We start from the raw sequence: 114315 nt of genomic DNA, 5'->3' as shown, positions 1-114315 counted from the left end.
CCAGAGCAGACTGTAAGACCAGCTCTCAAACAATACACACGAGCCGTGATGCGTGCACTGTGCACGCTGAAACCCCCTTTGCTCTGAGGATCTTTTATGCTGTTAAGGAGTGGAATATGCACATGACTGGAAATCAGGTCTTCTGTGATTTTTCCTCCAGCTGATTTTTTTAAATCCCTTGATTTATTTGTTTAAATGATTTTTATTTAAATCATTGCTGGAAATTGCTTTATTATGCCCCCAGTACAGATGGTGTCGGTGCCTAAAGCTGGTGGAGAGGGCGCACTACTGCTTTGACTTCATGTCTTTCCGGCGTCCCCTTTGAATCCCTCCTGTGGCAGGTACAGAGTTCTTCATGATTGCCCTACTTCCTCTTAAGATAAGTGCCAAAACTCCTATGTCTTCAACACTAGCATGCCCGTAGTTTCCAGCAGAGTAGAACTTCTAGCTTTCCCATGACTCATCTCCTCAATAGTGACCCAACACACTGAAGTCTGGGATGTCCCACATGGGTTACAGATATTTGCTGTTCTAGAGGGAGAAATTGAGATGTTTAGATGCTCAGTATTTCTTGGGATTCAGCCTAGTTGCTGCCATATTAATCGTCTCAATTTCAGTTGCCTTGTCAGCACTGTAATATACCACAGTATTATGATCCACACAGAAAAAGAGGCCAAGCTGAGCTAATCTCTGTTAAGGTGCAGTTTCTGGAAAGAACCATTCCTGTTATTGATTTTGGCTATTTGATATTTTTGTGTTTTAGAGATTGCTCTGAAAGGAAAGTACGACCCTGAAATAGAAGTTTAAAGCACTTCACAATGGCCTCAAGTACTTGACAAATGCAGTTATGCATAACCTGTAATCACTGTCTATGGGGGGGCCTACTCTGCCCTCAGCTGTGAAAAATCACACGCCATGTTTCTTTACGAACGCCTGCAATCGCAGTGGCAAGGCTCCTGAGAGAAGCAATACAAGCCACAGGTGCTGGAGCTCCGGCCTGCTCGTGTTGACTGCCAAAAGATGAAAGTTGTTTAACAGAGCCTGTGCCCTCTGACCGCTTTTGCATTCACTGCCTAGGCTTCTCTTCTTTTTACTTTTTTTCCTTAAAATAATTAAAAAAAGCAAACAATTCTGCCCTGTGTTGCATTAAATACCATGTTATGTTAGTGTTTTCAGTTTGAAGACTGAAAAAGGACCTCATTACAAATAGGCATACATTTCTGGACAAGCTAGCTCCTTAAATAAAGGGATACCAAGCCTGCAAAGATCAAAGTGGCTAAGAAAACGTTAAGTTGGGGAAGTTGTCTAGTGGCCAAAGTCCTTGATTTACAAGCTGGCGGGTCCTGCATAATCAAATCAGGTCTCTTACAGTTGGTTCCAAAGTCACATCGGCAGGCGGGTTTGAGGACTTGCAGGATGGGTTTATTGAAACTCCACAGTCCCTGGAAACAGCAAGCAGCAGTGGGAGGGCAGGGAGAAGGGAACCAGCCAAGCTAGCAGGGAAGTGATAGAGGAGCTCTGACCCAAGATCGCTCATTTTGTTTTCTGTGCAGCTGGAAGCCACGTTTATTTCAGCTTCGTTAGTCCTCACTAGCCAGGCAACTTCAGGAAATCAGCTCTATTCTTCTTTAGTCAGACCCTGAGTAATGCACAGACGGAGCATTGGACAGCGTGCTTGTTAAAAGGAAAAATTATGTACTGGGATGTTGGCATAAGATTGGGCCTGTATGGGGAATCAAATCTTCCAAACAGGACAATCAGTTGCTGCCCAGTGGCAATGGAGGTGTCTGTTGCAAGGGTCCTTGCAGCAGCATCTTCAGCTGGATCAGAAGAGATCCCTCAAATCACGGTTTTGCTCAGTTCTTATAGTCCAAAAGGCCGTGGTTCTACCTGACCAGCACAGTGTATAAGTCATCACTACTCATACTCCTTAACTGCATTAAAAATGTCTCTTAAATATCCTAGCTACAGACATAAGGCTGTCCCACATGGCCATTTCTGGAGGAATAGTTTCTATTGCCTATTTACAAATGTTTTATCTACGTACAGCCAATCTCTTCTGCAAGGACACTTTGACACACTCCATCCGGGATGTTAATAAACACATTTAGGCATAGAAATTAGACTAGACACTAGCAGGAGATTCCTTGGGGTCAGTTTCTAGAACTGTTCAAAATTCCCGCCAGATGGGCTCCTGTAACAATCAGTCAGCTACTGTATTGTGAAGGTCCAGTCAATCACCTAGTTTCAAGTTGATCCATTGTCTCAACCCAGTCCATTATCTCAGCTATGATGAGGTGGTTGGGATATTCCTGAACCACCCAAGGAATTAATGATTTGAGAGTACTTGGTGTGCACACAGGCATAGCCCTGCTACCCACCTACACCACAATTATAACTAAAGAACAAGCTTGATTTTCCTATTTATAACTCACAACTGAAGTCCCATAGCTCCTGACACACCTAGCTGTCTTGGATGTAGGAGGGAGAAGATGTGGAATAGTTTTCCTGCTCTTGATGATAGATCCCTTTTCTGAATTAGAATGTCTCTTTTCCAAATAATTTTTTCAGCCAAAGCTGAGAGTGGTCACTTAGATATTTGCCTGCCCTCCTTCTAGATAGTGGTGGGGAACCGAACTCTGAGCTGCAAGTTGGAATACAGTTTCTGACCTGTATTTTGAAGGGAAGATAGCAGTTCTAGTATACCTGCTATTTCCTCTACTTTGAGAAAAGAAAGAATTGAGAGCATGATCTGGACTTCCATTAGGCTGCTTTAATTAAAAACATATTGAATCTTTCAATTCTCAGCAAGGCTGAAAGAAAACTCAAATTCAGTCTGATCATTTTTCTACTGGAGATACGATTTATTAGTATGAAGTTAGCTTCTTCATATTTGAGAATTACAGTATCCTATGAAGGCTATTACTCTTGATACTCATATTTCATAATGACTACATTTCTAAAAAGAGCCATCCAGAAAATGGTCTGAGGAGAGGAGGAGAGCGCGGATGTGAGGGAGAGGGAAGGGAAGGGAAGGGAAGGGAAGGGAAGGGAAGGGAAGGGAAGGGAAGGGAAGGGAAGGGAAGGGAAGGGAAGGGAAGGGAAGGGAAGGGAAGGGAAGGGAAGGGAAGGGAAGGGAAGGGAAGGGAAGGGAAGGGAAGGGAAGGGAAGGGAAGGGAAGGGAAGGGAAGGGAAGGGAAGGGAAGGGAGGATCTAGGGGGTGGAGGGAGAAGGGAGGGGAGAGGAGGGGAAGATCTAGGGGGAGAAGAAGAAAGGAAGGGGAGAGGAGGGGAAGGGAGGGGAGAAGGGATTTTCTATATATTTCAATGTATTCTCACTTATTCCAGCAAAACAATACGGTTTTACACTGAATGAGAATCTAAACGGATGTAACTAAATCAGTACATAAACCCCTGACTCACCTAAAAACTTAAAAAGCTAGGTATCCACTGACCCTGACATGTCCTGGTTTTATATGCATTTATGTAAAACAATGGTTAAAGGTTTTTACTTTTCTGTGTTTTACTGTGTTTACTTCTTCCTCTCCAAATAATGACATTCCTATGGTAATCTTTCTTATCTTCAAAGCTTTTATCCTAGCTTTACAGGATTTCTACTGTACAACAGCAGTGTTGACTGAAAGCTATCAGCAATCATACAACTCATCTGTAGATAGTCCAGTAAATGTTGTCTGGTACAGTCACTAACATGAGGGGAAAGATGTAGTGAGTGGAAAAATAATATGAACCTCGTCCCTGCAAACTCTTAAGCACCCTCAATATCAACTGATCAACACAGGAACGTACAATATTCAGTTGCCTGGTGGAAATGATCTGCAGCTTACAGAATCAGATACCTTGTTTTAATGTTAAAGTGGCTCAAGTAATGCACGTGTAGACAAATAATGTTCCTATTTCCGAACTGGGTTATTGATTTGTATCAAAACAACATAAAAAGTTTACTTACAAAGTCTTAACCATCGGTATTCAGACAGCTTTGTCTTTTTATGTAAATGTTCATCACAACATCCAATAGCTTTCCTGGAATATTAGTGATTTTTTACTTTGTGGTTAGCTAATGAAGCATTAAAATAAATTGTTGAACTCAAAATAAAGGCAAGAATAATTGGCTAGAAGAACATACTTCAGTGATAAGCATGTCATTTGACTGGATGAAAAGATTCCTGATAGAGTTTTGGGGAATAACTCCACTTCATTCCTTCTTTCTCCAGCAGTCACCTGAACAGTACACCAGCCTGTGAGCAGTGTTACGTGTCATTTCGCAGACCATGACATCGGCTTCTTGTTTTTATTTATTGCCAACACCGAACGATGGGATCTATGCATTCACTTAAAATACAAACCTATTGGAAGTAATTCTTATCTCATCTTAATCATTGGCAACATAATCATACAAGAAGAAATCATTTAAAGCTGTATACCTCACTTTCTAAAAATGCCTGTGTTTGTTCAGCTATGAAGAAATTATATTCAGATATTTATTAAATCACTTCAGGTAACCAGATGAAGTTTGCTGGAATGAAGAAACATGATATCAGTAAAACACAGCAGACCTCAATGTACATCTGAAAAGATGCTTTTATTATTTTAATGTTTTTATTCTATGAATAAACTGGTTTTCTTATTGTATGTTTTATACTTACAATTGGTATAAATGAAGGAGATCAGAGTCCTAGCTAGATAGTTGTCTTAACTAAAATTCTTTCACAAAGCTTTTGGTTTCTGCTTTTCTGTCCTTGTTACAACAAACATCTTCACGTTTGAAGTAATAAAATACCGTGCATTCCCATGGACAAAACCAGAGCTTAAAAAAAGCTCAGAAAAGATTTTGCACAGTTCACATGTCAGACAAACTTGTACAGGCTCAAATTGCAACAGAAGACAAAGATCAGAAATTCCTAGTGGTCTGTACATATGCATTCACTGAAGTTGTCTGTAATTGTTGAGTAATATTGGTACAATGTTGTACAGGCACAGAGGAAACAATGAGCAGTTTATAAAAATCTCCTTTACTAGGAGTTTGAGAAGACAAAAGCAAGCAAACACAATGAGAAGCCTGCATGCAGATTCCAAAGCTATTTCAGTCATGGGAATGCAAACATGGGTCAGTCTTGTTTTTCACTAAGATGTAATGAAGTGACTCATGATACAGAGACCAAGTACAAATTAGCATAGTATTACAATGACATAGATACTGCAAATGTGAGAATTACATACAAATGTTACTAGGTGAAAGAGAAATCTCAGATTACATCAACATTATCTGCACAAAATAATGTGAGTATGTGTGTATGTGCATCATGTGTAGCCTCCCTCCCCTCAGCTTCTAGCACAGAAAAGTTTAAACATAACTTATTTTTTCTCATACTCTTTTACTTATACTTTTTCTTATGCTGGGTCACTTTGTACTCCCTCCCCCCCCCCTTCCCCCCCCCCGATTCCCACAGAAAGGTGGAAAAGGAGGTTCCATCAAGAAAATCCAGTCACATTAAACTGAATGATGAACAGAAGTGATTATCATCTAGCAAAGAATTTACCTAAGGTTTACTTTCCGCAGGCACCAGTTCTGCAACAAACATCTTTGAAATTATAATTGGGGCCAGGGGAGGAGGGGGGGAGTACACAGGGACACACTGTCTTGTCTATGACTATATGAAGTCGTAGGTGTGCTTCAAAAATGTGGTCCGTTGTAGGGCTGAGGTCCTAGACCTCTCCACTTTGCTTGGTTCACAAATTTATGTTTCCTAGGAGAGTTTCAACGGATGGAGTTTTAAGCTTTGTCTCTGTTCTGGCCCTTGGGTGTCAGGCACCCCTTCCTCCCCGCTGGGTGAGGTGACCTGCCACGAACTCCCGTGCTTCCATGCCACAGGAAATATTGCAAAAATTATTGCTGCTGGACACTGTGTAAGCCGCTTTGTACATCTCCTGGGTCTCAGTGAATGGCAAGATAATAAAGTGTTTTTCTGTAGAGTGCTTGAGTGTGCTTTTATATTTCCTACAGTTATTCTGAAATCCTGGACACAACTGTGATATAATTGATGGTGATGGCAACATAAATTGTAGTCTGGGTAGAACTTAAAATATCCTAGATAGAGATTACGTTTATTACTGATGTGGCTTCAAAACTATATCAGTATGGTTTCAGAGTTATGATAAATACCAAGACTCACTCTAACACTGAAACTCTAATGCCTGCAGTGGCTTTTTGGGTCTGTCTTTTTAGCACAAGGATTGCAAAAGGAACATAAACTGAATTCTTGAACTGCACTTCTTTCTCTCATACATATGGGCATTACGTGGTACTAGACACTGAATTTCATTTTCAGACTGGTAATTTTGCAATTTGGCCACATAGTACTTCATCATGAGGAACATAAATTAGACTCATAGCTTTTACACATGTATGCACCATAATATTTATGATTAAAAAAACTTTCTTATTTTCACTTACTATCACTGTGTGGAAGTTTGCAATTCTGTACAGTCAGTACTTTCAACAGTAAGAAGCCATTTTAAAAAATATATATTTTTTAAAAGAATATCACTTCAATAATAAAGATTTTAGCTGCTATGCATGAGAAGAAATGACCCATATTGCACTAATGAAAATAGGCATCTGGGGTGATGCACGTAACAGAATTATTGTAATGTACAAGTGTGTCAAGACACTGATTTAGCATGAATTCTGGGGGGAATATGGCATCTATTTAAACATCAGTATTCTCTATTTATTTTTTTTCTAGGTCTACCTTTCAGGTTCCTGAGTAAGCAGTGACCATAAATAGTAATGGGATAAAAGATTTTAGAGCATACTTAAGTAGCTATAAGATACACAACCAAGACCTCTATCTGAGGCTATATTTAATTAATTCTTTATCAGAGCAACAGAACACCATTTCTGCTTAAGTTGCCATGCTTTCCAGACAAGCTTGTCCGAAGAACTCAAGCTTCTGGTCACCAATGATCATAAAAGTAACCAATGAATTAATTACAAGCATAAATTCCAATATTCTGGTCAAACCCTATTTTATGAAAATATCTTTCCATTAAGTCATCTCAAATTTTCCACTGGGTTTTTATTTTTCACTTTTAAAATATATCAACCATGCCACCGCTTCCAAACACCCTAGCCTTAACTCTGTTAAGTTGGTCTCATAACTTACAAGACAACTGCTGAGGACCTAGACACCTCTGAAACATCACCATGTTTGATTGTAGTTTGGTAAGTTTTTTGATTATACTTTTTCTTTCTGTTATTTTCTTTGGTAGTTAGGTTGTTTTCTTCCATAGAAAATGTCTGCACTCTATCAGTATGCCAAGACATATCATTGCTCATCGCAATACAAATCTTAATTGTGGGAAAATGGGGAAAATGTTGGCTTTTGGTAAATCCAGAAAAGATGTTAAAAAAATCAATGAAATCAGTTGATACTGAATCACTGCTGTTTGATATGGGTACAAAATGTTCATAATAACCTGACATGTGTTACATGGCTCAGGTTCAGAAACTACAACTCAGTGTCACGCCAGAAGTTGTTGTGTATGGCACTAAGCTGGAAAAGAAATCAGTAGGAGGTCAATAAAAAATTACTGTGATTGTATGTCAACGTGCATAGATCTCCAAAATGTTAGTCTCTCGTAAACTTCATCTTTCAGTGGAACTAAATGGTTTGTCATGTGGATTAAAAATGTAGAGGTATGTTTTGTAAATTACTTCCCTAGTGGCGTGCCAGAAAACAGAGAAAACGCCATCCAGATTTCACATTTGAGATGGATGTCCCTAAAGGGAGAAGTCTCAGAGTGCAAAATGGGTTTGTAGCACCATTTTTATAATTAGTTAAGGGCAAATCTCAGGAAAGAGTGATTTTAGACATAAACTCATGCACACCTGTATGCTTATGTCCTTATACACGTGGAGAGAATAGTACCAGCACACACCATTATACCAACATCCAAACAAGCCTGTGTGTACCATAAACCCTGACACCACTGAAGGTGTGTAATTTTAAAAGATGCGTATACAAAAGATGCATATAGATAGTTACGTTTGGGAATTGTGTCAGAGAAAACCTCCACAGAAGACTGATGGATATTAGAGCCTCCAAGGTTTCAACGCGAGGCTGTTAGTCACTTCTTGTGTAGCCCATGAAATTGTTGGTCTCAGTTGTTTGTCCCTTGGTGCTAATGGTGTTTATGCTCTAGCGGGACAGCAAAATAAGAAAAAAACCTGACAGGAATCTAACTTCAGTCCAGTGGAAAAAAGTAAGCGTATTCAGAGCTTCAGAAAGGTAGAGCTACTGCGTTGCTTGCGCATCTGAGGAAACAGGAGTCATTTCTGGCAATTAGTGGAGTTGGTACTCCATTACGGAGTTGCTCAAAGATTCAGCGCTGGGAACCAGAATGGAATGAAATCCTGCACTTTCCCACCTGCAGCTGTTCTGAGTCTGGGTTGGTTACATGCATGGTACCTACAACTGGCATTATTGCACAGTCAACAACGCATGTACCTAGTACTGACCACAGCGCGTTGTAACGTAGTTAGTCAAAGAATGTGCGATATCTCTTCCCTTTGCAAGCTATTGCACTAGTTTTCAGTTAAAGTATGCTGAAACACTTTTCAATTTCCTTTTCACACCTGTGCAGAGGGCACTAATCCTGTCTCCAGTCACATAAAGTCTGCTTTTTTCATTAGAAAAAGATGCAAACTTCTTATGTAAATTATTTGCATAAATTACAATGAGTCAGTCCAAAATATATTCATAAGGACTGGACTTCCCTTTCCCTAATTTATATGCCTATAATGCAAATGCCTACACTTCAGCTAGTTATCTCAGTTGTTCTAAATGTTCAAAGTGAGCAGCAGACACTTTTAGGGGTACGTTCATGTACCCTATTTTAGGTGTCCACTTTAGGAGGAGATGAATGCACTAAAGAAATGCCTTTTCCTTTCCATTGTCTGTGAAGGAAATCCAGACTGGTGACAATAAATTTACTTTTCATCAGACGAATCCCCCTATGCTTTTTAAGTCCAAGAACACCTTGTATATGATACACGACATTTCCTCTAGGTGTCCATGCTGTCCTCCTGAACTGTGGGGTCTTTATGTAGGAGCCATGTGAGAATTGAGTGGACTTCTTGCATTTTTCTTTTCCTGTTGTGAATTTTTTCCTGGGAGGTTATGTTTAGGGTGGGGGGAACTCCTTGTTATATTACTGAATTTTTAAAAAAGCTATGACCTGTTACGTGACTTCCATGGAGCCATATAATAGTCTATGATGGGAGGCTGTCATAAACTTCCGAAAGGAGACTAGCCATAAGCTGCGCCCGCATTGCCAAGCACCTTTGCAAGGTCTCCCAGTGGCAGCTGGAAGTGCCGCAGGGATGCAGCCCGTAGGTGGGAAAGCACAGTTTCTCTAGCTCTGTGTTCTGCTTCGCCCCAGGTGGAAGAAGCTGCCTCAGCCATTCAAAGGCTGAAACCACATCTGTTGTGTTGCTGGGGCTCCGTTCATTAATTACCCCAAGGATCATGTCTGAGGCCTTCAGCTGACTTTGGAAGTGGTCTGGAGCCAAAGGAAGGAAACAGACACGAACCTCTCTCATTTGCAAAAGCCTGAAGCTAGTTGGTGTAAGGCGCTACATTTCACAACACATGAATTCGTCATCTGCACATACAGCTGCAAATTCCGTGAGTTACAGTAACCCTACATGGAGGTGAACAGTGCAAAAATCATTGTTCGATGTTTTTTAATTAGTCCAGTAAGTTTTACTCATATAAAATATCAGGAAGTTCCACATTTGCAACGATATGGGTATTTCAATATCATTAGTTATCTACTCCGAATCTGATTAACTACCAGCTGAATTTTCGACGAAGTGCAACAAAGAAGTTCTTTTTGCTAGCAGGAGACCTGGTTTTGAATGTTCACATTCTTGTTTGGAATGATCTATGGGTAGTCTGGAATCCTATCACAGGAAGGATTTTGCAGAAAATAGCTGGCTGCCTGATAGAGTAAAAAAGTAGCTGCTGCAGCAGTAAATCTCTGCCATAGTTTTGCATAAAGGCATATCTAAATGGCAAACTGAGTATTATATTTTAGAAACACATATGAGAAATGAAAGTGTCACAAGTGACAAAAAATGGCTATTTCACCTGGGAAGGGATACATAAAAAATCAAAGCTTGCCATGAAATTGGATTCTATGATACGTTTCAAAATGGGCAAAAAAGCAGCAGATTAATGTTGTTTGTATATTTTCAGCAGTCCTGCAGTCACCTTGTACTTAGCATTGGCCATGAACTGATGGCAGAATCAAACTTAGTAAATATTTATTTAGCTCTAAGGTATTAAGACTAATCCCCTCAGTTTTCCCCTCTGTTTTCCTTTCACACAAATGTGAAAAAGTTGGCACATGCAAACTTTAATTCACTGCTGATAACCCAAGGGGATATAGAGCCATTTCAACTTATAGAGGTGCTTGCATAAGCAGTTACAAAATAATTAGGTTTTTGCTGTAATATAGGAGGAAAAGTTTACTTTTTGCAGTGCGGTGTCTCTTAACTGACTGGTGGAACACAGGTCTTCTGTACAAAGGCCTGCCACAATGTCCTCAAACCCCATCGATTCACGGGGAGAATTTTGTACTGAGGATTTCTGTGCTGCAGCCAGGAGCCAATAGATGCTTGGTGGGGCTTCACTGGATCAGCTTTACATTAGCTCAGAAAAAAATATTTGAAAGAACATGGTCCAAATCCATTTTTTTTTCTGTTGCATCAGCACAGCTTCTCTAATAGTTAACACTTGTACACCCTGGAATCATGCCATGCATCTTAACTCTTCTTTGCCCAATTTATGAGATATGCGTGTCACGCTTCCATGCCAAAGCTCTGAAGTGGGGCTCTGGTGTGTTTCAAACACGTCTTCCAGATACTCACTTCTGAGCACAACAACCTTTCTGCTCCTGTAGCTGTCCCATTCTGCTTCTTCAGCCGATCTCCAAGACTTGAGGATATAAAGCAAGCCCATGCCTTCCCTTATATCGATACATACAGGATGGCCTTCAGCCAGGCTTTCAATGAACTCTGTGAGCTCTTGATGAGGTCCTTACCATGACAGTTTTTTCCTGCAAAGCAGCCTCATCATACCCTGTACGTCTATCAAAGGATGGAGTGAAATAAGCCAGGCCTTTTCAGAGCCCTGGCCTCATTTCTTGTTCTAATATACTTCAGTTCTCAGGACCTACTTAGGCTAGACATGTATTCACACATGGTGTAGCCACCTTTACTTCATTGTGCTACCTGGGAGCATTGAAAAACCACATTAATTGCATTGTCACACAGTTATGGGGTTTTTTGTCCTTCCAAAATGTAACTGGATCTAAATCAGTATGCGTACACTGGGTTATTGGCACCTACAGTCATTACTAATACAGCAGAGAAAATTATGATTCTTTTAGTTAAATAATTACAATAAAAACTAAGGGGAAAAAAAATCTTCTGCTACATTGAAATCGAAATGGACTTTTTTTGTGGGGTTTTCATTGAAATGTTGCATTTTGTTCTCAGATTATGTACCTCTAATTATTTTGTCTTTAAAAAATATAGACCACTCGCCAATGAAAAATGTTGTTTGAAAGGAAAAGCCAAAATGATTCATTAAAAAAAATGTCAAAATAAGCAGTTGGTGTTTCTGAAATGAAACATTTCAGGTCTTTTTATACTGCTTCCATATTTTTTCAGTCATAATTATTTGCCAAATTACACTCATTGGTGTGAACAATTTCGGTCACTTTAGAAGTGTACTTTCAGCGACTTTTCCAGTAATTGAAAAAAAATTATCTATCCCTGCTGTTACAACAAATAAAGGATGTAAAAATATTCACTGTAAAATGGAGCAGGAACAATAGACGCAGTCATAACAGCTGAATAAGAAACCGTATTTCTGTTTCAAGAAAGTAACCCAGTAGGCATTTTCCAAGCTGTCTACACTTAGCAGTCGTGAGTGCTCTATAGCTATATCTAAAAACAAGCCTTACAGCACCTCACGTAAAACATTCCTTCATCTCCCAGCCTGAGACCCCTCTCTTGTCTGAGTTAGATTCTGTATTTGGGTCTCCAATAGCATAGCCCCGCATCAGTACTTTAGGGACTTCTTTCTTTATCAGTGCTCATGCCATCTTCTCTGTCTACTGAAGATGTCTAATGTAGTAAACATAATTCAGTAAATAGGGTTTTACATGTTTCAGCTCACTTTTAGTCTTGGGGATTCTCACTCGCACCAGAAATTGAAAATGGTGTATATTCTCTAGTGAGAAGGTCTGATTTAAATTCACCACTGTTCTCTGATTAAAAAAAAAAAAAAAAAAAAAAGGATGAAATTTCCCAACTCACTGTAATCAAGGCAGATCACGACTTCTATATTGCTGTGGCTAACACATAGACTGAACGATACATGTGTCAGTGATGTCAGTCTTTGCAGGATCAGGTCACTCATAAGACAAGTTGCATCTAATATACCTATTTAGATAAATAGATCCATACATAGGTAGATAAATGCTACGTATTAGACTGGGTTGCAACCATAATTCTATTTCACTTAGAACACAAGAAATGCACCTCTAGTAACATATAACTAGAAAACTATAAATTACTGTCTGTCTTCTACCTGTGTGCCCTTAACTCTTAAAACACGTACTTATGTATTACTAGTGAGGGACATATTAATATTTAATGTCATAAGTCTCTGCTCATAATACACCAGAACTAAGAACCCTAGCATTTTTCCTCTTGAAAAGGAGTTGCACAGTATGTAATTTATACTATTTTCCACACAGATGAGAGAGCATGCAATGTCTTCTGTTTATCGACCGAACTGGCAGAGACAGCACCAAAATCACCTTCTCTTCTCATACAACCTGCCAGAATGCCAACACCCCGGCTCTTACACAGTGTTTATATCCTTACAAGTGAAAATGTTCATTATTGTTTCACAGGTCAGGTTCCTTCCTCATTTCTAAGATTATTAATAAGGCTATTATCAATAAGAATAGAAATCATTCTGATTTTGGTTGGACAAGCTTTTTTATTCTGCCTGTCTTTCCAAGAGCTTATGACCGTGACGAAGGCTTCTCATGGAAAACTTGGTGATACAACCAACAAATGATGCAGTTAAAAATGGCTGTGGGGGTTTGGACTGAGTATTTTAGATGTCTCAGCCAAGGATCCCTGGAAAATTCGATTACAATTGGTTCTACATTTTGTGCTATCGAAGTGTGAATATTTTCTGTCCTGGTGAAAATGTTCTTGCTTTCTCATTGAAATTCTTCTTTGGGGGCTAATTTTTATGTTGGCATTTATTCTTGAACACTCCCTCTCCCCAACAAGATCTGTTAAAATTGCTATGCTACTCGTATAACCACAACTATTTATGCAGGTTATTTAAACCCTGTGCTAGTAAAACCTTTCTAAATCATTGCACCATTATTCAGCGCGTGGAAAACCATCAGTTCCTGAAATGCCCAAAAGAGTCAGATTTGAGGTGGCAGGGGTTAAGGATCATCAGGACTATCTGTTACTTCTCTGTATTTCCTATTTTATTTACTGTGAATTTCATTCAATTGATTGCAAGCAGAGGAAGAACGTAACTGATAAAATTAAAGAAGCTCTAAAACTAACATCAAATGGCCATTTCAGCTTGAAATGATTAAGTTAAATATCCAGCTCACTCAAAGCTAATGGCAGAAGTCTATACTGGGAACATGGAGTCTTTGCTGAAAATGCAGCTCATGAACCGTGTGCTGCCCTTCCTGAACCACGTGAAGTCATTTACACCACCAGAGTGTAAATATTAACAAATTGTCGTGTTCATATAACTATAAACAGGTAACAAATCAAGGGACTAACAGAAAAAGCATGCAGTTCCACAAACTTGTTTCTGGCCCTACAGAACCATGAGATAATGGGGCCGTGGGGTCTCACTGCCCCAAAAGTGAATACAGCCACTGTCGTGGTGCTTCACGACCGGGTAACTCCGGGAGAAAAATCCGAAAAACAGGATTTGTCAGGTTGGCATCGTTCTTCATGCTCATCAAATTGTTTAGAGAGCTTAGCTGAAGCAAAAAGTGAAACAGGATAGCAGCTGGTGCAAAAAGATCCTTAAACAACATTTGATAGACGACGTACGTGAGAGGAAGCATGGCTCTTTGGCTGAGGGAGGGAGAATTGCAACAAAGACCTCAATTTATTTTTGCCATTCTACCTATTATACCTAGGATTACTGCAGAAAACAAAGAAATAATGGCGTTGTTCCTTTCAAGTGCAAAGCGTGACTGACTGCGTTTCATTCTGCTCTATTCCTTCCGCAGATTAAAGCCCAAGAGTTACGACTATGTTTTCACACCAAAATATAGTTACATGAATAAATCAGTAAATAAAAATGATCGTCTGCTGCAGGGCAGATGTTAACAAAGCACTGGTGGTACAGAAGTGAAATTGATATCAAAAGCATTTGCAAACAACTCCAGGATTGGCAACTGTCAAAAGCCAAGAGATTCATATTTAATGTTGGTACTTTTCTCTAATTCAGATGTATTAAAAAAAGAGATGCCATATGCTCAGGGGCGGGAACAGGGTGGATATACCAAAGTAACATTATATAGAAACTATAATAAAATCACTGCTGAAGAATTGATCCCAGATGACATGCTGTTGAACATACTTGGACGTAAATGAGCTGACAAAAAATAGATAATTAAATATATAATTAGGCTTGGAACTTGCTGTTGAAGGATAGTATTGAGGATGCAACTAATTTTATGCGGCATTAGCAGGAGTGAGTTTGGGGGCAAAAGAAATATGTTTTACAGCCTTTGTTTCTTACGGTATTTACATGTGCATGCAACTTAGAGCAAGTTTTCTTTCTTTTAATTAGGTTCTTCTCATACTTAAAGTTACACATGTGTTTTACCAGTTAAGCCTGTATTCTTCCTTGATTGTGTCTGCTAAAAGGATGACATTAAAAGAATGTCATGTGTTTCAGTATTATACACCTTACATAAAATATTCCTTCAACTGATTTATTTTGTGTAAGCTGAAAAGAGGACTTTTGTATTTCTGTTGCAGGGTGGCCTGTTTTGGATTACTTAATCCTTTCTGAGTGGATTACTATAAATTAAGGGAAAAAAATTCTCAGGCCTTGTGAACTCTTAAATAAGGTGTAGGTGTACCCTTGTTCTCCCCCCTCCTCCCCCTTCCGACAAAAAATAATGTTGCTCCAAACCTCGTTTTTGCAGAATCTGAAAACATTTGTGAATTTGGGACAGCTTCCAGCAAATGGCAAAATGTCTCATTCTGGAGGACCGAAACAATGAAACAGTAAGTCTTTCCAAAATGAAACATTGATACTTCACATTTAAATGATGCTTTTGTTTAGAAACTGACCTAATTTGAAGGGGTCAGAAATGGTTATAAAAGCCAAAAAATTGAGCAATATTTTTTTTGGCTCAACTGACATTACATTTTTCCCATATTTTGGCTGGATGACCAAAGGAAAAAAATAAATAAAAGTCCACTATTCATATGCCCTTAATCTACACAGATTTTTTTCTTTGTTATATAACAACTTTGATCATGAGGCGATTTCTAGGTAAAACAGTTACATAATCGCGATTTAGGCGTAGTTATTATCAATAAGGGCGCTCATTTCCCTTACAGGAATAAGGGCATTCATTTCCGTATAAATGCAGCTTTCTCTTGTATATGAGAATAGTTGAAGTGGTGCAAGGTATTTATGCAGATGACGACTTCGGCCTCAGTAACTCTTTCCACGTGCCCCAGCGCACTTGTGTCTGTGTAAAGACACGCCTTGGGACAGACCAATGAACGCTCAGGTGGAAGCAGAGCTTTAGAGATTTTCTGCCTGCTTCTATCAGCATCTATTAAAAAGCCGTATAGAAATGAAGCGCTCTTTGTGCACAGCGACTTGGTTTTAAAGTTTAATAAGATCCCCGTTTGTAAACACAAATATTTTTTTTTTCAAAGGATCAAAAGCGTGTAGGTGCATTCTGGGCTGCTCTTTTCAGGTTGAAAGTAGAAGGGCAAATTCTGAATTGAATTATACATTTAAAAGTGTAAAAATAGTTGTCTAAAATTAATAGGCATTCCTCTTCACCACTCAAAGTTTTAAAAGGCTTGATCTATAAGCGACTTAAAATGTGCTCAAAAATCATTCAGGGACTGAAACTTTCATTTAGTTTCAGGCCAACACTTATTTTTATAGACATTCAAAAATGGCATAATAGAAACTGCAATGTACACAGGCTTCATACGGCAGAAACCTAAAGTATAATAAGGTGACTTTTTCTTAGTGAACCATGGCATGTTTCAATCTTACGCTGGTTTGCGAATTCGCAGAATATGGTTTCAAGTGCAAAACATGACGTAAGCAGGAGGAATACAGCATGTTACTGCAGTTACCTTGTGCCTTTACCCTGATGCATCTTTCATCTATTACATATCCAAGCTGTGTCCCTAGGACACAGGCAGGCACAGCCTTTGGGTGCGTGTATTCCACTCATCATGCTGTGGAAAACCTGCTGCATTTGACAACGAATCCACAAAGGAAAAGACAGTGGAAACTACGAAAAGTAAAAAAAAAAAAAAAGAAAAAAAAAGATTACGCCATTTATAGTAGTTAAATGATCTCGCCAAGATGTGCTCATTTCTAAGGATAAGAATAAGCGCTCTCAAGGAAAATGAAAAGACTAAGGGAGGAGCAGTTGAGAAGATGAAGAGAGTAAGTCTGAGAAGAAAAACCAGCAAGTTCCTCCAGGGGATTCTAAACCTGCTTCTTCTCCCATAATTAAGTGAAGCCAGTGTAACAGCACTGATACTAAAAATGAATAAAGGTTCCTATTAAAATGAATGTTAAAACTCACTTTTCCTTGAATCAAGAACTAACCTCCTGCTGGGGCTGGGATTGTGTCAGTGAATTGGGGCAATGAAAATATCACTGCGAAATGTAGGTATGCAATACAAAATTGCGACCTCATTGGGATATACATTTTTTTTTTTTCAAGAACTCGTATTTGTTCTTTTTGACGCTGTAGAAAAGCACATTCATTTCGGTTTTCTTTAGTCACTAGAAAAACATCTACTGGGACAGCAAGAATCCTCTTACAGGGGTGAGCCAGGACTATCTTCAGTAACTATCTCTTCTCCACCACTGTCCCATGCAGGGGGTGGACGAAGCTTAGCCACATAGAGGCAGGTCAGTGGCTCTCTCTCGTGTAGGGAAATCAGTCAGACCGTAGAGATGGGGCTGGAGGGGTCTTTGTGGCTACTGGAGAGACCGCTGCCAAGGGCAGGGAAGTGGGACTGCAGTACAGGGACGTCCAGTTGGCACCCAAGTGGATTGGCACGCTCTTCTCTACCCCTTCATGTTTCTCTCTCTCGCCTTTCCGTGCTCTCTTTTTGCTTAAGTATCTAATGCGTGTGCCTAGAAAGAAATGTAACAGCTTTAGAACAAAATACACAAACTGTGCCTTTGTCCATACAGATACATATGAACCAAGGGTGTTTTGTATTTATTAGTATATAATATCACAATTCTAGATAAGTATGGCTAAATAGTTGAAGAGAGAAAGGCAAGAACACCGGCATACAGAAGGACAGCAAGAGACTACAGTAAAGGGATGCAGAGCTGAAAGAGAACAGAGGAAGCATTGTCTGTCTTGCAAATATTCTTCCAAGAGGAATCCTTAAGGTTTCTGTCCTCTTTTCCAATGAGGTAAGTGGCAATTGGAGAGATCTAACTGGAAACCATACCATTTCCTCGCCTATTATTTTTTTGTCTGTCAGACATGCATAAGGAATTTACTCAGTTGGCTGGGAGTCTTAAACCTCTTGGCGGAGACAAGGGGAATCTTGGTTGCATTGTAGACTGGATGATATGTACTCCTGACCATGGGTATGAAACATAATGTCGAAGGTGATTATTGTCAGTAACCACATTACTATTTTGTGGAAAAAAAGCAAGAGCTTTGGCACTTTGCTGAGACACGTGAAGGTTCTCACACAAGCATGCGAGAGCAGAGCCACTCTGCGTGCAAGAGAACCACAGTTTTCTCATTTTAATTTGCAATGAAGAGGGAGTCGGTCACTCAGATTTCTCCTTAAAGGGATAGTCCTTGATTAAAACAAGATTTAAGTATGTCATCTTTAATAAGCAAGGCATTGGGCAAATGGATTTTAAAAATATCATATATCATGCGACTGTATGTATGTTATTCTTGGCTAAGCTTGCTTATGATCTGAATCAAAATATTATGATAGATTTTTCTATGAGATGACAACCCAGATCATTTTGCATTATACTGTATGCAAAGAGCTGGGAAACATGAGAATAATCCAACTTTACAATATATTCTTAATCTTAGTCATTTCTTGACGACGGTCATGGTTACAGATCATCCTTCCCCGCCTCGCCCCAAACGCCTAAGTGTATCCAACACTATGAAAACCATAATTTACCAGCGATAAGCCAAACTCTGTGCATTGTGGGGTGTTGCCTGAGCCCTTCACAAACATGACCATCAACGATCAGAGCACCGAGTCCACTGCTGGGAGAGGGGATGCACGCACATAAATATGCAGCCCACGTTCTTTGGTCCTGACGGAACCACTGTCAATCATGCCCGCCGCACAGCCTACAGGGATGCTTTTGCATGCGTTTCTCAAGGAGGAATTGGACAGGCACCTTTCTCCATACAGCATGGAAAACAGCAACTCTGGTTGCAGTTTTGCTGAGGCAAATTCCAACTTCAGCTGCAGGAACGCCGCAGCAACGATGTCACTCGCTGTGGAAACGCAACCACCTGTTAGCAAACCGCAGAAACTCTGTATAATAACAGGCTAATATCTCATCTAGCTGGAAGCGCGTGGAAAAAGAAAGGCTGGTTTTGTTTGGGGTTCGTTTGGTGTGGTTTTATTTTAAAGGGTCATAACGGGTGGTGGTGCGCAAGCATCGCCAGGGAGGCCCCGTCCCATCCATTCGAATGGAAGCGAGAGTTTTCAGAAAAAGCACATTGTTCTGCTACAGATCTATTTGCCGATTCCCACTGAACTGAATAGCCCTTCATTCCAGCGGGAATTTGTGCCGTCACTTCAAATGTTATGCATATAAGTTAATTTCACACTGCTTCAGGACTTTGTTTTCAAATGACCAAAAGGGTTAAGAAGGGAGAAGTAAACGCTTGCCAAACACCCGGGTCTAAATTAAGGGTAAGGGCTGTTTTTTCAGGAGGGGGAAGGGCAGGTGGGTGGACAATGGCCAGAAAGAAAGGAAGATACGGACTGGAAATAAAGTACAGTCTTTTGTATTTCTACAGCTCAAAGATGCTTTTGACCAGGACTGCTGCCAACTGTGGAAAACCATCTTTTTATGGAAAAAATATGCCAGTAACAACGGATTTACAAGAACTGAGCCAGTGTGTCCTATACGCATTTATTCAACATTATGCAAGATTAATTGTTTGGAGCATCATATGCCTTCAGGAGTGTTCTAAGCATTGGGGAGCCAAATTTAGCCTTGATATCATGAAGTCAAATTTCCTTTTGTATCACAGAGTCCCCAGGATGCCTGATTACAACAGTGCTGAATCTGGCACTGGAAGATGTTACCTACAGACTGGGCACAGTTCTGTTTAAATATGACAAACTGCATTTGTTTCCTTAGCCTGCATGAATCGATGTACATATTTTGGTGCTAGACTTTCAAAACATTTTATTTTAAACAGACTTAATACCTTTTGTTGTCTTGGAATGAGAAGAAATTAAAATATTATAGCAGATGACAATTTGATTATAGTTGTCACAAATAGGATTTTAAGGGTTGCACTCTCAATTACTCTATGGCCCCATTATATTTCCTGCCCATCCTAGGAGTGCCTTAAACTCGGTGTAAATGTAATTATGAGATGTAATTTGCTTCGACTGTTAACTACAAAGGGGGATTTATCTATATAGGACTCATCTGTACAGGGAAATGGAATAATTACACCCAATTAAAACATCTACCTGGAATGTTACATCAGCAAAGCCATACCAGTATAAATTATTTTACTACAATTATGCTCATCAATTTTCCTGAGTAAAAAGGCTCTTAGCATAACTAAAATTGGGCTATAATGATTAAGTCAGTATTATATTTATCCAGGTTTATTGCCATGGTGGAATATATTGGTTTCCACAGAATCAAAACGACAAAGAGTCTAACAACAGAGTAAAGAAGCAGGCTTCAAAAGTATCAGCAGAGTGGGAAAACCTCTTTTTTTCCTTTAAACAAAGCGTCATATAAATCTGTTTATGCACTTTTGGACAAGATCCTGTGAACCACCTGAGCAATCCTGAGCCCCAACCCCTGAGCAAATTGGCATGAGAACAGTTTTGTACTAGCTGAGGATTAGACTTACGGAATTACATTGATTTCACAAAACTTTAAGAGTCCTCTCAGTTATGTTGCTTCACATAGCAAAATGTTCATGAACGTTGAATGTCCATCATGGCTAGCACTTTGCCCCTAGTAACTCTTCTGTTGAATTCTGTTTTGTTTCACAGTTACAAATTAATGAGGCCAGTTAATTGGCAAACATTCAGTGTAGCTGAAGACCGGATGAACATACTATTGTGAGCATCTGATAAACTTATCCATGCGTAGCTTTGAGACAAACTGCTGTTCATGCCCACCATTGAAGGAAATTATCAAGTATTACCCTATTTTGCAGAAAACGTGGGGCTCATATGAAACCTGCTCCCAGTAGATGTCTCAGCAGCAGGTATGGTATAGACAGCTATTCAGTATTTTCGTTGAAGTTTTGCAAGGATAGTGCACCTGAAATGAAAAAGCACACCTAGATTGTAAAGCAGCAAGAGTCAAAACGTGATTCTTTCCAGCTTCTGTATTATGCTGTCAAAAATCTGATTTGAGGATACATCCATTGACACTGTGCCCACAACATTGAGGTTCAGATTGGTGCTGAGATGCAGCAAAGAAACTGTCATTTCCTAAAAAAAGTCAGCTTTAATTTTGTGACCTGGTTACAAGCGTGCTCTAATTCTGAGACAGCCCTTAGCTGGGACGTCGGGCAGAGGCACGAATCCCCTCTTCACCTGCAGCGCGGCTGCCTTGCCCACCCAAATCCCCTCTTCACCTGCAGCGCGGCCGCCTTGCCCACCCGCCTTGCTCTCGGCATCGGTCTCTGCCTGTGTCTGGGGCACCATCGCTCCCGGCGGAGCGGCTCTGCCCTCCCGGGTGACAGCCTTACCCAGAGCAAAGCTATGTGCTGTGCCACAGCCAAGAATGCCTGCAAGGCGTTAGCGTGACAGAACCCCCCCCAGCCGCCCCCCGGACCCCGCAGGCCCCTCTGCCAGGGCCGCACCGGGCCATATTTGGTATTCCTCGGTGGTTTCTGCCCAGGGCTCGCACTGCTCACAGACGGTTTCGGACACCTCGGTTCTGTCAGCGCCGGCATTCGGATGTGTCCGCCTCTTGCGGGGCTTAGGATGGGGCCCGCATCTTCTCCTACCCCTGCGCTTCCCGCTCCCCTCCGGCAGGCTGCCGGGACGCCCGCACCAGCCACGCCGGGAGGCGGGGTGGATGCCGGTGCCCCTGCCCGGCACCTGGGTGGTGACCGGCTGGGGCGTTACATGCCCCTCTCGAGGGGTTCGCCAACGGCAGAGTAAGGGACGAGGGGGCAACGGCGGCAAAGTTTGCTGTCGGTAAAACCACGGGGCCGAATGGCGCCAGCGGCCCAGAGCAGGATCCGGGCGGCCACCCCCGTGGAGGCCAGCGTGCCGGCCGGCCCCCGCCGCTCCAGGCATCCCTCCCGGACTCTCCCCGAACGGGAACGCCAGTGACCGCGCCCGGCGCCTGGCGAAGCCGGCTGCGGCCAGTCCCCCGCCACCCCGCGGGGGTCACGCTGCTGACCGATCCCCAGGCCGCGGGGCGGCCGCCGTCCGGCCCGGCCGCCCCGCTCCCCTCTCCCACCAGCTTCCCCACTGCCTCAGCGGAGCCCGCGGCCGGCGTGCGCCGGGCAGCGGCCGGGAGGACGCGTGGCGGAGCCTCCCTTCCCTGGGAGAGGCGGCTGCGGCCGGCGGGGCCGGAGGCGGGAGCGGGGGCGGGCAGGCAGCCGGGCCGGGCCGGCAGGGCGCGCGGCGCCCCCGACCACGCCGGGGGCGGTGGCGGGGCGGGGAGAGGGGGGCGGGGCGGGACGTACCAACAGCCCCCCGTCCCCCGAGGGGAGGACACTGAGGTACCCCCTCCCACCAGCTCCCCGCACCGCCCGCGTTGCCAAGGGGAACCCCCCCGCGGGGCGCGTCTGCGAGTCCACAGAGCGGGCCGGGAGAGGCGGGGGGAGGAGGCGACTCGCTCCGGGGCGGGTGGAAGAAGGGGGGTGGGTAGGGCGGGGGTCGAGGAAGACGCGCACGGCGCACGCTTCGCTGTCCCCCCCTCCCCGCGGCGGGGTGGTGTGGCCCGCTCTGAGGAGGGCGGGGAGCGGCGCGCAGCGCCTCCCCGCTCAGTGACACACGCACCCGGTGCGGGGCGGCGGCGGCTGGTCGGGGAGCGGGAGACGGGCGGGCGTCGTAGCGGCGGCGACTGGGAGCCGAGCCCGGAGCATGGCAGGGGCTGAAGCCGCTGCGGAGGCTGCCGCTGGTTTCTCCCCTTCGCCGGCTCCTCACTCCCGCCGGGAACTTTTTCCAGCGGCCGGCGGCGGTGCTTCCCCCCGCTGGTGGTGGTGGTGGCAGCGGCGGAGGCAGCAGCAGCAGCGGCGGTTCCGCTCGGCGGTGCCGCCGGGGCTGGGGCTGCTGGGGCTGGTTTTCTCTCGCTTCTGCTGCAGTAAGTGAAACTTTTTCCCGTTGGCGGCCGGGGCAGGGCGAGGGGGCGGGTGGAGGAGGAGAGAAACCCGAGCCCCGGCAACGCCGGGGGACTCGGCCGAGTTGGGGGAAACTTTGTGTGCGCGCCCGGCGGGGCGGGGTGGGGTGGCGGTCGCCTGCCCGCCGGCCTCCCTGCCGATGGGAAGGCGGGGTGGGAGGCGGCCGGGATCGCGGGAGCTTCCCCTGGGAACGAGGGGGAGCCGAATCCCAGGAGAGCCCTGGGCAGTTTCCCCCGCCTCGATCCCGAGAATCCCCCTACCCCCCGCTAGCGCCGCCGCCGGGACGCGCAGACGCCTGGAGGCCGCCGGCCGGAGCGGGTGCCGGCCGTCCCGGGAGGCCGCGGCGGGGGCGGGGAGGGCCGTTGCGCCGGCCGTTGGGTTCGTTGGCCGCGGCGGGGACCGTTACTCGCGCGGAGGGTCCGGTGGCGGGAGCCGCCCCGCCGCGCGCCTCCGCCAAGTTTCTCGGGGCGGCCGCAGCCCGGGGCGGGGGAAGTTTGACCGCCGGTGGCGGGGCTGAGGCTTTCCCCTCCACCCACCCCCGGCGGGCGGCAGGTTATCCGCCGTAATTCCCGTCCTGAACGGCGGGTTTTCGCTTGTTTGCGGAAATTCGCGGCTGTTTCCACCCCCATCCCTCCCCCACCCCCGTCTCTAGCCATCGGGAAGGACAGAAGGGTGGGTCTTGGTGTTCTCCGGGCGTACTTCGCTCTTTGCTTCTGGTGCTGCTGGCTTGCGTCGTTGTTTCCCCTGAATTAGGGTGAAATCGGTGCTGGTTGCGGTAGGCTTATGGTTTTAGGTCGCCGGTCTCTTTTTGGGAGAGTGGGTTTGTGTGCTCTGCATCACCCTGATCCTGAGCAGCTGCTGCTGGGGGCACTGCCGTGCGGGGACACCGCAGGCTTCGTGTGACCGACCCCTCGTAGGGAAATACCAGCACCACCACCACCCACCCGTGCGTTTTCTTGTGGAAAAAAAGGAAGCGACGTAGCAGTTGGAAACTAAATCAGAGCGGGATTTTAGTGGTGTTTCTTTCTTTTTTTTTTTTTTTTTTACTGCATGCAATGCCGTGTGTGTAGTGTCATTTTTACAGCAGCGGAAGATGAGGGGGGGAAAAAAAGTGGACTTGGGCAAGAACACATCGAAAGCCATCATCCTGCTGTTGTATTCCCAATGCAGTAATGAATAGTTGGCAAGGATATTTTATTATAGGATATACCGTGTCCTTTCCCTCTTGAACAAGTTAGAGGAGGTAGTCTCTGGAGGTTCATGTGATAAAAATACCAAGGAACTTGCAAGCCATACCACCATAAAGGAGTTGTATCTGAGAAATCCTTTTTCAGGGAGGGAGTTGAGGCACTGCTGCTGTAAGATTGTGCTCTTGTATGTAATAGTCTCCCCCCTCTGGCAATGATGTAGCTTTCAGAAAAGATGATTGTTACTAATTTAAGCTTAAAACACATGCATTTGCTGAACCCCCCCCCCCCCCCCCCCCGTTAAATTGCATACATTCTAGCTGTCCCTAAAGAAAGGCAACTACGGGAAAGACAGAAGGGTGGGCCTTCATGTACCTGGGGTTTATTTCGGAGGAGGAAGAGTAGTTTGCCATCATTCCTTGTTTTGATGGTGAACCTGTTACTGTCTCAATTTACTGAGAGCTAGTGTGCTGACATAAATTTTGTTCAGAGGACAGATTTGGTCCTAGTGAAGCTGAATAGGAACTGCAACACTTAGCACAAGAGTTCTGCGGGACTAGGTGACTGTCTCCCTAGCCAGAGATTACTGCGATGCTTCTTTAGAGAAGATTAACTGTATGTTAAAGAAGCGGTCTAAAAGTTGAATTCCTTCTGCAGAAATTTTTCTGTGTTGCATAGAGTATGTCCTGGCCACAGGATTAAGTCTCTAAATTGACGGCTTTCTTATTTTTTTTAATAGATCGTCAGCTATTAAACTTAAGTTGCTGTTGAAATAACTGAGACAAGATCTGTTGACTTCTTGCATGTGTGTTCTCTAGAGCTACTTGGCTGAATGTTTTAAAAAGTATTAAAGACCTGTCTGTTCTCCTCTTTAAAATACATCCAACAGTCTAATTTCCAACACATAAAACTTTGGAGAGCTTAGTTAATAGCAAACACTTACTAGACAGTATTTGGCTTTATTTGTGGTACATCGACTTTTTCAATATTAAGAAGGCAACACATTTCAAAACCTTAAGGCTTGAAGGCTTAGTTTTCATAGGGTTGGCAAACTTCTTGTACTAGCTGTTTTTTTCCCCTCCCTCTGTTCAGGGGGGGTTCTGCTCTTTTGCGATTAAAAAGGTGAAGTTGCAGACTTGATATGGCCTTGCCAAGCTATTTTTAACGTGTAAATCTGAAGATAATAGTAACAATGAAGTTAAGAGCATCCGTGTACCGAGCCATGGTGTGCCTTACTATTTTAGTCTTGATGAGTGTGATTCAGATGTCAGTCTTCCCAGATTCGAGATGTGAACTGTACTGGTAATGCTTCAGGACATTTGCCACAATGGAAGTGGGAATGTTGTGTTGAAATAATGTTCTTTTTCAAGCACAAAGTTTTGAAGCAAAGTGTGTGGATAAGAGGGGAAACTTAAACTACTAGTGTGACTTTTGGACTGTGAGGTAAGAAGTGTGGGAAGATGGTTTTTGGTCACTATCTAAGTTTTTACGTTACTACTTTGCCCCTGAAATTTCTCACAATTGTTTTCCTGACCTCTGTAACTGTCAAAGGTGAGTGTGAAGGGAAAACAATGTAATGATTGTAGCTTTTAAGAGTGCTGGTAAATACATTTTGAGCATGATTTGGTGTTGACAGAACCCAAAACTGCTGACTACTTTTAATCAGCATACTTCCTAGTAGTTGGTCAACTCTGATAATGCTAGCAAAAGGAAGAATTGAAAATAGCACCACACACACACACAGAAAAAGCCCTGGTAGAAAAACTTCAGTATAAAATCAAATCAGTTTTTATGCAGTCATTTTGACTGAGAGCTGGAAATGATGATTTATTTGGTCTATAATTCCTCAGAGAAATATTACCAAAGAAAACACCAACACTCAACCCAAAAATTGAAGGGGGAAGGAAGAGAGGAAATATATGTGGAATATGAAATAACAGCAACTTGTGTACTTTTGAATAAAAATAAACCTGCTTTAATAAATACTGCTGCTCTTAGGAAAGTGAGAGTATTGGGTTCAGCTTACATATACAAGTAATTCTTCCACTTCTCAGTCAAACAGTGCGTCATGCAATGAAGTATGTACTAAACTAACATGATCAAGTTTAGTGTATCTGTGAACTAGCGGAGATGTATGGCATCCATAAGGAACATTGTTATAGCCTTTAATCTATAAAATAACTTAGTATGCCTTGTGGCAAATATTTTTCAGCTATGCTGTGTATGAGGACCTGTGTGCTACTAAATAATGAATTCCTCATGATTTCATTGCCTCATTAGTTTGCACAAGGTGATAAGTTTTGTGCAAAGTTTGTTGGAATGTAAGCGTGAGTTAAAAACTAAGCAAAATTGTAAAGTGAGGTGAATAGAAAGGAAAAATGTACAAGATGCATTTTTCATGGATTCCAATGTGAATTATTGATTGTGTTAAGCTTCTCAGTAAGGCTAGAAACATAAGTGTTTGTCGGGTATATGTTTTTTTAATTTCCATTGCATGGGTTTTTTTTTCTTAAAAGCAGCCTGGAGTACAGAACTACAGACTGTAGTGGAGCTGGAAGGGTTGGATTATAAAGATGTGGGTAAAGATAAGTATACGGTGTGCAACATTCAAACATGGAGTTGCAAATTAAAAAAAGGAAATCCAAAGTAACTATTGACCAAAACAGCCTATTTGACTAGAAACTTTTTTTTATGGTTTTCAGGTTAGGTCATTGCAAAAATATGACATCAAAGCAGACCAGGTTACTACCTTTGAAATGGGAAAGTGTAGTTGAGTGTTCAAAAAGACAACAGAATGAATTTTTTTTACTCATCATGTGTAAAAGGCAATGGTGATAATGTAGACATTCATGTCTGAATATGCATTTATTTTTTGAAAATGGTGTGGAGAGAAGTACACTTTTAAGTAGACATTAGTTGAGCCAATATGACAATAGTGAGAGGAGTAGGAATACTATAGAAGATATTTAAAAAGTTGGAGATAATGAAATGTTGGTGAATTACGTAGTAGGTAGGGCAGTGTATCAAACTGTTGTGTGAAGAAACAGAGTAACTACACAGGTGGAAATAACAGAGTAGTTTCAAATAAAGGGAGAGTTAAACCTGGATTGTTTGATAATCAGCAAAAAGAATGAAGCCAGAAGATCACTAAGCCCATACTTCAGGATAACTCAATATAATACATGGTGTGCAGGTTTGGAACAGTTCTTAGTTCTTTTTCATTGCGGTAGGTCTGTCGTGTTCGAGATGACTGTTAAACTGTGGTGCTCATGTAAAATAAATACAAAATAACAAAATGTAGATGCTAAAAATCTAATAAAATATATTGTATAGGCTTATAATTCTTGACTGAACTATTTAAATATTAGACAAGACAAATTCAATTTATCTGTAGCATTGCATGGAAATAGTAGAAGGTGCTTTGAAAGAAGCAAAAAAATTATAAAACTTGCACACATAGGGAGAAAGCAGGTTACAGTAATCATACATTTTAGGATGAATGAAAAGTGAGGATGCCAACTAATGTTTTGGCTGCTGGTGTGCAAGAACTCACATATATATGGAAGTGAAATGTAATGTTATTTAAGTTGTTAAGATCTGAATGCTTTGAGTGTTATAAAATAATTGTGATGATTGTTTAGGCACTTATGCTACATAAAGGTTGAATAGTTTCTTGATTTAAACAATGTGTTTCTCTCGCTTCCTTAAATAGCTTAATCTGTCATGGAATAAGTAGATTGTTTGATATTGAACGAAAGAAGGCTCTATCAAGATTTATTTCTTGTAAGGTTACAGAGTCAAATATCCTGTTTAGAAATATGGTCAAATCTAGGTTCTCTTTTCCACTAGTAGTATTGCTCCCAGGATGATATTGGGGAAACAAAGGACTGTTCTGTTGCAGGAGAAGCAAAAATATGTTGCCTTTACAGAGCATCTGTACCAGCCAATTACCCTTCAGGTGCTGGTGGTAGAGCTTTTAAAGTATGCAAAATCACAGGTGTATCTGCTGGGAAAAGGAATTGGGGGTGTGTTGCTTCAGTTAGCAGTGTGTGGGGCTAATGAGTAGCATTTGTGGAACTCAAAGAAAAATTGAGTTAAAGCTCTAGAATCAAAAGTCTAAATCTCAATTTTTTTATTTTTTTTTAAGAAACAAATCAGTAGTGAATGGAAGTAGGGTAAGAGAAATACAAAACCTGGTATGCGAACTGGTAGAAGGTAATCTTAAGTGCCAGCTACCTGCAGTGCTATTAGTAAATGTTATCCTTTTTTAATATTGATTCAGTTATCTGTTGAAGAGCAATAAACTTGAAGAGCATTACTTTCCATCCTGTGTTACACCAGATTGTTGCTGTGGAGGTAGCTTGACCAGCTGTCCTGTGGTTGAATGCAGCTTGTCCAAACAGATTTCTTTATCAGAACGTATGGCTACAGATTGGTTAGATAAGTCTGCTAAGAAGTGAAAGCACTGAGATTGCTTGTGTTGCCTGCTTGCTGTGAAGTCCTGGTATGTTGCCTCTTAAAAATGAGCTCTGTGATGACAGATTACTTTGCTCTAGCACTGTTTGTTTGTATCTGGACTTCTTGTTTCCAAGTTTGAATGGATGTGTTGTATTTAATCAGGATTATTTGAACACTTTTCTTAACCGGATGGCTGCTATACTGACTAGTATATAGATACTAATGCAGGAGTTCCTGTGAGGAATTTTCTTAGGGACCTGATAATTGGATACTAACTGAATGGCCAGATTTTCTTAGTTGTATAAAGAGTAGCTATAGGCGTAATTATTTAACTTTTATTATTTGGTGGTGTTGGTTTTTGTTATTGTTGTTTGAAGAGGTGGATGATCGTAACCCAAACCATTCTATGGTTCAATGTAGAGTTTTGGATGCGTGTTTTTTTTGGTGGAGTTGGTCTATCTAAAACAAGATTTTTGAAAAGTACTCATTTGAAGGATAGTTGTATTCAGTGCCTCAGAGATCAACTATTTGAAATGCAGTAATGTGCTTTTATTGAGAGGATGGAGAAGATGATGAGTTATTGGATTAGGTATGAGATAGGTTGATCAAGCTTTCTTGTTAGAGGTAAAGGAGTCGTTAATGGTATTCTCTATTCCTGGTTAGAAAGCAGATGAATTCCCTAGAAAAGATTATCTATCATATAAGTATGGGAAGAAATCCCAAGAATAGCTAAGAAAGAAAAGATGTGAACAGCTGAATGAGTATAAAATACAAGGAGATAGATGAGAAGCAATGAAACAGTGAGATGTGCAATAAAGACAGTGTCAGGGAACATGATTATTGTGTTTCTGTCTATAAAGTGAGGAGATAAGAAAAAACTGTTAGGTGGGAGCTTGTCTTACTCCCCTGGATGTGAAAAGACAGTGAATGTGTAAAATAGTGGGTTAAAATGAAGTGTAGGTATGTCTGAGTAAGATTCTTGAGGAGGCTTATGGCCACTATTTATCTGGGTTTTGGAAATGCTGTTTGTTGCTTACTACAGAATTTAGTACGCAGGCTCGTGGTGAAGAGCTTTGAGGCATAGCACAATGAATTACAAGTCATAGTAAAAACACCAGACTTTTTTGTTATCCAGTAGTAGATGAATGCTTTGGGAGTTATTCTTCTTCTGATTCTTTTCAGGTAATTAACTTTTAGACTTGGGACTGTTTCGAATGTGAACTCAAAAATTGGTCTTTCTGTCCATGAATTACCAATAGAACAAAATTAGCAGCAAAAGTAAAAAAAACTTTCAAAGTCTGGAAACTTCAGTCTCTGTCCTCTATCCTCTTACCTGTGTGTTCCGAAGTGTGGGGGACTGAGCAGGTAAAGTTTAACATCAGCATGTTGTCAAGAAGGTCACTATTAGTTCAGGTAGTGAAAAGTAACAAGCTTCCAGACGGTCCTCTTTAATCATACTGCATTCTTCTGTTCATTATCTTTTGCTTCATTTTTCAAGTAGTGTACAGAAGGAAAAGCAATTTTTGTAATGCCTTAAAATAGCATGTTTTTGCATTTTCAATGTGAAGGCTAGTCAAGTGTAGCTCGTTGTGACCGGTGTACTAGGATTACCTGCAGCAGTAGATGTCTCTTGCTGATTTCCACCACCGCCCCCCCATCAGATTTTCATTATCTGGCATTTAAGATACCTTTGTATGTCTACAGGGGATCGTTGTTTTCTCCTTTTCTATTAGTCAAGGCTGGTATAACATGATAGGTTTTAAACTTGTTCTTAGTATCTTCCTGGGATTAGTTTGAACAGAACAGAATGTTTTCCTTAAGTAACTGTTGTTCTAAATACTTAAAAGGTGCTAGTGCTATCACTGTAATGCAGTGGCGCGTGCAGAATTTGAAGCCATTGAAATGGCAATCTCCTGCCAAAAAAACTTACTTGCTAAAAGGTGAGTAAAGGCTAGTCAAACAGGTCTCTGCAGTTGATATATGTACAGATGAGTGGAAGAAACAAACTGAGCTAGCCTGATGAATTTGTAGTTACTTATGGATCTGTTATTTTCACTAGCCCTTGAGCTAGAAGATTACAAATTAGTCTTTGATTTAAATTTTTCTTAATCCTGTCTTGTGTGGGCATTCTTTGCCCACTTCTGTTGCTGCTTTTTTACTTGCAGTACCACTCATGCTGTGTGTGGTTAAGCTGAAAACTAATTATTGCTGGGACAAGCACTCTTAAGAACAGCCTATTGGATGAAGGGATGCTGGAGATAAGGTGTGAAAAAGTTGAGATTACATTCAAAATGAGTAACTAGTTTTACTTAATTTCTTTTCAGTGTACATAATCTGGTAGAACAATAGTAAGTTTAGTCAAGCTTAAGTTAAACTACATCAAACTCAAGGAACTTCTTCATAATAAAAGTAATTGAGGGGCCAAACTTTTTACTTGAGGATTTTTTTTCCCCAAAATTCCTTTAATTTCTCCTACATTGTCTATTGGCCCTTGCCACAATAAAACTATACTTAGTCAACTCTGCTAAAGATGGTTATTAGAGGTTGGAGACGCAAAGATCAAGAGCTGTTAAGCTTAGTTCCATTTTTTAACATATTTGTAAAGATTGATACTATTTGCATTATAAAAACGCACTGCTTGGCCCTTCACCAGCGATGCTACTTTTGCGTGTTAAACACTTCAATGCACTTTTGACTTCTGTTTCAAGAAAGTTTGTCTTTTGAAGCAATGTTATGATTTCATTAAGGTACTTTAACATTTAAAGAGGCACTATAGATCTAAAGAAATCAACCATGAGAATTTGATGACTGTGACCATAGCATTAATCACTTAGGAGATTTAAGTGCATCCTGTTGAAAGTTTCCATGTGTTGTTGGTAGCTGAGGTAGCATAAAATAGCCTACCTCCGGTAATTAGCAAGTGCAATATACCCCTTTATCCAGGATATCCTGTTTAGGAAGAAGTATACCAAGTTCTGCATAGCAGTGTTTCAGCAGTTTGTGGTGTAGAGGCTTGAACTACCTCTGATGTGTAACTTACATGGCAGGGAGTTGGAACTAGATGATATTTAAGGTCCCTTCCAACCCAAACTATTCCATGATTCTATATGTATAAGATAACTGTTAAGTTCAATTACTACAAAACAGTAAGGTTTTTAACTATAACCGGATTAATTGTCACAGATGATGCATCAGTGTTTTCACATAACATTCAATAACACATTACCTTATGACAAATCAGAATGTAATCAATTGTCAACTGATAGTTTTGTGTAAGCTTCGTGTAAGGTCTTTTAAAGATTCTGCTGAGAGTGTTCTGCCTTACAGAAAGAGGTGAGGACTATGGAACTGTTAGTCAAAGTTCCCTTGATGACGTGTTTTGAGAGCTACTCTACAGCTGTGTTTTCCACAATTCAAGACGCATGGCTTAGGTGTGATAAATTGATGTGGCTGCAAATAAGGTAAAAACTGAAGTAAGTGAGGAAAAGGAGTTGGGGTGTCTCCACAGTTTGAGACTTCTCTGAAAAGAGGTCCTGAATTGATTGCTGTTAAGCACATAGGACAAGACTGTGGACAAAGGAGGAACAGTGAGTGTTATTAAGCTTGAGAGGCTTTTAACAAGGTTTCCTAAAAATGTCCTTGTAGCCAAACTGGTGAGATATGGTTTTGTGTTTTTGAGACATGGTAAGTGGATTACTAAGTAGGTGAAAAATTGTGTGTACTGCTGGAGGTTGTGATCAGCTGTACGAAGTCCACCTGGAGGCTTTTACTGGTGGTGTGTCTTAAAGGATCTGTGCAGGGGCAGTTTGCCTGCATTTCAAACCCTCTTCCAGGTCAGTATTGTACTTTCAGCAAGTTTATGGATGCTATCAGATTGTGAGGGGTAATTAGTATGCTGGAGATTAGGGCTAATTGGGTGGGGCGAATGTGGGCTGGAGAAATAGCTGGCAGAAACCTCATGAAACTCAACAAAAGCAAATAGCAAGTCTTTCTGGGGCAGAATGACCCCAGGCAGCAGCATAGAAGTGGTGCTAATGGGTGAAAAGCAGCTTTACAGGAGAGAACCTAGGGGCCCTTATGGGTCAATGTGTGCCTTTGTGGTGTAGAAGGTGAAGAACTATTGGACATGGTCAGCCAGTTGAAGCAAGCAATTCGTCTCTGCTATTTGGAGCTCGTGAGACTGCATCTGGATACTGTGCCCAGTTTTGTGCTTCCAAATACGAGGCAGATGCTTAGGTATCTGTGGAAGGCCACTAAAATAATGGAAGTTGGCAGCAGGTGATGTATTAAGAGGGGCTGAGAAGTGAATTTTTTTGGCTTTCAAAAAAAAAAAAGTCGTCTAAAGTGGGAGAGCCTAATTGCTGTCTCTGACTGTTTGATAGGAGGTGAGAGAGAAAATGAAGACAGGCTCTCCTTAGATACGCACAGGGAAAGGATAAAAGGTAACAGACACAAGCTACAACACGGGAAATTCTAATAAAGTGTTAGCAATATTTTTTCCTACATGGAGAATGAAGCACTGAAACAGGTTGTGGAATCTCTGTACTTGAAAATATTCAGAACCTGGCTATGGTATGACCCTGAGCAACCTGATCCGCCTTCAAAGTTGGCCCTGCTTTCAGTTGGGGATCAGATTGGATAACCTCCAGAAGTCCCTTTCAGTCTAAATGACCCTCATTTTGTGCATGGCTAGGCAGGAGCTAGTATACTATAGTTGCTGTCCCTGGAAGAAAAGTAGAAGTGGTTGTAAGTCTTTTTCTATTAAGATTAAAATGCCTAAGTAAAGTCTGAAACAAGATTTAGGATAAAGAAATTTGACTGCTAAAGCCTTACTTTAAAATTGGATCCCATTGTTACCTCCTAATGTAAGTAATAGCTTTTAGAAAGCTTAAAGAAAGACTTGCCTGCATGTCTTCTGTTACTTCAGTAAGTAGCCAGTAAAACCAGTCCCTTACAGCACAGAGCTGAGTGGCAGTGTGACAAATACTGAAAATGTAGTTTGTCAGTAAATAGAGCAGCTATTACACAGCATTAATATGCTTAGCTGTTCAGTTACCTAGGCTTACTGTCCTGATGCAGTTCCTGGACAAAAAGGGTTAACTTGCTGGAATAGCTTGTAGTGGAGGGTGGCCTTAAGAGCTAAAAACAAAAAAAGCCAGCAATGCAGGGGGCAGCAGGCATCTGTATAACTTTGTAATGTGAGTGTTATCTCATCAGATCTTGTCATGGACAGCTGAGATTTAGGCATCATATTTTATGATTTGCTGCTCCTGACAAAATATGTTCATTTTATATTTTATAATATGGCTGCAGTTGTTAAACATTGACAGGTAACATTCAAACTTTACAAGTAATTGAAACTGTGGGGTTAATGTTTAGCTGTCTTCCTGAACTTAAGAGACTTCGCTACTTTATGTAGTGCAAAGTACAACCTCCCTTCTCCTCCTGCAGACATCAGTTCTTCCTAGAGTAGGTGGTACATGGGAAGACAAGTTATAAAAAGTAGAGGAGTGCCCAGTTTAAGGGGACAGGGGCTTTCCTTGGGATTTACGGTCTTGTTCCTTCGCATAGGACATGACACATGTCAGTGTTCCTGACCTAATAGTTTTCTAATTTCAGTGTAGGAGGTACAGTTGTGGGGACAGGGAATGCTGAATGCTTACAACTGTTGCTGTATGCTTAGCAGAATTTCAAATTCTTCCTTAAAATTAATTTCACGAAAAGCAACCCTTGCAAAATCCCGATACCTGGGTGCTTATTTCAAGAAATTCAGAGTTTTTACTTGCACAGAATTTTTTTCCTAGCTTATCCCAGAGCTTTCTGTAAGGACTGTGTACACTGGCAACACCAAATGCATTGAGCGATCTCTGGGTGTGCCATGTTCCTTTCTCCATTTAAAGTTGGAGCAACATCCATTTCTGCTTGACATAAATTTTTGCTTTAATCTTCCTATGCAAAAGTAACATCCTATTAAAGACAATTAATAAACATGTTAATATATTAATTAATGTTAATGTAGGAATAAACATGTTAATATAACAGTATTTTTCCATTGGTCTTGTTCCCCCCAAAATAGCGTAAATACCCTATGCGGGTTTTTTTAAGTGAGTCTAAGTCAGGAGATGTTATTTGTGCTTAAAACTTCATTCTTAGTTAAGTTTAATAAGAATTTAAATGTGCACTGCTTTTCAGTATGACACACCTTTAAATGGCCATCATTTCGGCTTGTCAATACTGGAACGATAGGGCTGGACACAAACCATCCAGGAGATATCTGGAGTGTGTTAAAGACAACTTGTTGATGCAGGTGATCATGGGCTGACAAAGGAAGATTCCCTACTTGATCTGTTATGCATAAACAAAGAGGAACGGATTGAAGATGTAGCAGTGGAGTTTGAAATACTGAGAAGAGTGGTTAGGACTGATATTAGAATCTTAACCCTGGATTGTAGAAGAAAAGACTTCACCTTTTTTGGGGATCTGCTTGTAATGTTCTCATGGGGAAACTGTTCTGGTGGGCAAATAAGCTGAGGACAGCTGACTGATCTTCAAAGAGATCTCTTCAAACTACAATAAATGTTCCATGCGATGTGCAGGAAGTCCAGAAGATCAGCATGGAAGAACAGGGAATTCCTCACTGAGCCTCAAATGCACAAAGGAAGTCTACAGAAGGTTGAAGGAGGAGGAACATAGAGACAGTATCTGAGACAGTAGGTATACAACTGGGAAAGCTCAAGCTCAGCTGCAGCTGGAACAAGTAAGGGATGTTAAGAGTGACAGGAAAGGCTGCTGTAACTACACTGCCAGCAAAAGAAAAACTAAAGAAAATGTGTGCCCACTGCTGAGTGGGGCAGGGCACCTAGTGAGGAAGGACATAGAAGAAGATATGTACAATATCCAGTGTTTGCTTTGATTTTCACTGGTGAAGTCTGCCCTGTGGCTTCCCAGTTCCTTGAGTCTACTAGGAGAATCTGTGTGATGGAGCATAACCAGCAGAAAAGAAAGATACAGTTTGAGAGTACTTAAACCATTGGATATATTCAAAACCATGGATGAAAAAAGATGGTTCTGAGAGTGCTGAGTGTGTTGGCTGATCTCATGTTCTGTCGCCTTTGAAAAGTCATAGTGACTGGAAGGAGGTTCCTGATGAGTGGAAGAAGGCAGACCTCATACCCATCTGCAAGAAAGGAGTAACCAGGGAACTACAGCCTGGTCAGGTTTGCCTAAGTCCCTGGAGAGATTATGGAGCAAATCCTCCTCTAGGCCTTCTCCAGGCACATAAAGGGCAAAAATAGGTGGTTGGGAGCATCTTGAAGGATGGAATTCAGTTGTACAGAGGCCAACTGTTGGCTAATTGTCAACTGATACTGTGGCAAGTATAGTTTCATGTCTTTGTCAGGATATAGTGCACTCAGTAAGTTCGTTTGTTATACCAAACGAGTACAGCTGATACACTAGGAGGCAGGACTGCTACTTTGAGGGACTTGAATGTGCTGGAGAAACAGGCTGGGTGGAATGTTATGGAGTTCAGCAATGGCAAGTGTGAAGTCCCACGTCTGTACTGAAATAACCCAATGCAACAGCCTGAGCTGTGGTCCAGTGGGCTGGAAGGCAGCTTGGCAGGCACAGATATGGGGTCCTGGTGAACAACAAATTGAACATGTATCAAGCTGTTTGCCCTTGCAGCAAAGGAAGATGATCTTGTCCTGGGCTCTGTTAAGCGTGACAGCAGGTTGAGGGAAGGGATCCTTCACCTCTGCTTTGCATTGGAACACTGCTTCCAGTTTGGGGCTCCCCGGTACCAGAGAGACACTGAGGTACTGGAGCAAGCCCAGTGGTGGGCCACTATGTTGGTTGGGGGCTGGAGCACAGGGTGTGTAAGGATGGGTTGCAAGATCAGCATGGAGAAGGGAAGGCTGAGGGGAAGGAGACTTTATTGCTGCCTGATGGGAGCATGTCAAGAAGGTGGAGCAAAGCTTTCTTCAGAGATGCAGCACGAGGGAATAGGAACAAGATGGAGTGTGGGAAATTCAGAGTCAATGCAAGGAAAAAATACTTCCCTGTGAGAAAGATCAGACACTGGAGCAGGTGCCCAAGGTGGTTAAGGAATCAATCTCATTCTATGGCAGTAGTCAAAACTTGACTGGATGAGTCTCCAAGCAGTCTGATACAATTGGACCTACTTTGAGCAGGACTGGGTGGCCTCTAGAGGTCCCTTGCCTCTTACCTATGTGAAATCATTATTATCTAAATCTTAGATCTTGTGTGCCTTTGCCAGTGAGAAATGCATTATGAAGAAATGACAACTGTATAAATTGGAAGGGAATCTGTTGTACTTCATGTGTGTCTCCTGGAATACCAACCCTCATTTTTGCAAGTTTGTGGCTAAGTGGAAGAGGCCATGCTGCTATGTTGTTGATATCTCAGATTTTGAAATGAAGCAGGAGTGATGTGTACTAACTCTTCAGACTTCTGTGATGTTTAGTGCCCAACCCCCCACCCCTAATTTTTCTCTTACTCTAAAAAAAAAATAAATAAAATGCTGGCAGGTGTTTTGAAAGCATTAAATTCCCTTTCCAAATAAGTAATAGAGACATTTGGAGTCTGGAGGGAAGTATGGGAGGGTATTTAACTGCCCAAACCTTCAGTTAGCAGTCACTGTGGTCTTGCTAGGACCTTTTTCTGGAGAGAATTCATATAGTGGAAGCTATAGTTCTGGGTGGTGCTGGAGGGTAGTAGAACCTTGTCAATTGCATTTCCTGGAATATGAGATGCCCTAATTAAACATAACTACTTGTTGCTGATAGCAAGTTGGAATAAAGATGAATTAGAGTTATAGAGGACCTTATGAAACTGAGTGAGTGAATAATGAAACAAGCTGAAGTGTAGGTAAATGTTCACTGATACCCATGAGGCCCCCTTTACGGAGGGGAGGAGTAAACTTCATATATATATGTGTGTGAGAGCATATATATATTATTGCCTCTGAGCTGACTGTTTGTATACCTGGAAACAAGGCCATGGGTATGTGATGGTCAGTTCCATGCACTGTTATTTTCTGTGTTACTTCAAAAGGGTGTAGTGGGCAAATCAAGTGCTGGAGAACAAAAAGAAAATATACCGTGCTAATGTGTAATTAGGTTGCTTGCCTGTTCTTCCAATACTCTGTTCGGTTTTGGTCCCAGGATCTTAAAAGCAAACAAAAAAAAAAAAACCACCCAAAAAAACACCTTAGGGTTGAAGTAGGTTCAGAGGAAGGCAGCAAGGATCAAAAGTATGAAAGTGGGCTTCTATGTGAAGTCAGCTAAGATTTCTCAGTTGAGAAAAGAGACAATTTCTTGGGAGAAGGAGAATAGAGGGAGGAATATGGTGGAATCTGAAATCATGGGTGATGTCAACAATGTGTATGTATACACTCTTACAGGGCAAGAAGCATGTGCTCATCAAAAGAAGCTAAAAGGAGGCAAGTTGCAAGCAAAGAAAGTGTTTTTAGAACTACTGGCAAGATTGCTGGCACTCCTTCTCAGAGGATGCTGTGGATGCAGAAAGGTTGTGAAGTCAACAGGAAATGGATCAGTACTTAAAAATCAGCTGAGGGCTAAGCTGATAGGTCAGATCAGGCTTGGGACAGCTGAAAGTACTAGGACTAAATGTTTGTCCTGAAAAAATGCCTCCGTGCATGTTATTGCCTCTATTTTTGCATGTGACTAGTCTTGGTAATTTTTTCCTTGGTGGGAGCACAAATCCTTATTATGACAAGTTATGCCATTAGGTTTCCAGGTGATGGGGAAGTAATGTGGGGCGCAGGGAAGGAATTTCAATCTAGAACTGCCATGTTGATCAAAGCATCTTCCCTTACTGAAGCATTTTATCTAAGAGTTATTGAAAGGTGAGGCTACAGAGATGGTATCAGTGACTAGCCCACCCTGCCCCAGTTTACAGTAATGTATGTAAAATATTCAGGTCACACATCTATTTTGTAGTCAGATATCAATCTTTTGATGCCTTCTTTTCATCCATACAGTCAATTGTATAGGCAATCCTGCTGAAGTCAGGTGTGTCTTTGCCCTAAGTGCTGCTCTCACCTGAAGGAAAATCCTCCAGTAAGCCTTGCCTCTACTGGATTGTTCTTCACTGGCACAGCTGGGCATCTCATGTGCAGTTCTGAATGTGGTAGAATAATGGTGATTTATAGCAGCTTGAATGTCTCATGCTTATCTCTGAAGTTTGGACTGTGGACTGGAAACTGTATTGTCTTCTCAGTTTTATGTTCTTAAGAGGGAAGATGACTGTCTTTGCCAGAGGTCTTGCATGAAGGCAGCTGCACATAGAAGGTATGAACTAGCTAGTGTATTCTTTTGAAGCATGTCCTCTGTCTTGATATTATGTTGGCATCTGCTTTGAACTTAAAAACATAGTAATGCCAGTTTTGTAACTTCTAGACTTAGCCCTGAAGAGCATACTAGAATTGAAACCAAAAGGTTTCAATTGAATTTCATTCGAAGAATGAACTAATGTCCAGAAAATGTCAATTCTTGTGTAATGTACGTAGTTGTCTGTTTGTGTCATGAAAGGCAGTTGTTAGTAGGTGATGGGACTGACTTCAAAGCAAATGAAATTCTGTCTACTTGATTTATAGAAGGCAGAAAAGCCTGAAGCACTAGCTGACTGATTAGGTGTTACTCTGTATCTCCTGAGTGGAATTTCTGTCATCACCTTGAATTCATAGCCCTGCAAATAAATGAAGAAATGTAACTTTTAAAATAAATTTTCAGCAAGCAACACTAAACATGTGTCTAAACATCAGCTTATAACAACTTATTAATGAACATACTCAGAATGAGTTACTTTTCTCAAAGCTGAAGGCTGTCTGTTGTTTCTCCAAGTCTTATTTGTGGTTGAGAATGAGAAAACTAGACTCCAAGGAGTGATTTGGATATGTCACAGTGACTCACTTGAGGACAAACTGGTTCTAATAGAGGTTTCATGTGGATTCATGTGTGCAGCTCTGAAGAGTTAAGATTTAAAAAAAAAAATATGACAAAAGCTGAATATCTGCTTGTGGATCAGAATACAAGAAATAAGTAATAGAGAAGACTCATTACCTGCTGGGAAGCTGGCTGTCCCTCTGATGAAGAAGAAAACCTTTACTGAAAAGATTATCTGGAAAGGATACAAATAGAAGCAGCAAATGGCGAAAAACATTTGGTGAGAAAACAGTTCTCTAATTGAACAGATTGAACATAACATTCCAAGTTAAACTCCAAATGCAGTAGACCTGAGGATGAAATAAGTAGTTGAAAGTACTCTGTCTTAATATGTGCTGGATAAAAGCACTGGTGCTCTTGAATACAGAACATTTGGTTTCATAATTATTTTTTTGAAGTGCTACTAACTGAGCATTAAAAATGAAATGAATTGGCCATCCTAGATGTCTGCTGAGTTAATTTCTTCTTTCTGTTTTAGGTAATTCCTTTATATATAACTCTTAGTTCCTTGATTTGCAAAGCAAGTGAGGATAGTCTTGAAACAGGTGGAAAAAATGTGAATCAACAGTTAGCTAGAAAGAGGACTGGGGATGGGAAGACTTCTAAAACCAATATAGTTTTGAAATCTTCTTGGAGTAGTGAGGTCTGGGTGAACCAAATGGTCATGAGAGTAAGTGGTATAAGTGTATGGAATGGATTGTTGCAAATAAGCTCATGAAAGGAGAGCTTGTAATTAAGTCCATCAGCATGTGTGTTATATCAGCTAACAAGAATTTGAAGGAAGACCAGATTATTACTTTACTAAAAATGTCTGTTAGTAATCTTATAGTAATTAGGCTGGCAAAATGCTTGAACAACAGATCATGTCTCTACCCCAGAGCAGGATCAGCTTAGGTTAGTTTGGGTGCTTGTTTTTTTTTTTTTTTATAATTAAACATCAAACCTTTCTAAAGGTTGTGAAAGTTTACTAGTTTGACCAGGGTGTTCATTTGAGGAATTAACTTTCTGTAGCATATGAGGTTTTCTTGATTTCAGTGGGTTTTGCTGTTGCTTGGTTTTGTGGTGGTTGTTTTTTTTTTTTCTTGCTTTAGTTTATCACCTTTCTAACCTCCACAAGCATATTCATCAATGCAGGCATTCTCTTTTTGCAGTGTAAGTACTTCAGGACCTTTATTGGGTTGCCTTCTTTGAGTTCTTCCAGTCCTTCCTTGTAGGTCATGTTTTCTAGGCCTCTGAGCACACTTAGTTTCCTTTCGGATCCTCTAGGTGGCTAATATCTGAAGTATGATGTTCAAGCTCAACAACTCCAGATGAAGCCTCACAGATACTGGCTGGAGCAGAGTTTACTTCTATATTAGCGTATCCTAGAGTGGCACTTTGAATTCTTTAAACATAATCACCATATACTTGCTGTAATTTTTGGAACAGTCTTTGCTCTGTAACCAACTACTTAATATCCTGTTTCTCCTACTTATACTTGTTCCTGCTGACTACTATTCTAATTTGCACCCATGAGAACTTGAAGCTCTTTCAAGCTGACTGGGAAAGATTTGTTATATGTAACTTCACTTGTTTTTCTGTCTCTACTGCACTTAGCTGGCAGCCCCGCTAAGATTCTGAACAGAGGTGCAATGCTCCTTTTGACCTCCCACTGCATCTGTTAGATATTTTGGTTATGTCTTTAAACTGGATGCCACATGGGAGGACTTTAACCTTTTCCTGTTTTGTCAGAACTACTGACTCATCTTTTGTGTTTAAAAACATTTTGAAGATCGTCTGGAGTTCTTTAAGAAATGTTCCAGTCGAAGGTTTGAGTTGCATGAATAACCGCTTTTCTTGATCTCTCTTGCATTTCTTTTTGTGTATTTGTACTTATTGCTTCTGGTACTTGGGGATTTAAATTTATTTAAATGGAAATGTGGAGCACTTTGTGGTGTTTAGGGAGAGGAAGTGGTGTATGTTTCTGTAGATAACTTTTGAATTACTTGTTTACTCTTACTACTAATTTTTTGAGGAAGTGGGACTAAGGATGAGATATTCTGCTCCAGTCCTGCTTTTGAGCATGACCTATTTGTTGGAAAAAGAGTACCTTGTTGTCTCACTTGGTTCCTTTTAAAGGGTGTAGGATTGGGAGGTTTGTCTGGTTAAACAGAGGTTGGAATATTCATTGCAGAAGAACTTCCCAGCTGCTGCATAGCTTGCTTCACTTATTAGTTCAACATGTCTGGTAAACATCTGAATGCTTAGTATCAGGATAAACACAAATGTCTTAATTTGCTATGTGTTAACGTACATAGATGATCATAATATAAGGGCATGTAAAACAGATGCTGATGCTAATATAGTTTAAGTTGAAATTCCAGATGAAGTTTTAAAGTTCATGGGACTTCATAAACATTCTTGTTGAGTTAAATGTAAAGCTTTAACCTTATAAAATTGGCTTTCTAAGTGTGTCCTTCACAATTCAATTTGAATCATGAGTCTAACCTTTTTTTAAACTTTCCTCTAGTGTCTTAGATTGTAAGTTTCCTGCTGCTTGATACTAAAGGTCTGTGCAGCATGGTAGGAAGCAGAGTATGCAGGGGCACAGTTTCTATGTGGAGGCAGTGAAACTAGACCAGAAGCACCAGTTAATGTGTGAAGAAAGCAGCATTGTGAAATAAGAATAGTGGGTCGCAGCCATGCTTGAGTTCAAAAAGCTCTGTTCCTCTAACTCATGACTCTGAGTTGGGCTCAAGCTATGTTAATGTTAAACTCTGAGTTTAACTACTTTTTTTTCTTTGACTTCGTGTTGCACTGGAGTAAAATACTTTTTTGTTTCCTTGCTTTCTGTGATGAAAACATCTGTCTTGCTGATAATAAGTGTTTATTGTGGTGCCATAGAGGTTTGCATACTTTGTCATCTTGACTCATCTGTGTTAGGATGAGAGTATTTTGACCAGTATTGCATTAGCTGGCCTTTTAACGGGCAGTATGAATCTTTTCTCTGTGCGCTCTGGATAGTATCTTGTGACTGGTAGCTGTAGCCTTCCCCACAAATAGCAGTGTTCCTAGATTTAAATATACATGTTGATTCAGCACCTAAAGGAAGATAATTGACTCTCCCTTCCATCAGCTGTGGGGAATGAAGGAGTTGAGTAGGATGAGCCTCTTCTTAGGAGCAGCAGGTGGAGGTTCAAAGTACTTAAAAATTCTGCAGAACATCCTATGATAGCACTTAAGTGAGAATTTGTCTGTCTTGAGCTTGATGTTTTGAGTAAAACCCTTGCTTCACCAACAGTTAACTTTTGAGACAGTACGGAAACTAAGAGACTGACCTTTTCTTGTATTCTCAAACTCAACCAGTTCTTGTGGCTGGTGTGGTCAGCTTCTAGGTTGCTTTAAAAATTTTACCTTTGTGTAACCTTTTCTTACAATTTTCAACTAGCAGCCATGTTTCCCTTGCTATAGCCTTTGTAAGCATGTAGGCTATAGTCACCTAAAGGAAAGCTGCTTACATGTTAGATAAAGTTAAGACTGGAATCTAGTCTTGGTCCATTTGTAGTATAAAAAGTTAACATTCAGAAGTTAATAGATTCACTTAAATGATGAATGTGCATAAGCCATGGTAGTGATACATAAATGCAATAGGAGAAATCTAGCAATATGTCATAATTTAAAAAATTGTTGTTGTAATGTTCCTTGTTTCCTTTTAGTATCAGGTAAAGTTGACCTCTGGATTCAAAAGACTGAGTCCCTTGAACATTGATAAAATGAAAAAGCAGCCTGAGATAGCTGTCAAATGCATAGAAAATCTAAGAGGATTTCAGTAGCCTCAGCTTCAGACTGTTCAATTGCTACGCCTCATTTCACCAAGATTTTTTGCTTTCTGGTAGCCTTTTGCATGCCTGTTACATGGTTGTGATAAACACTGAAGAAGGCTTTAAGAATTTTAGCCCCCAACATAAAAAGGACATGGACCTGTTGGAGCAAGTTCAGAGGAGGGCCATGAAGGTGATCAGAGGGCTGGAGCACCTCTCCTATGAGGACAGGCTGAGAGAGTTGGGATTGTTCAGCCTGGAGAAGAGAAGGCTCCAGGGAGACCTTATAGCAGCCTTCCAGTACCTAAAGGGGGCCTACAGGAGAGACTGGAAGGGAGTGGAGCGATACGGTGAGGGGTAACGCTTTTAAACTGGAAGAGGGGAGATTTAGATAGGAAGAAATTCATTACTGTGAGGGTGGTGAGGCGCTGGAACAGGTTGCACAGAGAAGGGTTGCACTTCCAGGGATGGCTGCCCCACCCAAGGCCAGGTTGGATTGGGTCTGGAGCAACCTGGTCTAGTGGAAGGCGGTTGGAACTTGATGATCTTTAGGCTCCCTTCCAGCTGGAAATATACCTCTGGTTTGCTTTTTAAGAGGCAAATGCCCTATTAAAAAAGGTTACTTGAGCTGAGTCTAGTAAACATAATGCTTATAGAAGCCAACCTCAGGCCCTATTTCTGCTCCCAGACCACTTCCCCAAAAAACTTCATTGACAAACTAGCACTCTGCTTCAAGCGAGGATGTGGTAAAGCAGATCCTTAGGCGAGAACAACACTAGGTAATAATACTATCTCTTTGATGTAAATGCAGTTTTTTTCCTAGGTACTTGCTTAACAATTCTAATTGGAAGCTAGTATTGAAGCATTTTGTACTACTTAGTCTTGAGTGTCTTCCATTCCTTGGTTCTGATCTTTTTTTTGACACAGTAATTTGATTGTGCTCTTGTACTCAAAAGACACACATCGACTTCTTCCCGGTAATTTAAGCATATATTTTTATAAAGCCTCAAGTTGAGGTTTCAGGCTTGTTTTCTACAGTGTCCTTAAGTGATTTGATTCTCTAGCTAAACAAATCTTTAAATGCCACTAGAATATGTGACTGTGCTCTTGTTGCCTGTGTTGCATTGACACTTGTGATTGACTTAACAGGGAATGAGCAATTGAGAAGGCTAGATCAGGAAGAAAATAAGTGTTTTGTAGGTTGGGCTCTCCCTTAGGTACCTGATGAGTGCTCATGCAGGAGAGGGAGGGCTGGAAGAATGAGTCTAAGCTTTCTGATGTCAGCTAAAATTAAACTGACCTAACAATAAGGCCTAGCCTGACCTTAAGAGTGTTTCATGGGAAGTTTTGCTGACATAGCAACTTGATGTCACCAAAATGGAGTTGTTCTTATTATTCTGCTCCGATCTTGATTGGAACTGTGTTAGTTAGTTCCCTGTGTTAGTGTGTGCTAAGGCCAGATACACCCATGAGCTGAATAACTTGCTGATGTAGGGAAAAACTTCAGGTTTTCTGCTTTTCTGCAGTTTGGCTTTATTGTCTTGTGGAAACGGTTGACCGCTGGTGCAAAATAAGTGGCTAAGAAGTGGCAATGTGATCTCTGTCTTGCCAGTGATGTGCTGTTAACAGGCCATGGTTCCATAGCAGGTAACAAAATGGATTGCTTTTGTAATTAGACTTGTCCATGGCTGTTCCATATAGAAAATCTCTAAATCGGCTATTCATTACAACAAATAATAAGGCTGGAAATAGGGAGACTACTCTCTCATTCTGTAGCATAGGCACTTTGTGTTAAGAAGGTCATTATATTTTCAAGATCCTGTATTTCCTCAGTATCTCTTTTTCAGTTAGTGAGAAGTTTGGCTAAGAATTACTAGTGAACAACTTCTGTTACCACAGACAATATTTGATAGTGCCTAGTTCTGTGGCTTTTAATGCTAGTTGTGAGTTTTAGGGCTTCCCCCCTGCCGTTTTGTTTACTCTTCAAACTGCTTTTTGACAAGCTAAGTGATAATGGTAAATGTTGCTGTTTTAAATAAGATTCTTGCAATAGTCTGAAACTGGAGAGTTAGTGAAAACAATGTAAATCTGATAAATTTTTGTTTGAAAAAATGTTGGGATCTAATAGTTATCTGAAATAAAGCAATAGCTTGTACAATTTGGACTGAAATACATTTGCAGTACTGGGCCTTGAAATCTGGTCTGTGTGGTGATGTGAAGGATGGGTGGGGAAAATTAAGAGATACTGCAGCTCATTTCTGTGAAGGAGCAGGGGGTGTTGGAACTCAAAGGGCCAAAAATGTGACCCTCTGGAAGGTGTTTTACCAAAAACATTAGAACAAGAAGGTTATGCTTTCCCTGCTTGCGCATTCAAATGAGAGAATCCGTTTTCAGCTTTGAAATTATTTTATCTTAATACTTTCAGTTCAGGTAGGGCAGTCTCACAGCATTAATAAGCAAGTGTGGAGCCATGAAGAGTAAATGACTGCTTTTAAGTTCTCGAAGTTGGTAAAATTAAGAGATAGAGAGGAACTGTTGAAGTTGGAGAAGCTGAGATGTGGACAGTCAGTGTCTGCATGCAACTAACAGTGTTATCACTGTGTGATCAAAACATCAGTTAGTGTGTAGGGACTTCGGTAAAACTGAAACATCTAAAGGTACTGGAGGTGGCAAGAATACCAGGTTGCATATGAAACAGTACTGGATGGGCTAAAGGTCTTGGTAAAGATCCAAGGTAAATCCCCTGTCTGCCTGTGCAGTCTGACCAGTAGTATGAACTGTTTCATTAAAGGAGGAGGACTGGCTGGCTGGTACAGACAAGGACTTCTCAAATATTTGTACAGGCTGAATGATAGTTAAGTTCAAAGGAAATGAATGAGATGGGGTGCCATATCAGAACATGATACTCAAACTATTGTAATTCACCAGTAAAAGTCATCTGACAGTGTCCTCAATTAAGTGGCATATGTGAGAACCTCATTCCATGTTTCAAAGACATGTTGGAACATATAATCTGTTAGAGCACACATGAGTGAGGAAATGAGAGGAAAGACATAAGCGTTTTTTTCTGTCTTCCAAGTAAGTAAAAAATAAAGGGAAAATAGATCCAAAAAACTTTGTCGAATCTAAAGAAAAATGTAAGAAAACTCCATGATGCTGTCTTTGCCTTGAGAAGTTACAAAACAAGATCTTGATTAGTAAGTGAATACAAATTGTTTCCTTAAGGGATGTTGAGAATGGTAAGCAAGGACTTCAGTATTGTGACAATGCAAGCAAAGGTCATATTTCCGTATTGGATTTCAAGAGGAGAGCTAGGCTTTATTAAAACCATAAATGTGTCCTACACATCAGTACCTTGGATCAGTTAAGCAAGTGAATAATGTGGCCTTGAAATGTTTTGTTCTTTAGAATCTTATGCATTTGGAGGCATGCAAGCCTCCAAAGCTTTATTTTGGAGTAGACATGTAGCTGTTACTCATTATTCAAGTACAATCTTAGAGCAAAATACTCACTCTTGAGTGGAAGTGCCTATGTCAAAGGAAATAACTATCTTTGAGTCCTGAGTCTTGGTGAGCTCTGAATATCAGCATAGTAAATAACTTGCTAGTTTGAACTGTTAGCTTCAGTATTTAGCAACCAAAAGTTAGTTAAATAATGATAATTCGCTGAAGATTAAAACCAGAGATGCTATTGCAAATCTAGGATGTGGTTGTTCTCGCTTGAGCTTTAAAGTATTTTTTAAGACTTTAAACACTTTGAAGTATATATATTGTTATATAAACTATATGTAAGTTCAAGTTAAATGATTAGCGTAGATGAGTTGTCTTTGGAGTCTGAACATGTATCAGAGATAAATGTGTAAAATTTGGTGTAATGATCTATTGGCTCTACTTTCTATATTGTAGAAGGTGAATGAACAATAAGATGTAACTGATTAATATTTTATAGTTGCAAATGTTATGTGTGTGTATGTATATTTATATATGCTTGAAGCCTACTCAGTTCAAACTGTAAATCTTGAAAGTATCAGCAATAAAAAAGTTTGACTTCTGAAAATATTCATGCTATTCATTTGAGAACACAGTGTTCTCATGGTACAAATGAACTGCTAGAAGCATTCGTTGGTGGAAAAAAATGTTTTATTTTCACATCTTCAAAAAAAGGGATAACTGTTAGTTGACTAGCGAAAGCCTCTAATTATTGGAAGTTGAGTTGTCAAAAAAAAAAAAATTAAAAGGAAATAAAACAGCTTGTGTGTCCCACTTGCTAGGATGATTTTTCCAGTTCAGTTTATTACCTTCCCAGAAGTCCAAGCAGCTTTTGCATAAGTTTACTTGTAGGGCTTTTCTGTACTAAGTTTGTTGGAGTTATGCAGTTGATCACTTTGTTATAGTTCAATACAGGTTAAGATTCAGTAGCTTTAAATATTGCAAATTGCTGATTTATGAACAAAGGTAAGGTATTTTACTTAAACGACATCACAGAATATGTATATTCTTTATATTCTGAAATACAGTGCAGAAATGTAACTAGTGAGCCTTATTTAGATATAAGGTAGAAGGCAATAGTTAAGTACTTTTTAAGGAGCATTCTACCTCATGCTTAAATGTAGCAATGGCAAGTGGAGACAAAGTTTGGGCAGAACTCTGTGCATTTCAGTTAGTCTTCAAATGGCTGCCCTCTTTCCTGTCTTTTTCAACAGTACGTATTACTTGAAGAGGCATGAGAAGACTAGACAATGTTCTTTCATTACTTGTGGTTTAGTTATGGTAGATATTCTGTATATGAAACTTATGTATTCATTCTATTTTTAGTCTTCTGGCTATTTTTCCCCCCTCACCTCTCGGTGACTGGCATATCACCAATCTTGGTATAAAGTTCTGGCTTAGTTTGATTTATTTGTGCAATTGAATGTTTTTATACTATTGGCATGAGTCGGTAGTTTTATACTGAGGAAATCCATAGCTGAATCTTTCAATTGCTTGTTTAGGTGAATACATTGACTTAGTTATAGTTTGAACACTGAAAAAATCAGTTCATGGGAAATGGAGAGCTTTCAACAATGGACTCGTACATAAAAGCATATATTGAATTTTTTTCCTGAACACATGGTTTCCCCTTTGTGGGAACTTGTTGACTGAAAAGGCAGTTAATGTCTCAAGCTGAATGACCTTTTCGTGCATTTGAAAATGGGGCTACTAAAACTTAGACTTGAATATTGTTCCATGGGTGAACTTCCTCAGTAACAGCTTGAGTACTGATTTGATAACTGAAGAGAAAATCAGAGCAGTTGAAATGGCTGTGTTAAAACTTAAGCACAGAAAAAGTAAGACTTTTTCTTACTTTTTCTTACTTTTTCTTGTGGGCTAAGACTTTGATTCTTTTTCATCATGTTAGTTTACTCTAAGAGAACAAATTATTGAAGTTGATGGAGCATCTATTTGGCAAAACAAATTGTGATCCTGTGGTTTAATGAACTGCTTTGTTCTGGTGGGTTTCCTTTCTCGAAAGGAGGTGGTGTAAAATGTTGAGCTCAGAATGCAGTTGCTGCTGTGGAAAGTGTTTTAGGTATTAAAAGGGAATACATTGGATCTTAAGCAAACATTTGGCTTATACCTACTTTTGCGTATTTACTGTGTTAAACAAAGATTGCATATGTATGATGGTACATGTCTTTTTTGCAAACTGGGATACTGAATTCTTAGATTGTCTGTCACTGTGAAGATGGAGGAGTACGTGGGGGTTTGAGGTCTGTGTTTTTTTTTAATTGTTGCTCTGCTTTTTATGTAGTTACTGGTATGGTAAGTGATAGAAGTTTCATTTAAGCATTTCTCCTTAAATTAACTTGACTAGTAGTCTTTATCTTTTGAAAGTAGAAATAAGTGCAGTAATTTAACTTAAATTTTTACCTGATGCTCTGGATCAGTAATAAGAGTGCTAAAGTGCTATGTCTGATGACTTTTTTCCAATAAATCTCAATGCACACAATGCTCATATCTAGTTTAAATTCCCAAAAGATTGATACACCAGTTACACAGTTATCAGGTCACTTTTGTAGGAAGTTATGTATTAGTGGCAGTATTCTCTGAAGAATGGTTGATCTACACCTAGCTTTGATGTTTCTGCTTAAAGCATGCTTTTATAACATTTCCACACTGCTGTGAATAAGCTTGAATGCGGTTATTCAGAAGAAAGAAAGAATTCTCTTTGAGGAAAGGCAAGCTAATTACTGAAGAAGGCTCAACGTGAAGACTTAAAGGCATAACCTTCTTGTGTACCAACTAATAATTGCTTTATTTTTAGGTGCCTTAGCTGGACCAATTGTTGATCCACATGTGACAGCAGTTTGGGGGAAGAAGGTTGCACTGAAATGCATAATTGATGTAAATGAAACAATAGCACAAGTTTCTTGGGAGAAGATACACGGTAAAAGTTCACAGACTATTGCTGTTCATCATCCCGAATATGGAATATCTGTTCAAGGAGAATACCAAGGAAGAGTGTCATTTAAAAACTACTCACTTACTGATGCAACAATCATCTTGAAAAATGTAAGCTTTTCTGATGCAGGAGAATATATTTGCAAGGCAGTTACATTCCCACTTGGAAATACTCAGTCATCAACAACTGTAACAGTACTAGGTAAGTCAACTTCTTTATGAAAGAAAGTGACATTAATGGCACAAGTTTGTTAGTGAAATTCTGCAAACTTACTAATACGTTGCGTTTTACCTTTTAACTCAGTGACAGTACAAAAAAAGTGTATTCACCAGTCTTTCGTAACACATGTCTTGGTATTATTACTAACTTAATTGAGTTTTCTTTTGTGTCTTGCTTCTTTAGAACTTGCTCTTTGATTTTTCCAGATACTAAAAATAAATAAGCACTTCCTGTTTAGTCATTGTGGTAATCTAAACATTTGGACAGTGCTTTAGAACTTGTACCTGGCAATGTTGATACTAGGGACCTCTGTGTGTGTTCTGCGAAGCTGCCAAACACAGCTTTAGCCTTCACCTTGCCTAAATTCCCTCATAAATTTGTTGCTAATACAAGTTAATGTAGCTGCTTGGAGCTGGTGATGTAAATTGTTCTTTGCACAGTATAAATGTAAAGCAAAACTGCCCAGGCTGCTACTGGGAGTTGTAGGAAGAAAGAGACAATTTAAGCCCTTGACTGCTAGTGGGTAGTTGTAATGTGAAGCTTATATAAACTCCGTTTTTCACCTAAAATAATTTTGTCTATCTTGTTGAGGTTGTTCAGTATTGCTGTCAAAAAGGACTAGTACTGAAGCACAGGTAGACTTAGGTGGTAGTGTAGTATGAGGTAAAATTATTACTCTGTCCTGAAACCACATAGGCTTGTCCCATCCTTACAGTATTATACCTTCTTATAAGAAAGTAAGCTACTTCTATATCCACTGCAAGTAGTCAAGTGATATTTTCTACAGATGAGGTGGTTCTCAATGACTCTATTTGTGTAAACAAATGTTCTTTTTAGGATCTTCTTGGTCTTTGATATCTGCTTTCTACAGTAGCAGAATACTATGAGATTAATCAGGTGGCTTTAGCACAGTATGTAAACTGGTTTTCACCACAAGGTGGGGCAAAATAAACGCATCAAAATAAGTGGCTTAATCCAATTTGAAACAAGTAACTTGACCAGAGAAGTTCAATGTGATATACAAAGCATATAGCCTTATGGCTCTCTTCCACCTGTCTTCTGCCTGTACTACAAGTGGCTATTGTAGCAGTCTTTTGACTTCAGGCTTCAGCTATTGTGCTTTATCAGCATACAGTGGGAGGTTCTTACTGCTTTTCCTTATCTCTTCTAGTCAGTCCCTATTTCTAGAATATGTTGTTTTTCAGATCACACTAGTAGTTGGATCTATTTTGCCTTCAAATTTAAGGTTTATGGAGAACATGAGGAGGAACTTGGAAAGCAAATGTATGGCCTGTGTGTTTAGTATTCTGCATTTGAAAATGTAGAAGGACTGCAACTTGCTTGATAAGATTCATATTGTCAAAAACTCCAGTTGGAATAGATAAAGTATGTCAGGCATACAGTGGTCCTGATCATAGGTCTCTTCATAGTTGGTGATGTAGATGCTTCTGATAGTTGTAAGCCTCTCAGTGACTTGATATCAATCTCTGAATTGCAAAACCCAACTACTACTTGCAGTGATGCCTTTCTGTCCTAGTTAGCAGCTGCTTGGCTTGCACATACATCTGGGTAGCCAACCTTCTGTTGGACTTACCTATATTCTGTGGCCTAAGGAGAGCGTTTTCTGTCCTTCTAAAAACTGTTTCCCAATGTGAAAGGTGAGATGCCAATGGCCCTTTGTAATTAGGGATTCAATCACGAGATATCTTTATTTTAATCCATGAATGAGACAGCTAGAGAGGCTGGAGAACAAGTAGATGGGTTTCTGCTGGTTTTGCTTCAGTTGCTGGGACAAAGTAATCCTGAAGGATATGCTGTAGAAATAAGTATCATAACAGCAATAGCTTTCCACTTTTTACTATGTGGCTATTTGGTTATGTTGTAGTTGGTGTGTAGTCCAAGAATCATGATTTATGGGAAGATGTGATGTAGAAGTCTAACCATTTGTGAACAAAAAAAAACAACCCAAAAAAACCCCAAACCAAACAAAACCACACCCAAAAAACCCTAAAGCACCAAAACACATTAACTGGTAATAAGTGTATTTCATAAAGTTGATTAGTGTGGAATAGTTCAGCTTTGTATCTTTGTGACAAATGTAAGTGAGTCCATATTCTGTTATCTGGCTACTATCACTTATACTTCAAGACATTTTTTTTCTAAAAGCACAGTAAGTGAAGCAGTGTACTTGAGTAGTCTGCTTTGGGTCTGGACATCTCTGCTACCTTATTTAAGACCTCTTGTTGAATTATGTATCCCTTCACAAAGGAGTAGAGGAAAAATTCTGGAGTTGTGTATTTTTTTTTTCAGACGAAAATCCAAAGGAATAGAATATGAAATTATTTCCAACTGAAGTGTTTTGGGTCTATAAGTTCTGTCATGAAAAGCTAATGATAGCTGCTAATTTAATTGATTTCACTGCAATGGAGATTGAGGGGGGATACAGGAAAAATAACTGTCTTTATCTAAATATATATTTGGGTGTTTACTTCTGCATTTCAGGAATACCACAGAAGCCTTTGAAAGGTTACTGCTAGTGATCTGGGGGGAACAAGGCAGTAACATTTATGTTAAATTGAGGGAACTAAATTGTGGGTCAAATAATAAAGCTACATAATGCCAGGTTCTCCATGCTACGTTTCAAAGGCTTTTTTTTTGGATGATAGAATAATTCATATGTACATCAGTTCAAATATCCAAGTTTATTGCAGAAAGCTTTAGTTGTTGCTAGTGTTGAAAAGCAGGGAATCAAATGTTGAAAGAAGCTCTGTTAGATGCTTCAGGTCTAGAAGATTGAATGTAGGACTTGGTGGAAAAACCCTGCTGTTGGTTTATGTACAGTAGGGTCACTGACAAATCACAGAGGGTAGTCATTCAGAGAAACAAAATAGAAAATAATCCACTCTCAGTAGCTGCCCCAAAAAAACAAACCCTCACTTTGGTAACGAGGTATATTCTTTAAGCATTGAACAGAAAATACTTTTTTTTTTTAAGGTTATCCATTTAGCAGTTGCCTTCCTTTTTAGTGTAATTGAGCAAATAAACAGCTTTCTTCAGACACGACCAGTGTTAGACTAGGCAGAAAGCAATCAAAATCTGATTCTGGCTCTGAATTCACTCAAGCTGAAAATATTTGTTGCTCAGTTATCTCTTTATTGCGTAGGTAGCCGGAGAAGTATCTTGCCAGGTATTGTGCACTCTGCTCTATTTCATTTCAAGATATGTGGGTAACTTTCAAGTTCTTGGAAAGAAGTTCTGTGAACTAAACTTCTCCTCCTTGTAGGATACTGAAAGGCACAGAAGTTTCAAGAGTTGTCTGCTTTGTGATTAGTGAGGGCTGGTCCACAGAGGTGAATTCTGAAGTATTATGGTGTGTACTGATGACTTCACTATGGAGGACTCTGATAGCCTTATTAGATCAAAAGACAAGGATTATGGAATAGGCTAGTATGCTACTCGGAAACACGTCTTCTAGTATTGATGATAGGCCATCCTAGAAAGCAAAAGCTTGGTTTGTGTCTGAAGCACCAGGTGGCATTTCTGACTTAAGCTGCAAGTAGTGGATGGCTTGTACAGGGCCGAAACAGATTTCTTAAATAAGAAGGAATTTTTTTTAAAGACTTTCAGTCTATAGGCCTCAACAGTAGACTTGTGCATCAGGAAGTCAGCTTCCTTTTAGAAGACAGTGTGTTCTCTAGGCCTCTAAAATTAAGGTGAACAATAGGTTTACAAGAAGGTCACATCCTTCCACTTGCAGATTTCTTGAGTCTTGGACATAGTATTGAGTTCAAATTTTTTACTTCTATACAGATTCATCTACAAGAATATATATAGACATAATTTTATTTATATATAGAAACAATTTATTTGTATATCAAAAACATACACAAATTTTATATAAAAATTATGTATATTATGTATGTTTGTGTGTACATATTAGATTTTTTTATAATGTGTGTATATAAGTACCTTTTTTTAGACGTTAACTGCCCTTTTCAGTGTGGAATCAATTTGTATTGTACTGATCAACATAAGCTTGAACTCTTAATGTTGGGTCTTAAAGCACAGAATTAAGTGGCTTTTAAATGACACAAACTGAAAGTATAGATTAATACTTTAAGTATAACGCTTGAAAGTGCAGCAGAATCTAAGCTTTTTTTTTAAAAAAATCACAGTATAGTTTCAACCAAATATGTTAAGCTGTCTGTTGTCAGACACTGCAACTGGAGCACTGTAGTTGGCGTTTTGAACCTAAACATATTGGAATTCCCTGTCAACTCATTGATGAGTGAATGAGCAGCATTAAACTTTAATGAGTGGACAAAGGTGAACAGTATCAGCAGGCCAAAGCTTTGCAGAGCTAACATCTCTGATACATGACGTGATCTTATTTCTAGGATATCTGATTATCACGGGCTTTTGCAAGTGGATTAGATCTTGTCTAACTCTTTTACATAAGAACAGTTTCAAAGATATGGAGTCTTTCTTGTTTAAATTTACTTTTTTTTTTCCTCCCTAGTTGAACCTGTTGTGAGCTTAACGAAAGGACCAAACCCTCTAATAGATGGTGCAAATAGGACAATAGCAGCCACTTGTACAGCAGCCACTGGAAAACCTGCTGCAGAGATTGACTGGGAAGGAGGTCTTGGTGAAATGGAATCCAGCTCTACTTTGTTTCCAAATGAAACGGTGACAGTTGTAAGTCAGTATATGATTGTCCCAACACGATTTGCAAGAGGAAGGCGTATAACTTGTATTGTGAGGCACCCTGCTTTGGAAAAGGAGATAAGATACCCTCATGTGTTGGACATACAGTGTAAGTATTCTGTAGAGTAGTTATTAACTTGGTATATATCTTATATACACTGATAAAGAGGGTGGTTACCTTCCACAGGAACAAGATAATCACTTAGTCCTTCATGAAAAAAAGGGAAATTAAAACTGTATGGGAAAGCATGTGATAAGAGATAAGTCAGGCATGAGTAGAATCCTAGCGTCTCTGTATTTAAAAAAAAAAAGGGGGGGGGAGCAAACCAAAAAAAATGCACCAAAACCCCCCCCATAAAATCACAGAATGATTTAGATTGGAAGGAACCTTAAAGATCATCTAGTTTCAACCCCCCTGCCATGGGCAGGGACACCTCCCACTAGACCAGGCTGCTCAAAGCCCCATCCAGCCTGGCCTTGAACACCTCCAGGAATGGGGCTTCCACAGCTTCTCTGGGCAACCTGTTCCAGTGCCTCACCACCCTTATGGTAAAGAGTTTCTTTCTAATATCTAATCTAAATCTCCCCTCTTCCAGTTTAAAAGCGTTATCCTTTGCCCTATTGCTACATTCCCTGACAAAGAGTCCCTCCCCATCTTTCCTGTAGGCCCCTTTAGGTACTTGAAGGCTGCTGTAAGGTCTCCCCGGAGCCTTCTCTTCTCTAGGCTGAACAACCCAAGCTCTCTCAGCCTGTCCTCATAGGAGAGGTGCTCCAGCCCTCTGATCACCTTTGTGGGCCTCTGCAATTGCTCCAACAAGCCCATGTCCTCATGTTGGGGACTCCAGAGCTGGATGCAGTACTCCAGGTGAGGTCTCACCAGTGAGGAGCAGAGGAGTAAAATCACCTCCCTTGACCTGCTGGCCACGCAGCTTTTGATACAACCTGGGATGTGGTTGGCTTTCTGGGCTGCAAGTGCACATTGACAGCTCATGTTGAGCTTCTCATCTACCGACAGCCCCAAATCCTTCTCCTCAGGGCTGCTCTCAATCCATTCCCCACCCAGCCTGTATTTATGCCTGGGAGTGCCATGACCCATGTGTGGGACCTTGTACTTGGCCTTGTTGAACTTAATGAGGATTGCATGGGCCAGCCTCTCAAGCCTGTCCAGGTCCCTCTGGATGGCATCCCTACCCTCCAGCGTTGTCAGCCACACCACATGGCTTGGTTACATCTAATCACAAAGCTGGAATACCATTATATTTCTACGATTTGTTTTGGGTATTGGCTCATATGTAAGCATTCTTCATTTTTATATATAACCTTGAAAAGATTACAGACAAAATAACAAACTCAGTTGATCCATAAACTGATTATAGCGTCTTACAATTTCAGCAGTATTAAAAAAGAATTCTAATGAAGATTGATGTTTGAGTTGACAAGTTGAAAGTAGGTCTTATGGGGGTCAGTAAGTTATTTTCAAATTACTTGCTAAGCTTTTTCCAGTCTAATTTGCATAAGGAAACAAGAATAGAATATATACATTCCTAACACTTGTTGTTCCGCTTCAGATTGCTGAACATTCAAACCTTTACCAGGCTTGTTCAACAAATTTGTGACTTTAAAACACCTGAATAGGAAGTGAGATGACTTACAGTGCTGCTTAGCTAAAACCAGTTAAGACAAGTAAGCTTTAGGCATGTAATTATTTTTTGTTAGACAATGCATACATGACCAAAATGAGGTATTTTTAATTTCTTCCTTTAATATTCTCTCATCTGTGTGCTGCTTTAAATTTCCTAAATCATACAAGTCTGTCAATTCAATTAGAAGAAATGTAGTGGCTGGAAAAAGTAAACTTTGCTATTTTGTTTTGAGTAGAATCTCTTGTGGGTTTGATTTTGGTCTGTTTGGTAAAGAATCACATATTTGGGCATAAAATAGTGATTGATGCTGGTTTATTTTGTCAATGTTGAAATGATGTTCTAGACCAAAATGCTGTTGATACGGAAATAGAAGTAAAGATTATTTGTTCCCATTATTGTCTCAAACAGTGAATAAGAGAACGAAGTTCTATATTTAAAGTAAAATGAGGGCGCGAGTTGGTCTTAAACTTATTTTTATATGAAAGTAGTGCTAAGGCATGTTTCAGAACTTTTAACAAAATTGTAGAGTAAACAACACTGCAGCAAGTGAGACGCAGAGATTCTATGTCTGCGTTCTCCTAGTCTTCCTTTAGTCTTCCCTTATGCTTACAGCTTTTGCACCTACTCCGTATCTGCTGGAGGCTATACCAGATCATACTGGTGGTTCTGTTCTCTGGGTTCTGAATATTTCAGCTAGGTCTCTCTGGCTTATCTTAAGTGGCCTCCTTGCTTTTTAGAGCCATAAGAACATAATTCTACATTATGATGCCAGTGGGTAATTGTTAACCTTCTTAACTGGCATCTGTGAAGGTTTTGATGACTTCCTAATTACCTGCCTTCTCAAAACGCTGTTTCTGATCCTTTGCTGTATTTTGTTAGTGAGAAGTAGCTCTAAATTACCATTCCTCACTTCCAAAAAATATCAAACTGATTCTTTCCTTCTGTAGTCCTTTCACTTGTCCAAAGTGCTGTATATTTGCTGAAACCACACAGTGGGACAGTTGCACCAATTAAAACAACTTACTCTTCCCCATCTAATCCACTACTGCATATTATGCTATAGCTTGGTACTGTATTGGTGTTCTCTGTGTATTTTGTTGCTGTTTTTAAATTAAAACAAAACAAAACTTTAAACCAAAAAACACCTTCTGTTCCACTGGGTTGACCGTTGCACACAGCTCATGTTCAAATAAAATATTGTGGTTGTTGATAGGTTAAATCTTTTTTTGTTAGATGCCCCAGAGGTTTCAGTAACTGGCTATGATGGAAACTGGTTTATTGGAAGAGAGAATGTTCAGCTCAGATGTAATGCTGATGCAAATCCATTACCTATGGAATTTACATGGACCAGGTAAATATTTATAAAAAGGGGCTTGCCACATGATTAAAGTGGTATAATCTCATATCTCGCAGTAAACACCTGGTTTGAAAACAGGGAGTATGGGACTTGTATTGGGTTGTAATGGTATTATCCAGCCTTTTAAAAGGAGGATTCTAGATATGTGTATGTATGAGTATGGGTGAGTGGATATCTTCTAAATTTACAAGCCTGAACTGTTTGTCATTACTCTCAGGATAAAATCTTTTGTAGTTACTTTATTAAGTAGACTAAACTCTGTGTGTTGCAGTAGAGAGCAAAGCCTAATAAGTGTAGTAGAGATCCAACTATCATTTCATTAGGTCTGTTTTATTAGTATGTGAAGTATATTGTAAACACTTGAACAGACTTTTCTGTATCTGCATTTTAAAATCTGGAAATTACAGTTGAGATGGCAAATACTGCTTACTGAATTATAGAATTTGTCATGTTTTTCAAAAGTGCTCAAGTAGTTGCCAAGACAGATAAATGTAGTGATGGAAACTAGGTCTTGAATATATGCCTAAAAAAAAAAATCCACAAAAATTTCTTACATAACATAACAGACACATTTCATGAATATATGGATTGGGTGGGCCCTACTCAAATTTACTTGGCTTTTTCAGCCAAGGCTGTAGTTTGGGCAAGAGACAGAGAAAGACAATAAAAGCAAGCGTAGATCAAAATCTGTCCTGTGAAGAAAAAAGGAATTAAATAAATCCAGGTATTTTAAATTGATTTGTTGCCTGTAGAAAAAAAGGAAATAAAATTTACAGTGTCACTAGGAAAGTTATGTAGCTATGTTACAGTGCTTCTGTTGGTAAAATCACAGGAATATTCACTGATGTGAAGCTGGAATCCATTTCCCTACTTTATCAATGGTAGATACAATTTAGCATATAGGAACAGTAGTCGTAATGTGGTTTGAAAATGCTGTATTGATGAGTTTGGAATTGTTTGATGGCAGTTTCACAGGGAAACAAAACATTACTATAACTGACTCAATCCTAAAAGCAGACATTGAAATCTTAAGTCAGTATTGTAGCTAACTCTGGTCAGAATAGCATGGCTACACTAAAGTACGTTTAGTAAAATTTATGCTTTACTTATGTGCTACAGTAGGCTGCCATCCCCATCCCATGCTTAGCTCAAATTCAGTGTGATGAGATTTCAACACACAAAACTTCCTGTGTTTGAAAAAGCATGCCAGGCTCTCAACAGCATTACTGCTTGTTTCTTCAGATAAACTGGGTTCTCACTTCTCTGAGTTGAATTTGAGACATATGTAAGAACTAATCAATACAACTTCTATTTCCAATTCCAGAAGAAATATACATATTTAAATATACTCAAAGCACTTCAAGCTTCAGAGGTTAATTTTAAACTTCCTAACGTTAAAACTGAACCAACTTTTACAAGAAAAGCTTAATTTTCTGTAATAAAACTAGTGTAATTTTTTGTTTGAGCAACAACAAAACCCATCCAAGAAGCTGTAATACTGGTGAATTATGAACTTCGAGAGGGGAAAAATTCTATGCAAAATGAGGGTACTTGAATGTTTAAGGAAATGGGAACTAGCTGTATTGAAACTGTGTGCTATCTTTAACGGTTTCAAATGATAATAGCTTCTAGAACTACTACACCAAAAAAATCTTTATCCCTTGGAAGCAAAGGTGGCTCTGTATTTGCTAAGATACTAATATTTTCATGGTCAATAATATTTTAAATGTTGTGCATATGAGAAATTCATTAGAATAGAGCCTTAAAACAAATCGACTATATTATAATGTTTCTTGAAATAAATAGTTCTGGTACTGTGAATTATGAAGTATATGCTTAATCACTTACAAACTTCATATGGCTGAAGAAATTATGGGCAATAATCACTGTTAGCAAAGCAATGGGAATGTTGTCTTGAACCTACATTTGTTGAAGACCATGTTTACTGTTAACTGTGGGTGGTTTTCCCATTGGAGTTCCTATTTTGAAGTGTCAGGAGTGGCTTTTTTGTTTGACACTATTTATAAAATTGCACTTGCTAAATATTTCCAAGAGACTGAGATCTGGTGATCATGTGTTTGAATATTGATTTAGTTCTGCTTAGGTGTTAATAGATACTTAGATAAAAACAAAATGGGATGCAATGGCATGCAATTATACAGGTGTTTAATGGGCAGTTCCAGTGCCTCTGCCCTTTCCCCTTTCCCTGTGCTTACACAGTTGTTACTGCAATCACATGTAGAATGCTACAGGGAAATGGTAGATTTGGAAAAGCCAGTTCATTGGAAACAATTTTTAACCAGTTTCCCCAAATGTATCACTAAGCACCAAATTTGGTTTCAGTGCTGTAATTTAGGTGGAAAAGTGATGGGAGATAAGAAAAGGCAGGTTGAGAGAGAAGCAGCTGCTTGAACTCTTGCTTGGAAATCCTAGTCAAAACATCCTGTAAAATAAGTGCGTACTGACAGAAAACAAAAATTTATTGTGATAGCTCAACTTGATGCAAAAGAACAGGCAGATAATCCTGACAACAGTATAAGTGCATCTTAGTTTGACTGTTAGTTCTTAGAGTTTGAGTTGAATTGTTCCTCCAAGTTCTTTTGAAATAATATTTTCTTAGTTGTAGTAACTTTTTTTTTGTAGACAGCTTGCTAGTGCCAGCAGATTTGACATTTAAAGGACTTGACACAGAAATTGAATATTAAAAGTTCAGGTGGACACTGAGAATATCCAATGAAAGCCCACTGACAACATCAGAGCACAGTCTGGAGAGTGAACTTTTCACTATTTGCAAATATTATTTAAACTACTTAAACTTTAGTTGTAAAGATTCACAGTTGAAATATAACTAACGGTTTTGTTTTAGATTGGATGGACAATGGCCTGAAGGATTGCTATCTGTCAACAATACTCTGCAGTTCAGCAGCCCATTGACTTACAACTATACTGGGACTTACATCTGTAAAGTGACTAATTCCCTTGGTCAGAGAAGTGATCAGAAGACTATCTACATACTAGGTAAGCCTTACTTCACAGCATAGACAGTATGTTACCTCAGAATTTATTTGGTCAATAGTTGAAATAGCAAACTAAAGAGCCATTTGGTGCATAAAATACTTAAGTCTTTTAATTGTATGAAAAGCAACTGAAAGTAGGGAGTTGAGAGCTACAGTATAACTTGCAATTAAACTGACTCTTCAATAACAGCAACATACAGTGGAAATTCTTAAGGTTGAAGTAGTTTTTGTAGTGCTTCTGAGATGATTACTTTCTCTTGGTAGGTGAACTCTGTTTTTCCAGTGTTAACCTGTGTTTTGGCAAGACACATTCACTGCAATAAACAGTACCTTGTCTGTAATAAATTGAAAAAACAGATATTAGTGGGAGGGGAGCAAGTATATTTAGGAAAGTCAAAGATGCTCTACTTTAAGGAAGTTAGGGTTATGTTCTGAACGCGTGCATTGTACTCCAGTTACTTGTTGTCATCTTTTCTCGGGATGCAGATATCCAGTAATCATAAAGTATCTCATGCAGAGCACTTAACTGATCTCCTTAGTGTAATATGGCAAATTTCTGTCTGTTTTAGCATCTCTGCCGTTGGAAAATGTCCTCATATCTATTAACGCAATGTGATTAAAGTTTTACTATGACACTTTCCTTGTGAAAGAACAGCATGACTTAGGGTATATGTGAACAGTGCTGTACAAGTGTGAAAAAGCTCTCTAAATTTCTGTGATGGATTAGCTAAATTAGCTAATCCTAGGTTGATCAGTAAGTGCTCATCTATTTTAATTTTGTAAGGAAAATAATAACAGACATGAAAATTAAAAGTTCATTCTGTTGTATGGTACTGTGGCTCTTTAAGTTCTTGACCTCAGTTATTCCATAATGTGAATAAGCATCAGAGGGCATGTTGGCCAGTTACATGGAAAGAAACATAGATGACTTCTTCATAATAACTTAAAACTAAATATGAACACTTAAGGCTTGAGATGACAAGGAAAACCTAGGACTGAAACTGAAGGTATGGGACATTTGAAGCCACATCTGTCAATTTGTATTTGGTAGTTACTTGCATATTTAGGAAAAGGAATGGTGTTTCAGTCAGTCTGACAAAACTGATCTGCAGGCCATTGTGGGAAAAGTTAGTAAGTTGTAATTAATTGATTAGTTAATAAGCAAGTTAACTGGAAACTTCTGAATACTCCAAGACAGTGGAGTTCTATGTAAACAGAACTTTAAAATTACATAAAATTCTAGCTATTAAAAGACTCCAGTGCTGTAAATTATCACAAAAGTCACTGATGTGAGAAGTTATTTTTGGATGCTTGGTTCTAATGCTTCCTTTATGGAGAACTCATGGCTCTGTAACAGTCTCAAAACAGTTATGAGGAGTGTCACATTTCAAGATGTATCAAGTCACATAAAATTAGAATTGCATCATTACATAGGATGAAACATTCTCTTGGAATGTAACTTTCAACTATGCTTTAACTGTATTGATATTTTCTGAGTATAGCTCTGTTCTGAGCCCTATTCTAACTGTAAGAAGGGGGCAAGTTTTTTTTTTTTCGAGTCCATCGCTTCTCAAGTTGTCAGTTCTATGAATATGATCTGCTCTAAGTAGAATTCATGCCTTTTAACATGACTGTCATGTGTGAAAGTATAAAGCTATCATTCAAATTATGTTAGTGGCTAACAGACTAAAATGGGCTAACTAAAAATTCTTATATGATGCTTCCTAAAATGAATCAAGTTTTTGAAAAAGTAGACTAGAAATACCTACTAGTTGAGCTGTGATGACAGCTTATGTTCTAGCCTATGGTAAATGCAACTTAACTTTAACTTACAGCAGAGATTGTTAAGCTGCAGTAGTTGGTCTTCGGTGTGGACTGATGGATGCTGCTTACATGTGTGCTCCTCTTCAGGTTTGTTCAGCAACTTTGTTTTGCTGGAGTAACTTTATTGCAAACAGCAAAACTTAGCTGGTTTTAGGGAGCACCAAAAATGAATCTCAGCTGCCTAGAGATCATACAGCATCATGGTTCTACAAGTTACACGCACCAATAAAAATAAATACTTTAGTTGACATTAATTTCAGCTTTTAAAAACTGCATGTTAATCTTGGAGTGTGTAGCGTGACCAACATTAAGAAAGTACAGGTGATTTTTAGGCAACTTAGAATAAATCTAGTGCCATGTTGCTACAACTAATGCTCAGGTAAGTCATACTCATCAGTGTAATGCTGAGACAAGTATCCAGCACTCCACTCTAGGTACCTTAGAGAAGATTATACCACACTGATTAAAAGCACTGTATATTCACTTCTAGCATGTAGGAGCCTTGATTAAAATGAGAGGGGTGAGGCAATCATAAAGTATAGCAGCTGTATTCTTTTCAGAAATTAATATTAAACCTATTCTATTGTAACTCTTAAAAATAACTTTTCAGTGTGACTGGTGCTCTAAATAACTGAAATGCCCTTAAAATGATGCAGGATGGGTAAGTGATTATGAATTAGCAAAAATGTCCATCTAAAATAATAATCATTATGTTACTCTACAGAAGGGACACAGACTGATGGCAGGAGGACAGAAAATAAGACTGAAGTAGTAAACTACTGGTGTAGTAGAAAGTCAAACTGCTTACCACCTTAATACTAGACTTAACTGAGCAGATATTATGTAGTAATGGTGAACATGGCACTACTGTACTGTAGTAGAGCAATCATTTAATTAGCTTATTTTTCTGTCTTAGCTGTTTTCCACTGTATACAACTTGGCAAAAACATAGAGAAATTTTGAAGATAGCAGACAAGGCTGCCATTTTTCAAATTGTTGAGGTTTATGAAGCTGTCAAAAGACTGAGTCACACATCTTCACTATTTCTTATTTGTTCACTGATGTAAAGTATAGTCGTCCAGCAAAAGCAAGTCATGCTTCTCATGGAGTTTGGAGGTGATCAAGTGTTATTCAAGTTCCTGACTTAGTCCTGCAGCAACAGGTTTTCCAAAACAAGCTGTTGGCTTGATGTATTAAGCAATTGATCTTGTAATAGAGATTTACTCAGTTTTTTACACAAGGCATTGAACTTTATTTTCTTGGCTCTGTGTCCCCTCACCTATATTCTCTTTACCACAGCTTCTCTTTCTCCATTTGCAAGAGAGGTGACCTACAAGACTCACATTCAGATAGGGACATATTTGCTTCCTCTGTCATCTTTTAAAATTACTGCCTTCAGAAGACACTACTTTTTGTTAAAAGTAAAGCCAGCCTTTGTTAGCCAACAATCCTAGCAATTCTAGGAAGATGTGACTTGTAAGTACAGAGTCACCTTCTTATAGACTAGGTGTTGTCATGGTTAACATAGCAGAGCTTGGTCATCATTTTTGCTTTTGTTTCTTCATATATAGACCTGTTTTCTAAGAGAGCATTGTGAATACAGACTGTATTGGGTTTGTGTAGCAAGGTTTTGGTAGTGGGGGAGCTACAGGGGTGGCTTCTGTGAGAAGCTGCTAGAAGCTTCCCCCATGCCTGATAGACCCAGTGCCAGCTGACTCCAAGACGGACCCGCCGCTGGCCAAGGCTGAGCCCATCAGCCTCTGTGAGAACATATTTAAGAAGGGTGGGGAAAAAAAATGTTGCAGGCAGGAGAGAGCAATGAGAATATGTGAGAGCCACAACTCTGCAGACACCAAGGTCAGTGAAGAAGGAGGGGGAGGGGGTGTTCCAGGCACTGGAGCCCAAGGTGAAGACCATGGGGAGGCAGGCTGCCTCCTGCAGGCCGTGGAGGACCCCACACTGGAGCAGGTGGATGCCCAAAGGAGGCTGTGACCCTCTTGGAAGACCTCACTGGAGCAGGCTCCTCGCAGAACCTGTGGACCCCTGGAGAGAGGAGCCCATGCTGGAGCAGGTTTGCTGACAGGACTTGTGACCCCGTGGGGGACCCACACTGGAGCAGTCCTTGTCCACCCCAAGGAAAAGACAAGCTGGAACAGGTCATAGAGGACTGTCTCCTCTGGGTGGAACCCCATGCTGGAGCAGGAGAAGAGCAAGAGGAGGAACGCTTAGTGGCAGAGACAATGTGTGATTAAACTGACCTCAACGCTCATTCCCTGTCCCCCTGCACTGCTCAGTGGGAGGAGGGAGGGAAATCGGGAGTGAAGTTGAGCCTGGGAAGAAGGGGAGGGGTGGGCGGAAAGTGTTCCAAGATTTGATTTTATTATTATCCTGCTCTGATTTGATTGGTAATAAATTAATTTCTCCAAGTAGAGTGTGTTTTGCCTGTCTTGGTAATTGCCGAGTGATCTCCCTGTCCTTATCTTGACCCATGAGCCTTTTATTGTATTTTTCTCACCCTGTCCAGCTAAGGAGCAGGAGTGATAGAGCAGCTTGGTGGGCACTTGGTGTCCAGCGGAGGTCAACCCACCACCCATATGCTCTTGTATTTTCTAAAGTATATATTAAAAGGGATACTGATAAGCTGCTTTTTTCTGGTGTATAGAAAAAGAGGTCCCAGAATATCCTTACTGCTAACTTGCATGCTGCCTGGTATAGCAGGCTTTGAACTTTCAACATTGTTCCTAAATATTCCTTGCAAGATTGGTTATGTTAATACTAACAGTTGTTCTATGTCCCAAAGAAATGCCAAAATTTTTTACTCAGCGTGGGGAAATCCCAGCTAGAAACTGCAAAAGTACACTGAACTTTGAAAATGGATGATTGATGAAAGAAGTTGTTGGTTGCTTCAGGCTAATCTCAGTTGTCTTATCTTTCATGCTGCCAGAAAGGAGGGAACGAACTGAAGATAATATGAAGGAAAATGTTTAACTCCATTGCGGAAACTGTGTACACAAAAGACTTTGTGGAGAGAGGGTTACACAGTGTCCTTACCCACTGCTTGACTGTGGAGTGGGAATGGTTGGAAAAACAATGATGAACTTCAAAGCCATTTAGTTTCAGACATTCAGAAAGCCTTCTTTCAAGGAAAGGCTACTTTCCCTGCTGTTACAAGGGAGTTACAACATAAGCTTCTCAGCAGTTGAAAGAAAGGGCTGTTTTTACAATGCTCAGCTACATAGAGTTATCAAGTACTTAGCATCTAAGGGAAATTTAGAAATAACAGCAGGTCAAGAAGCAGAGGTACATATGTCTCTGTGCAAATGGTATGTAATCCATATCCAGGCACACACTTTCCACTCTGTAAAATGAGAACTGGAAAAAGAGAGAGGTCGATCTTATAATTTCTGCAAAGCCAGCTCACTTTTGGATTGTAAGTAACTGATAGCAGGTCCTTGTCTTGCAGAAGGCAAAGAAGGGGATGTGGGAGTTGAAGTGTGGATCTTGAATCATGTGGGGTTTGTGTTTTGGTTTTTTTCTAATGAGGACAACTAGACTTTATCATGGGTTTTGCAACTAGATGGACTTTGATTGTATTAATACACAACAACTAGCACTTTCCCTTCCAAAATTTCGTTTCTGTAATGCTTAAGTGACAAATTTTAGCCAAAGGAGATGTGTGCCAGTATTGAATTTTCTTCTTCCTTATTACAGAGCTGATCACCTTACCCCTGAAATACTTCATAGTGGGCTAAATCCAGAATGGTTTGTAGTTTAAAAATATTGTATTCTCTAGTTGATTTTTAAGATTGTGTGCTTGTTGATACCAAGATAGGATTTAACCTTAGATTTTGAAGCTCATGGTCTGGTTCTAAGGATGATCCATCCATCTCTTTGCCCATTCATCTCTCTGACACTTGGCTGCTTCTTGGCTTTGAATTCCCATGGGTTCTGGACATTTGAACAAGGATATACTACAGGGGGACTGAGGGGGAGATGCAGTGTTTGGGGACATGAGACATGTCATATGGTTGGATGTCTCTACTCAACTGTAAAAACTCATCTGCCTGTAAGTTTTGTATTGCAAGAGCTGGGAAGACTCTATTAAGAATAGTCATTTAAGGGAAAAGGAAAAATATCAGACTGAAGCTGTTAAAAGTTGTTACTGACTTTCATCAGAAACATTTGGAAAATAAGTAATAGAGGGAAAAATGGGCGTACTGTACAAGGACTATGGTGCTTTGAGTAGTATTAGAGTTTAATTTGAAGGAAAGAGCAAATCTTGCTTTTCTTGGTAGAAAACTATCAAAGGCTTTGAAACAAACTAGGAAAATTAAGAAAATAATCAGTAGGAAATCGATGCTTTTGAATAAAGTGCTATATGAAGCAATTAACTTAAAATGATGTGTGCTTAATATTTTGTGGAAAGCATTAAGAATTCAAAAGAAACAGGTATTGGTGATTATGTGAAATGTTATAATTAAACAGCTTGTTGATATGAAATAATTCATATCAACAGAAAAGAGCGGTATTTTCTTAATTTGGAGATAGAGTTTGAGATGTGATTTGAAAGCAAAATGTTACGGAGTAGAGGTAAGGAACTCTGGCGTTTCTGGTCTTAATGTTGTTTTCTATTTGAGAAACTTGCTTGGTGCAGGAAGTAAAAAAAAAAAAAAAAATAGTTTTACATACAGAAAGCTCCTGGTGACATTAGAAGTTAACTTCACATGTTCATAATTGTAATTGGCCTTATAAACAAGGAGGGAAGACTTTAATTTTGTCATTCTTCAACAATAGAAGGTACTGACACAGACAGTAGAAGTAATCATGGTTATGTATTGTAGGTATACATATAAACAAACACTGAATTGATACTATATTTGCAATGAATTTAAGATAATATCTTAATTAGTGCTTGTAGATAATGCAGCCGGACAGTGTGACAACTGCTGGATGAAACAAGTTTTGAAGGAAAAGCTTTTCATAAAACATTGGTATTTTAATATATTATAATACAGTGTAAATGCCGCTGTATTTATTTCATGTATGTAATGATTAAACTTGCCAGGATGCAAATACTATATACTTATGAATGTGTATTTTATATTGTGGATGTGGAGGATGAGACTTAAGACATCAGTACCAGAGAGAAATAGATGAACAATTACAAAGCCAGTTTAAAAAAAACAAAATGTATATATAGCCTGGAAGAAGATATCACTGGTACTGTCTGAAATTGTATTTTAAGCTAACAAATCTTGTGTCTAAAGCAAATACATTTTCAAGGAAGAGGGTTTTGAGTTTAACTTCTTGACCTATGGATTTGTGGGACATGGGAACACTGGTAAACTTGTATTCCTTATATCTCTATTTCTTTGTTAAATTATTAAACTCACTTTAGATCAGTTTTTACTAAAATCATAATCTGAATTTCTCTTGTTCATTTTGGTAGTGCATCTTCCTTGTTCAGTTTCCTGTCTTCTGTCAAATTAATTTCATTTATGTGGAGCTCCCTAACAAATCACCACTTTTACATAGTCAAGTAATATAATTATGTGCTTTAAAAATCTGTAAAACCTTACTTATGTCAAGCTTAAAATGCTGTGTTCAGCAGTGAGGTGCAGTCCAAAGTACAATTTGTAGTGATCATGACAAATGTGGCAATTCTGTCTGGTATGAGGGAATTGTATGTCAGTCTGTGAGTAGTAAGATTAAAAATCGTATTTATGAATCTTCATAAAGTTATGATTTGTCAAATAACTGGAAGCTTGACAGATTTCCAGTTCTATCTGTTTTACTTTTTGTGGTGGTAACTTTAGGGTGCCTCTGTAATATGGTAGTAGTAATTCCATGAATCTTGCTTATGGGCATTTAACTAAATAACATGACATAATGAGCTACTCGGCTGTCCGTGTAATATTCTCTCTAAAAGATTCAAGCTATAATAACATGTTTAGTGTTTGTTGCTTTACTGATTTTAAAATTACCTTGCATTGGGCAAGGCAAAAAGCTGGTTTTATTCAGCACAGCACAGAAATAAAAACTGGAGTCGCATATAATACTGCAATTGACTGGGATAATCTCAGGAAGCTTTCTCAATGTCATCAACCCATCACTTGCAACCTTGTCTTCAATACAGATGCATACATCTCCAGTAGACCTTACGAACAAAGGAAAAAGTTGAATGCTGGAGAAGCTTGGTATTTGGCAATCTCTTGTTTAGTTGCATAATCTGGCATGAAATCAGTTGATATTTCATACTGAAGAATGAATATGGAAGTCTCTTTGTGCATGAGGGATCAAATTGCTTTTAGAAGGAATGCATAGAAATCACTTTAACTTCAAATGTTCCAGTTTTTTTATTTTAAAATCCTGAAAGCTCCTTGTACAACATAGGTGTTATTTTGAGATTAATACATGCCATTTTTAACTATGCTTCTTTCACTAATCCCAAGGTGAAGCTGAGTAAGTTGTATTAATGCAACAAGTGTTTTTGGAGAGAATAGCTTAAAAATCAGTAGTTCATGTGCTGCTGAGTGCGCACACAACTCATGGTTTTTCATTCTTATACTCAGTGCCCTGAACAGTTTCTGAAGTGGGAATTTAATGTGGAATAATTGACTCTGTGGCATAATCGGTTAATTTGATCCAGTATTCCTAACTGCTGGGTGGAAACATAGAGGACTGCTTCAGTTTTTCCTGATAGACAGCATTGTTCCATGGGGGAGGTAAATAATGAACTACAAACAGTGAACATCTGAACAGAAAAGCTGTATCTCCTTACTTGGAGGAGAGCAAGATGTCTACTTAAAGATTATTTTTATTCTATTTTCTCCCCATACTCCCTATCCTGCTGCAGCATAGCTCAAAACCACATGTAAAGAAGCTCATCCAAAGCCTGTGGAAAGTGTAAGACTTCTCGTAATGCCATGAACTTGAGAATGAAAAACTATTCTTGTAGAACATACCCATCAACTTTTGCTTTCTTATAAACCCTTAACTGATTTAGCTTGCATTGACATTCTGTGCCTTTTCTGTGTCTTGTCTACTTCTTTGCTCTTTCCATTAGATCCTCCTACTACTACCACTCGACTGCCCACGGTTCCCTGGCATCCTTCGACTGATGGCATCACAGGTTTAGCAACAGAATCTAGAATAATAGATTTCCCAACATCAACCTTGCCAGCAATGCAGGAAGACACTTGGGGTACCGTCATCGGTAGTGCGGTGGGTGGGGCTCTCTTCCTCATACTTGTCAGTGTTCTGGTTGGAGTTATCTGCTATAGGAGAAGACGGACGTTCCGTGGTGACTACTTTGCTAAGAACTACATTCCACCGTCAGATATGCAAAAAGAGTCTCAAATAGATGTTCTTCAGTCAGATGATGTGGATTCTTACCCTGGCAGTATAAAAAAAGAAATTAAGCATCCAATGAACAGCTTAATATCTAAAGATTATTTAGAAGACCCTGAAAAACCAGAGTGGAACAATATAGACAATATTAACAGGTACCAGGAACGTTATGAAAGACCAATGGATTACTATGAAGGTGGAACATTGGGAATGAAGTATATGGGTGGTGAATGTTATGATGACAATGAAGAAGACTTTGTTTCTCACATAGATGGCTCGGTAATATCTCGGAGGGAGTGGTATGTGTAGTAACCACTGAAAATTACATGTGTACCTGCAGTTCATTTCATTGGCTGATCACTTTCAGATTGTTTATACTTACACAAGAGAAGGAATAAACTTTTTGAAACTGATATTTTTTTGAAGGTTTTTATATTGTGACTTGACAAATGGAAATACTGAATCTGGGGAAAATGTATTTGAGCTGCTTTTTTTCGCAATGCTGTACTACTGTTTAAGATTTGAGGTTTAATGCAGAGTGCTTATATTGGTCTATGTCAGAGGTAAAAAAGGCTAAATTAAAGTTGCCATTCAAAATTGTTTAAGAATAAAAAGTGGCTGTCTTGGCTCTCTGATTTAACAACAAGTTTACCTAAGGCAATGATTGAATATTATCCCTTGGGGCATTTACTTTGCAGATTGTGAATTACTCCAATTGAGATACCATTCGTGTTAAACTTAATGCTTCTGTATAGCAAATACTTTGCCGATTAAAATGAGTTATAGCAGAATCAAAGCTTTATTTTTAGGTTTTTCTGCACAAAAATTAATACCTCTTAGCATTTTAATGAGCCTTCTTGTAACTATGTACTTAAAAGAAGTCATTGCACTGAAATTAACTTATGAACAAAATTTTGAGGAGTAACTGTGTAAACAGGTCAAAGGTTTATCTTTGAATAAGATGAAAAATTATTTTTTATAGTCAATTGATTTCTAAAGCCTTATGCTAGTGTGTATATGTATACATACAGTAAGATATTTTGTTAGGCCTGTAATTGGCAGGATGTCAAAACCCATTAACAAAGACAAGATTCTCTTTGCAAGTACACAAGGTACAACTTTAGAGACCTGTTTCTGAAGCTTTTTTGGAATCTTACCATTGAATTTGAAAGCTGTAGAATTGGAAGAAAGCTAATAATTTCAAAGCTGGAAGCTAATGTGAATTTAGTTATTTTCCTGTGTGCCAATAAACATTAAGCATGCTAAGAGGTGTCAAAGCATTTGCTAGAATTTTTATGACCAGAAGTTAAAACAGCGGTTTTACGCTGCTTCTGGCTAAGTTACAATGCTTGCTTTGAAGAGGGTAACTAGAATTGCGGATTATTAGTAGGGAAGTGGACACTTGCATTGCTACTTCATATAGTGAAAACACACTCTCTGGTGCAACTACAGAATCTATGAAACAGGAGTTTAGATAAATTGTGCAGTCTCGTACTGCAGTGGATTTGTTTTCCCTGCAAATAATCAATACTGATTTAACAACATATTCATGTTCCTGTTCTTTAAAATAACATCGTATGTAGGACATCTCACTTGACATCTGAAGTTGTCTTGAGCAGGTTCACCAAACTAATTCTGATGATAATGTAGGGAGGAATGAGATAACTTTAGATGAATTACAGAACAATGCTAAATTCATAATTAGAATAGTAGATTCTTTGAAGTGCCATTTTTAAGAGTTTAGATCAAGAAAATGATGCTGATAAGGCTATTAGTATTTGAAACCTGAAAAGGGAAAAATCTCTGCCACCTTTAAAATGATATAGGCTGCATAGTTATGACCGCTTCATGAGCGTTCATGCTGGAAGTTCTTTTCTATCCTCATGATCTTTGGTAGCTTACAGCATTTAGAGCTTCACAAAAATAGTTGTATTGAGCGTTGTAGACAATACACTGTGATTGCATATGACTGCATGTCTTTAAAACAGAATAAGATAACAGCTTTATTTGAAATTCAAATGGAAAAGCATCCCTAAACAACTTAAGTTTATGTTTGGATTAATGGAGTACTGATACATGATTGACCAAAGTCTCAAGACCAATAGCAAATGATATTGTGTGTCTCTGTAGTTTGAGTGCAAACACAAGGAAAGGAGTTAAATTTCTAGCAGAAGGTTCTGATCCAAATTATTTCTGGAATAAAGAGATAATACCTCTCTTCAAATAAAAAATACTTGATATATCATCTTTAAAAGATGGTGTTACTTGGAAATAAACATAACCATAAACCTGTTCTCCACATGGGATATCTTGCTTTTGTCTCTGTGGATTTTTTGTTTTGATTTTTAAAAATATAGATTATATATATATATTTAATTCCTATGGGTTAAGAAGTTGAAATGTTTTGGAGTTGAAGTTGATAATAGGGATAGGGCTTACGCGTGTTGCGATGTTTTGTACATTATGTCTGCTGTAAAAAGAATTGATTGTAAGTACAAATGGCTGTTGTGTGAATAAACTTTTTGTTACATTCTGGAACATAGGTAGTGTTCAAAAATGTTTGTCAGATAAATTCTTAAAGTTGAAGATGAAAAAGCATAATAAAACCAGAGGCTGGGTAGAAGGAGCTAAAGTATTTAAGCTGTTGAAGATGAGCTTTTTAGCATTTCTTCTTGGAGATCCTAAGCTTATAAAACAAGTATCTTTAGAAACTATTTTAAAGAGTATGGACCTCAATAAATAGATATAGTTGCTGTCTAAATAGTTTCACTTTAAGCACAGCTCATACACTGTCTAGGATTCACATTCTTTAAAGAGAAAATAATTTTTTGTTTTCAGTTGCTGTAGCTCTGCATAAATGTATTTCTTGGAGTGAATCAATTACAATTTATTTCTCACCAACTAGTGAGAATGCAGTGTAGCTGACACCATTCGTCGTAGGTGCTCTCTGACTTGTTCAGCTTGGTACGGTGGTCTGTGTTTCTGATCATTAGACTGGTTAGACTGATATAATTTTTGTGCTTACTATTTTTGCCAAAGCAATTGCAAAAAGCAAATTAAGCGAGCCCCATGGTAATTGCATTTCTGCTCAGTTCTTGTATGTTGTTAGGGTTGCTGGGATATTGCTATTTTTCCTAGTGTTCAGAGGTAAATGGGCAGCTATTGCTATCTCACCCCAAAACTTTAACTGAAAGTATAATACTTTATGATGTTTCAATATTATAGCATAATTTACCAGAAAAAAAACCCCAACACTTAAAAGTTATTACAGTATGAAACAGTCAAGTAACTCTTCTGGTGAAGTCGTGATCGCAAGACCAAGCACCTTCATGGGTTCTAGACCGAACAGTGTATATTAGTTACCCACAACTTCCTCACTTCAAGAGGGAACCAAGAGTAAACTAAACTTAAGCCAATTAAAATGCAGCAGTTCAGTGAGCCTTCCAGTGAATTATGTGCCCATTCTTCAGGAGAATATGGGAATGGTGGTTCTTATGTATGTAGACTGGTATTGACAGACAAATGCAATTTACGCCAAGAAAGCTGTTCTGTAAAATAAAACAATGGTCACTGAAGGTGGTAAGTTATTGTGATCTTCCGGAGTGAATTATCTTCCTGCAAGTTGTTAATCTACGACTTTATCTCTTAACTTTTAAGGAAGTCATAAAAATGCTTATTTCAGTTTTGTTCAACCTACTTAAAATATACCTGCATGAGTGATCCCAGGGGAGTATTGCTGTCAGGTCTTTTACATGCACTGAGAGTATAGGAATACCTATAGCAGAATGGAAACAAAATGGTCTGGGGTTGGTTGGGGGTTTTTTTGTTTGTTTTTTTTTTGTTTGTTTGTTTGTTTGTTTTTTTGAAACAAGGGATGAGGAAAAAAAAGCCTTTGTCCAGCATACAGGCAGAGCAACATTAGAATTGTGAGGAATTGATAAAACAGATTTGATAGTTGTCTTGGGTTTTTGACGTGTGAATAGAATACATAGCTGCAGAAAATACCTAAAATTTCTTCTGGTAAGAGATTAATTGGAGGATGGTTATTGGCATTTGGATAAACATAGTATATGATTCTTTCTGAAGGAAAATAGCTGAAGTAAACTGCATTACAAATATGTTGCAAGTAGCATAGAGCTGTGTTTAATTTTAAACTACTTTACTATTACCTTTCTGATCCAGTAATCAATGTAGATCAGATGGTTATTTCTGTAATTTACCTGTATGTTACCTGTATTTTACAGGTAAAAGTTTTAGCGAAGCTAATGTGAATTATTTGATAAGCATCTGTTAGCAAGTATGCTAACAAATTTCACAGCTTTGTGATTTAAAACTTTTTAACTACCTGGTATAGTGATATGGGTGACCTTCAAAGACTGACAAGTGTGTTAATTCAGTTTGCAAGTTATAAAACGATAGATTTGACAATGCTGAGGTCAAAAGAAAAATGCTTCTTAAAAAAAAAAAAAAAAAAAAGAAAAAAACAAAAAATAACCAAACAGCTTTTCTCCCCTCTTGTTAAAATTATTTATAAAAATGACTTTTCTTGTAGCTTAAAGTGTGAAGATTAGTGAGTTTGCGTGTTCATCGCTCCTAGTAGTATATCTTTTTTCCCCTAATTTTAAGTTTCCCTTTTTCCTTTCTGCAGACTTCAGTGGCTTTAAAATAAAGAAAGATTGCCAATAAAGCCATAGTTATCTAGTTTTTTGAATTAACACCTCTTTTGCTCATGTAAGTGCAAAGCATGTGTTCTGTAACTTCATCTTGCCTTGAGATAGAAAATAAAAGCATGCAGCTAGTGTTTATTAGAAGTAGACAATGAAATTTTTAAAATTATATTAATGGTTCGTGAGCTCTCATAATTCAACCAGTTTTGTAATTGGCTGATTGGAGCCAAGACTGCAGGAGTGCTAGTGCGGGACGAGGCTTTCTGTTTTGTCACGGAAGGAAGAAACATTTCTCAGAATAACGCTGAAATAGCTTATCTGAGTGTTGAAGTTTTGGGAGCTTCTTAAAGGTGTAATCTATGCTATCACATTGCAGATGTGCCATTTAAGCAGACATCTTCTGTTGCTGTAGCAGGGGCTGTGATTGGAGCAGTCCTTGCTCTTTTTATCATTACCATCTTTGTGACAGTGCTGCTGACCCCAAGGAAAAAAAGGCCATCCTATCTTGACAAAGTGTAAGTATGTGTTTGATTTTTTTTTTTTTTAATTGAAGGCAATATGCAGAAAGCGTTTGTTCTATACAGGAATTTAAAGGTCTCAGTTTCCTTAGCAGCTGTTCAGCTGTCATCATTTCAGGGCTGTATTTTAAGATTAGACAAATGTAAAATCACTTGTGTTTCTGAAAAAGAATTGAGGAAGCTAAGAGTGACTTCAGAGTCGTTATAATTCTTTATCTCTTCAGAAGATTTTTTTTTTTTGGAAAGAAAAATGCACATCCTTTGAACTGGAAGGCAGGAGAGAGGTCCGTCTTGACTGACGCCACAGACTACTAGTTTATCATAACTGTAGGTCTAACATGAGAGCAAACTGACCATGCTTTGCACAGTGAAAGTGCACTAAGAAAGTCCTGATATGTGTGTAAAATGATGCTTTTCTAAGCATCTGATACAGTCAAATAAAAGCGAGCAAACAAAAATGTCTGAAAAGATTGTGCCAGCTAAAGTGGATGATGTCTAGACCCTGTTCAGAACGTGCGTAAAAAATGACGATGGCTTTGAATATCTGTAAATAGAAGTCTTTTCACACATGCTGTGTACAGTTAACACTTAAACTGAATGAGAAATTAAAATGTCTGTCATGACTGTATATACTTAATGAGGAGTAGAATAAAGTGACTTACAGCATTTGGCATAAAACAAGTTTCTAGCATTTGAATCTCTTGAGCTAGCAAGACGAGTCAAGTGTTTTCTTACAACAGAGTAATTTCTAATGTGGTTAGAAATACTGTTTTCTTGTTTATTTCTCTTAAATTCTGTAGCTGAAGTGTATTTACATGATAGTCTTAAACATTTTAATTCTTTTATAACCATTTGCTTTCACCGAGAAAGTTACAGTACAGAAGTCTTGTATGTAATAATTCTAAGGCTTTTTCAAAGGTTTTTCAAGCTGTATCTCATAACCTAGAAATGATAGATGCTAATAGTCTCTAATCCTACTTAGTTGGTGAGGGATGGGGATGACACAGGAGGCGGGGAGTTCAGTCTACTTAACACCTTATAGGACAAATAAATTATAGGCAGTGCTTTTCTACAAAAAGTGTGTGACTGAATTATTGCCAGTGGTGGGTATATTAACGTTACAATGCTCCATTGCTGACTGAAAGGTGCGTGTGCCTGCGTGAGTGTTGGATGATTTGGGAGCTAAAATAAATAATATCTAACTGACCATTCAATTGGACTTCACAAACGTGGCATGTCATATTTCATTCATTCTTTATTACAGGATTGATCTTCCACCCACTCACAAACCATCCTCATGTGAGGAGAGAGCATTCTCCATACCGCAGAAAGAAGCTATGCTTCAGGTGAGTAAGTGCTTATATATATATCTATCTCTTAATTGAGGTAAGAAAAGTGTTAACTTTCCTTTATTTTGTTAATTTAGTCTGATTTTGATTTCCTGGTAATGTATGGAGTTTTTGATTGTTGATTCAAAACCAAGAGGTTTCCCTGCATACGTGATATCTGAATCTCATGTCCTTGGTGTTAAAGTCATCCTTAAGGTCAGGAAGCTGGTAGATAGATCCTTTTCATATCTCTAAGTGTTTGACAGACTTTGCTCCTCCTGAAGTAGAAAAAGCTATAGCTGAAATTCTGTGGTGATGAAGAGAATATACATAGCTTTATAAAACAATCTTCATATGGGGGAACAAATATACTTGGTAAGCTTAACAAGTGACTTCAGTGTCATCATCTTCCTTGCTAGTTACAACTGCCATTCTTTTAAGCTGTTAAGGTTTGAGTGTTGGGGATATATTGGGTTTTGGGCTTAGGCGTGGCTAATTTACCAAAGTATGGTTTTGATTCCCAATGAACACCACTAAATCACTTTTAAAAGCTTGCAATTATGTAATTTCTAATTTTATCTCTTTTCTTGAATTTTTCTTTAACAGCAATAAAAGACTCTGCACTAATTCTGTGACAAGTAATTGAATTTTTAGTACGTTTTCACAGGTAGCTTCATGTGATCTAAAGTAATGCTGTCCAAACAAGACAGCAATAGGCTGTGATCTACCTTACCAGCATTTAGTGTTTGTGTGAGTGTAGCCTGATATAACAGGATCACAAAGGTGATACGCTGGAAAGCTAATTCTAGCAAATGAGTCAGTTAAAATAAGTGGGAAGCAAGGAAGGATAGGATTGCCCTTAGCTACAGCATGGCTTTGCACTGGATTGGGCTGCTTGTGAAACTCCAGGTGAATTGAGAAGGCTTCTTTTGTGCTAGGCAACACAGAGGGGTCCCATTTATGGGAGACAGCTTCAGTTAACAGCATTGTTTATTTCATTTCATGTAATAAACTGGTCTGTTCATGAAAACTGTAGATTCTGACTATAGTGTGATATTTTTTTTGGTATATATTAAATCAGTCAGTCTGAACTTTATATTTCTGCTTACACTGAAGAAAACTTTTATCACCTGTCAGTATTAGTGAGAATTAAATTGTAATTGTTCTTAATGGGATTTTTGTTCCAATTTCAGTACTTTGTATAAATAATGCGGTTCAAACCACTGATGTGCTGAACTATAAGCCTGAGGTAATTGAGGCAATCCTTTGTTTATAACTAATATTGTTTTTCTAATAGTCTGGTGTACCTCTGCAGCTTTAAGGACCTATAGAAGTCTTTTTGTTCTGATAGAGAAATGCTCTAGGAAAAAAATCTTCACCCATCTTAAAAGATGGGTTTTGGTGGAGTAATGCTGAAAATACTCTTGTAGATTTTCTTCACGTGGCTGCTCGTTACTGAAGTTCACCAAATATGAGTTGCCAATAAAAGCTTTCCTCTTTCTCATGAAAATAATGCATGAAAAGAATATCGCGTATTATAAATAGTACTTTGAGTAATAGTTGCTAATATTGTTGCTGAATGAAGCAAGAAGCTTTTATGAGATCTACTATAACTTTATTAGCAGCCTGATGATTATGATATGAAGGAATAAAACATAGAATTGGCAAAAAGCATGATAGGTTTTTGTCTTCTGACCTTGAAGGTGGTATAACACCTAGGATGACACAAAAGAAACAATGCTTTTCTGTGCTAACTAGGTAGTAACTCTTTCTTCTGTTGCTATGATAATCAACAGATGCAATATTGATGACTCATGCTTCTGCTAATACATTTCTATGCCTTAAGTATTATGGTAAAAGATTATCTTGCATACAGAATCAGAAGATGTAGACTACTTTGTTATTTGTGCCTTTGTAGTGATGCTAGATGGCAAAATGACAACAAGATTATTTATCCTTTACAGGGCTACTCAAAGCGTATGCCTTATTGTTCTTTTATTGTTCTTTTGAACTCTGTTGGCTTTAAATTCTTAGTTTCACTTAGTGTGGCTTCTGTTAGTGAATACTTAAGAACTAAGAAAAGATGAAGCTGACTGTGGTCTTTGTTGAACACATAATAAAATGTTTTGTCTAAATCTATTTTGTAAATAGAGAAAAGACCCTAAACAGGCTGAATTGAATAGTCATTTCAATTCAAACATAAATTTGAAATAATATTTCAAACATAAATACAGTTTTAAGTTGTTTTGGGAAAGGGAGCAGAGAGATCTAGTTATTTTTTAAGGCTAGATGTTAACTATGCTTTATTTTAAAAAAATGTTTGTTGGCATAACATTATCAGTGTACCTGTTCTTTTTCTCTTTTGGAGAAAGAACTGGAGCTGGAGGCTGAGTCCTTCTAGCTGATACTGCCTATAATCAACTTGTACTCTCTGTTATGCTTGAGACAACAGCTTCTGCTTTGTCTAATAGAAATAAGTGTCAAAATGGTAGCTTTAGCCAAGAAGTGCTTGGTTGCATTGTTTTGGTGTAATAAACCAACACTTCAATAGCTGTAAAGAGGTAAAAGAAGCAAGTAAGCAGCCTGTCACTATGTCCTGTCTTGTTTGACTAAAAGTCTGTACTAGCCACGTAATTTATGTTTCAAATGCTGTTTGAACTGTATTGTCCAGTCAATAAACGAGAAGCATGCTGATGCAAGCTTCTGGTTACGCTGAAAAGAACTGCAGGTGAAGTGTTGCTGCATTGTCAACAGCAATAGATGGTCAAATTCAGTCTGAGTGGAAATGGTAGGCTACATGGAGGTGCAAAGTAAAGTTAAAGGAGAATGAACTTAAATGGTGTCTTCTGCATACTCACAATAACTGACAACTAAAAGTGGATTGATTCAATTCAAGCTGATTCTGGTAAATTGTTGTATATAATATGCAAATTTTTAAATCATCTGTACGGTTATTTATCAAATCATGCACCGTAGCTTTTTTGGATCTTGTGAAGTATTCCAGGTGGAACTGAATAAGCTGAAATTTTCCTGTTTGTGTCCCAGCAGTCAATATTTAACTAGATTTTACCCATATCTGAATAGATGGGTGTTGGTATGAAATTGAAGGGGGATGTTGTAGACGTTTGATAATACTGGGTCGCCAATATCTTTCATAGTTACTCCTTTAGACTTTAAAGCTTTAAGTATGCTTTAAGTATACGTTAGCATTTAAATGCCAACATTAAACAATAAGCTACATGTATGTAAAAGTAGTGTGTAACTGAGTATACTTATAATAATTTCTCTGTACTGGTATTTGCAGATACCAATTTATGTATTCATGTGAATCACTTAAGAAGAACCAGTTCACTTATGGCCCTAAAAGAGAGAAGCAGAAGTCCAAAACATAGGAATCCTATATGGAACAAAGGAAAAATGGCAATGTAAAATAGTTTTATTTACTGTGAAGACTGTAGGTTCATCTTTTATCAACTTTGTTAGCAACAAAGCTATTGCTTTTGTCTGTGTGGTTTTTTAATAATTATTGTCAATGGAAGTGCTATTTTGTTACCCAAAACTATTTTTTGCATGTAATACAAAAGCGCAGTGAGCAGCCTGAAGGTTGTGTCCTTGGTGAGAGAGAGGTCTCTGCTTGGCAACTGAGTTTCGAGGCAAATCGAGAGGCAGTTGAGCAATGGAAGAATTCCAGTGGCTTAAAGAGGAATTCCTCTGTTGCGTAATATTTATAAAAGGAGTGGGAGAGGGGGTACTAATTCAGGCAATCGTTTGAAACATTAGAGTTAGTTTCACTGTCTTTCAAAGAATATATCGCTAAGAAGCAAAACTTCTTTACTAGCCTAGAAACGACTGAGATGGACAGTCTCTGACAGTGTGATGGAACTGAAGTTATGTCTAGCTTAACAGGTGCTTCTGAAAGAAAGGAATAAATGTTTTGTATAATGCAATGCATGAATGTTCAGAGTTCTTGAAACATTCAGAAATTAATAGTGCTTTTTTTTGTAGTAACAGAAATAAGTGGAGAAGGGAAATACAGCCCCACAGGTAATTCTACCCATGAGAAGGCTCACTTCAGACTTGCAGCTTGTAAGAATACGTCATATACTTAGCCAAGCAACCTGGTCGAACACTAAAGCTCTTTAATGGTGATATTTATATTCCTATTAAAAACGGGAAAGAAGATGGTGAAATTCTATTAGCACGGTTAAAAGCATATGACACCATTTACTGAATGATGGTATTTCTGGATCAAATTTGAAAAGATCACCCACAGTACTCTTAAACATAGCATAATATTGATTCATTTATAGATTATGGCTCTTCTAGTTCTTTTCCTAATGGTCTTAATACATGTGGGAACATCTCTTCCTTGATGAAAAAGGAATCATTATTGTTATAATTTGCCTTAGACTGAAGAGCTGTTTAGGCAAACAAGACTGAATGGAAGGAAGCACAAAATGTGCATAGATAAACTCATCTATATTGATGAAGGATCTTACAATGGAAAAAAAAATAATTAACCAGATAGGGACTGGAATGAGGCACAAGTGGTTTTTTGTTTTATTAGTGGATGCTTTTGTAATAGGATTTCTAAATTGGAAAGGATGTGAAAATGTAAGACGAAGTTGGTGAGGTAGTTGATTTAGGCTTTTAAAGGACTGTTTGAGAAGGAGCATGTTTAGAGTAAAACTCAATGCTTTTATGAAACATTTCATTATTAATATTTATACTTATTATTTTTTATTTTTTTAATTCATTTTAATTTTAAAAAATTAAATTATTTACTAATTTTTATAATTACCAAGCACTGGAACAGGCTGCCCAGGGAAGTGGTTGAGTCACCATCCCAGAAGGTCTTTTAAAACATCTGTAGACGTGGTGGTGAGGGACGTAGTTTACTGGTGAACTTGTCAGTGCTAGGTTTACAGTTGGACTCGATGATCTTAAGAGTCTTTTCCTACCTAATTGAGTCTATGATTCTCTAAAATGTAAAGGTAAGACAATGGAAAATGTTGTAAGCATCAAAGCACAAAACCCCAGATGAACTGCGTAGAAGCACTGTTGCCCAGCACCAGTTTTCTTTGACAGAACCTGACAATGTTAGTTCTATCACTTGCTCCATGGCAGTAAAAGGTGCAACTCCCTTTTTTAGCAAGGGTGTGTTGTGTTTTCATGCCACGTGAGATCATTTCCTTTGTCTCTAGTTTTAATTGAATAAATGAACCCACTGGAATTTCCTGTTCTGGTTTCCAGTGTTTGTGTAAATCATGTCTACATCCATTGTTGGTAGAAATTCTGGAGCAGGCAGATTTTTTTGCTCACAGAACATTAGTCTTTGGTGATATCAGCGTTCTTGTTCACCATATGTGTTTCGCTTCCTTGTGTGGTGAATTCATGCTTTTTGCTCAGGTGTGAAGAAAGAGCAGTGTCTCCTAGTAAATGGTAAATTGCATATTCTCAGAGTTGATCTACTGGTTGCAGTCTAAGAATTGAGGAGCAAAAGCAGTGTGACTTTTAAAGCAGGGGGGAAAAACGCTTTCAATATAATTACAAGACAGAAAACATGACAAACAAAACTTTGACAAACATGCCTGTGAAGACAGTACAAAAACTGTTGGAGGAGTTAGGAAGGTATAAAAGATGAGTTTTCAACTTGTTTCGCAGTGAATTTGCAGGTCATGTTAAAAGTCAAGTAACTCAAAATCGCTTAAAATCTTGAACTAAATAACAAATGTGGAAAAGCAGTAAGTGAAGGGGAAGATGGAGAAAAGATTGAAACATTACTTGAGATTGGTGGGGTTTCTGCTGTAAGGCCAGCTACTTAGCTACTTTGTGTTGTTGCTGTCACTGTTGGGGGCTGTTGGGAAAGCAGAAACTACAAAATGGAAGCAAATGTGCAATTGTGCAGAAGCTGTTACTGTAGGCTGTTGTGCCCCTATGCTACTAGCTAAGTGTGGCATAGAGGGAAGAATTTAATTAAGAGTGATGATACCATAGTGTAAGCTGTATCCTAAGTCATAATTCTCAGGTAGCATTGCTTGGTATGAATAAAACTCTCCATCCTTTAACTCAGTCATTAACTGCATGTTTGGAATTAGCCTATTTCAGTAACAACATTACTGCATCATAATGGTGACAAAAAATTTTGGAATGGAAAGGAGGTTTTGAATCCCATGTTAAGTAACTGACATGATAATCAATATATTATTTAGCTCTGTCTAATCTAAAAGTTGTGGTGTTACATTAACTTAAAGTGTTACTTCTGAAAAGTTTGTGAGAATTGTATTGGCTCTTGGAAATTTCATAAATGTATCGATCTACTACAGTATTAGTTCAATACATACAGACCTCTGTTGACATTGCAGATTGAACCAGAAGGTATTTTGAGATGTTGCATTTAATATTCAGGAAAAGATTTATTTATGTTTGTCTTGAATTGAGGCTTTAAACTCTTACTTATTCGAACTTCTTTTGCTACTGAACAGGAGGGGGGGGGAAAATACTAATCTGTAATGCCTCATTTGTCTGAAGGCCTAGAATGAAGACAGCTAGTTATAGCTGCTGTTCTGTTTCCTCCCCATAGTGCCATTAGGCACTAGTGTAACTGTAAAAATATTGAGTTTACCCTATTTTTAGTGAAGTGTTACTTCCCATAAAGGTTTAAATAACAGATAAAATGGTTAGGATCAAAACTGGCCCCTCTGGCTAAATCTTCCCTGGAAAAAATACCTTTATTTGCAGAGATGTAAATGTATAGTTGCAGTACAGTTTTTGTTTTGTTTTGTTTTTTAAAAACTAAGGTTAAGAAGGAAAAAAAAGTGCAACATTTAGATACTCCACCACTTTTAATAGTTTAAAACCGTAAACACCTAACAAAGAACTGAGTTCTTTAGGATTTGAAAATATGCACTCAAGTGTGCTCTCTGTGATGCGTGCAGTGTATTTACTAGGTGGAGCCCAGAAAAAGGGCAAGGAAGTATTTCTTCCTGAAATGGGTAGGACTTTCTCGCAGATACAATAAAATTAGAGGTAAGTGTATAAACATACACAAAATGACAACTTGCATTTTAATTAATGGGTTTGTCAATAAATTGAGTTTTAGTTTAGCTCTTTGATCTGTTTGGAAGGTTCTTGTATTGCCTGTCCTCTTGAGGATGCAGTGCTCCGCTCTTGTTTTGTGCTTTGGTTGTTTGTTCAGGGGAAAATCCAGGCCTAGATTCTCCTGCTTAGTCCAAATTTGAACTTTTTGCATGTTCAAGATGTCTATATAAGCTGATCAGTGCTGTAACTACTAATTGCATGAAAATATTCAGCAACTTCTTGTCTGCGGGCAGGTGTTGAAAATTGGTTGCAAATTGACTTAACTAGTGAAGAAAAAAATATATGCAACTATTCTCGGTCTGAGTAGGTTTATTATGAAGTGTACACTCTTCATATTCTGTTCTGATATGAACCCGGTTACAGAAATTAACTCTTCTTGGTATGATGGTTAGCCTTGGTTGATGATTTTTGTTCATGCTGTTGCTGTTAAAGCAGTGCAATTGCCCTCTTTTTTTGGAGGTAATTAGAGGCACCATATGTCCATCTGCTCTTTGTCTTCCCTGTTGTATTATCTTATAACTGTTAAGACTGTGTTCTGCTTGTCCATCAAACTTCTCCTTTCAGGTCATCACTGATATCTTAGACCAGTGACTACATAACCTCAAGGTACAGGTTTGTTCCCTTTGGCTAGGCCTGACGCTGTTGTTTTCAGCTGCTGTAATGTTACTCAGTTGTTTGCTTAATTGGTCGCCTTGAGGTTGCTGATGGCAAAGCAATGGTAAAGCTGTGAAATTGGGTAGTGACAGACTGGAGCTAAAACAAGAAGTATTAATCTGTAGAGTTGTCTGTTTTCTGAATAAATCTGATGGCTAGTCATTGAAGTCTCCCTATACTTGACCCAGATATACTTAGTTGTATGTTACTATGAAGAAAACCTTTTACTTACCTTCTTTACGCAGCATAAACAGGAATTATTTGTTTTCCAGGAGGTTTGCTGTCCTTTCCAGAACATTCCCAGAGGTTGGTAAAGGGTTGATTATTTGTTTAGAAAGAAGATGTGTGAGGGAGGAAAACGGATTAGAGGTCTTCAGCTTTACAGAGTAAGCTTTAAGTTAGTGGGGAAACAACTTCTTAGTTGAGAAATGCTGCTAGTGAGTCACGAGTCAAGCAGTTAAAGTCCCAAGATCCTGCTAGGGTGAGACCTGAGCAAAATCAAGATGATGCTTGTCTCCTGTTGGATCAGTGTGGTGAATTGCTCAGATAAACATCTATTCTTGTTATCCAGCAGCTGCTGAATTTAGCAGTAGTTTGCCTTTTGAGATTGGACCAAATTTCCACTTTAGGCACTGAGAGTACTAGAAGGCATTCGGGGCATTTTAACAATGTTTATCGTGATTGGTACATGAGTAATGACTGAAGGAAAAAATTAGCCATTCTGAAAGAAATATTGAAAGACATGGTGTTCTTCCTACCAAGTGAAGGACCATTTTGAAGAACAGAAATCTACTTGATCTCCTTTGTCTAAGAAAAAAAAACAAACAAAAAACCAAACAAAAACTAACCTAAAACCCAAAACCCCCAAACTGAAACCAAACAAAAAAACTTATTTGTGGAAATGAGTTTTTTTGTGTTAGGTATCAGAAAAGCTTGCTAATAGAAGAACAGAGAAGATATTCAGTTGCCTGGGAAACTTAGTTGTGATCCAAGCTGCTTTTGAATGGTATCTGCATACACTGTTCAGGCAAGACATCGGCACGGGTGATTCTACTTCAACTAAATGTCTGGGTGAACTCTGGCAGAAGTTCCTTTCTGCCATGTGTTTCTAGCTTGCTTTCAAGAGCACAGTAAGTGTACTGATTTATATGCCAGTAGAGCTGGTTTTCTAACAACAGGATCTACCAATAAATGTTACTTCCTCTATACGTGCATGTTAACCATACATTGTTAAGTACAGATAAGCTACATATAGGTCATTTTTCTTCAGGTGTATACAACAGGCAAGATTTCCATCTGATATTATTTCTTAAAGTTAGATTATTTCAGTCTAGCTGGTTATGAAGCATTTGTGTATTTGAATATGGTTTGGTTGTCATTAATATGTGAAATGTATACTAAGTAAGCCACAACTATGTCCTCCTTACAGTATCAGGAGTACTAATAATGACCAGCTGTTCCAGAAGTGATACACTTGACAGACTGGAGAAGCTTTCTAGGATACTATTTTTTATCTAGAAGTTATGTGTCTTCAGTCTTTAAGCTGTATATATTCTAATGGACAGGAATAACATCTGCTTTATGTACGTCTTCTGTGTACTTGTAATTTTATTGACATGCATTTGTTCTCTCAAATTGAGGGCTAGCGCAAGCACTTCTGTCAGGCCAAAGCATGGTCACTCTGTTGGGAATGTTAGTGTTTGCTGTGTGTGTTCAGGCTCAATGTGTGAGCTCATAAAGCTGTCACAGAGCCCCAGTACGTCGGGGAACAGTTTTGTTAAGAAATGTAAGAGGTGTGGGTAGGGCAGAGAGCAATGACCATCTGCTACCTGAGAACCTCTGTTTTTATTATGGAGTTTCTGGGAGACCTGACCGAAGAGTTAAGTGATAGAGACACCTCTCAAATGACAGATCACTGTCAGCTTTAAGACTTTTTTGTTACTGTAGTAGCTATGTGGCGCTAATGAGTTTAGAAACGCAGTGTTAGGCAGTCTTTAAAACTATATTGATCTTGGTGGTGGGACTGTTCTTTGGGAACCATCAAAAAGCAAATAACTGCAGAATAAATTGACTTTCTAAAGCTACTTGTGCAAGTAGAGGAGGGAATCTAGTAGCAGGACCCAGCCAGATGGTAAGTTGGATTTTTTTCCCTTATTCTAGCATAGCCAATGTTCTGAGGGACTAATGGGCTTAATGAATCAAGCAATGGACTCCTATTTGAATTACAGAAGAACATTACTGCTGTATATGGCTATGTTTTTATTACCAAACCAGGCTGAACAGTAAGTTGACATTGAGAATTTAGAGGGTTCATGTGAAATGTGTTTGGGAGGATTTTGCTCGCTATTAGCTCTTATCCTGACCTGTGAAGAGAATGCTAATTAGTTCCTGATGTACATCTAGCTATCAGGCCTTGCTAGACCTCTGAAATAATATTTTGGAGAGGTCTACTTTGAGAAGTAGGTTTTAGGCCTCACAGAAAATGTTGATAGTAGAATATCTAGGTAGTGTAGACTGTCAGTTAGAAAATCAGTCAGCAAAACAAACTTTTGTAGACAATTTGTTAATAATGAGTTTAACTTTACTGAAAAGCATTTTTTCTTTTGGGTAGTCTTGTTGGAAGTTTTTAATTTTTCAGTAGGAAGTACTTTGATTAATTTTATTAAATTAAGAAACAGAAACGTTTACCCCCTTCGACTCTCAGTAGTGTAAAGTTAAATTCTTTTTCAGTTAAATACTTCTATGCAATATCAGACTCAGCATTTATTCATATGATGCTTGTGAAAACTTTACACTGATTTTTGGATTTTACTTTGGTTTTAACCTGTGGCTTATTTAAAAATAGTATCATGTTAAAATAAAAAAGCTTTTTAATCTTTCTCAAACATGCTTATACTTAAATAAAAAAGTCAAAATCAAATATGTGTAAATAACACTTCCTAAATTAACAGCAGCATCTTATTTCTGACAGAGATTACCTTGTAAGAAGTATTCTTAAATGGTAGTCAGGTAAAACACTTCACAAGACAGTGTATTTTGTGATAACTAGCACTTTTGTATAAACCAAACCTGTTATGCAGTGTTGAATTTTGACTTGTTTCCACTGTAACTTTTCTTCTTTCAGAAAGAACATTTTGCTTTGCAAAACCAGTACAGAGAGAAAGACACTGGAAACTTGCAGCACATGGTAAATAATACGATGCCTGGAATTGCTGATTGAAACTTCAATTTCATCTTGTTCCTTAAAATAAGCTTATAAGGATGATTTTCATGAAGAGCGAAGTATTTGTCCGTCCTAGTCAGTGACTGTTGGGTGTGTGGGTTTGCCATCCATAAAGTGGAATGTGTCGATATCATTTTAATAGCCTGTATTTCCCAGGTAGTTTTTCTGAATAATTTAAATATATAAACACTAGAGCTTTGAAGTCCTAGTTCAATAAAATAACAAAGTCCATGAGTGCTGACAGGCTACTTCATAGTTTGTATTTTGCTTTTTAGGTTTATTCAGCCTTAAAATCTAAGTTCCTTTGAAACAAAAGTTTGAGGTCAATTCTGAGTAGTTACTAATGCTTCTGTCATATGTCTGTTAGTGATTGGAACTTTTAAGTTCATGTTTCTTGATTCATAGGACTGTTTTGGAGATCATGTACCTTTTTATTTTGCTTAAAGCTTTAAGAATAGGAATTACAGGCTTTATACATGAACTGTGAAACTGATTACTTCTTGTGTGTATTTAGAAAGCTGTGAATGGAAGGCAACTTACTTGTGAGGCTGAAGACCCACAGGAACAAGAAAGTCTTCAGCATGTGTATCCGGTTTATCAGCAAACATACTACAAAAATTGGAGCAGCAGATACCCGCAAAACTCAGGACCTGGAAGAGTCTACATCAATCCAAGGGAACATTATGTATGATTCTGTACCCAAATGTTTTAACTTTTAAAATACAAAGGTTTTAATACCCGTTGACTGTATTACCAATATGCCTTGGCTTTCCTCTCTAAAATAATTGATCTTTTTTTCTTGTGGGAAGAAATTGCATGGAGGATTTTGTATAGGTAAACCCTATGGAATTTGAGACTTAACTTGCTTCTAGTCTTTGGTATGTATTTGTTTTTGTAGTTATATCGACCTGCCAAAAGAGGAGAGCCATTTAGCTTTATTAACCTTCATAGTTGTAAGATGTATAAATGATGAATTGGTTGACTTATGCCAAAACGTAGTTACGCTATTTCCCTGGTTATTTCTGGGAGCATTCTCTCCCTGAATGGATATTTTACAATAGCCTTACCTATGTAAATGTGAGTAAATATGAACAAGACAACTGAATCCGTGGTGACATAGGCAGTCTCAGGCTGAGAGTAATTTTTTTGCATCTTAGAAAACTTCGGATAATTATCATTTTGACTGGCCCTAGCTATCGATTTCTCAACTAGCTCTACCTCTCCCAGTCAAATGAGCAACCAGACTACCTCTCAAATACTGACTTGCTGTTTCATAACGTATGTTGTGTGTCTTCCCACCTTGTTAAAACTAAAGTAACTTCCTTACATCAGAAACTTTTTGGTTTATATTGATCCTGGCTGTCAGCTGATGTACTAGCTGGATGTAGTTTCACAGTAGGCCTGTAAGAAACTTAATTGCAGGAAGTAGATGACTAGACAGGCAAAACTTCTTGAAAATGTCATGTGTAGCTACATCTTACCTACAAATTGCTGTTTAGCCATTTTTCCAAGTATGGCTCCCATGTTAAGTGTCACAGAGTTTGTCTTGCTTAGTAATAAATACATTTCATGTTCTTTTTTTTTCTTCTCAGTTTGCCATAAAACTGCCTGTGATAAGTTCTTATGCCTTAACAAGAAAAGGAAAGCTTCAGTAGACCTCAGGTAGTTTTCAGCGCTGTCCTTTAATCTTAACCAGGAGTGTGAAGTCACTGGAGAATGTTCTGATGTTACCAGTTCTAAAAGTATTCCACGTGAAATTTTGAGTGTGGGGTAATGGTTAAAAAATGTACTCAGGATCTTTTTAGAAAAATAAGTTTTCCTATGGAGTAAAAAAGGAAATATTTAGCAAGTAAAAAAAAAAAAAAAAAATTGTCATGTATTAGTGCTGAAGTGAGCTCACAGGACAATCTTAAAATATTTTAAGACAGCAGGAAATAAGACACTGACTAAAACTTGGTGGAGAGACTGAACTTATGTGTATTCTGTACACATAAGTACAGAATAATGATTTTCAGTCAGATGACCTTAAGACAAAATATTGAGAAGATCGGCTATGTCATACTGAACTAGCTATTGCTACAGAATTAAACATCACTTCTGCAGTATTAGTGTTTTCTTTACAGATGATTGGATTTTTCAGACAGAGGGAAGAGTCATAGTTGTAGAAGCAATAGAATTGAAAGCTAGTACAGTTAAGTGTGCTGCAGGCAGGATGCTGTTATAAAACCTATATTCAACTGTCATTCATCTCCCTTGTAGTAAAGTTAATGAGATCCTTATCCACAATAGGGCTTAGGTAAAAATATTTCTGGTTTGTTACAGGTAGCAGCTAGAAGATTGTGGCTTAGGTGCCCATGTTCTGGGCACTGTGCAAGTAGACATTAACTGTTCTCTTGCTAAGCAACTTTCTGTTATATAATGTGAATGAAGTTGATGGCAGAAGGAATGGCAAAGAAAAAGGTTGGAGAGAACCTGTTTCTCAGGAGCTTTCTTTGAACCACTGTATACTTGCTTTTTTTTTTAGGGACTGAGCACATTTATGTAAACTGAGCAACTGTTTTCAATTTTAAAGCCTTCCACTGTATTGGAGACTTAAAGAAGGGCTTGTGTGCCCCAAAAATACATCTTCCAGTATTATCAGTTTAAGCAGCTACCTCTTTCCACAAGCGTTGCCTCACCTATCCTTAAGTTGCTGCAGCTCCAAAAAACATATATTGCCAGAACATGAAAAGAAAACAATGTCTTGGCCAAATGTTAAAGCACACAGAATGACAGAACAGTGAGGTGAATTATGCTGCTTGAGATAATTCGATCAATATCACTGAGCAAAACTTCATACAAAAAATACTTAGTTATGTGCTACAGGGTGGTTCAAAACAGTGTTATTGTGATAATGCTTCCCCTACATTCATTAGTACAGTGTGATATTGAGCAGATGATCATTTCAGTTCCTATTATGTTGGCAGATGATGTAAAAACCAATTATTTTGGGTTCAGACCTCTTCTACTGCTTTTTATTCTTATTTGCAGATTTTTTGTTTGAGTAGTTGAAGCTTTGGGGGAAGGAGAGAGGAAGGAAGAATGCTATCAACAAAGCTATAATTGCTTTTTGGAATTTGTAAAAATAGCTTAAAAAAATATGTAGTCCAACTATGCCCATGTTATATATCAACAAACTACAGAAAGCTTGAATTGCAAACTATCCATCAGCACATAGTTTGCCCTAAAGTCATTAAGGAAATATGTTATCATGGTTATTAACTGTGAGAAATGGTTTTTGTGTAATCTGTTCAGGGACATTTAGAGCGTTAGGTTTTTTGAAATGTTACTTGTAGTCATAAGTGTGGCTGGGTTTTGAGGGAGGGGATTTGGCATAGAATGCTCTGAAGAGAACAGAAATGTCTGCTGATTAGGATTTCCCACAGAAAGGAATACACGTATAGACGTAAGTTTGATCTGCTTTTTTAAGGTGTAGAAAATGCCCTTTTTATATTTTTGTACATCTGCAAATGTTTGTATTTGTATATTGATTGGAATAAAAACATTCAAAACAGAAACTTTTCATGTGTTCTTTAGGTTTAAGATCGCTTAAGGTACGGGAAGTGCATCCAGTTTCTTGGTGATATGTGTCTTCCTCTCTGGTTGTATATGCAGAGCATGTGGTTTTTTCCTAACAGTACCCCTTTCTCGAATATCTTGGTGTTGGATGCTGAAATGAGATGTCCTTTCAACACTTGTTTCATTTGAGGGGCATATAATATTTTGTGAAAATCCAGCACTTACCTAAACTGAACACCCAGAATCGCTGTTGAGGGAGATAGTAATGGAGGGGAAGATTAGTAATTCATATCTCTAGCTTTGATAAATATAAATTATCCTCTGCTCAAGTATGTTTAAATTCTACAAGCTAGTCTTATTATAGAAAATATAGTTTTTTGCTATGTCCAAAATGTTTGTGGATGTAATACAAAGGAAAACTAAGAAAATGTACTAATTAAAAGGGAAACACTTAACAATTGATTATTAAAGGACTACTGTTGTTAGGTCACGAAATGATCAAATGTATTGAGTATCCAGCTAGAAGAAAGCCCGATAAAAAGGTGTGATAATTCATGAAGAGTGGAGGGAAGGTTTTCACCTTCAGAGTTCTTAACTTCAGCTGCGTTTTGGCAGTGTTACTACCGTTTCCTTCTCTGTGATACAAATTTGGGTGCCAAATGCTGTAATGTTGTACAGATAAGTGCTTAAAATACAGCATAGTGACTCTTTTGATGCAACAGACTGGAAGTTACTGTTTCTGTCTGAACCACTGTGTTGTTTGAAGGCTCTGCATGCGAGTGCTGTAGTAACAGGTAGTAAATCAGCAGATGAAATTGTTTTGACACCTTAGGTCACTTCAGAGATTACTGGGAGAGCTAAAGTTCCAGGCAAAAAACCTAAAATGGCCTTGGTAGTTCTTAACTGCTCAGTTGCCTGGTGGAAGGTGGACTGGGGGATTTTACCCACTTGTGGTACGTGTCCAGAGTATTGGAAGACTGGGTTTGGCTTTTGGAAACATGTTTCACTCCAGTAGCAAAACTAAGACTTTATTGATGATTAAACATTATAACCCACCTTACCAATGTCATCAGAACATTAAGTTTGAGATTAATCAAGCTAGCCTGCATTTTTCGTGATGTTTCAAAGCTATGTTACCTGGTTTCATGCAGCTGATGATGTAGATCTTTGAATGCTGGTGAAACTTAGAAGAACCTACTTGGTACGGAAAGACCTGGCCAGTTGTTGTGGAGGTGGTTAAAAATAGTTAATAAAGCGCTAAAAGATTATGTAGAAGTTATGGTGAACTGATAAGGTGGTGACTACTGGTAAAAAGCAAAACCTGAAGAGAGGTTGAATCTCAACAGAATGACACATAATAAATTTTTTTGTTTATTGCCAGGCAGAGGTAGATGGCTTAGAAAATTCTGCAGCATTAAAACCTATCAACCTTCTCCACACTCCACCCCACTTAGTTGCTGATATCTTTTGAAAATATTTGTGAGCAGTGAAAAACTGCTACACAGGAGTGACTTTGCTAAGAAAGGACCTAATTGGAGAGTGCTTTCTATAAGAACTTTGGCTTTTGTAGTTTAGGCAACTTTTAGGTTATGCTGTTCAGCTTTGTGCTTCTCTAGTATCACCGGCTGCTTTGAAAAGTAGAGGCCTATGATTTGATCCTTAACCAAAAACTGGACTTGTAAAGGAGCCTACCTGTCAAAATACTAGTTCAAAGTTCCGATAAACCTCATAGTTCCTTTCTGACAAAGTAAAGATTTGATGTTTCTCTATTTACTGAAAAGTATGGCATTGTTCTTGGTCATTAGCTGAATGATACTGAATGAAAATGCACAAAAAATAGGTTGTGTATCTTAGAAATAATTATTCAAACAATGAAAGCCAAGTAGAGATGTTAGGCATTTTAATCTGCACTGACAACCCCTCAGTGCAGCTGTTCCTAGTCTTGTTTTGTGATCTTATTTGAGTTGATTTTATGCTGTATCTAAATCTAGATCCTTCAATTGCCAGCAGAAAATAAATTCTACTTAGCTTACAAGTCAAGCTGTGATTCTTCTGTCTTTTGTGTGACTGATAATCAAAACTGTACAATTGGGATTTAGCTCACCATTTTGAGACTGAGCTGGAGACAAAGTAGACTTCAGTTTGCTCGCCAGCTTAGATGAATTTGAATTTGCTATGCGGGTCAACACACAGAATGCATAGAGTATGTTAAATATATTAAAAAGTCATTTTAATTTGGCTGAGTTTAGCCACAAATTTATTATATTCCAACTTGAAATGTACCCTTCCACTGGTATAAATTATAATTATAGTCTAACACAGATTTACAGGAAATAGCTTTTTTTAATGCTGATTGCCAGAAGTAGTAGTTTAAATATTTGCTGTTGCACCACAGCCAAATTTGTTCCTGTTCCAGTACTTTAGTGGGTTTTGAGTTTTCATGATGCCTGTGATGGAATATCAGATACTCTTACTGTTCTTAATGTAACTTGATAGTTTAGATGTCTTTGGATAAATCCTCGTCTGACACTTTTTGCCTCTGCTTCCAATCCAGTGCCATGTGACTTGGGTACAGAATGCTGGGAAGTAACTTCATTTTTGCATCTATGTGAAAATAATGGTCTGGCTGTATCACTTAAGGATTGTAAGCAAAGTCTTAAGAGACGCTATAAAGGATTCAGCTGTCTTTTCACTTGTCCTTTTCATGATGTTCAATTTTATTTATTACTGTATTGGATCTCTGAAACCTTGCTCCTAGTGGTCTTTCTGCATTTGATCCTGTCTCTAGGGATGGTGTGTTTGCACTTTCAGTCTTCCTGACACTTCACCTTGCCTGTCCTACGAGGAACTTTCCTGTAGTTCTCTGTATGACTTGAGATATTTTGTGCTTGAACAGCTCCTTAGTTGACAGCAAAGTATTTTGGGACATTATTTGTTTGTTTACACCATTCAGGTCATAACAAACTTCAGAAAGTGAAGCTTTTCTTGATGGTTTGTGGCTTCATGCTGTATTAGATCATATGCAACACAGCAGCGTCCCAACAAAAGGTGCTTCAGTCCTGCTGGTTGCCTGCTGACTGGTCAGGGGAGAGGCAGGTGCCTGTTGAAAGATTAAGTGTGCTCTCTCCTGTCATCATAGTGTATCGTACTTGTAAGAAAAACAGAATCCGCAGATCTCCCTAACTTTTCTGAACCGCTGTAGTAATTTTGTAATAATTACTTTTAGGTATTATTTGTGACAAAAGCTGAATTCTTTGTCAAGTATGATAGGTACAAACAGAGCAGTTGGGTTTCTGTATTCTGTTTGACTAAATTGGCTCTTTCAAGACCAGTCTTCACCTACTGACGTGACTGCTCCTATTAAGCATAAAAACTGAAGCTGCCTGAGTTTAATTCCACAACTAACCAAGTTCTTTCCTTCTTTGACATGAATTAAAAAGAAAGAGAACTTCCCATGGGCAAATAAAATGCCTTTGTATTGATACAGGTAGCTTTGAAATCCAGATTAACTGGAAGGCATCGTTTGTAGATTTGTTCATCCAGGTGGGCTAAGCAAATGGACAAAAGGCAACCTTAAGGTTGCCTGAGGAAGACTTGTACATTTTCTGGGTACAATGCTTGGTTACTAGAGCTGGATCTGTTTTCTGTGGCCAGGAATATGTCTAGAAGCTCTGGATTAATAACAAATAATAAATATTAGGTAAGGCAAAAAGTCTCATGTGTTTTGTGTTGGCTCTTCAAGCACTTTAAAATTGTCTACTAATAAATTGGGTCCTAAGAGTCCCACTACCTTTAACTATCAGGTGAAGCCATCTGCTTACAGTTCCCCCAGCCCTGGAGATGAGGAACTCTTCCTGGCTGGACTAGCACAGATGTATCTACATACAACAAAGTTGAGCAGTCTCATTTTCTAGAGTTGGCGTGGCCATTATCAAGGCTTGTGTCTGGAGAGAAAAATTACTTTCCAGAATCTCTCGTTGTGGGATTGTTCATTTGATCAGCCCCTGGTGTCCTCTGACTTCGTACAGATAACTGGATAGACTAGCCTTTACATAAATGAGAACCTGCAAGTTCTCCCGCCTGCCCTCTGCAATGTTGGACTGACCTCATTTCTGTTCTTTAAAAGGGAGCTTTACAGATTGACACTGTGTTTCATTCCGTTACATTAATTAAAGTAATTCAGATATAGAAAAGGTCTCAGCCACCTTAAAAAACCCTACTTTGTTTCTGTTAGTTCTGCAGTTTGTCTGTCTCCGATCCCTTCTCTATACCTTTGCTCCTACATCTATAGCGTTCTTTGCCTGGTCATCTCATATCTCTTTTTTCCAGCAGGGAGAGGCAACAGTCTCTCCCCTAGGATTTCTTATATATTCTTTGCTAATTATTTCCCACTAATATACCTCATTAGGTATTATTTATTAAGGAGAAAATATCTAATGGATTTCTAAGATGGAGAATAGGTTCTATGTTGTACCATATTTGTCTCTTATCTTCCTCTGGCTTCTAGGGACAGTGTTAACTAATTTTCGACTCTGCGGAAATGGTTGAGATTCAATGTTGCATAAAATTTTTTCCTCCTCTTTCATCTTGTGTAGTGGCATGAGGGATGTGGTGTTATGTATGTACGTGTATATGTATATGTTTAACTATAAAAAATTTTCAAAGTGGAAAACGGGAAACTTTTCAACATCAGCTATCCTCTTTGTAGCTAGAAACTGCTGTCAAGATCCCAGAACACAAAGTGGCAGCTTAAAGTAGAAAACACTTAAACAACTGAATAACCATAGCAAGGAGTAACATTGGCTCCTCTTGTGGAAGCTTCAGGTTTCAGATAAAAGTCTGTCTTCTGAAAGAATATAAACGGTCTTGTCTGAAGACGATTCAAGACTTTGCAACCCTTTGTTTGAAAAAGTCATCAGCCTTTTGCATCTAAAGACAAAGCCGTGGGAGTGGATACACGCAGATGGAGGTGAATGGATGCTATAGATGCTCACTGCACCTTTGACTTTCATCTCTCTTACTGAACTCTTCTACTAGGCTACCTAGTAACTTCAGCAGAAGGACTTCTGCAATTCAGGTTCTCTTGACACCAGCAGTTGTAGTTGGTACCACGTTTAATTTTGCACTTCCCTCTGCCTGGCCCCTTCCCTCCCCCCCATCCCCCCAGCCAACAATTCTAGCAGTATTTGGGGGATTATTTTTTTTTTTTAATGCTAATGTTCTAGAATTACAGGAATCGATGTTGGTGCACTTCTGAGATGTTTTTTAGAGAAACTATGGTAGACCAGATTATGATTATGTACTAGCAGGCTAATGGATGCCCTGAAAGTGTGGAGCTGCTTTGGACCTACTCCAGCACCATTAGACAAGTACCGTCTGAAATAGTCCTGACTTGCATTAGAGGGAAGCGATTCCTTATGAAACCGCATGGAGTCATAAAGGTATTAGTGGTTTTTTCTGCTGTTGATGTTTTATTACAGTTCACAGTGCAACGCTAATGGTCAACGTCTCAATTTGAATGCATACAATTCATGTTTTCCCGTTCCTGAGAAGACTTTCAGTAAAGAGAAGAAGAAAACCAAAACCGCCTAGGTGATATGCAGGTAAACTTGATTCTGAAATGACCACATTAAGTGCTATGGTTAGTTAATGCAGTTTAAATGGATGCTTACTGTGTTACTCTCTGGATATTTTAGACGAGTCTGGGAAGCTGGGCACTTACCGTTGTGTGCCCAGATATAGATATGCCAAACTTTGCAAACTGTCAAATAACTGTCTTCAATACTAAATGTTCCTATAAATAAAGTAACAGGATAATATGGCCTCTCAGATATTTTTTTTCGTGCATGTTGGACTCTAATACCAGCATGAGCACACACTTGTTTTGTAAATGCAGATGAATTAAAAGTTCTGGCTATTTTTACAGACTCACAGGCCAGCAAGGCCAGCTTTTCTGTAAGGCTGGAATTCTAGAAAGTCACCATTTGAAGTCAGTTGGTCCAGGTATAAAAGATGGAATTAAACCTAAGTGTAAAATGTATTTAACTCAGAGTAGTTGGAACATTAATACAGGTGAGCTGTTTGCCCTGCTGTGTGGATTTCCCCTAACTAGTCCCCAAACTTAAGTCTGCTGTTTAGACAAAAAGCATCAAAGGTAGCTTTTGTGTGGTTCCCTCTGTGAATTGCTTTGCTGTTATTGAAGTGCTTGTTGTTGACAAAATGTGTTAAGTGAACACATGGGGATAATTGCTATTAATACCTATAGTACGTTTTATTCATCTTCAATTAAAACAATAAATATCAGGACACAGTTATGGTATCTTTCCCTGTAGGCCCATACAGGGAGTTACAAAAGAAAGCTGACAGTTATTGCCAGGTACGTGGTCAGTGCTGCTACCCTCATTAGCTCTGGGATTGTCTGGCATAACTGTCGTGTAGTTTTCCATTTCTGTGGTCAATTATAAGGTATAGAGGAATATAAAATGATGTGACCATCATGATGTAATGCTACTGCACCCTTTCAAGTGAATTTTCTCACTTTGTGCGTAGCTTTTCCCTGCCTTTTCCTATTTGAGAGAACACTGTGTGTACTGGGAAGTTGCTTAGACCAAACTGAAATACCCTTTTGTTTCCCAAACGGCAAGCCTATGAAAAAACACTGATGAAATTCTAATTTCTTTTTCCAAATCTTTTTGAAATGAAATGAAATTCTAAAATTTTTTCAAGACAACTTTTCCTAAATCTTTTTGAAATGAAATTCTAAAATCTTTTTGAAGGAACTTAGGCTTACTTTTAGCCTTTTTGAAATCTGAAGATGCACAGTTTTGTTGTGAAGTGAAGCCTCGTTGCATCTCAGGCTCTTGTGTAAATTCTGCAAACCAGATTGCAAGAAAAATAAATGCCCTGGAAGGGAAATAAGTTTGAGTTTTATTTCTGTACTGCTTCACATTTGTGTTCTTCATCAGTATCCTCCCTCACTGGTGTTTTTGCCTCTAATAGCTGTGTCTCAGAAATGTATTCAGCTGTGATATTTCCTAATAAGTCAGAAATTTTTCTGAATTTGTTTCAGTGGATTTTTTTGCTGATAAATGAAAGTAATGGTCTAGCCAGAGAATAGATCTCCTGTTAGTTATACATTTGTTGATAATGCTTCTCTCCATTTGTTTGTATGAGTGCGTCTTGGGATGCAAGGGTGAACCAAGGAAAGAAAGTGAGCCTTTTGCATCAGGTTTGGACACCTCCAGCAGCTGAAAATGGTATTGCAATAGACTCTTTGAGCATTGAAACATGCTCCTCTGTGTGGCGTGGTCTGTCACACGTATAGTAGCCGTTAGACAGCCCAGTAAGTGTGTCTGTATGAAGTTGATAGGGCAGCAGGTGGTGTTGCTTAGAATGTCACCAGCGTGTGCCATACTGAATGCGTATTGTTCATCCCACAAGTCCCTGCTAAACACTGAGATGGGCTATCTGTCAGTCCTGAACCTACTCCTGTGCCATTGAAGTTAACCATATGGCGTGTGAATGTAATTAAAGGACTACTACTTCATTTGCACTTGCCTGCTGTCCCAAGTGGCTAAAAATGCTCTGAATACTTAAAGAATTGCTTAAAAAAGAATGAAGATCATCTTGGTGAACACAGGAAAAACTGATAGGATGCCCTTCTCAGATTGAATTACATATGGTGCCACAATAGCTTCTGGAGACTGAAGTGATAGACTGAATTTACAGATGGGGAGAAAGTTTTCTGGGGGGGGGGGGGAAAAAGGTGTCCTGCTTTAGCTTGAACTGTATACTTGCTTCATTTTGGCAGTCTGGAACTTTTTGTCAGCCCTAGTCACTGCAAGAGGCTTGGCAACTGCTGTCTTCTGGTGGGAGGGCCTAGAGTAGGCAGAGTACTCCACGTGGGGCTTCACAAATCCAGAGAGAGGGAAGTAATCATTTCCCTTGACCTGCTGACTACACTGTCACTCATACAGCCCAGGAGGCAGCTGGCCTTCATTGCTGTGAGGGCACGCTGCTGACTCATGTCCAAGTTGTTATTCACCAGGGCCCCCAGATACCGCTCTGCAGAGGCCAACGCTTGCTCTCTGCTTTCTCAGTTCCTGTGTTTTTTAACATACGGATCAAGTTCAGCTTCTGTGACTGAGGGATTGAATCCTACTATATACTTGGATTAATACATACCCGTGCTGCCGGTATAGTTATGATGGATAGTCGTTGCTAAATTTCCACCTTGATAAAAATGTTGACTTTCTTATAAGGTGAAGATTCGATTTGTGTGTTTGGTCACACTGTGAGTTTGTGGTTTAATTGTTGTCACGCTGCAGGGTCGTGGTTCACTCTTTGCTGCCATGGTGATGAATCAAAGGTTATCTGCAAACCAGAGAGTTGTGGTAGGTGCAGTTTAAGATGAGCTCAGTCTCTTAATAGTGCCTTTAATACAACTTAATCATCAGCAAAAACATTTTCTTTAAAAAAAAAGATGAAACCAAACAACTAATTATTTGTGGGTAGAAAAAGGAGCAATGGTGCAGTCAACTTTATTGCTCCTGTTTCTTCCTAAATTCCATGTAAGGACAAAATCACTTGAGAGAATCATCACATAGCGTGGCTTATTGTAGCATGTAGCTTCATAATAGGATAATGTTTAGCAAAGATAATTGATTTATGACTCCAACTGGTCTTTTGCTTTTATCACAGGTTTTTATTGGGTAACTAATTTGTAATTAAGACTTTTCATGCAACTTTTCCCAGTTTTCAGGAAGCTGTCCCCGACTTGCTAGGCATATAAAACTCCTTGTACAATAAGATGATCTTTCACACTGCAATATTGGAATCTGCAGGATTATTTTTCTGTTCAGATCTGGAAGGGGGAGGTATTTGAAAGGCAAAGCAGCCTGACACAGTGAACTCCATCTGCTATCCTGCAAGCATCCTTCCCTATTGACACGACTTGAATGTCATCTGGTTTAGGTTGAGACACGGGTGGATTTTGCTCTGAGTCACTGGAACACCCAGATTCAGGTTTTATGGAAGTCATGTTGAGGATTGTGAGTGAAAAAGGACATGGCTTGCTATTTGTCATTATATGGACTGATGTACCTCTTTATGTGCACCAAGTCTAGTTTAAAAAAAAAAAAGGCAATGTGCTACATACAGACACCCCCATACCCTAGTCCCGGAAAACTACCCTAGACAGCAGCATGGTGGGGTTTGGTAACAAATAGTAAACTATCTGGCTTCAGCAATAATTAAGTCAAGGGGGAGACACGGTCCACTTCAGAACTGTGTAATTTTCAACTGTGCTTTTCATTCTTTCCTTAGCTGTTGATCCATTCTGCAGTTTCTGAAAACGCGAGATTTGATTTTCTGCTGTCTTGACCAGCAAGGAAAGAGAGTTTGAAAGTGCTGTTTGCCACTGAGGGTTAGTGACTCGGTCTGAAGTAGACACTTGCATCCCATTTGTAATGCTGGCAGTGGAAGTTGGCTCTTCCCAGACTTTACTAAGTCTGCCTTATACTGACAGTGCAAACAAGCTTGTAAATGATGTGATGAACAGTGAAAGGGGGACAAGGATTAATTTTATATTGCTAGTTAAATGTCCTAATGTCCACACAGACTTTGTTGAAAACTCACTCACATACCATTTATGAACCTGGGGAAAAATGCTGTCTGAATTGACAGCAGCAAATTAAAGCATGTCTGCTGAACTAGCCAAGTTATAAATGAAATCAGAGAGGACACAGGCTACTTGTTGCTTTAGGTTTAACAGATCTTACACTATATATCTCTCAAGTCTTACAGAGTGCTTAATGCAACTCTGAATTTTTTTGTGTAGTCCCGGATATTTTTATCAGTTGAAAACCTAAGTAGTGGCCATGCTTCCCGGAGAGCTGAAATGCTTTCATCTTCCCGTTTTAGATGATGGGTAGATCAAAAGCCTGGAAAGCAAAACATCTCCCTGTTTTAACAAACGCTTGAGCTCGGAGACGTTGGTGACTGGGGGAGGTGGGTATGTGAAAAATGTCCCAGTGAAATCTGCTGGGACATATGGAGCGCTTAAGTTCTTAAATGTAAGACTAGAAGGGTGTCTCAGGCTGTGAAAGCAAGCTTCCATGCTGTCACATCTAGTTGCTCTTATATATGCGCTTTCACAGACTGGTATTGCTTCATCTGTAAAACTGTTGTTTTGTGAAAGACTATTTAAACACCTGGTAGCCCTGCTGGCTAGGGACCTCTGATTTCCAGCTTACAGGTATATTTGGTAAACCCATACTATTGAATCTTAAGTTGAATTGTCTTCACTTTGAATTTTTCCTTTCTGACGTCATGATTGTCACCTCTTAGTGCATCTGTACTGTCGTGGTTTTGGCCAGATTGACCAACCAGAACGACAGATGGCCCTCCCCCTGCCTCTCTCCTCAGGGAGGAGAGGAAGAGATGAGATTTATGAGTTTAGAAAAAAGAACTAAACTACTTTAATGAAAATAATAATAAATAAGAAAATAGTAAATAATAATAGAATAATAAAAATTAAAGAAAAAAGTATACAATATATACAAAACCATACCCAGCTCCCAGGATGACGATCACGTCACCAGCAGACACAGGGAAAGTCCCAGACTGGAGTCAGCGACAGACAGGAGCTGAATTCCGGAACTAGAGTCAGGAATGCTCGGATTCCTGTTGAAGACAATTCAACAGACAGGGTCCCTCCTCAGACGTCAGCCATTGAAGAAAAACGAGACAGGGCCGCCTTGCCCCTTTGATCCCTCAGCTTTTATACTGAGCGTGATGCCTATGGGATGGAATACCCCGTTGGTCAGTTTTGGGTCACCTGTCCCGTCCACTCCTCCCTGCAGGGGGGACCCCTCCATGCTTTTCCGCTTCCGACCCTCTATCGGCGCAAGCAGCGAAGTTAGCTGACCTTGGTTGTTATAGCAGTAAGTATAAGCAAGAGCCTCTGTGTGTACCATTTCTTGGTATAATCAGGACTTATCACTCTGAGAGTGAACAGTTTCTGAACAATATGCTGTTAATTTCAGAGTTTAGTCAGAAGAGGCCCAGCTAAAAAAATAAAATTACAAATCAGAAAATTGGTTCTGTTTTACCTGAAACCAGGACATGTACACAGTAGCTGTATTTCTCCCTTGCCCTTCACTGGGCTGGGTTTAAGTTGGGCGCTCTTTGGTAATACTAAACTATCGGAGCTGCCTTCTGTCCTGCTTTGTTGTGAACACTTGTTACTTAGGCTTTCAAATCTCATACCAAATACCCCATCAAATCTCACACATAATATCTGTGTCTTAGTAGTGTTTTAATTATTAAAATGTAGAAGAATTGTGTGGGGTTTTTTTTCCCCATCCAGACACATGGGAAACAGCATGGAGTTCCTTAGCTGCATGTGGTTCCTTTGCCACATGTGGTGGCATTGTAAGTGTTCCCAGTGGCTGGCAGAGTAATTAACCTGGCTTTAATTATTTGAAATGCTATATTTGAGGATACATATTATGAACATTGAGGCATTAGGATGAAATTAATTCCATCAGAGTGGCCAGGAAGTCCTGTAGAGCAGACTTGTAGTGCACTTGAAATTCTACCAATTAGTGCCGTGAACTCTTTGGGCGCTGCTGGTGTCGCTGGCTGGTGGCTGAACAGAGCACCTTGAGTCAGTCAGGCATTGCTGGAACTCTAATTGCCTGTTTGCTCCAGCCTGACGTTCTCCTGCGGCCTGCAAGGGACCTGCTGCCTGGGGCTTAGTTAATGATTTGCGCTGCTTTTAGAGCCTGATGATTTTTGCATCTGAATTAGATACTTTTGTGTTCACCAACAACAGGGATGGGAAGCTGGTAGTTTTAACAGTAATAATAGTGGTTTTGGATGAGACTTTACTTCAACAGTATGCAGCAGAAGCTGAAACCCTATTGCTTTACTCTAACTCATTTAACCCTATTGCTTTACTCGAACTGCTGTTAGCAGGGCCCAGGGGGACAAAATGCGCTTCCCTCCCAGCATTTTGCACAGTAGAGGTACATCCAGAGATGAGCCAGGGGATAACCTGCGCTGGGACGGTCTGTAGGGTTTCTGTGGCTGCCCCTGCCAGGGGCAGGAGAGGAGCCACAAGGCCAAGGACCACTCTGAAACTGGAAGGTTTCTCCTGGTGATGTGTTCTTTTATACAAATAATGAGGTGTTTGCTAGGCAGGAGAGAGAATCCACCATCCTCATTAAGCTAGCTGGTGGGCAGCAAGCAAGGTTTCTGTCCCTGCTCCGATTACTTTTTCAAAAGAGAAAAACTTCAGTGGGGGATGTTGAGCGCCAGACTAGAAGAGACTGGGTAGGCATTACTAATCTCCATGTTGAAACACCCTTGTACAATGGAGGCAAAAAGTGTTTGAAGGTGAAGATTTGGGGTTGGCTTTTTTGACTCCCTGGTACGTATTCTCATTTTGCTTAGTAATTCTGCAGATGATTTGTGCCTTCGTACAAAATAGCAACAGGTCCCTGACTCATTGAAGAATGAGAAAATACTGGCAATTGACAACTTTTTCAACATGGATAACTCTTTCCAGACCAGATATAGTCACGGTAAATTCTGTCTGATTTTGCTATGTCAATTTAGTCCTTTGTGGCAACTTTGTCTGCTGCCGAGCACGTATTGCTCTGCAACTCCGAGGTGTCCGTATTTCACTGCTGAGCAAGTTATTAGATGTCTTGACTGTGCTTCACCAAATGTACAGTATAGTATGTCTTAGGATCTTCCAACATAGAAAATGGTCTAAAGCTTAGGTGCTACTTCCTATTATTACTACAAAGTAGTAGGTGTCAGAGGCATGGTCGAGCCAGGCAATGGGGAAAATTTAAAACAAATCCTGCTGTAACGTGAGAAAGAAATGGCACCTCCCCAGTAGCCCAGATCCGTTAGGTGCTCACGGAACCCGAAAAGTTGTAAAGCCCATGCCATTACTTTTGGCTGGTTTCCTAGCGTGCCTGAAATAATGAGTCAACACATGACTAATCAGCTGCAAGCCCCATAGCAGAGGGCCAGCTAAGCACTGGTCGATGCTAAACCTGCCAGTCGCTGAAGCACAGCACAAGTTAGACAAACAGCTACTGTCTCGTAGGATTTGCAGCCTGAGCGCTCTCGCTGATGGTGCTGCCAGATATGTTGAAATCTGAGGGTTTGCGGGTTTCTTCTCTTTCTGAAACTAAACTCCACAAATCAATGTTGCCATGGAGAAGTGCCATGTAATCATCAAGGGCAGACAATGGACTAATTAATTGTAGAAATCTGACTGCAGTAGTGATAATACCCCTGGGATATAAAACAGTTACCATTAAATTCGAATAGCCGTTTTCAGGGAAGCAGTATTTCCTTCAATATAACATCGTGCTGGCTGATCAGCTGTGACACACGAAAGTTAGGCAGTGATGGATGCGTAACCGAAGATGTGGATGCTCAGCTAGTCATGAATGAACAGACACATCTGATTTCTGCCTTCTTTTGTACAGATGTGTGGGCACAGGAAAGTGTATAAAAGGTCCTTTTATGCCCAGAAACATGCATGTGCTTGGTTCACAAATGTGTCAACTGAAGATATGTAAAAAAGTGTTTTGTTGTTTGCCATTTTATTGGTCTAAACATGATACTCTGGTGAAGGGAACTTGTTGATTGCCATAGGATTTCTACTTAACTGTTCTCCCCCCCTTTTTTTTTCTTGCTCACCCTATTCAGTTTTGGTTAGGAAAATCCTTAGTCCTGTCTTCCTGTCCTAAGCTGCTTGCTGAAGAGCATTATTAAGGAGCAGTATGTTTAAATAGAAGTGCTACTCTATTAAAAGTGATGAAAAATAGTTCACAAAATGCATAAAGAAGTTAAACTAGTTTGGGGAACTGCATATAAAGTGTGAATTCTAAGGATTTTGAATTGTGGTAGCATGAAGACACTGTTGAGTCTCATATCAAGGGCACAGCAAAAATCTCAAAAGGCTGGAGAAAGAGGTAAAAGATCAAGTTGTTTGCAACTTGAGAAGGAATTTTCAGTTGTTAAGGAAAGCAATTAGGCACAGCAGGCAGCCTGCTTTGCCAAGGGAAGAGGAAAAGGGGAGATGCCACAAACAGCGTATGGCTAGTATGTCAGAAGGCAGCTGGGATGCCCTTTTGGTGTACTCTGTGCAGCTCAGAATGTGTAGGCTCATCAGTCAGTGCAGAAAAGGGCAGAGAGCATTTCTGACCTGATGTTCAGAAATGCCTTTGAAGCAAAGACCTGGGCTTTTTTAGAAGGATGCAGGGATGTGTCCTTTCTGGGTATAAATCTGAAGTGGCACGTCGTGCTTGTCCAGGCCTGGTTTATATCCCCTGCATCTCTACTCCTGCACCTCAGTAGGAAATGTCAACCTGTAGTTACAGTGGAGCCTGGATTGGCAGCATGGAAGAATCCGGAAAACAAGCGTCCAGACCCATTACTGGGTCCCAGGCCCATGAATAATAAAGAAAACTTCAACTAATCAGAAGGCTTGCAGGAAATCCTTCACAGCGCCAAGGCATGTTGAGCAGGACACTTATAAAGCTCTTCCAAGTGCTGGGTAAATTGAGAATTTACCCAGACTGGCCAAAGATGCGTTTCTGCAGCCGCTTCAGAGTTTGAGCTTCACTTTCAATTCTAAAGGCGGATTTGTACGTGCCTAATGAGATCTGTCTGGTCTCCAGCTGCGTGTGCCGTTACAAGCAGTGCCGGCCTGCCTCAGCTCTCTGGCTCTAAGGAGGAAAGCAGAGCTCTAATGAGGGGCTTGGCTGTGATTCCCACCCCCCTTCTGCAAGCGGGGGGCTGCCCGGCCAGGCAAGGAGGGGTGCAGCAGGGTGGGTGAGGGAGGGAAGGTGGCTGCGGGGGGGTGGTGTTTGCTATGAGCGTAAGGAGAAGGCTGCTGTGGGCACAACTTGGACCTTGGGGAGGAGGAGGATGTTGTCCTCACTGATGGCTCTAGCGGGTGCCTTGATTAGACTCTTGAATTTTTTGGGAAGTATATTCAACGGGGAGGGCAAGTCTGCTGTGCGTGGACACTGCTAGGCTGCAGTTGTGAGGGCAGGACTGAGTGCACACAGAGTGACTGGCTTCAGGGGGCAAACCTGTCGTGCTTCTGCACGTATCTGCAGTGGGAAGACCTGGCTGTTGTTGCAGTGAAGTTACTGGGCTGGATTAACCACCAGTTCGAACTGGTGAAGGAAACGCTGCTTTGTCAAGCCTGTTCGTCATACCAGGGCTTGAAAAACTGGTGGATTTGTAGTGAAGTCGAGCTAAGGGGGCATTTGAGGAGAGCTGGCATTTGCAGAGCAGCAGACCTTCCTCTTTGTAGGTCATCTTCTAATAAATCACATTGACATTGAAAAAAAGAAAAAAAAGAAAAGCAGATGCCTGTTTCTCATAGTTGTCTGGTTATTTTGCCCAGTTGTTGCAGCAATGCCGCAGAGAACCCTGCCAAAGGGAGCTCATTTACACAGGATTCCTGGTCCTTATCTTGTATAGCCATGAGCTTGTATATTAGAGTATCCATTCCTAATGGAGAATGAGAATGATAAATCGAGAAGGATGATGCTTGGGAATAAGTGAAAAAACTAGTGGAGTCACTGAAACGCTTTGAGGGTGTTTTAGTCACAGACAACACTTTTATGCAGATAAATAAATAACAGCACAAGAAATCTGCAAGAGGCTGCTGCTTGTGGTTAAAGAACAGTGAAAAGTCAAATTAGCATAGAAATGAAAGGTAATAGATATAAGGAAAGGAGGAAACTAAAGTTGCACCTGTGCTAAACAGAATTGGTAGGGTCAAGTGTTTCTGTTGACCATGAAATAAATAAATCAGAGTTCCAAATAAGTTGGTGTTGAAAAACATGTACCTAGAGGAGAACATAGCCTTTGTGCTACCAGAATAGCTCTGTTGAATTCAAAGCTAGGAAAAGCTAGCTGCCCTAGATGAGCTCCTTATAGAGAAGAGCAATAGAAATGCTGAACACAACCTTGCCCCAAAAGTCATACAGCACCACATGATAATATGGTAACAAAGGGAGGTCGTGGTCCCTGTGCGGTGGCACAACCCTCTCCTGGGCTACTTGGTGCTTGGCACAATTTCCCCCCCAGCTGGGTCACGTACCAACCTAACATAAGTCAGGCATGAATCGTGAAAGGCAATGGACCAGATTGTTATGGCTTACCCTTAATGCACCTGGCTCCCGCATCGCCTGTGGCTTGGAAACAGTAATGGCAATCGATTGCCCTCTGACAGCCCAGTACACCCATCCCTGGATTGTGGACTAAAGGGGGATGATACTAGAACTTCAAAATCAAGCAAGTTCTGGGCTTGCACAGCTGGTGGAATGTACCAGAATATTTCATTGTCCAAGTTGGTCCAGAATGGAAAAAGTACCTGACAAAAGTCAATTATCTCAGACCTTATAAACAACAACCCTAAGCAAGACCCTTTGAGCTCTCCTGGATCACAGTGAGCTGTAACCAGCATCTGCCCTGAGCTGTGATGCCCCTCAGGCATAATGAAGGGCCAGGGAGAAGTCAAACTTCTCCAGGCTCAATTAGCTCCCGTTGAGGAATGCAGATTCCTTGTAAGTGTTTACTTTAAACTCAAGAAGAGGGAAATTTTAGCTATAGGATAGGCTCTCTCATCCACCTCTCTACCTAGCTATGTTTTTGAATATACACATTGCCTCCCAAGTGTGGGTGCCTATATATTTCACAGGGTCCAAATATTTCTGTCTTTGTGTATGTGGAGTTGAAAGCGGCCACCCATCGTCTCACTGGAGTCACCCACTGCGAAGGGACATTGGTTCCAGTAGTTAAAGACTCAGGTGGTGTGTGTGCAACTCCTTGAATGGGGGGGTGTGTGTGTTTTGTGTTCATATATATGTGCATACATATATTTTGATTGAGGATGCCCTTTAAGTAAGTTAGTGTGAATCTTGTCATTTTTTGAACCTGTAATTAAGTCGCTATTTTAATTATAACATATACTACCAAATCAGCATGTTAGCCCTTAAATTGGTTAATGATTAAGTGCTGCTAAAATTCAACCTTTTGATCTACCCCAAACCCTTAATAAATCTTGAATTGCTGCTAAATCATAACTTTGTCAAACATTTCATCCACGACACCCTGCTGTTGTCTTGCCCAACAAGACGGAGAGGTTTGTACTACTGTGATTTCTTGAGGTTAAAACAAGTTCATCGCTGTCTCACTGCACACCAGAGAGATCTCCTGGAGACCTTCTGCCTTAGAGCAGTCCAGACAGCTGGCACACTCACAAAAATCTTCCATGGGAACTGAAAGTCCTCCGGTATGCTTTAGATCTGGCCTTGCATCATATATGCTCTTAAAAGATTGTTCTCTGCACAGAGTAGATTTGTACCAGCAGGTAGGAAAACCTGAAGACAATCGTGGGCCAGTTTGTATTAGCAGAAAGAAATTCTTCACAGGAACAGGTGGAGTCATGCAGATGTTAAGGTAAAGATGTGTCCTGTACCGTCCCCCCCCGCCCCATTAACAGATGATTTATTTTGGTTCTTGACATCATTTTCATAGTCAAGTAACATCTTTAATTTAAGTATAATTGACCTTTTTCTCACCCCTTTTCAAGAAAAGCAAAAAAGCTTCTTCAATAGAGAGAAGAAAGGTACTCAGGTGTTGTGGGAATAAGTTTGAATCTGAAGCACTGAGGTCTTTGTGATGAAGTGGGGATTTCTGAGTTCTGATGCTCACCCATTAATGCGTCTATCCTGTTTCCAAATTCTGCATATTTATGACAAGATACCTTCATCTCATTTGACTGTGGGATACAGAAGTTGCTATTTTTTAAGTTTAAAAAATGCCGTGTTTTCTAATATAAAATTTCTCATATGTCAAATGCAATTGTGATCAGCTCCATGGAAACACTCAGGACTTAGGTGTATTCTCCACTGTTTTTACTTCATGTAAACATCTTAGACGAAAATTAAAACTAACAGGCTCATCTCTCCCTGTAACTAACCACCTTGTTATAAATTCTTTCATCCTCCTGCTCTACCTCCACCCTACCACTTTCCCTGTCCTAGCAAAAAAACCCAAGCAAACTTCTTCATCAGGTTATAGTTTTACTAATCCTACAGCCAGACCTCAATTCCTTATGACAAGCAGCTGTAAACCTCTTCCCCTTCCTCTCCATTTGGTGACTTAGGACAACACGAAATCATAGTTTTAACTCAACCCTATAGCGGCTGATTTTTGAAAGAGGCTGTACCAGTTTCACAACTGCTTGCTTCCACGATGCATCAAATGCAAATGTTCATCTTATATTGCTGTCAGAAAAGCGACAGATGAGTCAACTCCAATCTAATTGTGCTTGCTTTTTAGGGATGTAGTTTTTTTGGCTGGACCAAAGATTTGCACTGCAGCCGCATGGTTGCTCAATCCTGTCAATGGGAAACAGTGGGAGTATTTAAGTAGGAAAGGGTATAGTGGGGGAGACAGATCACCCATGTGGCAGTAGCCTCCTGTTGGGTTGGATTAGGAATATTCAGTCCGAAATCTCTAACCATTGAAACCTACTGCCTTGTATTCACCTGGAAATTAAAATATATGCTTAGTAGAATCATTTCAATAGGATAAATGCAGAGATTTCATTGCTGCTTCTTGACAAAGATCAGACACAAATTAATTGCTCCTCATTGGAATGGCTGGCCCTTGAAATCTTTCTTCTAGGGAGACCAGTAATTATTGATAGAAAGAGGTGGAGTATGGGCTTGAGCAATAAATGTCTATAGAGTTAATCTACTTAGTTAATTTAGTTAAGTTTTCAGGAGTTAATCTCTATTTCTGATAGAATTTGAAAATACTCCATACTTTGCAAATTCTTTAGGGGGCTAAAAGGGGATCCACTTGTCAAAGTGAACAAACTTCATTGATATAATAGTTTGTTTGGATTTGTGTTGCTGTACCCAAGAGGAGAATCTGGCCAGGAAACACAAGGCCTTGTACTGAGTGACAGAAGAGACTGCACAACACACAGACAGATGGAAACAAGATGATGAAATGGAGAGAAAAAACAAGTTTGTATGGGCAGTTCTGAACCCTTTCAGAAGTTCTGGTTCATTTCCTCATAGGGGGTCAGTGGCAGAAAAGCTAAGCATGTGTCAGTGGCTGAGATTTATTCCCCATGAAGAAGCTGTTAATAGCTCACTGTAAACTGCAGAAAAGCTCTTTAGAGGACAGTAGTGTCACCAGATGATGTATTCTGCTGCATAGACGTTGGGTTTGAACATAAGCCTGCTACCTGTGTGAGTTTGATTTAAAATATCCTTCCCTACCAAGGAAGCAAATCTATTAACTTGATTTGTTTAGGCTTGAATCTGTAAGAGTTGTTACCTCTCCCAAAGCTTAGCAGAACGATCTCCACTGAACTCAAGGGAACCCAGAACGTGATTGCTGTTGTACAGGACATAGTAGACCCCGTGGATGGTGCTCATGGCAACAGTGCAGCATTTTAGAACATGCAGCTGTGCATGTAAACAGGTGCTTTTTGTCAACAGCACTGAAATACAGGTTAACCAACTCAGTCCTTGCACAAATCATTGGCTGCTAGCATAGCTGTCCTCCAAAAAGTTTTCCCCTAATCTCCAGTGACGCCTTTCTCTTTTATGATAAAATAAAATTTAGCTGAATGGCACACTTGTCATCTCTCCTGTCGAATTATCAATTCACTTCCAGCACTGACTTGCCCATTTGAAATCCTGCGCCATCGTGTAGGCAAGGAAGCTGTCTTTGTTTAGTTTGAGCAACTGCTGGGATTATCCATATCCAAGCAGCTTGCTCTTCTTTGGAAAGGGGATGTTTTGGAAGAGGTGGTCTTCTCCCTCCCACCCCCTTTGGCCTCTTAGACTTGGAACCAATAAGTAAAGCAAGTGGAAAATATGACGTGGAAGAGCGATAGAGTCGGGTTCAGAACGGAAATACCAATTTTACAAGTGTTGGATCCTGCAAAAGACTGAGGCTTTGCTAAATTCATGTGCATCAGTATTCTTGTAAAATGGTTATGATGGTTACATGGAAATGCCAGGAGAAGAGTATCTATCAAAGATCAAGCCTGACGCGTGAAAACTCACCCTGGGATCATACTTGCAATCGTGGCTTGGGGTTTGGCTGGTGCTGGTGGTAACTGAGTGACAGGAAAGCCTTTCAGGGTAAAATTGATGCTGCTGTTGTGAATCCTGCTGTCTGGTGCTTTATTACTGTGAAGTTGTTACAACGATTTTTGGTCTAAATGTTGAACCTGCTTTCTAGTTTTCTGCTTGTTTATGACTTGATATAGGTCCATTTACTGCCTTTCTGGACTTATTTTTCATTCTTCATTTAAACACTATCTTAACAGCCCAAGTGCCTGTTTCAGAATCTGCCATTTGTTAAGACTAATGCGATGTATTTTCCCCGCGCATCAGCCATGTCCATTCTGTTTCCTTTTTCTAAGTCAGCATGCGGGGAAGGGAGGGATAGATTTTCCATAGTGTATAGGTAAGTCTCTGAGGACAGCGGGTCTCCCGAAATAGGAAGATGTTCAGCCTCTCACAGAAGTGGCATTGCAGTGTAAAACCCCCAAGAAGGTGTCCTGCTGAGTAATGTGGAGTACTCTGTACTCCTGTGTATTGCAGCAAGGTATGTCAAGGATTGTGCTATACCTTTTTTTCATCACCCTGCTGCTGAGTTCTGTAGCACCATCAAAGGCTAGAGTGAAAAAAAGAGCTTAAATGACATAGTTTGAAGGGGGAAGAAGAAAAAAGCAATTCATATTCTCCATTGGCTTCATATTCTTGTTGCTTCTGTGCTGTTATTTGAGTGTGAATGATTATTGCAGGCATTTAAAAGTCATGTGGTCTCAGGACACTGGTGTGGGGAGGCTGATCTGCAGACTGACAACCCACGTTGGCGTGGAGACTGTGGATGGCTCTGGGTTGTCGTGGTACCAGAAAGTGACAGCAACACTTGTAGATGAAGTGCTGGCTAACAGCAAATTCTCCTCGTTTAGGAGAATTTGGAGTATAGGAGTAGGAGTTAAAAGGAGGGCATTAATAATCAACACTGTCGAATGTGAGCTGTTGGAAGATGAGATATTTCAGACTTCCTACAGTTTTTGTGAAGGTTTCCTGCCTTGTTGGGAAAAGTGGTGCCATCAGTTAAACTTCACTGGCACTAAGAAGGTACTGCTTGGTATGCTGGGCTTGCAAACAACGATTTTTTCATAGAGATACTGGTTTAATTCCCATTTCAATAATCTTATTTTGTAAAGATAGCAGAGCGATATATTTTTCTTTTCATTGAGCTAAAAATTATTCCCCGGTAGAAGTGTAAATGAGGGAAAATTATACTGGCATAAAAGCATCTAAAAATAGCTTCTACCTGGAGATAGCAACCTTTTTGGTGTGCCAGATAAAATTTTGCTTTGCCAAATTATAGGTGAAACATGCCCATGAACCACGCTGGAAGCTGAAAGATTGCCTCTGGGAGGCAAAATGTCACTCAGCAGCCAACGAGCACTGCGTTGCCTCTAAACGAAGGCAGGGCTCCCAGCTAACCTGAGTTCAGAGCATGACCAAAGCTGGGGGCTGCTGCCTCTCCCCAAATGCTACGGCTTCCACGGGTGTAGCGTGTCACCCTGATCTCCTCACAGGCCATGTTGGGCAGAGGTGCCCAAGGCAGCAAAGCCCAGAGACCGCTTTGACTGATCTCTGTTGCGAAGCTATATCAAGAACAAAAAGTGCAGCGTGGGGGAACTTGCCAAAAATGCAGATCTCGGAGTTCATATGTGCAGCTGCCTCTGTGGTTGCAAAGTCAAATAGATCTGGACACTTAAAGAAACTATTCAGAGAACTGTTGCTCAGGTGAGGATGAATCTTCCTGCTAAACCTTAGAACTCATTTTCTGGGAGAAATGTAAGCTTTTCAGTTAGTGTAAATAATGACATGGAAATCATAACAGGCAACTCCAAAGTCCAGGCACATGTTAAAAGGGATGAATCATTGTGTCTGCCTTCTTAAAAATTATTATATTAATACTCAGCATGTATTGACATAATCTCCAGGAAGTTTTCCAGCAGTGTTTTATATCCAGCATTTTTGGATCAATAACACAAAATTAGAAATGGTAAAGCTTTTTTTCTAATGGCTACTGCTGACTGGCTCAAAAACGGTTCCAGTCAACTAATTCTATTCAGAAGCCATTGTCTCTAGTTGTAAGATGCTGATTAGTTATAATAATGTGCTGCCAACAATTGACGAGTCATGCCAATAGTCAGATCAAGAGGTTTGAACAACAAATCTAAATATAGCAGATAAAAAGAAATTGGAGAAACTGAAGTCTATTACCAAGGGCATTGCTAGCACAGCTGTTGGAATACATGAGGGAACATAATAAAAATTGTTTGCAATATGAAAATGTCAGTAAAACCCTGTTGTTGCCTCTTGCAGTGATTGATCTGACAAATAACTTGGGAACTTCTTACTCAAGCATTCTTTTACCTGTGCAGTGCACACTAGTGCCAGGGTATTTATTGTGTGTGAAGTTTTATTTTTACTGCGGAAGGTCAGATTGGATTCTTAAAAAATCAGCTGTCGTCTTCCCCTTCTCCTTTTCTATTTCATTTTGTCCATTAATAGAAGGGGGCATGAAGGCTCTTTCCAGAGACTTCTCAGCCTCAGAGCACGTATCACTATCATGGTATCTGATGTAGAGCCAAGAGCAGTTTGTAGGAGGGCTCATTGGCTTTGGCGTGGTTTAGATGTTTAAAAGGGGCACTGCATCTGGCCAGCAGCTCCCTAGAGTGGCAGAGGGACAAGACTCAGGTACACAGATGTCTTAGGCAGCTGTTGTAGGTCACAGTCCTACAGATGGAGGCTGCTGGTGGATCTGTTGCGCACCACCTGATAGTCTCTTGCTAAAGAGGAAGAAAGAAATGCCAGCTGCAAAGATTCAAGGGAGAAGCCTGGAAGAAGCAAAATCCAGATGTTAATTTGGTTAAGAGAGAAGGAGCAGCTGAACTGCTGGGCCAGCTGGGAGATAAGCAGGGGGGCGGGGGGGGCATGTCTGGGAGGACCGTAACTGGTGAAAGAGGCTAGAACACAGAAATGCGCACCTTCCTCTAACAAAACCTCTATTTGCCAACCTGACCAAGCATTAGGGGAATCAATATATCTAAAAGGGCTGTATCTATTCACTTTGCTCTACCTACCAATATTTTAAGTGAGGGTGTTGTGTGGATCCAGATGATGCCTTTGGTGACAGTTCTTTTATATGTTTTACA

General features: G+C 39.4%; 1 protein-coding gene across 3 annotated transcripts; it reads left to right on the top strand.

Annotated features, from left to right (window-relative positions):
* The first annotated feature begins 22567 nt into the window (after positions 1 to 22567).
* NECTIN3 (nectin cell adhesion molecule 3) lies at positions 22568 to 93026 on the top strand. 3 transcript variants are annotated; one of them, XM_063349155.1, is made up of 9 exons: positions 22568 to 22909; positions 49683 to 50021; positions 54559 to 54855; positions 57623 to 57740; positions 60613 to 60764; positions 74981 to 75119; positions 76387 to 76468; positions 87330 to 87392; positions 87943 to 93026. In XM_063349155.1, the coding sequence occupies exons 1-9, from the start codon at positions 22690 to 22692 to the stop codon at positions 88117 to 88119; spliced, it is 1587 nt and encodes a 528-aa protein (XP_063205225.1). In that variant the 5' UTR covers positions 22568 to 22689; the 3' UTR covers positions 88120 to 93026. The 3 variants fall into 3 exon arrangements, with proteins under 3 accessions (XP_063205225.1, XP_063205218.1, XP_063205234.1); XM_063349148.1 differs by lacking the exons at positions 74981 to 75119; positions 76387 to 76468; positions 87330 to 87392; positions 87943 to 93026 and adding an exon at positions 69654 to 73744; XM_063349164.1 differs by lacking the exons at positions 74981 to 75119; positions 76387 to 76468; positions 87330 to 87392; positions 87943 to 93026 and adding an exon at positions 63887 to 64956.
* The last annotated feature ends 21289 nt before the right edge of the window (positions 93027 to 114315 follow it).

This window comes from Chroicocephalus ridibundus, chromosome 1 (genome assembly GCF_963924245.1).
Source record: "Chroicocephalus ridibundus chromosome 1, bChrRid1.1, whole genome shotgun sequence".
Classification (NCBI taxonomy): Eukaryota; Metazoa; Chordata; class Aves; order Charadriiformes; family Laridae; genus Chroicocephalus; species Chroicocephalus ridibundus.
The sequence above is the reverse complement of the archived record's forward strand: the minus strand, read 5'-3'. Positions and strand labels throughout refer to the sequence as shown.

Bases quoted from the DNA above. Each gene is read 5' to 3' on its own strand.
- NECTIN3 (XM_063349148.1), top strand. From the start codon at position 22,690: ATGGCAGGGGCTGAAGCCGCTGCGGAGGCTGCCGCTGGTTTCTCCCCT. The intron at 22,910-49,682 runs GTAAGTGAAACT...CTTTATTTTTAG, and splicing joins TTTCTCTCGCTTCTGCTGCA to GTGCCTTAGCTGGACCAATT. The intron at 60,765-69,653 runs GTAAGCCTTACT...TCTTTCCATTAG, and splicing joins GAAGACTATCTACATACTAG to ATCCTCCTACTACTACCACT.